The sequence below is a fragment of the Oncorhynchus mykiss genome, chromosome 17 (assembly GCF_057628025.1).
Source record: "Oncorhynchus mykiss isolate SJ-2025 chromosome 17, ASM5762802v1, whole genome shotgun sequence".
NCBI classification, from domain to species: Eukaryota; Metazoa; Chordata; class Actinopteri; order Salmoniformes; family Salmonidae; genus Oncorhynchus; species Oncorhynchus mykiss.
In genome coordinates, this window is record NC_143038.1 from 35634217 (window position 1) to 35778395 (window position 144179).

General features: G+C 42.8%; 3 protein-coding genes across 3 annotated transcripts; all 3 read left to right on the forward strand.

Annotated features, from left to right (window-relative positions):
- Positions 1–9924: 9924 nt before the first annotated feature.
- Positions 9925–92956, forward strand: LOC110494060 (contactin 2). The gene is made up of 22 exons (XM_036950110.2): positions 9925–10870; positions 67751–67888; positions 74159–74300; positions 74421–74593; positions 74876–74971; positions 75742–75954; positions 76333–76435; positions 76898–77079; positions 78636–78772; positions 78927–79056; positions 79184–79334; positions 79586–79713; positions 79906–80081; positions 82194–82314; positions 82581–82739; positions 82848–83068; positions 83196–83430; positions 83637–83752; positions 84469–84655; positions 85568–85680; positions 86129–86297; positions 87901–92956. The coding sequence occupies exons 2-22, from the start codon at positions 67822–67824 to the stop codon at positions 88008–88010; spliced, it is 3129 nt and encodes a 1042-aa protein (XP_036806005.2). The 5' UTR covers positions 9925–10870; positions 67751–67821; the 3' UTR covers positions 88011–92956.
- A 228-nt stretch (positions 92957–93184) lies between these two features.
- Positions 93185–99225, forward strand: LOC110494061 (acidic mammalian chitinase-like). Its single transcript, XM_021568754.3, has 12 exons — positions 93185–93290; positions 95845–95911; positions 96057–96086; positions 96349–96553; positions 96655–96711; positions 96943–97108; positions 97322–97446; positions 97661–97784; positions 97990–98172; positions 98314–98430; positions 98539–98665; positions 98809–99225. Exons 2-12 carry the CDS (start codon positions 95887–95889, stop codon positions 99015–99017), a joined length of 1368 nt encoding a protein of 455 aa, XP_021424429.1. The 5' UTR covers positions 93185–93290; positions 95845–95886; the 3' UTR covers positions 99018–99225.
- An 11634-nt stretch (positions 99226–110859) lies between these two features.
- LOC110494062 (acidic mammalian chitinase) lies at positions 110860–119400 on the forward strand. The gene is made up of 11 exons (XM_021568755.3): positions 110860–112422; positions 112952–113004; positions 113147–113408; positions 113609–113665; positions 114256–114421; positions 116324–116448; positions 116582–116705; positions 117057–117239; positions 117397–117513; positions 117693–117825; positions 118049–119400. The coding sequence occupies exons 2-11, from the start codon at positions 112980–112982 to the stop codon at positions 118291–118293; spliced, it is 1437 nt and encodes a 478-aa protein (XP_021424430.1). The 5' UTR covers positions 110860–112422; positions 112952–112979; the 3' UTR covers positions 118294–119400.
- The last annotated feature ends 24779 nt before the right edge of the window (positions 119401–144179 follow it).

Genomic DNA, 144179 nt, shown 5'->3' on the forward strand with positions numbered 1-144179 from the left:
TTACACACAGGTGGATTGTATTTATCATCATTAGTCATTTAGGTCAACATTGGATCATTCAGAGATCCTCACTGAACTGAACACGCCCAATTTTTCAGTTTTTGATTTGTTAAAAAAGTTTGAAATATCCAATAAATGTCGTTCCACTTCATGATTGTGTCCCACTTGTTGTTGATTCTTCACAAAAAAATACAGTTTTATATCTTTATGTTTGAAGCCTGAAATGTGGCAAAAGGTCGCAAAGTTCAAGGGGGCCGAATACTTTCGCAAGGCACTGTATAATAACCATATAAACATACCTTTGTCTGATATTCTTGAGTTTTTCCATAAGGCCTATGTTTTGTCCATTTGCAATATATGATCATAGGAAGTCGGCTTCTGAACCCAAAAGTCAGTGAACCATGGCCAAATGGCCTAAGAAATGTCTAAATGGCATACATAATTATAGAAAGTACCAAATCAGGATGTTATGTCCATTTGCCATATATGAACCCAAAAGTCAGTAAACCATTTCCAAATGGCATAAGAAATGTCCAAAGGGCATTTATACTGACCAAATTATATATATCACTATGTTAAGCTCTGAATCAACCTAGAAGGTCTATTTGTCATGTTTGATCATAGAAAGCCATAGGAAGTAAGAATTTGGTGCAATGAGAGAGAAGTGGGACTGTTGTTTTTATTAAAGATATTTTGAAAAAAAAATCCAAAATGACCAGGGGCGCCCCCTATTGGATGGGCCCAGGTGGGGGGTGCTCCCTACCCAGACATGGACCCCTTGCACCCCCCTAAAGGCATTAAAAACTATGAAGCATGGAGGTGAAAAAACTACAAAAATGTGCTACTCGTAACCCATTCAGGTAACTAGGTGCACGGCTGTCCATTTGCGATGTCTTACAATGGGTTTTTACCGTCATGAATTGGACATGCTCTAATATACTGCAGAAATGCCCAGTTAACTGGCCTGTTGAACTCGGGATGGTTGAGCAGTGATATTTGTTCCTCTCCATCGCTCATTGGTGCAATGAGAGAGAAGTGGGACTCTGTCGATTTTTAAAGATTGTTTTGAAAAACATCCAAAATGACCAGGAGCGCCTTATATTGGTTGGGCATGTGTTGGGCGTGCTCCCTACCCGACCTACAGGTAACCTGTTCAGGTAAACAGGTGCATGGCTGTCCATTTGCAATGTCTTACAATGGGCATTTACCATCACGAATTTGACATGCTCTAATATACTGCAGAAATGTCAAATTGACTGGCCCGTTGAACTCAGGATTGCCGGGCATTGATAGTGGTTCCTCTCCATCGCTCCTTGGTGTTGCTTCCAGCATGTCACTTCGGTGGGGTCCAGTTCTGACATTATGTGTAGGCCTAGCTCAGGCGACCCCGAATCCCGAGATTTGGCTCGATAGGTCATTTGGAGCCCGAGCAGCAACCTTAATTAGTGCTGAAAATACACTTTTTCCAGGCGTTGCTACGGGATCCCTGAATGAGCTATCGGAAAGAAACTTTAGGGTCCGTCGCTATGGACCGAGGCGGATTCAATGCACAAAGTCTTGTGACTCTGGGACTTTTCTAAATGTCATAATTTTTGGAGTGGTCAAAATGAATTGAAGTCATTGCAAATATACTTGGCTGTTTCTCGGCCTGAGAACCTTCCAGAGCCACATAACTCACTGTGCACTCTCGACTTAAGCTCTATAACATGTATATATAATGTCAGAGCTCTAGGTCTGACGGTTCTTTGATAGTTCGAACGCAGGTAACTATTGCAGGCTCTGCGTGTCTATAAGCCACATACTGTGTTACTCCCTATTGAATGTGTGTGTGAGTTCAGAAAATCACAGAAATCACATAGAGCTCTGAAACCAACCTTAACGGATTTGTCTGAACATGCCGCAATGGGATCTGCAACTTAAAAAACAACTACATTTCGTTATTAACCATCACCAATTGTACATTGTACAATTTATCATAAATTACGATAGATAAATGGCTGGTTCTTTATTTCCTTACTCAGTCGGTTCATGTACTTTGACATGAAGTGGTCAAATTAGCGCTCAATTACCGTTTTTGACCTTTAATCTCAGAAAAAGGGTCTTACCTCAAAAAGTGTTGAGGCCTCGACGCCATGTTGTTTCTGGGTTAAAAGCCCTTTTGGTCAAACCTGTGCTCACCAAGTTCCGTCTTCAAAGGCTTTTCCATTTAGGAGAAATGGCCATGTCACTTTGGTGCTGTTTTGGCCATTTGCATTAAGCTGCCAATCACCATCTGGTGGAATTTTCCGGTACAGAGGAAAAATTAAAAAAAATTGAAAATGTTATAAAAAGGAAACAAATGTTCGAGAGACTTCATTTGATGACTTCCCAGAAGAGCAGGCCCTGGCGTCTGACCCGAGGCCTTCGACCTATTTTAAAAACATTTGCGGACGTCTAGTAAGGGACCGTACATTTGCCATATGGAGATCCTCATCAGTCATATGGGAAATGCCAAATCGTTCCCTTCATGTAAGTTATAATATTAATAGGCCCATTGCTTGCCTATAAGAAGGACATAAACCATGTGAATGGGGAAGTGTTGTAGGTGGCAGCGGCAGCAAACAAAGTGAGTGAAATGTCAAACTAATTCAATATGAATAACCCTCTGGACTAAAGGAACACCTATAGTGGGGAGAACAAGTATTTGATACACTGCCAATTTTGCAGGTTTTCCTACTTACAAAGCATGTAGAGGTGTTTTATCATAGGTACACTTCAACTGTGATAGATGGAATCTAAAACAAAAATCCAGAAAATCACATTGTATGATTTTTAAGTAATTAATTTGGATTTTAATGCATGGCATAAGTATTTGATCACCTACCAACCAGTAAGAATTCCGTCTCTCACAGACCTGTTCGTTTTTCTTTAAGAAGCCCTCCTGTTCTCCACTCATGACCTGTATTAACTGCACCTGTTTAAACTGTTACCTGTATAAAAGACACATGTCCACACACTCAATCAAACAGACTCCAACCTCTCCACAATGGCCAAGACCAGAGAGCTGTGTAAGGACATCAGGGATAAAATTGTAGACCTGCACAAGGCTGAGATGGGCTACAGGACAATAGGCAAGCAGCTTGGTGAGAAGGCAACAACTGTTGGCGCAATTATTAGAAAATGGAAGAAATTCAAGATGACGATCAATTCTCGATTTGGGGCTCCATGCAAGATCTCACCTCGTAGGGCATCAATGATCATGAGGAAGGTGAGGGATCAGCCCAGAACTACACGGCAGGGCCTGGTCAATGACTTGAAGAGAGCTGGGACCACAGTCTCAAAGAAAACCATTAGTAACACACTATACTGTCATGGATTAAAACCCTGCAGCGCACGCAAGGTCCCCCTGCTCAAGCCAGCGCATGTCCAGGCCCGTCTGAAGTTTGCCAATGACCATCTGGATAATCCAGAGGAGGAATGGGAGAAGGTCATGTGGTCTGATGAGATAAAAATATAGCTTTTTGGTCTAAACTCCACTCACCGTGTTTGGAGGAAGAAAAAGGATGAGTATAACCCCAAGAACACCATCCCAACTGTGAAGCATGGAGGTGGAAACATCATTCTATGGGGATGCTTTTCTGCAAAGGGGGCAGGACGACTGCACCATATTGAGGGGAGGATGGATGGGGCCATGTATTGTGAGATCTTGGCCAACAACCTCCTTCCCTCAGTAAGAGCATTGAAGATGGGTCGTGGCTGGGTCTTCCAGAATGACAATGACCCGAAACACACAGCCAGGGCAACTAAGGAGTGGCTCCGTAAGAAGCATCTCAAGGTCCTGGAGTGGCCTAGCCAGTCCGTATCGCCCAGCGACAGCCCCGAAACCTGAAGGATCTGGAGAAGATCTGTATAGAGGAGTGGGCCAAAATCCCTGCTGCAGTGTGTGCAAACCTGGTCAAGAACTACAGGAAATGTATGATCTCTGTAATTGCAAACAAAAAATGCAAATTAATTACTTAAAAATCATATAATGTGATTTTCATGATTTTTGTTTTAGATTCCATCTCTCACCGTTGAAATGTACCTATGATAAAAAATGACAGACCTTTACATGGTTTGTAAGTAGGAAAACCTTCCAAATCGGCAGTGTATCAAATACTTGTTCTCCCCACTGTATGTGAGAATTGTATTCATTGACTACAGCTCATTGTTCAACACCATAGTGCCCTCAAAGCTCATCACAAAGCTAAGAACCCTGGGACTAAACACCTCCCCCTGCAACTGGATCCTGGACTTCCTGACGGGCCGCCCCAAGGTGGTAAGGGTAGGCAAAAACACATCCACCACGCTGTTCCTCAACACTGGGGACCCTCAGGGGTACGTGCTCAGTCCCCTCCTGTACTCCCTGTTCACCCATGACTGCACTGCCGGCACGACTCCAACACTATCATTACGTTTGCTGATGAGACAGCCTATAGGGAGGAGGTCAAAGACCTGTAAGAACAACAACTTCTCCCTCATCGTGATCAAGACTAAGGAGAAGATTGTGGACTACAGCAAAAGGAGGACTGAGCACGCCCCCATTCTCATCAACTGGGCTGTAGTGGAGCAGGTTGAGAGCTTCAAGTTCCTTGGTGTCCACATCACCAACAAACTAGAATGGTCCAAGCACACCAAGACAGTTGTGAAGAAGGCACGACAAAACCTATTCCCCCTCGGGAGACTGAAAAGAATTGGCATGGGTCCTCAGATCCTCAAAAGGTTTTACAGCTGCACCATCGAGATCATCCTGATGGTTGCATCACAGCCTGGTATGGCAACTGCTCGGCCTCCAACAGCAAGGCACTACACAAGGTAATGCGTTCGGCCCAGTACATCACAGGGGCCAAGCTACCTGCCATCCAGGACCTCTATACTAGGTGGTGTCAGAGGAAGGGCCTAAAAATTGTCAAAGACTCCAGTCACCCAAGTCATAGACTGTTCTCACTGCTACAGCACGGCAAGCGGTACCAGAGCACAAAGTATAGGTCCAAAAGCTTCTTAAAAACTTCTTAAGGCTAGGGGGCAGTATTCGGAAGTTCGGAATACTGACATACCCAAAGTAAACTGCCTGTTATTCAGGCCCTGAGGCTAGGATAAGTATATAATGGTAGCATTGGATAGAAAGCACTCTGAAGTTTCTAAAACTGTTACAATAATGTCTGTGAGTATAACATAACTGATATGGCAGGCAAACACCAGAGGAGAATCAATCCAGAATGTTGTTTTTTTAGGTCATCACCCATTGAAATGCTTGTCTAAGTGATATTCAAAGGCAATCCTCCCAGATTGCAGCTCCTATGGCTTCCACTAGATGTCAATAGTCTTTAGAAATGATTTCAGGCTTGTTTTTTGAAAAATGAGTTCGTAATTGTAGTTTTTCAAGGTGGCTCTCATTTTGGATTGTTGTCTTGTGGCGCGTGTGGATGAGGGCGCACATTTTGTTATTTATCTCCTGTATTGAACATATTACATTCCGTCTTAAATTTGATCGTTTATTTACATATTAGGGTACCTGAGGATTGATTAGAAACGTTGTTTGACTTGTTTGGACAAAGTTTATTGTTAACTTTTGGGATTCCTGTGTATGCACGTTGAACGAGTGGAATGGGTAGATTACTGAATCAAACGCGCCAACTAAACAGACTTTTTGGGGATATAAAGAAGGACTTTTTTGAACATTTGTTGTGTAGCTGGGACCCTTGGGATTGCAAACAGAGGAAGATCTTCAGAGGTAACTGATTTATTTGATCACTATTTCTGACTTTTGTGACACCTCTGCTGGTTTGGAAAATGTTTGTAATGCTTTTGTATGCCAGCGCTGTCCTCAGATAATCCAATGGTATGCTTTCGCCGTAAAGCCTTTTTGAAATCTGACAAAGCGGCTGGATTAACAAGAAGTTAAGCTTTTAAGTGATGTATGAACCTTGTATTTTCATGAATGCAGGGTTAGGGTCTGACAAGGGTAGGAAATCATTGTAAATAAGATTTAGCTCTTAACTGACTTGCCTATTTAAATGTAGGTTCAAGTAAATATAAAATAATTTCCACATTACTTGTGGTACAGCCTGAATTCAAAATGGATTAAATTGATTTTGAAAGGAAAACGTGTTTTTAGAAATGTGAGAAAATGTATTGACATTTTTATTCAGAAATATCTAATCTATGTATGTAAGTACTTTGTAGAAGCACCTTTGATGGTGATTACAGCTTTTACAGCTGTAATCACCTTTGATTGCGTCTTTATCAGCTTTGCACATATGGATATGGGGATTTTCTCCCATTTTTCATTGCATATTTTCTCAAGCTTTGTTAAGTTAGATGGGGAGTTGAAGTATACAGCAATCTTCAAGTCTTTCCACAGATTTTCAATGGGATTCAAGTCCGGACTTTGGCTGGACCACTCAACAACTTTCATATTCTTGTTCTGAAGTCATTTAAGCATTGGTTTGGCTGTATGCTTGGGGTCCTGTTTTAAAATAAATCTTTGCCCCAGACTGACGTTGTTTACAATCTGAAACAGTTTATCATCAAGGAATTGCCTGTATTTGGTTCCATTCATTGTTCCCTTTATCCTTACCAGTCTTAGTCCCTGCCACTGAAAGCATCCTTATAGCATGATGCTGCTACCACCATGCTTCACGGTAGGGGTGGTGTTAGACGGGTGATGAGCTGTGCCTGGTTTAATACAGACATTTTTTGTCTCATCATACCACAGAATCATTTGCCTTATACTCTCAGAGTGTTTCACATGAATTTTTGCAAACTCCAGGTATGCTGTCATTTGCCTTTTTCTCAGGAATAGCTTCCATCTAGACACTCTCTCATAAAGCCCTGATTGGTGAAGGGTGGTAGAGACTGTTGTCCTTCTGGCAGGTTCTCCCATCTCAACCACTCTGTAGTTCTGTCAGAGTGGTCATTTGGTTCTTGATCTCCTCCCTGACCAAGGTCCTTCTTGCCTGGTTGCTCAGTTTGGTCGGACGGCCAGCTCTAGGCAAGGTCTGGGTAGTCCTATATTTTCTTCCATTTCACAATAATGGAGACCATTGTGCTCTTGGAAACTTTCAACACTAAAAATGGTTGCATACCCTTCCCCAGATATACAGTACCTATCAGGTATGAAGGGAGACCAAGATGTAGACCCAGATGCAGACCATAGTTTAATGTTTCAATAGGGGCAGGCAAAAGACAGGTCAGGACAGGCAGAAAACCAGAGGTCGGGCAATGGTACTGAACGGCAGGCAGGCTCAAGGTCAGGGACTGGCAGAGTGGTCAGGCAGGTGGGCTCAAAGTCTGAACAGGCAAGGGCCAAAACTGGGAGGGCAAGGAAAGAGAGACTAGAAAAAGCAGGGGGGGAAATGCTGGTTGACTCGAACAAGCAAGACAAACTGTTAACAGACCAACAGGGAACAATCACAGAGACAGGTGAAACAGATCAGGGTGTGACAGTACCAGTCAAAGGTTTAGACACACCTACTCATTCAAGTGTTTTTCTTTATTTTTACTATTTTCTACAATGTAGAATAATAGTGAAGACATCACAACTTTGAAATGTAGTAACCAAAAGAACATTAAACAAATACACATATAGTTTGTATTTGAGATTCTTCAAAGTAGCCACCCTTTGACTTGAAGACAGCTTTGCACACTCTTGGCATACTCTCAACCAGCTTCATTAGGTAGTCACCTGGAATGCATTTAAATTAATTAACAGGTGTGCCTTGTTAAAAGTTAATTTGTGGATTTTCTTTCCTTCTTAATGCGTTTGAGCCAATCAGTTGTGTTGTGACAAGGTAGGCATTCTATACAGAAGATTGCCCTATTTGGTAAAAGACCATGTCCATATTATGGAAGAACAGCTCAAATAAGCAAAGAGAAACAACAGTCAATCATTACTTTAAGACATGTCAGTCAATCTGGAAAATGTCAAGAACTTTTAGTTTCTTCAAGTGCAGTTGGAAAAACCATTGAGCACTATGATGAAACTGGCGCTCATGAGGACCGCCACAGGAATGGAAGACCCAGAGTTACCTCTGCTGCAGAGGATAAGTTCATTTGAGTTACCAACCTCAGAAATTGCAGCCCAAATAAATGCTTCACAGAGTTCAAGTAACAGATACATTTCAACATCAACTGTTCAGAGGAGACTTTATGAATCAGGCCTTCATGGTCGAATTTCTGTAAAGAAACCACCACTAAAGGACACCAATAACAAGAAGAGACTTGCTTGGGCCAAGAAACACGAGAAATGGACATTAGACAGGTGGAAATCTGTCCTTTGGTCTGATGAGTCCAAATTTGAGATTTTTGGTTCCAACCACCTTGTTTTTGTGAGATGCAGAGTAGATGAACACATGATCGAACACATGATCTCTGCATGTGTAGGGTCCACCATGAAGCATCGAGGAGGAGGTGTGATGGTGTGGGGGTGTTTTGCTGGTGACACCGTCTGTGAATTATTTATAATTCAAGGCAGACCTAACCAGCATGGCCACCACAGCATTCTGCAGCGATATGCCATCGCATCTGGTTTGTGGTTAGTGGGACTATCATTTGCTTTTCAGCAGGACAATGACCCAACACACCTCCAGGCTGTGTAAGGGCTAGTTGACCAAGAACGAGAGTGATGGAGTGCTGCATCAGATGACCTGGCTTCCACAGTCACCCGAACTCAACCCAGTTGAGATGGTTTGGGATTAGTTGGACCGCAGAGTGAAGGAAAAGCAGCCAACAAGTGCTCAGCATATGTGGGAACTCCTTCGAGACTGTTGGAAAAGCATTCCATGTGAAGCTGGTTGAGAGAATGCCACGAGTGCGCAAAGCTGTCATCAAGGCAAAGGGTGGCTACTTTTGAAGATTCTAAAATCTATAATACATTTTGATTTGTTTAGCACTTTTTGGGTTACTACATGATTCCATGTTATTTTGTAGTTTTGATACCTTCACTATTATTCTAGAATGTAGAAAATAGTCTAAATAAATAAAAAACCTTAAATGAGTAGGTGTACAAACTTTTGACTGGTATTGTATGTCTCATCATAATTTCATCCCGGAGATCTATGGACAGTTCTTTGAACTTCATGGTATAGTTTCAGCTCTGACATGCACTGTCAACTGTGGGACCTTATATAGACAGGTGTGTTTCTTTCTAAGTCATGTCATTGAGTCATTGAATTTGCCACAGGTGGACTCCAATGAAGTTGTATTGACATCTAAAGGATGATCAAAGGAAATTTGATGTACCTGAGGTCAATTTGGAGTGTCATAGCAAAGGGGTGCAGAGGGATGTGAATACTTCTCAAAATGATATAGTTCTGCATTTAATTGTCAATAAATGTGAAAACATTTCCAAAAACATGTTTTCAATTTGTAATTATGCAGTATTGTGTATCGTGAAAAAAGAAACACATTTTGAAATCAGGCTGTAACAACAAAATGTGGAATAGGTCAAGGGGTATGAATACTTTCCAAATGCACGTATTCATATTGTGCGTTTTCTTTTGCCATCAGTACTGTGAGTGTCAGCGCCATATGTGGCCTATTGGCTATGAGCAGGGAGCTCAGGTGTGGGTAGATGAGACCTGGGTGTAAGAACGTCTGAGGAAATCATTAAGGAAAGCGCTCGAGTACCCCGTGCGACAGGCAGGTCTCGCTCATTGATGAGATTGTGTGCATATTGTGGCATGAGATGTTCATTAGTGAGGTGTGAAATGAGGAATGGGAGCATGGGGGAGGGCGTGCGCAGCCCACACATTTGGAGATATGGCTAATATTCTAAAATGAGTAGCTGCTGTGTCAGTAACATAGTAAATGTAGATCCAGGACATTCAAATTAGTATGATACGTTATGTTTGGTATGGTTACGTAACACAGAAGGTTACTTAAAGCAAAAACGAAAGGAGAGTAGTTGGTCGGGGTGGATGGGTGGGCATATATAGCGAGAACATCAAGTACCCAAAGATTGCGTGTTTGAAACTCATCACGGACAACTTTGGCATTTTATCAACTTTGCAACTACTTTCTACTTTTTAGCTACTTTGCAACTACTTCGCATGTTAGCTAACCCTTCCCCTAACCCTTTAACCTAACTCCTAACCCTAACCCCTAACCATAACAGGGGCTGCAGCTTGAGTCAATTGCGAAGCACAGAACCGCTAGCCTAGCTAACATTAGCCACAACAAATTGGAATTTGTAACATATTGTATGCCTTGCAATTTGTAACATATCATACAATTCTTAACATATCATACAAAATGGATGATGGACATCCACAAATTAATGCTTACCATATGAAACATGATATCATACTAAATAGAGAGAGACAGATTTAGATGTTCCATGTTATGTCTAACTCTGTGTCCAGGTTGACTGTGTAGGAGAGGCGGGCAACAAAGGCGAGTGAGATGCACAGGCTGCTGCTGTTTTGTTTTTCTTCGTTTAATTTTAAAGGAGAAGAGAACAGAAGGTGAGAGAGGAGGACGGTGGGCAGGGAGTACAAGCAGCGAAAGAAAAGCGGCTGCTATTCGAGAGACAGATCATCCTAACAGGACAGCGGCTGCAGCTTGACTAAATTGCTTAGTGCAGAAGGGGGAGACAGGAAAAACGAGTGAGCAACGACAAAAGAAGAGAGAGGGTGGGAGGGGCAACAAAGATCTGTCAGATGAGGCTTGAGACGCTTCTATTTTCTGTGTGGTCTCCTTTATTACAGGGCGTTCTGAACGGGTAGCATCAGTGTGTCTCTTGCGCATGATCAGCTGTCTACGCATCCCTTCTGCCGGGAGTCAACACATATCTCAGCATCTCTCCGCCAGAGACAGAAAGAAAAACACCCGCTCTCCTCCGCTAATTGAGGTAGGTAAACACAAATTTGCGTTTCCTTGTCGCACTATCAGATAAGATTTCTGTTTTCTGACCTGTAAAGATTTGTGCAGTTTAAAGGTTGTCATTGCCTATCGTTAAGGGTAAGGGTTTCAAAAAGCATGATGTTGCTAGAGCAGTTGTTGGTGTTCGACTGTTATGAAAGGGTTCCCATTTTCCGTTTTCATTTCATTAGACGCAACTGTGCATGGGATAGAGATACGCACTTATACACCATTTGGCATGAGGGGCTAAATGTTTCATCTGGTTTTGGGACACATTATGGATTATTCCAATAGTTTGCAGGATCAAACAGGGGCATCCCATCGGGCAAAGACGTCAATTCAATGGATATTCCACGTTGGTACAACGTAATTTAATTCAACCAGTGTATGTCCAGTGGGATGGTTCATGCTCCATTGACAGACCCCTGATTGCTAAAAAGTAAAACGGTAGGTTGTGTTTCGGGTCTGTTACACCCAAAGTGATAGATATGCAGCCCAGTTTAGTGGTACAGGGGCAAAGAAACCCCACGGCTGCTCCCGGGGCGCTATACCGTCAGCCCTACCATCATCATGCGCCGCTGATGAGCACGTTTCGCGGGCAGGTGCGTATGGCTGGCGCTGTGTGCTGGCAGGCTGGTATAACGCGCACAGTGTCTTGCGCGTGCGTGCGTGGGTACACACACACACACACACACACACACATTAATATGAACGCACTCAAGCATAAATTACCTTCTGACAGTGATGTTTACCTTTAAAGGTCTGCTGAGCAAGAGTAGGAAAGGGCACTTGCAATTTATTGATACATATCAAATGACTAATATAATGGTGAAGAACATACAGCATTCAGAAGGTACGCATATCTCGCTGTCTTTCTCCCAAATGTTAAAGCACCACTCCAGACAGTTCATTGTGTATGTTAATATGACCCTTTTTATATAAAAGCCTATTCAGCTTTCTATTTATCTGGAGGGACAGCACAGTCAGTGCATAAAACGTCTCCATACCATCAACAGAACACCTCTAAAGTGAGTTTTAATAACATGAATAGTACTGTGAATTGATGAAATAGAAACACAAACGTGGAGAGTGGAGGGTGAAGGTGTATGTTTTTGCTTTTTGGCTCTGGTCTATTTGGCAAGGCAACACTGTAGCGTTGATGAGTGCAGAAACTGGGAAGGCTGAGAGGCAAGGATAGAGGGATAGAGATGGTAGAGATGGGTCTCTCTCCATCACTCAGAATAACCATAATCTAGGCATTGTACACCTGTGAAAGTGTTGCATTGTGGTGAGGAGAATGCCCCTGGTTATCCTCCAGTTAAGATGTTAGCTACAGAGTGAATATACTACTTAGCCTCGAGGACCTCTCTAGTGTTTTTCTCTGTGTTGCTGTAGCAGCAGGGTCCGTCTCCCATGTGAAAGCCAGCAAGGTCACCTTATGTTTATCACTACCACCTGAATAACGATCAGGGTGAGGCCTGGGAGTGGCCCACACTGTGTGGCCAGCCGCTGTGCACATTCCCTTTCTTCTTATTTTGCTGATGATATGTTGGGGTTCCTCTCACTTTGAACTTGACAAGGTTAACCCTCCCTGGATATTCCTTTGGCTGGAGTGTCTGTCTTTCCCCCGTTGTAGTAACCAAACATTTTCAAACAAATCCAAATATATTTTATATTTGAGGATCTTCAAAGTAGCCACCCTTTGCCTTGATGACAGCTTTGCACACTCTTGGCATTCTCTCAACCAGTTTCACCTGGAATGCTTTTCCAACAGTCTTGAAGCAGTTCCCACATATGCTGAGCACTTGTTGACTGCTTTTCCTTCACTCTGCGGTCCAACTCATCCCAAACCATCTCAATTGGGTTGAGATTGTGTGATTGTGGAGGCCAGGTCATCTGATGCAGAAATCATCACACTCGTTCTTTGTCAAATAACTCTTACACAGCTTGGAGGTGTTTTGGGTCAAAATAAATGATAGTTCCACTAAGCGCAAACCAGATGGGATGGCGCATCGCTGCAGAATGTTGTGGTTGCCATACTGGTTAAGTGTGCCTTAATTTCTAAATAGATCACTGACAGTGTCACCAGCAATGCACCCACACACCATCACACCTCCTCCTCCATGCTTCTCGGTGAGAACCACACATGCTGAGATCATCCGTTCACCTACTTTGCATTACTCATCTCATATGTATATACTGTATTTTATGCAATATTTTACATCTTATCCTATGCCGCTCTGACATTGCTCATCTATATATTTATACATTCTTATTCTGTTCCTTTACTTAGATATGTGTGTATAATGTTTTTGTTGTGGAATTGTTAGATATTACTTGTTAGGTATTTCTGCACTGTCGGAACTAGAATTACAAGCATTTTGCTACACTTGCAATAACATCTGCTAGCCATGTGTATGTGACCAATAAAATTTGATTTAATTTGTTTTTATTTGAATTGAAGTACATTCCAGGTGACAACCTAATGAAACAGGTTGAGAGAATGCCAAGAGTGTGCACAGCTGTCATCAAGGAAATGGGTGGCTACTTTGAAGAATCTCAAATATATTTGTTTAACACTTTGTTGCTTACTACATTAATCCATGTATTATTTCGTAGTGTTATTCTACAATGTAGAAATTAGTAAAAATAAAGAACCCAAGAAGGAGTAGGTGTGTCCAAACTTTTGACTTGTACTGTTTGTGTGCATGTTTTACTCAGTGACTCATGCCACCAACCAGTGACTTGTGGAGCTGTCAGAACATCTCAGAATCTTAAATCAACATCCAATGGAAGTGAGAGGAATTCTTTGTCTCAGACTGGCAGATAGAATGTTGGTGGAATGCTTTGCTCTGTATGGAACCCTCTCAGATATAGAACTATTAGACTACAGTAGTACTTCCACAGTATCCTGTGATACCAGACAGACTGTTTTGGCTGCATGGTACAATGGTCCCCTTTAGCGTCTGAATTATACAATGACTGTTGTAACTGTCCTGGAAATTGTGGACTAGACCAACTAACTCTTTATGGGGGTGTTCACAGCAATGTTTTGAAGGATTTGGGGATGATCTGCAAGTTCCTCTTTGATAGTCCCTCTAGACCCCTCAAACTCAACTCTGCACACCGAAGCCAATTCCACAGCGTTTTTTCATCGTTCCCCTCTAATCAGGGACTAATTTAGACCTGGGACACAAGGTGGGTACAATTAATTACCAGGTAAAAGAGAAACCCAGCAGGCTCCGGACCTCATAGAGTAAGAGTTGAATACCCCTGCTCAAGATGATTCCACTGGACCATCTGTGCCCAGACCTTCTAGTCTCTGTCTAGAGCGATGACGTCGTAGTGTTTGGCTGGGTCGTGTTCAGAAGGCATGGAATGGGAGAACATGTTATCAAACGGAGATACTTCTTATCCATTGAAAACATACAGCGCATTTTCTAAGTAGCAAAAACTCTCCCTGTCTCTGACTGTCTCTAGCTCTGTCTGTCTGTCGTCCTATCTCTCTTTCTTGCTCTGTCTCTTTTCTTTCTCTGCTGTGGCCTCACTTGTAAAATTCCTCATCTGAACTCCCAACCCCCAGTAGGGGACAGTAGTTTGGTGAGAATGTTCTATCCTGACTACACGCCATCCCTCCCGGTCATCTTATCTCTCCTGCAGAGATGAATGATTTCAATGGTTCTGATTTCACACACACACACACACACACACACTCCTTTTTCATGAAACTATCGTGGTCAGTGTGATAACGTGCGTGACTAATAGTTGGAGGGGTGAGACTGTTGAGACTGTGACACTTGTTCTTTCTAGCTCAGTGCAGTAGATAAGGGCTGAGAGTTATGACCCCGGGTGATTAGATGTGACCTCCGTCTGACTGAGCTCTGATCTGGTCTCACACTGCTGGGGAGTTCACACAAGTCCCTATGAATTAGCCACCTAAAGCACTCTGCAAATGGATAGCTGAGTGGGAGACAGAGAGCTGTGTGTATGTGTGTGCCTTTAACCACACATGTTAAAATGGGTTTGAAATGTGTGAAAGGAAGAGCAATGTATGTGTTCTTTTTTTTGACACCATAAATATGTGTGTGTGTGTGTGTGTGTGTGTTTGTGTGATCTGCTTCACAAATGTGCGCATGCTTTCCAATGTGTGTGCCTGTCTGAGTGCGGACTGGTTGGCTGGAGGGGTGTGGGAGTACTGGGACTGTCAGGGCAGCAGATAGAAGCCCAGCAGCAGCAGAAGTGCAAATTAAAAGTCACTGAAGCGCTATAGGAGAACATGATGCAGACTGCTAATGCTATGTCCACGCACAGCTAGCCAGCTATTACACTGATAATGTTAGGGCAGCGTAGCTAACTACTACATTGGTAATGTCAGGGCAGCGCTAGAAAACTAACACCGAGCCATGGCAGGACAGAGCACTGGGTGTTTACAAGGAGAATAACATTTAAGGGAAAGCGGGAAAGAGAGTGAGAGACATACTTAGAAAGAACAAGGCATAGGCCTAGAAGAGAGCGAGTGAGAGTGAGAGACAGAGAAAGAGCGAGAGAGAGAGAAAGAGCGTGACTCAAGGAGAGTGGAAGAGAGGACAAACACACAAACAGAGATACTTTAGATAGAGAGAGCAAATATCATTCACCGGTACATCCACACAACACTTGCATAAACAATGTGAGGGCCCTATTACTGGGACACTTTCATGGAGATATAGTTCCATTGGTACAGTCAGTGAAGTCTCACAACCTTAATGGTCCACCACTGTCTCGCTCAGAGCCAGTGCTGTCTGACCTTGAATCATTTATTTAACAAATAAATACATATATATAGCCACCCACACTGCACCAGGCGGCTATTCACATTCACACAGGCAGCATACTGCATACACACAGTAGGAGGAAGTTACCCCTAAATGTTGGTCTAAGGTTTGTTTTGTGTTTGAAGGTGAAGATTGGGTGAGGGGAAGCTGATCCCAGATCTGTCCATTTTTTTTTAGCAAGGCTATTCATTCACACAGGCAACAGATGAGACGTTGAACCAAGGTCCCGACTCAATAGTCATTAAAAACCTGTCACAGGAGTGGGTGTACTAAACCCCAGTGTACTGGTTGGCTCAGTTCCCAACCTGGCAGCTCATACTGCTACACTAACATAATAATGCCCAGCTAGCCCAGCTCTCCTCTCCTCTCCTTTATTCTCCTCTCCTCCCCTGTAACTCTACTCCAGATCATTGCTGTGCTCTCAGTGAGCTTACCTGTGAAGGGAAGGTCAGTGGCAGTAGGCTCGACACACAGCCTCATTAAACTTTAACTGTTTCAGATAGGTTCAGAGAGGCCCTCTGCTACATCACCAAAGTTAGGCTGCACCTCTGAAAGCATTTTTGGGGGAGCGAGTAACATTTAGAAATTATATTTCTCATTTCATTTGACACAGATTTTGCCTCACAGAATCCAACTGGGGTTTCCCTAAAACCAAGGAAAACCATTTGCATAATGGATACAGCTAATGCGTTTTCAGTTATTGGGCAGAAATAAGATGATGTACTTATTTCTAAAGGACATTGTGCTGATTTGGGGGCCTTGGCACCAGAACTATGAAAATGTAAAGTAAGTAAGATTTCCCTAGATGAGAAGAAATGTCCCTGAAATGATTGTGCATTGTGAATATGATCTATGGTCATTAGAATTTGCGGAGGTTTTGGATGACTGACAATTGCAGGCCAGATTTGTATTTTGAGTGCCTGCTAATCAATCAGCCATCCAAAACATTGCGTGCAGCTATTCGTTTGCAGATCATTTTTGAGGACTCCGCTCTCTTTCACAACTTTTCATGTCCTTCAGTACATTTTCCCTCTCTTCCCTAAGCCTGTTAGTCTTCCACCCTGAACATGGATGTTTAAATCTTTGCCTGCCTTTCTTCCTCCTTGCTGAGGCATGAGCTGTTCTTCTGAATGATCTCTTCTTCTAACTCAGCCAGCCTGTGCTTCTGATAGCCGTAACAAAGCACTTAGCATCAGCTCACTTCAATCAGACCTCATTTACTGTATCTCAAAGCTGCAGCTCTCATGTGTGTCTGTTAGAGCTGAGAGGCCCTATAGAACACTGGGCTCTGTCGCTGCAGATGGAAAACTGCCTACTGCCTGATATAACTCCATCTCATTTGGGAAGTGATTGTTATTTACAGTAGCTAGTGGCTACCTCCGTCCGAGATGACCATATCTGTATTCAATAGGGAATCTCAAATTATTTCAAGGTTGATCCACACAACACTTTCTCCAACACTATGCCCACCACACAGACATATTTTCCTACAGTATTAAATAGAGCACTTATGAAAAACGTTCTAGCTCGGCCAAGACACGTGCAACACATCTTACAGTGACGTGCAGTCAGGGTAGGCAGGGTAGGCAGTGCTTACCCTGTGATAATCTAATGAGGAAAGATGTTATGAAAAAAACAAATAAAAAAATGTATTATATAAAAAAGTTTTTTTCTCAATGCTTCTGGTGTTTTGAAACGGCATAAAACCCTCAGGAAAGGTGCTAGGGTATTCGTGCATTTCTTTCCATCCATTCAAAGCCACCACAATCTTTGAAGTGCGCAGAATTTCCTGATTCTAGTCAATGTTAATGGACAGGGTCAGCATAGGCGTTGCTGCTTTGCCTAGTTTGAAGTAGCTTAAATCGAGCCAATGTCATATTTTGTGCATGCGTAGAGCCTAAACATGTTGTGTGGGTATTGCCCTTGGGAAAGCTGTGCACATGTGCGTGTGTCTACATAATTTGGAGCTCGCAACACCCCTTGAACTGAACAAAGTTGGAGAGTAAAAACAACCTGGTACCAGACTAATGGTGACTATTGCACTTTTTGATGTGGGTGGATCAGCTTTAATATTGCGGATAGATTGTAGCTTTTCATCGGTGTAATTGTCTGCGTCATTTCCAATCCCTCATATAGTTGTGGGGTAAATATACAGTGGGGCAAAAAAGTATTTAGTCAGCCACCAATTGTGCAAGTTCTCCCACTTAAAAAGATGAGAGAAGCCTGTAATTTTCCTCATAGGTACACTTCAACTATGACAGACAAAATTTGAAAAAAAAAATAATGAATTTATTTGCAAATTATGGTGGAAAATAATTATTTGGTCACCTACAAACAAGCAAGATGTCTTGCTCTCACAGACCTGTAGCTTCTTCTTTAAGAGGCTCCTCTGTCCTCCACTCGTTACCTGTTTGAACTTGTTATCAGTATAAAAGACACCTGTCCACAACCTCAAACAGTCACACTCCAAACTCCACTATGGCCAAGACCAAAGAGCTGTCAAAGGACACCAAAAACAAAATTGTAGACCTGCACCAGGCTGGGAAGACGGAATCTGCAATAGGTAAGCAGCTTGGTTTGAAGAAATCAACTGTGGGAGCAATTATTAGGAAATGGAAGACATACAAGACCATTGATAATCTCCCTCGATCTGGGGCTCCACGCAAGATCTCACCCCGTGGGGTCAAAATGATCACAAGAACGGTGAGCAAAAATCCCAGAACCACACGGGGGGACCTACTGAATGACCTGCAGAGAGCTGGGACCAAAGTAACAAAGCCTACCATCAGTAACACACTACGCCGCCAAGGACTCAAATCCTGCAGTGCCAGACGTGTCCCCCTGCTTAAGCCAGTACATGTCCAGGCCCGTCTGAAGTTTGCTAGAGAGCATTTGGATGATCCAGAAGAAGATTGGGAGAATGTCATATGGTCAGATGAAACCAAAATATAACTTTTTGGTAAAAACTCAACTCGTCATGTTTGGAGGACAAAGAATGCTGAGTTGCATCCAAAGAACACCATACCTAATGTGAAGCATGGGGGTGGAAACATCATGCTTTGGGGCTGTTTTTCTGCAAAGGGACCAGGACGACTAAAGGAAAGAATGAATGGGGCCATGTATCGTGAGATTTTGAGTGAAAACCTCCTTCCATCAGCAAGGGCATTGAAGATGAAACGTGGCTGGGTCTTTCAGTATGACAATGATCCCAAACACACCGCCCGGCAACGAAGGAGTGGCTTCGTAAGAAGCATTTCAAGGTCCTGGAGTGGTCTAGCCTGTCTCCAGATGTCAGCCCCATAGAAAATCTTTGGAGGGAGTTGAAAGTCCGTGTTGCCCAGCAACAGCCCCAAAACATCACTGCTCTAGAGGAGATCTGCATGGAGGAATGGGCCAAAATACCAGCAACCTTGTGAAGACTTACAGAAAACGTTTGACCTCTGTCATTGCCAACAAAGGCTATATAACAAAGTATTGAGATAAACTTTTGTTATTGACCAAATACTTATTTTCCAGCAAAATTTGCAAATAAATTCATTAAAAATCCTACAATGTGATTTTCTGGATTTTTTTTCAAATTTTGTCTGTCATAGTTGAAGTGTACCTATGATGAAAATTACAGGCATCTCTCATCTTTTTAAGTGGGAGAACTTGCACAATTGGTGGCTGACTAAATACTTTTTTGCCTCACTGTATGTATATTTAAATTTACAGTTAAAATAGGAAGTTTACATACACCTTAGCCAAATACATTTAAACTCAGCTTTTCACAATTTCTGACATTTAATCCTAGTAAAAAGTCCCTGTTTTAGGTCAGTTAGGATCACCACTTTATTTTAAGAATGTGAAATGTCAGAATAATAGTAGAGAGAATCATTTATTTCAGCTTTTATTTCTTTCATTACATTCCAAGTGGGTCAGACGTTTACAAACACTCAATTAATATTTGGTAGCATTGCCTTTTAAATTGTTTAACTTGGGTCAAACATTTCGGGTGGCCTTCCACAAGCTTACCACAATAAATTGGGTGAATTTTGACCCATTCATCCTGACAGAGCTGGTGTAACCGAGTCAGGATTGTAGGCCTTCTCGCTCGCACATGCTTCTTCAGTTCTGCCCACAAGTCTTCTAAAGGATTGAGGTCAGGGCTTTGTGATGGCCAGTCTAATACCTTGACTTTGTTGTCCTTAAGCCACAACTTTGGAAGTATGGTTGGGGTCATAGTCCATTTGGAAGACCCATTTGCAACCAAGCTTTAACTTCCTGACTGATGTCTTGGGATGTTGCTTCAATGTATCCACATTATTTTCCTGCCTCATGAGCCATCTATTTTGTGAAGTGCACCAGTCCCTCCTGCAGCAAAGCACCCCCACAACATGATGCTGCCACCCCTGTGCTTCACGGTTGGGATGGTGTTCTTCAGCTTGCAAACCTCCCCCTTTTTCCTCCAAACGTAACAATGGTAATTATGGCCATTTGTTTCATCAGACCAGAGGACATTTCTCCAAAAAGTATGATCTTTGTCCCCATGTGCAGTTGCAAACCATAGTCTGGCTTTTCTATGGTGGTTTTGGAGCAGTGGCTTCTTCCTTGCTGAGCGACTTTTCAGGTTATGTCGATATAGTTACTTTTGTACCTGTTTCCTCCAGCATCTTCACAAGGTCCTCTGCTGTTGTTCTGGGATTGATTTGCACTTTTCGCACCAAAGTAATTTCATCTCTAGGAGACGGAACGCGTCTCCTCCTGAGCGGTATGACGGCTGTCTGGTCCCATGGTGTTAATACTTGCATACTATTGTTTGTACAGATGAACGTGGTACTTTCAGGTGTTTGGAAACTGCTCCCAAGGATGAACCAGACTTGTGGTCTACAATTTGTTTTTCTGAGGTCTTGGCTGATTTCTTTTGATTTTCCCATGATGTCAAGCAAAGAGGCACTGAGTCTGAAGGTAGGCATTAAAATACATCCACAGGTACACCTCCAAATTACTCAAATGATGTCAATTAGCCTATCAGAAGCTTCTAAAGCCATGACATAATTTTGTGAAATTTTCCAAGCTGTTTATAGGCACAATAAACCTAGTGTATGTAAACTTCAGACCCACTGGAATTGTGATACAGTGAATTGTAAGTGAAATAATCCATGTGTAAACAATTGTTGGAAACATTTATTGTGTCATGCACGAAGTAGATGCCATAACCGACTTGCCAAAACTATAGTTTGTTAACAAGAAATTTGTGGAGTAGTTGAGTTTGAGTTTACTTGTGTTGCAGAGAATTCTGGTATGTTTTGTTACCTAATGAATGTATATTTCATCTGTTGCACACTGACTAACTGAAGTGATTTTATTATATGTAAACTTCAGACTTCAACTGTATACACACGTACATACGTACATACGAAGATACGTACTACCGTTCAAAAGTTTGGTATCACTTAGAAATGTCCTTGTTTTTGAAAGAAAAGCACATTTTTTGTCCATTAAAACATTGTTAATGTTGTAAATGACTATTGCAGCTGGAAACGGCAGATTTTTTTATGGAATATCTACATAGGTGTACAGAGGCCCATTATCAGCAACCATCACTCTTGTGTTCCAATGGCACATTATGTTAGCTAATCCAAGTTTATGATTTTAAAAGGCTAATTAATCATTAGAAAACCCTTTTGCAATTATGTTAGCATGGCTGAAAACTGTTGTTCTGATTATGAGAAGCAATAAAACTGGCCTTCTTTAGAGTAGTTGAGTATCAGCATCAGCATATGTGGTTTCGATTACAGGCTCAAAATGGCCAGAAACAAAGCACTTTATTCTGAAACTCGTCAGTCTATTCTTGTTCTGTGAAATGAAAGCTATTCCATGTGAGAATATCTCATACAAGATCTCGTACAACGCTGTGTACTACTCCCTTCAAAGAACATTGCAACAAGGGTCCCCAGCCTCCAGTGATGATCCATGGCAAGAAGCCTCCAGTGATGATCCATGGCAAGAAGCCTCCAGTGATGATCCATGGCACGAAGCCTCCAGTGATGATCCATGGCAAGAAGCCTCCAGTGATGATCCATGGCACGAAGCCTCCAGTGATGATCCATGGCACAAAGCCTCCAGTGATGATCCATGGCAAGAAGCCTCTAGTGATGATCCACGGCACGAAGCCTCCAGTGATGATCCATGGCAAGAAGCCTCCATTGATAATCAATGGCACGAAGCCTCCAGAGACGGTCTCCAGTCCGGAGCCTCCAGTGACGGCCTCCAATCCGGAGCCTCCAGCGACGGTCTCCAGTCCGGAGCCTCCAGCGAAGGTCTCCAGTCCGGGGCCCGCAGCGAAGGTCTCCAGTCCGGGGCCCATAACAAGGGTTTCCAATCCGGGGCCCGCAACGAGTGTCCCCAGTCCGGGGCCCGCAACGAGGTTCCCCAGTCCGGGGTCGGCGGCGAGGGTTCCCGCACCAGAGGCGCCACCAAAGTGGGGTGAGCCAGAGGTGGAGCGGGGTCTACGTCCCGCACCAGAGCCGCCTCCGAGGATAGATGCCCACCCGGACCCTCCCCTATAGGTTCAGGTTTTGCGACCGGGGTCCGCACCTTTGGGGGTGGGTATTGTCACACCCTGACCTTAGAGAGCCTTTTTATGTCTCTATTTGGTTTGGTCTCATTTTGATTTGGGTGGGCATACTATGTTCTGTTTTCTATGTTTTTGTATTTCTATGTTTTGGCCGGGTATGGTTCTCAATCAGGGACAGCTGTCTGTCGTTGTCTCTGATTGGGAATCAAACTTAGCTAGCCTTTTCCCTTTCGTCACTGTGGGAAGTTGTCTTTTTTAGGGGTACTATAGCCCTTGTAAGCTTCACAGTGGTTTTTGTTATTTCTTGTTTTGTTGGTGACATTTTAACAAATAATAGAAAATGTACACTCAATATATTTGTGTTAGCTGCATGTGTGGCACAACTCCACCAGTCTATTTATGATATTTTAAAAAATATATGTTTTTATTAAAAAAAAAGTTTTTATCAATTAGTATAATATTTGTTGTATTATTTGTTCTGGTCTTTTCTGGTGGATTAAACTGAAATTGCAACCAACTTTCTATGGCTTAACGATATTTTGGAGATTATTTAATTTAAAATAACCGACACTGAGCAGTTGTAATCTGAATAAAGGGAAAAGGGCCATGGGGTGAGACATTGTTACTAATTTGCTAGAGAACCAGTTCGGATTTAAGTGTAACTTTTGTATGACTGATGCCTTTAGTGAGAGGTCTAATGATTTACTATATAATCATTTATGCCCTCCATTCATATTCATTATTTAAATAGGCCCTTACAATTTTGTCTGGCTTGCCATACCAAATAAAATGTTATATTTTTTGCTCATGTAATTTAATAGGCGTCCCGCTAGACGGAACACCTGTTGACAACATCCTGTGTAATTGAGGGCATGCTATTCAAATAAATAATCGTAATATTAAACATTCATGTATCACATATCATGCGTTGCCCGATTACAATAGGCTTTACAGCGAAAGCATACCATGCGATTGTCTGAAGACGGTGCCCCACATGAAAATATTTTTCAACCAGCACAGGCTTCACAAAAATCACAAATAGCGATTAAATAAATCACTTACTTTTGAAAATCTTCCTCTGTTTGCAATCCCAGGGTCCCAGTTACAACATGAATGGTCGTTTTGTTAGATAAAATCCTTCTTTATATCCCAAAAAGTCTGTTTAGTTGGAGCCATCGATTTCAGTAATCCACTCGTTCAACTTGCAGACAAAGGAGTCTAAAAAGATACCGCTAAACTTCGTCCAAACAAGTCAAACAATGTTTCTATTAAATCCTCATGGTACCCTAAAATGTAAATAAACTATAATATCTCATACGGAAAGTAGTATGTTCAATAGGAAAGTAAAATTAGTAAGTGCATGCCGTCTTCACCACAAGCCGAAGACTGATATTGTTCCAGTGCTCTCTTCACCAAAACTCAAAATTCTTGCTTGTTTTTCAAAAAACAAGCCTGAAACCTTGAAAAAAGACTGTTGACATCTACTGGAAGCCATAGGAATTGAAATATGAGAGCCGGAATTACATAGCTTTCCATTGGAAGAGCCTGGGACCTCAACAAAATAAATCTGGTTGGTTTTTCATCGGATTTGTGCCTGCCATATAAATTCTCTTATAGTCCCAGACATTGTTTTAATGTTTTTAGAAACTTCAAAGTGTTTTCTATCAATGCTACCAATTATATGCATTTCCTGGCTTATGGGCCTGAGTAACAGGCAGTTTACTTTGGGCACGTCAGTCAGTAGGAAATTCAGGAAGCTAGACCCTATCCCAGAGAGGTTAAAAAACAGGTTGCCCGTTGTGACCTTATTCCCAAGCATCTCTGTGCAGTCAGACCTTTGATGATTTTGTGCCACCAGGGCCAAAATAATATGCCCCCTCTCTGAATGTATGAGTGTGACCCCCTCCTCATGGGTTACTGCAGCTAGTGTTGCCAGCACTGCCACTGCCTGGGTGAGGGCACCTCACCAGAATCCCCACCAGCTAGGTACAAGGTCGACAAGGTTCTCATTAGCAGCTTTGAGAATTTCCTTGTATATTATGCTCTCCCTTTAGGGGGCTTTGGCTTTGTAGGACCAACCCTGCCAGGCAGTCTCAGAATATTGAGGGGGAGGTGCTGCTTTAGTAGGTCTCTGACCACATTCATATTTCTGATTTGACTGCGTATAGGCTACGTACAGTAGGCCCATAAAACAGGACTTCTTAGTGTATGGGTCTCTCAGGTGCGTGTCTAGGGTATAGGGTTGTTGACCATTCCATCATGATAGGACAGTAAATAAATAAATACTAATAATTTATTTTAAAATGTATATCCCATATCTGCACAAAATTGAAAGCTCTTTCTCATAATCCCTGCTCACAAACACACATGGGCTCTGGGATTTTCAACCCGTATCCTTTTTCACTTAACTCCACACTTTTCCAAACACAAAAAAAAACACCCCACCTTCCATCACAAAACATGCGCACATACCCACATACTGTGCCTTCTATGTCCTCTGTGTTTATCTCTACCATGTTGATTGAGTACTTTTGTGTTCCAGTTCCTTAAATTTGAAGAAATATTATTTTGCCTATTATCCTTTCTTCTAATGCGGTCTTTTCAATTTATGAAATACTATAATTGGAAAGTGTAAAACCAATTATTTTCCAACATTCCCTATCTAGAATGTATTTTATTGCTTTTCTATATATATATTTTATTACAATCCCTACCATGTCTAGTATTGTGTGTTCCATTATTATTATTATTCCATTATTATTTGACTCCTCTATGGGAACTGTAATATCTAGAATAGCCATGGAGTAGTCTTTGTGTCTCTCAACATTTGGTTATCAATATACAGTTTATCGACTACGAGAGCTACATGTTTCCCTTTGAATCTATTTTCCTAGTCTGTATGTCAAGTAAGGCTGCACTCAGAAAGATGTTCTCCATTTGAACCTTTTCATACGTGAGTTCCAAATATCTAACGGGTCGCCCCAGCATTACTTTTTTATGCATGTGATGTTAGAATGCACTCACGGTTCCAAAATGTGATTGTTACGCAACAGTACAATTAATCCGCGGTGCCCTCAAACCAAGGCACGCTGCCTGTTTTTATTTTATGGCTGTTTCAACTTTAAAGTTAAAACATTTAACATTTTCAAAAAAATTTTGAATTGAGATGCCTTCTGCCTCCTCATTAATTCACATGAAAGCAGGCCTTTTTACTTTTGCGGACAATTGATTTATTAGGAATTTCTGACCCGGACAAAATTCCCCAAGCACTTCCCAATTGTTTGTGCAGTTCAAGTCTGCAGACATTTGCGCATCTCCCGTTAGAACAGGATCTGCACACACGTGTTCACATTTTCTGTCTGGTACCCACATCGCAGTCGTTTTTATTACCAATAATAACTTTGGAAATGTGTGCCTTTCTAACAAAGTGCCTTATTACGTTATAATAGTTTCTGTATTTCGTGTTATGTCGTTTCTACTGTAGCTCACTGTGTGTATGGAGCACAATATATTTGTGTATATTCCTTATAACCGTGGACACGCGAGGCAACAGTTACTCATTTCATAACCTTTATGGTGTTATATTTTATCGTGCTTAAGTAGCTAGCTACATTATTCTATTAGCGCTTTAAAACATTGCTAATTGCGTCAGAGAAGTATTAGCTTGTGTTGTATTTTGAAGCTATCCTGGCCTTATGACTCCGAAGTGGCACAGCGGTCTAAGGCACTGCATCTCAGTGCTGGAGGCCTCACTGCAGACACTGGTTTGACTCCAGGCTGTATCACAACTGGCCGTGATTGGAAGTGTCATAGGGCGCACAATTGACCTAGCGCCGTCCAGGGTGTAGGCCGTCATTGAAAATAATAATATGTTCTTACATGACTTGCTTAGTTAAATAAAATAAAAATAGATGACTGGTTTGTTTTCATTTGACATATTTAGCATCACTCTGTTCTGCCCTGCCCCCTTGTAGAGCTCAACAGTTACTGTTTCTTACCGTTATAACTCAAATGAGTGATTTTGTCAATGCAATATATTATTTTTATAGCAGTGTTTATTATGTTACTTCTTTGTAATATTGTTTTATTGCTATATCCTGATATTGTATTCTAATGACTAATAACTCCTCTTTATTCTGTACTTTCAGAAACCACACACACACAAACAGTATTTGCCAATATCATAATTGGAACTGGAGCTCTTTTGAGCTGAAGATTGAGGCCAGCTTTTGTATGCTGGAGTACACACTTTTGCATGCTGGAGTACACACTTTTGTATGCTGGAGTACAGTTTTACTGGATGAAAACACAGCAAGAAAACACATAGATGACTATTACGTATTGACCTATTTTATTGCAGTATTGGTGGTGGTTGGTTGAACAAACATAGGTATCTGTGCTCCAGTATTCTCTTAGGGAGTTCTTCTTTACTATTCCCAAGAGAAGGACTGTCACCAGGAAGGTATACATTTCACTAATTGTGGATGTCACCCATTTAGTGAGTTTCCCCCACACTCCTGGCTCCCTCTTCTCCTGTAGCTCCAAGGCTGAGCGATTGGTCTCCTCTGCTATGTCTCCCACCAGCTCCACAGTCAGAAACAACTTGAAGCACTTGAAGCCTCAGATGGAAATGGCAAGGGGCTTTGCACTCCAAACTGGGACTCATCAAAGCAAACAGCAGGGTCAGGAGGGGTGAAATGACTGGTGGCCTTCCAGCTACCACAGAACTCCTGTACTTCATCCACTGTCGGTCTGCTTCAATCACCAACAGCATCTTCAAAGGGACCTGGGACTTTGTCAGTGGACAAGGGGTCCTCAGATTCAGGGTCCTCAATGGCTACAAGGTTGGGGGGCAGCTCCTCACTGTCACTGTCAGAATCTAATTCCTCACTTTCATACTCACTCATTGTCAGAATTGTTAAAAATCTCCAGAATTCCCGCATTTGTGTGTTTTCTCCTTTTGAAAGACATTGCTATTGCTACAGCTTAGCTCACTAGCTGCATACATAAACAACAACACTGAATGGCTCAGATTGGGAGTGAGAGGTTATGTGATTGACGGCCACCACGCGCCACTTGTATCAATAGATCACTATCAGATTTTTTTTGTGTGGTAATTATTTATATATTTACTGTTTTATTCACGTTTTCAAGCACTGGTGACAAAACATGTATTCCGATTCTTGCATAGATTGTAATGAACACAGTGTGTGTAAAATACTTTTTAGAAGTTTGTACTGATTGTGATGAGCTAAGCTAATTCCAGCTATGTGTGGAGCCATGTTTGTTGACATAGAATGCATTCTGGGTTTCACGTAATTGTCTGTCGTACCAAAGATGTTATGAAAAATGAGGTGAGTAAGGGTACACTCATTTTTCGAGAACTTCCGGGATGTGAACGACACAACCCCTTCAACATGCATACTATAAAACAGACCAAACTCATCTTGTCTCCTCTTATCTTTGGTTTCTGTGAAAAAACAAACATGATTTCTAGAAAGTGTATTAGTCAATTATTTTCATCACTGGTGAGCTCACCCGTGATGAGATTAATTCTAAATAGTAATTGCAATTAGCTAATTTATATTGTAGTTTCTTTCAGCCTAGAGTTTTAAAAATGTGATCGCTTGTGTTATGTCAATCTTTCCCCAGTTAGCGCTAAGACAAATGTAGCCTACATTGTTCCTATTTTGTTGATTGTGTTAAGCTGTAGCTCCTTCTGTGAATGTCTGAACATTGCATCCAAAAATAAACTTCTCACATTCTGGACATAACTTTGTAAGGACTGTGTTTGTGCAAAATGTTTCTGAAAAAAACAGTGTGGCCAGCTCAAATGCTGATTGTTGCATCATACCGAAACTGGACATTCTAAATAAGCATTCTAATCACACCGGTTTGATCTTAACAGGGACAACTGTACAATGATCACACCTGTGTGTTGGTACGTGTGAAAATGTTAAGTTCATTAACATCGGTTTCAATCTTAATAACTGTCCCTTCCAGCTTGTTTGCATCTTTCTCCAATGTCGCAGCTTTTTCGCCACTCATCTCAAGGTTTGCCTTCAACTCCTTTATATCCTTACTGACTAATTCAAGTTTGCCCAGTTTGTCAGTTATTTATTTTAAGAGATCGGTTTCCATCTTTTACCATCTAAAAGACTAAATTGTCTGTGTCTGTCAAAAAGTAACATTTTCTTTTCGGGATTGGTTCCCCTGTTTTACTTTCCAAAATGTGTTGCTTGTTTTCATAATATTTTTCGATACATTTCTCTAGCCTTAAAATTTGTTTTGTGTTGTTAGCCAGATTGAAGGCTATAACTCACCAGTTTGTGAAGTGATAATATTTAGTCTAACTTACCGATATTGAATATGTGACCCGTTTCAAGAAACTAGGCGTATGTCGCAAGTCACGACTTCACAGGTGAGCCATTTCAACATGTATATCAAAATGCATTTTTTGGGGGTAGAAATACCTTCTGGAACATGTGAACAAACTTGTATGCCATCTGTAAATAATAATACAATTGTTAAATTATGAGCCTTGTTCGTAAAGCCACAAAGTCAGCAAACTTCCCACTAGCCATGATTAGCTGAGATAATGAGTGGGCTGGACATGCCGAGAGAGGATTGGTCTGCCATTTAGAAGGCTTCTGTCTATTTGAGCTGGTCAGTCTGTGTTGGTAATCCTGTCGAACGTGGCTTTAATTTTTTTTTTACAAGTAGTGAAGTTGCACAAGTTTTGCTCTCCACTTTCTGGAAGATCTAGTTTAGAAAAACGTGGAATTAGAGTATGATAACTAAAGAAAATGAGAAAACACCTGTCTCCGGATTACATCTTCAAACTAAGGGCAATTGTGGCATGGCATCTGTGACAGGGAGACACTTTCATCATGCATGATGATGTATACAGGTAAGATAGTCTAGCTAGCTACATGTTCAGATATTACACATTTCTAATTTTGACAGAAAGTGGTTTCATTTCAAGCTAAAGTGTACTGTTAGATAGCTAGCTAAAGTTAGCTGGCTGGCTCCCTAGCTAACGTTACATGTATTATGTTATTATTCGAATTCCAGAGCCGTTTGCTAGTTAGAGCCTAATGTTAGCTAGCTAACATTGAACCAGGTTGGTAAGCTCCCAGCAGAATCATGGAGGGTAGTAACAACATGATTTGGCACTATGTTTCTTGTTGTTTAACTAGCTAATGTTAGCTGGCTGGCTCGTTAGCTAACGTTACATGACGTGTGTGATCTTGCACGTTGTTTACATAGCTAGGTTCATTGTTTACCTAGCTAGCTAGCTACATGTCTTAAGCTAAAGTGTACAGCACCCATTGAAAATGTCTGGTGTTAGTAAACTTCCCTACTTTTATTAAATGTTAAAAACACAATTTCAATATTTTGCTACATAAAACCAAATCCAGGTGGTGAGTCACACATTCCATTTTTTTCTTGAGGTGATCTACACTGCTGTGTTCAGACCGCCATTTTTCTCTGGTCCTAAAACAATTTTCCAGTTTGGAATAATATAACATGCAATTGGAAATGTCAGAGTGAAAGAGTGGAACATCAACTTTAATGAAAGTTAAGACCAGACAGAGGCAGCATACATGATCTCTACACACAAGACGTGACATTACAGGCAACCACAATGTCACCATAACCCTCACTGCTAGCTGTCAGGCAGGCAAAGTGAGTACTGGACTGTCCACTTCTTCATTACCAACTAATACTTTTTACCCATCTAGGACATTTACTTTTGCTTTGTGGACATAATGGGCCTTGGGGATGCTGTTGAATCATGAGCATAGACAACATCCCTTTGAATGCATTTGATTTGTATGTTTTTTTTATGTTTTAAACAATTTATTTTGTCATTTCAACTTGTTGATATGGAAATGTTGTTAGATCCTTATTATATATGTGTGTGTAATAATATTTCACATAATAATATTATTTTGTGTTTGTTCGCAGTGCGAACATGGGTCGTTTTGTAATTGTAAATTCATTATGAAAGGCTATGGAGTTTGTGTTGCAAATTATTTGTATGACATGTGACCATGTCGGAGGATCTGAGCCCTAGGACCATGCCTCAGGACTACCTGACATGATGACTCCTTGCTGTCCCCAGTCCACCTGGCTGTGCTGCTGCTCCAGTTTCAACTGTTCTGCCTGTGATTATTATTATTTTACCATGCTGGTCATTTATGAACATTTGAACATCTTGGCCATGTTCTGTTATAATCTCCACCCGGCACAGCCAGAAGAGGACTGGCCACCCCACATAGCCTGGTTCCTCTCTAGGTTTCTTCCTAGGTTTTGGCCTTTCTAGAGAGTTTTTCCTAGCCACCGTGCTTCTACACCTGCATTGCTTGCTGTTTGGGGTTTTAGGCTGGGTTTCTGTACAGCACTTTGAGATATCAGCTGATGTACGAAGGGCTATATAAATACATTTGATTTGATTTGACCATATTGGTCATTTAGTGCCACCTATCAGTTGTATCTGTGAATGCTACATTGGTCTAAGGCTGAGCTGAGTTGAGCATTATTTCATTTTGTCGGATGAAATTGAAGTATGCTCACTTGTGTATCTTGGCAACATTGGTATTTACATTTGGTTAATAGCCTATGTCACTCTGGATGTTGGAGCTATCTGTTGTATGGTGAACTTGTGATTCATCAAGGTTCATTTGTGAGTAAATCTGGCTTTGAAAATAGCCAGTGCTATTTCCTGTGCATGTGACACACTCCCTCTCTCTGTGAGGTGTTCTGGGGAATGAGAAAGAGGGCTCTACGATAACAAACCTAAAGCAATGGTAAATCTAAGCGCTGGCAATAGCTCTATAGATCCGTGGGTGTGTCAGAAATATTTTAGCAATTTTAACAGCCAGAATTTTGAGCACAATAGCTGGCGGTGTCACAAAGGAGCTGGGTTTTGATGAACAGACAAGTTGTAGGTGCGACGTGGACTTGGCAATTCACTGGCCAATCAAGGCGTTCCATGGCTTTTACATTTTTTAAATATTTTGTATACAGTATATATATAATTTTAAAACGGTGGTCAGCTTTAATATTGCAGATAGATTGCTGCTTCTATAAATCTAATTGTCTGCATCATTTCCAATCCCCCATTTATTTTTCAAGTAAATATATATATAGAGAGGAAGGACTAATATATATATATATATATATATATATATATATATATCCACACACACACTTTTTTTTAGAACATACCTTTATTATTCCCCGCAAACCCTACCACCCCTCCCTCATTTGGAATAAACATTCTTAGTAAGGAAGATATAGCCTAGACCTACAGTTTATATGGCGTTACAGGACTGAACATTTTGAATATGTTTTGGAATAAACATTCTTAGTAAGGAAGATATAGCCTAGACCTACAGTTTATATGGCGTTACAGGACTGAACATTTTGAATATGTTTTGGAGGACTGAGTCAGGTAACTGGACAAGAGGCGCTCTTTAGAAATGGAGACGGGGACAAGCCAAACAGAGAATGCACTGCAGGTATGTGGCAGGGTTTACAGACAATCACGGACTACAAAGGGAAAAGCAGCCATGTTGCGGACAATGACATCTCGCTAAACACCTTCTTAGCCCTCTATGAGGATAACAGTGCCTCGCAAGGCTGCCGGCCCAGACGGCATCCCTAGCCGCATCCTCAGAGCATGTGCAAACCAGCCTGCTGGAGTTTTTACAAACATATTCAATCTCTCCCTATCCCAGTGTGCTGTCCCCACTTGCTGCAAGATGTCCACCATTATTCCTGTACCCAAGACAGCAAAGGTGTCTGAAATGAATGACTATTGCCCCATAGCACTCACTTCTGTCATCATGAATTGCTTTGAGAGGCAATTCACCGCTTTGAGAGAATCAAATCACCTCTACCTTACCTGACACTCTAGACCCACTTCAATTTTCTTAATAGATCCACAGATGATGCAATTTCCATCGCATTGCACACTGCCCTATCCCATCTGGACAAGAGGAATACCTATGTAAGAATGCTGTTCATTGACTATAGCTCAGCATTCAACACCATAGAACCCTCCAAGCTCATCATTAAGCTCGGGACCCTGGATTTGAACCCCGCCCCATGTAACTGGGTCCTGGACTTCCTGACGGGCCGCCTCGAGTTGGTGAAGGTAGGAAACAACACCTCCACTTCGCTGATTCTCAACACAGGGGCACCACAAGGGTGCATGCTCAGCCCCCTCCTGTGCCTCCTCCTGTACTCCCTGTACTCCCTGTTCACCCATGTTTGCATGACCACACATGCCTCTGTTGAAGACGACAACAGTTGTAGGCCTGATTACCAACAATGACGAGACAGCCTACAGGGAGGAGGTAAGGGCCCTGGGAGTTTGGTGCCAGGAAAATAACCTCCCACTCAATGTCGACAAAACAAAAGAGCTGATCGTGGACTTCAGGAAACAGCAGCGGGAGTACGCCCCGATCCACATCGACTGGACCACAGTGGAGAAGGTGTTCCTCAGCGTACACATCGCTGGCGATCTGAAATAGTCCACAGACAGTGTGGTGAAGAAGGCGCCTCTTCAACCTCAGGAGGATGAAGAAATTTGGCTCTGCACCTAAAACCCTCACAAAATTTTACCGATGCACAATTGAGAGGATCCTGTCGGGCATGGTATGGCAACTGCACTGCCCGCAACTTCAGGGCTCTCCAGAGGGTGGTGTGGTCTGCCCAATGCATCACTGGGCTTAAACTACCTTCCTTCCAGGACATCTACAGCACCCAATGTCACAGGAAGGCCAAAAAGATAATCAAGGACCACCTGAGGACCACAACCACCTGAGCCACTGCCTGTTCATCCCGCTATCATCTAGAAGGTGAGGTCAGTACAGGTGCATCAAAACTGGGACTGAGAGACTGAAAACAGCTTTTATCTCAAGGTCATCAGACTATTAAATAGCCATCACTAGGCGGCTTCCATCCGGTTACGTAACCCTGCACTTTAGAGGCTGCTGCCCTGTAAACATAAACTTGAAATCACTGGCCACTTTAATTATGGAATACTAGTCACTTTAATAATGTTTACATCATTTTGCTTTATTCTTCTCATATGTACGTATATACTGTATTCTATTCTACTGTATGTTAGTCTATCCCACTCCGACATTGCTCCTCCTAATATTTATATATTACTTCATTCCATTATTTTACTTTTAGGTTTGTGTGTATTGTTGTGAATTGTTAGATATTACTGCACTGTTGGAGCTAGAAACGCAAGCATTTTGCTACACCTGCAATAACATCTGTTAAACATGTGTACAGTTGAAGTCAGAAGTTTACAGCCTATGGGTTCGGAGCTTCAACCCCCGCAGCACACACACACACACACACACACACACACACACACACACACACACTTGATTAATGTATATTATTTCTATTGCTTTGTTTGCTGTTTTCCATATTATGTCCATCTCTGATAAGCTACCCAGAAAAGGGCTGAAAATAGCCCATTTTAATGTATGTAGCCTTAGAAATAAGGTTAATGAAATCAATAACTTGCTAACATAAAATAACATTCATATATTAGCCATTTCTGAGACTCACTTAGATAATTTACTGAAACAGCAGTAGCAATATATAACATCTATAGAAGAGACAGAAATGCTTATGGGGGCAGTGCTGCTGTATATATTCAGAGCCATATCCCTGCAATGCTTAGAAAATATCTTGTGGCTGCAGGTTTACTTGGCATATTTAGATCCTCTTCTTTTGGTGTGTTGCTATAGGCCACCGAGTGCTAACAGTCAGTATCTAAATAATGTGTGTGAAAGACTTGATAGTGTATGTGATGTAAACAGAGGTCTACAGTCTTGACGACCTGAATATTGACTGGGTTTCATCAAGGTGTCTGCTCAAGGGGAACCTTTTCACTGTAACCAACCAGTGGCTGTAATTTGATTCAGATTATTAATCAACCTAGCAGGGTGTTTATAAACATTACAGGAACAAGATCATCCACATATGTCAATCTTATTTTTACTAATACTGTAGAACTTTGTTTTAAAGGTGTATCTGTACCCATTTGATGCAGTGATCACAATATAGTGGCTATGTCGAGAAAGGCCAAATTTCCAACAGCTGGGCCTAAAATAGTGTATAAGAGATCATATAAAAGATTTGCTGTGACTCTTATGTGGATGATGTTAAAAATATTTGTTGGTCTGATGTGATTATTAAGGAGCATCCAGATGCTGCACTTGATGCATTTATGAAATTGCTTCTTCCAATTATTGATAAGCATGCACCTGTTAAGAAACTGACTGTTAGAACTGTTAAGGTTCCAAGGATTGATGAGATTTGAAAAACTATATGATTGAAAGAATTGGGGCAAAAGGAACAGCTAATAAGTCTGGCTGGACATCGGACTGGCTGACTTACTGCAAATTGAGAAACAACAAACAGAAAAAGAAGAAACTGTATTATGAAGCCAAGATCAATGATATAAAGAATGGGGGGGAAACTTGAGTACTTTAAATGAAATGGGCAGAAAGACAAATTAAACTCCATCTTTCATCGAATCAGATGGCTTATTCATCACTAAAGCATTTAATGATGCCAATTCCTATAATGATTACTTCATTTGGCAAAGTGGGCAAACTTAGGCTGGAAATGCCAAACAGTGAGCCATCGTATCCATGCATAAAAAAAATAATAATAATGAAAGAAAAATAATTTTGTAAAGTAAGTGTGGGAGATGTAGAAAAATTGTTATTGATCAATAATGACAAACCTGGCTTAGACAACTTAGATGGAAAGCTACTGAGGATGGTAGCTGACTATAGCCACTGCTGTCATATCTTTAACCTAAGCCTAGAATAAAGTCTTTGTCCTCAGGCCTGGAGGGAAGCCAAAGTAATTACACTACCCAAGAGTGGTAAAGCTTTACTGGTTCTAACAGCAAACCTATAAGCTTGTTGCCAGCTCTTAGCAAACTGATGGGAAAAAAATAGTTTGACCAAATACAGTGCAATTTCTCTGTAAACAAATTAACAGAATTTCAGCATGCTTATGGTGAGGGGCACTCAACATGTACTGCACTGACATACAGTGCATTGCGAAAGTATTCGGCCCCCTTGAACTTTGAGACCTTTTGCTACATTTCAGGCTTCAAACATAAAGATATAAAACTGTATTTTTTTGTGAAGAATCAACAACAAGTGTGACACAATCATGAAGTGGAACGACACTTATTGGATATTTCAAACTTTTTTAACAAACCAAAAACTGAAAAATTGGCCGTGCAAAATTATTCAGCCCCTTTACTTTCAGTGCAGCAAACGACACTTACAATCCACCTGTGTGTAATCAAGTCTCCGTATAAATGCACCTGCACTGTGATAGTCTCAGAGGTCCGTTAAAAGCGCAGAGAGCATCATGAAGAACAAGGAACACACCAGGCAGGTCCGAGATACTGTTGTGAAGAAGTTTAAAGCCGGATTTGGATACAAAAATATTTCCCAAGCTTTAAACATACCAAGGAGCACTGTGCAAGCGATAATATTGAAATGGAAGGAGTATCAGACCACTGCAAATCTACCAAGACCTGGCCGTCCCTCTAAACTTTCAGCTCATACAAGGAGAAGACTGATCAGAGATGCAGCCAAGAGGCCCATGATCACTCTGGATGAACTGCAGAGATCTACAGCTGAGGTGGGAGACTCTGTCCATAGGACAACAATCAGTCGTTTATTGCACAAATCTGGCCTTTATGGAAGAGTGGCAAGAAGAAAGCCATTTCTTAAAGATATCCATAAAAAGGGTTGTTTAAAGTTTGCCACAAGCCACCTGGGAGACACACCAAACGTGGAAGAAGGTGCTCTGGTCAGATGAAACCAAAATTGAACTTTTTGGCAACAATGCAAAACGTTATGTTTGGCGTAAAAGCAACACAGCTCATCACCCTGAACACACCATCCCCACTGTCAAACATGGTGGTGGCAGCATCATGGTTTGGGCCTGCTTTTCTTCAGCAGGGGCAGGGAAGATGGTTAAAATTGATGGGAAGATGGATGGAGCCAAATACAGGACCATTCTGGAAGAAAACCTGATGGAGTCTGCAAAAGACCTGAGACTGGGACGGAAATTTGTCTTCCAACAAGACAATGATCCAAAACATAAAGCAAAATCTACAATGGAATGGTTCAAAAATAAACATATCCAGGTGTTAGAATGGCCAAGACAAAGTCCAGACCTGAATCCAATCGAGAATCTGTGGAAAGAACTGAAAACTGCTGTTCACAAATGCTCTCCATCCAACCTCACTGAGCTCGAGCTGTTTTGCAAGGAGGAATGGGAAAAAACGTCAGTCTCTCGATGTGCAAAACTGATAGAGACATACCCCAAGCGACTTACAGCTGTAATCGCAGCAAAAGGTGGCGCTACAAAGTATTAACTTAAGGGGTCTGAATAATTTTGCACGCCCAATTTTTCAGTTTTTGATTTGTTAAAAAAGTTTGAAATATCCAATAAATGTCGTTCCACTTCATGATTGTGTCCCACTTGTTGTTGATTCTTCACAAAAAAATACAGTTTTATATCTTTATGTTTGAAGCCTGAAATGTGGCAAAAGGTCTCAAAGTTCAAGGGGGCCGAATACTTTCGCAATGCACTGTAAATGACTGATGATTGGTTGAAAGAAATTGATAATAAAATTGTGGGAGCTGTACTGTTAGATTTCAGTGCAGCCTTTTATATTATTAACCATGACCTGTTTTTGAAAGAACGTATGTGTTATGGCTTTTCAACCTCTGCCTCTATCTATCTAATAGAACTCAAAAGGGTTTTCTTCAATGGAAGCTTCTCTAATGTCAAACATGTAAAGTGTGGTGTACTGTAGCTCTCTAGGTTCTCTACTCTTTTCTATTTTTACCAATGACCTGCCACTTGCATTAAACAAAGCATGTGTGTCCATGCTGTGTCTATGCTGATGATTCAACCATATACTCATCAGCAACCACAGCTAATGAAGTCACTGAAACCCTTAACAAAGAGTTGCAGGGCCTCCCGGGTGGCGCAGTTGTAAAGGGTGCTGTACTGCAGCACCAGCTGTGCCACCAGAGACTCTGGGTTTGCACCCAGGCTCTGTCATAACCGGCTGTGACCGGAAGGTCCGTGGGGCGACGCACAATTGGCCTACTGTCGTCCAGGTTAGGTTTGGCCGGTAGGGAAATCCTTGTCTCATTGCGACTCCTGTGGCGGGCCGGGCGCAGTTTGCGCTAATCAAGGTTGCCAGGTGCACAGTGTTTCCTCTGACAGATTGGTTCGGCTGGCTTCCAGGTTGGATGCCGCTGTGTTAAGAAGCAGTGAGGCTTGGTTGGGGAGTTGTAAGCGATGAGACAAGATAGTAGCTACTAAAACAACTGGATACCACGAAAAAGGGGTAAAATTCACACAAAAAAAGAGTTGCAGTCTGTTTTGGAATGGGTGTATTTTGTACAAATCATTCCCTAAGTGCTAGACCTCAGCTGAATCTGGTAATTAATGTTGTGGCTGTTGACAAGTTGAGACGAAATTGCTTGGCCTTACGGACAGACCTCTCCCCTAGATTGTAAACTGTCGTGGTCAAAACATATAGATTAAATGGTTGTAAAGCTGGGGAGAGGTCTGTCCGTAATAAAGAGATTGACACCACACTCCAAAAAGCAAGTCTTGCAGGCTCTAATTTTGTCTTATCTTGATTATAGTCCAGTCGTGTGGTCGAGTGCTACAAGGAAAGAGCTAGTTAAGCTGCAGCTGGCCCAGAACAGAGCGGCACGTCTTGCTCTTCATTGCAATCAGAGGGCTGATATAAATACTATGCATGCCAGTCTCTCTTGGCTAAGAATTGAGGAGACTGACTGCATCACTTATTTTTATAAAGAAACCTTAATGTGTTAAAAATCCCAATGTGTTGAAAATCCCAAATTGTTTGCATAGTCAACGTACAAAGATCTCTGACACACACTTACCCCACAAGACATGCCACCAGGGGTATTTTCTCAGTCCCCAAATCCAGAACAAATTCAAGAAAGCGTACAGTATTATAGAGCCATTATTGCATGGAACTCAATTCCATCTCATACTGCTCAAGTGGTTTCAAAAAACAGATAAAGCATCAGCTGGCAACACTGTCAAACAGCTCCTTCAAAGAGGGGTTACGCTGCTGTTCCTACACCAATTCATCACGAGAAGCAGACAAAAGGTGCTCAGGCGAGTCACAGTTATGTAACAGACACAATTTTGTTCAGTTACTGACACCTCACAGCTCACGGCACAAGTTATCTATACAGCACAAGCTGTATTGATAATGTACTATCTGGAGAGTTCTGACTCCTCAGGAGCAGGGAGAACATGGGTTTGCTGTGTAGCCACAAGGTGGTGGCACCCCAACCCAGACCTGTGCACCAGCTAACTGGTTACCCAGAATGAGATGAATACCCTCAAATGGTAGATGAGGACTCACACCTTTCCTTTCACAAGATCTGAGTCAAGTTGAAATGTATACACAGGAACAGGAAAAATGAACAACCCCATCCCACATATGAGTATAGAATCATTTGTATTGGACTCAGACGAGAATGGTAATATGGATTCACAAACAAATAATTCCACAGAGACTGTGTCGCACAATATTTTGACTGGCACTTTCTCAACACGTTCTACCAGGGAGGTGTGTGACTCGTTTCAGGAAACTAGGCATATGACTACTTCACAGGAGAGCCATTTGAAAGTAAACTTTTTTTATTTTTATCAAAATGTGTTTTTTGGCCGAAATGCCTTCTGGAACATGTGAATTTTCATGTGCCTTTATAACAAACTTGTATGCCATCTGAAAATATGAATAAAATTGCTAAAATGACAAGCCTAGTTGGAAAAAGCCAGCAACCTTTCCGCTAGCCATGATTGGATGAGATAATGAGTTGGCTGGACATGCCAAGAGATCAGTGGAATATAAAAATGATAGCTAAGGAGATGGAGAAAACACCTGTCTCCGGATTGCATCTTCAAACTAAGAGCAACCATGGCATCCGTGACGGAGAGGGAGAAGCGTCCTTTCATGTTTACGGGTAAAATAGTATAGCTAGCTACATTTTCAGATATAACACATTTCTAATTTTGTCAGAAAGTAATTTTCATTTCAAGATAAAGTGTACTGTTATCTGTATAGCTAACATTAGCTGGCTGGCTCGCTAGCTAACGTTACATGTGTGATCTGTGTAGCAATATTATTTGTATCTCAGAGCCATTTCCTTTGCTTAGTTATAGCTTAATGTTAGCTAGCTAACATTGAACCTGGATGGTTAGGTACCTGCAGATTCATGCAGGGTAGTAACGTCATGAGTTGGGATTATGATTCAGAATAACTGACGAATTTACAAACGTTCAACACCCGTTGAATATCGCCGGTGTCAGTAAACGTTAGCAAAAAAGTATCAATAAAATTGTTGCTAGCAGCACAGTTGCAGTCACCAAAGCTCTGGATAACATAAAAACAGACTAACCAGCTCTGTTAGGGTGAGTAAAATGATCAGTGTTCTCTCCTTTGTCTGGAAGTAGCTAACAAACTAGCCAACGTTAACCAGTTAGCTTGGGTGCTTGATTGCTGTTAGGACAGAACGCTCGGATCAACCCTACACCTCGGCCAGAGCGTCCAGTGTGCGGTCTGAGCACTCCGAAAGCGAAACGCTCTGGATTTACGAACGGACAATCTGACAACACTCTGCGTTTACGGACGGGGCTATAGCTTAAAGGGTGTGAACGATGCTGAATGGGTGTACCAGTGGGTGTACCAAAACATTTAAAGGCCATTTTCTCAAAGGTTTATCAACGTTCAAAGCATAATTACTTTCCCATTGTCCCTTAACTGTAGTGTATGATATACCATTTTCTACAGCTGAGTCTCTACTTTTATCCAATGTAAAAACCACAATTTAAAAAATTTCCGACAAAAGACTGAATCGAGCTGGTCGGTCACATTTAACCCTCATAAATGTATGCAGCATAGGCAGAAGCACTGGATTTTCTATAAAGTCTATCCATGCATGCTTCTCAAGCAGAGATACAGTATTTGGACTAAGTGATATAGCTAGGCCCCAACAGTTGAGTTGCCACCAGAATTGAGCTTTTGCTCTAAGGACAGGACACTCATTTTTCCAGTGTCCCTTACCTTGACAGTAGTTAAACTCGTTTTAGATCATTTCTAGACCACAAACAAACAACCATAGGAAAACATTGATCTACTCCCAACCTTGAAAACTTTTAGCGAGGGGAGAGTACTCTTTACGGGCAGTTTCAGTATGACTACAGGACCCATAAAAAAGCTTTTATGTATCAAGACATACTCATCTGATAGAACTGATACCTCATTATGAGTTTTCACCTTGTGCTCACTGATATAAGTTGCAACACGTTCTGGTACTGAATTTTTTGAACTGCTCAATGACAACCAGATCAGACAATTCCTGAAATGTATCTACCTCTGAGGCAGAGCACCAACAATTAAACTGAGACACAAAATTACCTGCAAAATCTACATAGGTTGGGGGCCTCCCGAGTGGTGCAGGCACTGCATCACAGTGCTAGCTGGATCACTGTAGATCCTGGTTCGATCCCAGGCTGTGTTGCAGTTGGCTGCGGCCAGGAGACCCATGAGGCGGCACACAATTGGCCCAGCGTCGTCCAGGTTAGGCGAGGGCTTGGCCTGGCCGGGTTGTCCTTGTCTCTTTGCGATCTAGCAACTCCTGTGCGGGCCAGGCGCAACACACACTGGCACTGTCACCAGGTGAATGGTGTTTCCTCCAGCACATTGGTGCTTCTGGGTTAAGCGTGCATTGTGTCAAGAAGCAGGGCGACTTGGAATGGTCGTGTTTCAGAGGACACATGGCTCTCGACATTTGCCTCTCCCGAGTCCGTGCGGGAGTTGTAGCGATGGGACAAAACTGTAACTACCAATTGGATGTAACTAAATTAGGTTGACTTGTCATGTCATTTAGTAATTGTGAAAACGCTGCCTATACGAATCTGGAACCAATATCGTGGACTTTTAACACTGCCTTTGTCAATGTTTCAGAGACCTTACTCTCAGCTAAATCTAACGCTGAAAAGGCCTTTTGAGTTAACACACACTGTAGCAGTAAAGTACTATCTTCACCACAGCAATCTCTAGATTCAGCTACTTACTCAAACAAACAGAAACATGTTTCTTGGTCCTTTTCATTCAATTTAGGAAATAAACGCACGTTTCTTACAAAGTCCTCAGTTGGATAGTTTGTTACTGGCAAAACTGATGATTCATTTAAGCTTACCCTCTCTGATTAGGTGTAGCTCAATTTGTCAACTCAATGTGTTTAATCTGCTATTTTGCTAGTTGTAACATTAACATCTCTTTATTGCTCAAAACTTAAACCAGCAACACCTGGTGACGCAACTGGAGTAACAAACTGTATCTCGAACAGCTAAGATTCCTTCCTCAACTAGTTTGGCTTTTAGACTGACCTTCATAATGTCTTTCAATCACTTTCAATCTGTGCTGTCTGCTCTGTAGTGCACTGCTGAAGAAGTGAGTCAGACGGGCACTCAAACTTGTCTACATTACTAGCCGTGATAAACTCAACTAAATTACCAATTTAGACTAAGACAAAACCCTACAAAACTAGTGTTGGTACATAGTGTACACTGATAAGGTAAAGGACAACCAAGACAAAATGGAACCTCCCCAGGACAGCTCAACCCAATTAGGCCCCAATTACTACCCCTTCACGGTGCTCCAAGCTGACCATGCACAAAACAGGGAGTCCAAACCAAATGCCATCCAAACAAAACAAATTAGCCAAATTTACAAATAACATACTACCAAAACTACCACATAACCAACATGTCTAATTTGGACAAGCCCCCAATGAGTTACGACCTGACTCATAGTTTGTAGCAACAAAGGGAGACCACACATTACTTAAATGTAAAAAGAAGTAAATGTATTAAACTAAATATTAACAAAAAAATTAAACATAAGCTGTGGACATCTGTAGGATCAGTAGTGTATGCAGTGTGTGGATGAGTGGAGAGGGTGTTGTATGGTGAAAGCAGACCAAAAACCCAAAAGGTGGTGGAAGCCAGCCTGCCAGTCAGGGAAGAGAGAGGGTGTTGGCTGATGTGGCTACACTTTATAGCCTACAGGCCTAGCCTACCTTGGTGCGCCACATCCTCCTAGCTCTACCCACTGGCCTCTTGTAACAAGCAGACTACCAAACAGGAGATCCCAGCAGACAGAGTGGCATGGACGTCACAGATCACACTAGCAATAGATCATTTATTGCATTACTTGTGAGGCACACCTAAGTGAGCATAAGAATGTGCTTTTTTTACTGGACTGATGACCTGCATCTGATGGTCAGTCAGAAGGGAGGGAGGGAGCAGCGTTGAGGCTGCCTCTCACCCGACTCACTGTCCCTCCTCTCGCCCTCCCGCCGCTAAGAAAAGGGGACACAGTCTTCCAGCTGATGGCGAAACTTAAGTCGCACTGCATTATTTCTGCCTCCTGCACCAATTCATGTTGTTACTCCTATGAAAAGAGAAAGTAAAATATTCCTCGACAAGCCACTAATAATAACAACACAAGTTTATTGACTGCTGTCCTATACTCATTCATTGCAACTGCAGCACTGGTTGTAGTGTGAGTGGAAGTAGGGAAACGCACAATTTATGGCTTATAAAAGTGTTGACAGTGCTGAATAACAACTTCAACATAAGCATACTCCTAAAAACAGCAGCTCTTTGCTTCATTCATTGAGTCTCTCTAGTCATGATTTAAAAAAATGAATACATCTCACATGCTGAATTTCTTCAGCCTCCGGAAGTTGAAGAGGCGCTGTTATACCTTCTTCACCATGCTCACTGTGTGACTGTGTGACAATTTCAGGTCGTCAATAATGTGTACACATAGGAATTTGAAGCTTTGGACATTCTCCACTGTGGCCCCGTCGAGCTGTGTGTGGTTGTGCGTTTTGGAAGTGTGTGTGTGCATAAGTGCATGTCTTACTTTGTGTCCCTCTGTGACCCGGTCATTAAAGTAGAGTGCTAATCCTGTAAATGGTTCTCTGTTTAACTGAAGCAGAAGGAGCTAAGGGGACCCATAAACCCTGCATTGTTCCCCAATGAACAGCACACACACACACACACAAACACAGATGCTGGGATCGTCCATCCACAGATGAAGTCACTATTGGTATCAACCCTTCCCATCACTCACTGCTGTTCTGCGTGTGTTAGACCCAGAGAATGTAGAACTGATATCTGAATAGTTACTGCGTGTATTCAATGAGGGGGACCAGGAGGGTTTTCCTGATCACATGACCGGACTGAGAACATTTACATTTTAGTCATTTAACAGAGCGACTTAGTTAGTGCATACATCTTAAGATAGTTAAGTGAGTCAACCACATATCACAACCGTAGTAACTACATTTTTCCTCAATGAAGTAGCAACCAGGAAAGTCTACGGCAAAAAATTAACGATAAGTGCGAGTGTTAGTGCCATCGAAGCAATGGTGTTATTTTTCTAAGAAATTACCAATTCAACAATGGCCTAGAGTTTTTCATGGTTTGGCCACATGGCCATGAAAAACTCCTGACCACGACAAACTGAAGAACACAATCATGATGTTTTCATATTGGAAATCCATTGTTGTCTTGATTAAGGTCATAGAGGAAGGAAATAGTCTGGTTGTGTATGTTTGTTTGTTATTCCTGTGTTGTTTATTTATTGGTGGACAAATAAAACACTTGTCTCCATGACATTTTGACATTCTGATCTAGCATTCATCCCCGTGACATTTTGTTCTCTAGAGCAGGGGTGTGTGTTTGTTTGTGTGTTTGTTCGTGTGTTTGTATGTGAATGTGTAAAACAGGCCTCTCTTCGTTTCTATGAAGGGTGTATGTAGATTTTAAATCATGAGGTAGATTTTAAATCATGTAAAAATGTCCGCTAGCTAAACTTAGCTCATTCCTTGGGCTACTAAACTTCCAGACATTTAGTCTGAATGCAAAATCATCCCTCTTGTGGTCTTCTTTAAAGGTCAGAGCTATTAGACGTCTTTTTCTTCCTGTTTTCTGAAAGGGCAAGTGTTCACAATCACCATTCAATAGAGGCAGAATGCTCTGCAGCCCTATTTGAACCAATATCAGTCTAGAGCACACAGACACTCACACATACTGTCTTGCTGACTGTCAGACTAGTATTACAGAAACTAAAACCCTAAGCCAGACACATACAACTTCCCCTGCGACTGTAGACGGTGCAGTTGCCGTAAAAGATGGTGATACAGCCCAACAGGATGCTCTCAATCATGCATCTGTAGAAGTTATTGAGGGTCTTAGGGGCAAAGATGAATTTCAGCCTTCTGAAGTTGAAGAGGCGCTATTGCACCTTCTTCACCACACTGTCTGTGTGGATGGACCATTTCAGGTTGTACATGCAGAGGAACTTGATGCTTTTCACCCTCTCCGTCGATGTGGAAGTCCACAATTTGCTCCTTTTTGTTGACGTTGAAGAAGAGGTTATTTTCCTGGCACCACTCTGCCAGGGCCCTCACCTAATCTCTGTAGGCGTTGTCCTCATGAGCAGCGGTGGCCGGCCACTGTTTTCCTCAAAGCGGGCAAAGAAGGTGTTTAGCTTGTTGAGGACTGTGGCTGGTGTTCCCTTTATAATCTGTGATTGTTTGGTGTCCTTGCCTCATACATTTAATTTTTGGATGAGTTCCAATCGTCTCAGTGGTAACAACATCCTTTATGCACCTCCTCATGAACTCAGACACGAGTCAGTGTATGTTATTTTATTTGAAGGGGCATCCCGGGACATATCCCAGTCCGCGTGATCAAAACCATCTTGAAGAATAGGTTTCCGATTGATTAGACCAATGTTGAACAGTCCTTACCACGGGTACTTTCTATAGGAAGGGATGAGCAAAATGCAGGCGTGATCAGGTTTTCCAAAGGGAGGGCGGGGGAGTGCCTTGTAGCCATCCCATAAGATGGAGTAGCAATGGTCAAGAATTATTGATGAGCTAGTAACGCATGCGATGTGTTGATAAAACTTTGGTAGCGTTTCCTCAGATTTGACTTTTTTTGCTCCCCATACACACACGTAGTAATGTAATTAACCTTTGACATATGTCTTCGAGTAAATATCAGGCAATGAAGATCAGCATTTAGATTCTTGCTAGAACATTCTGGAATATTTGGTTCCACGGACGAATGTTTTAAATCTGGAACTTTAAATTGGAGTATTCCATACAGTGTCTGTCCCTCTAACCCTTGCTCCTCAGCAGAGCACTGTTCAAATACGCACGGAGTGATGGTACCATCATTAGAGCTTAAAAAGCCCTCTTTCTCTTAACATGGACCCTAGCACACTGAGCTCCAAATAGAAGAACCACGTAAAAGACAGTTTGCGTTTGGGGTGAAATATGAACCAATGGATTGATTTACACTTTTCTGCTGTTTAGAGCTGTTATGTTTTCCCCTGCTCAGTCTACTTTCTCTCTCACTCTCACTCTGTACATAATATCTCATCTTTGTTTGTCTCTCTCTCTCTTTCTCTCTCTCACACACACACACACACACACACACACACACACACACACACACACACACACACACACACACACACACACATTCTGTGTTAGATAAAGCAATCCCTTCTACAACACACCTACTGCATGTATTGTTGATAAAGAATTTGTATTTACCCAGCCATCTCTACACACTACGAACAGAAATTAGTCTGTGAACAAACAGTCATTTTAAAACAGCTATTAAAAGCTTTTTTAAAGTAATTAGATCATTTTAAAACTAAGCATCTAAATAAGTAATACAAAGATACATCCAATTACGTAATGCAATTTCCAGTCTGAAGGGAGTATTATTTTAATGAATTTCCCAGTGAGCATCAGAGAGGAAGAGAAAGCATGCGTGTGTTCCTGGGAACTTTCAGGAATGGGGTCATAATTTTTTTTCTTCAAATGAAGAAAAAAAAATCATAAACATGCCACATACAATGCATTTTAGCCTTATTCTAAAATGTATTAAATAAAAAATGTTCCTCATCAATCTACAATTACTACCCCATAATGACAAGGCAAAAACAGTTTTTTTTTTTGGCCAATATATTGCAAATAAAACAACTGAAACTCCTTATGTACAGAAATATTCTGACTCTTTACTATGAGACTCTAAATTGAGCTCAGGTGCATTCTGTTCCCACATGATTTGGAAAGGCACACAAGATCCCACATGTCAGAGCCAAAACCAAATCATGAGGTCGTGGTGCACAATAACACAATGGTCACTGTAAAAAAGCTCCATAATTCCTCTGTGGAGATGGGAGAACCTTCCAGAAGGACAACCATCTCTGCAGCACCACCAAATCAGGCCTTTATGGTAGAGTGGCCAGACAGAAGCCACTCCTCAGTAAAAGGCACGACAGCCAGCTTGGAATTTTCCAAATGGCACCTAAAGGACTCCGACCATGAGAAACAAGAATCTCTGGTCTGATTAAACCGAGATTGAACTCTTTGGCCAGCATCATGCTGTGGGGATGTTTTTCAGCGGCAGGGACTGGGAGACAAATCAGGATCGATGGAAAGATGAATGGAGCAAAGTAAAGAGAGAAAACTGGCTCCAGAGCACTCAGGACCTCAGACTGGTGAGAAGGCTCACCGTCCAACAGGACAATGACCCTAAGCACACAGCCAAGACAATGCATGAGTGGCTATTGGGACAAGTCTCTGAATGTCCTTGAGTGGCCCAGCCAGAGCCCAGACTTGAACCCGATGGAACATCTCTGGAGAGACCTGAAAGTAGCTGTGTAGCGATTCTCCCCATCCAACCTGACAGAGCTTGCGAGGATGTGCAAATGTTCCAAGCTTGTAGCATCATACCCAAGAAGACTCAAGGCTGTATTCGCTGCCAAAGGTGCTTTACCAAAATACTGAGCAAAGGGTCTGAATGCTTATGTAAATACAGTGGGTCTAAAAAGTATTTAGTCAGCCACCAATTTTGCAAGTTCTCCCACTTAAAAAGATGAGAGGCCTGTAATTTCCATCATAGGTACACTTCATCTATGACAGACAAAATGAGAAAAAAAATCCAGAAAATCACATTGTAGGATTTTTTATGAATTTATTTGCAAATTATGGTGGAAAATAAGTATTTGGACAATAACAAAAGTTTATCTCAATACTTTGTTATATACCCTTTGTTGGCAATGACAGAGGTCAAACGTTTTCTGTAAGTCTTCACAAGGATTTCACACACTGTTGCTGCTATTTTGGCCCATTCCTCCATGCAGATCTCCTCTAGAGCAGTGATGTTTTGGGGCTGTTGCTGGGCAACACGGACTTTCAACTCCCTCCAAACATTTTCTATGGGGTTGAGATCTGGAGACTGGCTAGGCCACCCCAGGACCTTGAAATGTTTCTTACGAAGCCACTCCTTCGTTGCCCGGGCTGCGTGTTTGGGATCATTGTCATGCTGAAAGACCCAGCCACGTTTAATCTTCAATGCCCTTGCTGGTGGAAGGAGGTTTTCACTCACAATCTCACGATACATGGACCCATTCATTCTTTCCTTTACACGGATCAGTCGTCCTGGTCCCTTTGCAGAAAAACATGGTGTTCTTTGGATGCAACTCAGCATTCTTTGTCCTCCAAACACAACGAGTTGAGTTTTTACCAAAAAGTTATATTTTGGTTTCATCTGACCATATGACATTTTCCCAATCTTCTTCTGGATCATCCAAATGCTCTCTAGCAAACTTCAGACGGGCCTGGACATGTACTGGCTTAAGCAGGGGGACACGTCTGGCACTGCAGGATTTGAGTCCCTGGCGGCGTAGTGTGTTACTGATGGCAGGCTTTGTTACTTGGGTCCCAGCTCTCTGCAGGTCATTCAGTAGGTCCCCCCGTGTGGTTCTGGGATTTTTGCTCACCGTTCTTGTGATCATTTTGACCCCACGGGGTGAGATCTTGTGTGGAGCCCCAGATCGAGGGAGATTATCAGTGGTCTTGTATGTCTTCCATTTCCTAATAATTGCTCCCACAGTTGATTTCTTCAAACCAAGCTGCTTACCTATTGCAGATTCAGTCTTCCCAGCCTGGTGCAGGTCTACAATTTTGTTTTTGGTGTCCTTTGACAGCTCTTTGGTCTTGACCTTAGTGGAGTTTGGAGTGTGACTGTTTGAGGTTGTGGACAGGTGTGTTTTATACTGATAACAAGTTCAAACAGGTGCCATTAATACAGGTAACGAATGGAGGACAGAGGAGCCTCTTAAAGAAGAAGCTACAGGTCTGTGAGAGCCAGAAATCTTGCTTGTTTGTAGGTGACCAAATACTTATTTTCCACCATAATTTGCAAATAAATTCATAAAAAATCCTACAATGTGATTTTCTGGGGGAAAAAAAATCTAATTTTGTCTGTCATAGTTGAAGTGTACCTATGATGAAAAGTACAGGCCTCTCATCTTTTTAAGTGGGAGAACTTGCACAATTGGTGGCTGACTAAATATTTTTTTGCCCCACTGTATAATATGTCCGTGTTTTTTTTCTATACATTTGCAAAAATGTGACCGACTGGCTCGATTTGGTTTTACTTGGTTTTTATATTTCAAAATTTGAAATGGTGTTTTTTACATTGGATAAAAGTAGAGCTAGAGCTAAAGTAGAGCTAAATGGTTTATCATTCAAATCAAATTTTATTTGTCACATACACATGGTTAGCAGATGTTAATGCGAGTGTAGCGAAATGCTACACTCGCATGTACTCGGAATGCATTCACTACAATGGAAAAGTAATTCTGCTTTGAAGTTAAACTTGCAAACTCACTTTTGAGAAAATGTCATTTGAATGTTTTTGTGCACGTACTAGAGAGATCTTTCTTGTCTACACCCATTCAGCATCGTTCACACCCTCTTAACGCTTGTGTAGTGTTAACATTCTCTATACTCCCCGTCTCTTAAGGGTAAAAAATGACCCGCCTTCACTAAACACCTGAAATAAAGCAGCTTAATTGAATTTTAAACCCCAAATCTATTTTGCATGAAGAAATAACCTGTCGTTCATCACAAACTTTGTGAATATCTGTGTTTTGTCTCCACAAGGCAGAAAGACTGCATTTAATCAGTGGACACCGCTTGTTTTATTACAACACACCTGTCATAATTGTTTTCTTTACTAAAGTAGCGGTTTACTATTATTATTATTATTATTGCCAAAGGTACTGCATAGGCGTAAACATAACATTTTTAGCAAGAGATAGCACTTGTATAGCCTAAGAAGGTAGAAGAAATGTGCAGAAAGTAGTTTTGAATGCATTTTATTGAGGGGAAACAACAGCAGTCTTGAACTTTTTGGGCAACATAGTGGTATATTCTTATATACTGTACAATAAGGAATTCAACTACAAAATACTAGTCTTCTCCCATTTTTTTAACCATTGCCCCACCCACAAGGTGTATAAACAACAACAATACATAATAATAAAATAAGATAACAGATACAAAACAAAAACGTGATGAACATAAATCAAAATAATTATAATGAGCACATGTGGGACAGTATGCAAGTACATGTATGTGTGCATGGACTTTGCAGATGTATTTATCACACTTGCAGCACATAGTATTTGTTTTACAGTCCTTCTTCGAGGGCCGGAATTGGCATCTCCTCCTCTTGCCTGGCCCAGCTGCAGCCTCAGGTGGACCAGGACAAGATCCAGCCCCATGAACAGCTTTCACAAGCGCTGCAGAGGCTGCTGTGCGGGGGAGTCCCTCCCATCTTTGAATGTGTGGGGTTACAAGTGCCTTTCCCAGCTGCTCCAGGAACACGCACCTCTTATTCTGGTTATCAGGCATCCAATTACGGTTGGTCTTGACCCATATCACAAAGGCATTGTATGAGGACACATCAATGATGTTGTGAAGATGACCAGGGGCCAGCGGGCATTCATCTTCATGCAGCTGTAAGCTCTAATCACCTTGTCCAGGTTGTCCACGCCTCCTTTGTTGTGATTGTAGTCCAGGATGATGACTGGCTTCCTCATCTGTTTTGTGCAGTGTGCTCAGGAGGACCACATTCTTGTTCCTCTTTGGGAGTTAAAAACTAGAGGTGGTGGTGGGGGTGAAGGCAAACTTTGATGAGAACGCCTCTCTCTCCCTTGTTGAGAGGATTGCAGGGGGGAGCGCAGGCTTGTTCTTTCTAACTGTGCCAACCATGGTGATTTTCCTCTTCAGGAGCTGCTGCCTGAGTTCATAAGAAGTGAAGAAATTGTCACACGTGACATTATGCCCCCACCCTGCATGAATCTACAGGTAGCTAACTAACCAAGTTCAATGTTAGCTATCTAACATTAGGCTATAACTAGCAATGCAAATGGTTCTGAGATAAGAATATCATGAATACACAGATCATACATGTAGCGTTAGCTAGAGTGCGAGCCAGCCAGCTAACAGTACACTTTAACCTCTTAAATGTAATGGCAAAATTTAGATTTCTGTATAAATAGACATACACAAAAGTAACTGCTATTCATGTGTAATTACATGATTCTGATATGACAAAACGTGGTATATTTGGAAAGAAGACATCTGGGAGATAATGAGGAAATGATCAGAAGATACATAGTTCAGAATACACAAGATCAGTCACACACAAAATAACCTTTTATTAACATTTTTCATTGACAAGCTATAAGTGAATTATTGATTCCCAGAACTGGAACCACAACAGGTGGCTTCCACAAGATGTGAAAAATATCAGAAAAAAATTGTATTGATAGACCTAACAACTAGAAATGGACATATGTTTTAGTAAGGGGTGTCAGGTGTGGACACGGGACGTTTCCAAGTGTCCCTAAACCTCTCCAAAGTGGCATATGTCTGTAAATTAGATCATTCCAGTGCTATTACATATTTGCAATCCCTACATGCAATTTCTTCAGTATAAAAACAATGTCTACCATATCAGCCTCACTCAAACATTGTGGTGGTGTTATGGGGTTTCCAGGATACATTCAAGTGTCCTTTCAACCTCACCAACGTGTCTGAATGTGGTAATTGCATTGTTTTTGCAGACTGGATGTGTCTAAAAGTTGTTGTTCACTATAAAAACAAAATGTATTTAACACCAACTTCTCTCAAACATTGTGGTGGTGTCGGGGGACAGACAGGGGATATCCAAGTGGGATATTCAACCTCTCCAAAGTGCCTGAAAGTTTAGTCTTGGCATATCCAATGTATTGGTCCCACATACAAATGAATTGAACTAGCTGCTCTCGGAATGCCAACTGGGAGAGAGGGGTTTGACCTTTTGCTTTGGCCATCTGCTTGTGGGGAATGAAAGCATTTACTGTAGCATGGTCCACAAAGTGGTAAAAAAAAAGTATTAGACCTATTCCTGGTCTTGTGGAGGACCTGGTAGTGAGTGGCCTTTCAGAGCACAAGATAGGTCGACATCCCCAATAGTGGCATAGTAGTCCTTCACAGAAATGGGGACATTCTTCCTCTTTCACCCTCCTTGGTTGTTATTAAATGCCTTATGCTGTGTGGTGAGCATGGTTCCTTCCCTAGTGTCCTTCCATTTCACAAAAAGCATACCAATGTATGGTCCCTATCTCCGCTGTCTTTGTCATGTCATTTACCTTGATCTTGGGGAAACTGATTATATTAGGACGAATGGTGCCACAAGCCCCTATTTTATTTTTCAAGAGGTCTATGTAAAGTGGATGTAGAACCATCAGACAGGGTGATTGACATAGCAGTGGTGAGTGAAGGCCTTGACCGGCAGGGGGTGCTTGCTGGGGAGGGGTGGCTCCCAAAATGTCATCATCCAAAAATCTGCATTCTACACTCTGTGGTGAATAAAATAAAGGGATATATTGTTCTAAAACAGACAGAATTACAGTTGACTAAATTTACAAAACAACATTACTGTAATGTCAAAACATGAAGCCTAAACTGTATCTGTACAGTGGCTCACATAGAAGGTGTGAAGCACACACACAATGCAAACAGTAACACTTTGAAGACTTGTATTTATTATTTGATTTATTTCATCTTTATTTAACTAGGCAAGTCAGTTAAGAAAACATTCATATTTACAATTATGGCCTACCAAAAGGCAAAAGGCCTCCTGCGGGGATGGGGGCTGGGATTAAAAATTTAATTAAAATAAAATAAAATATAGGACAAAACACACATCACAACAAGAGAGACAACACAACACTACATAAAGAGAAACCTAAGAAAACAATAGCATAGCATGGCAGCATCACATGACAACACAGCATGGTAGCAACACAACATGACAGCAACATGTTAGCAACACAACATGGCAGCAGCACAGGGTACAAACATTATTGGGCACAGAACAGCACAAAGGGCGAGAAGATGGAGACAATAATACATCATGCAAAGCAGCCACAACTGTCAGTAAGAGAGACCAAGACAGCGGTGAGAACCACAAATAAATAATGGCCATGAGAATTTAGTGGCCTCTCCAAAGATACAAGGATGGAACAGAACAGCAAACAGTGAACTAATATGAAACATAGACAATGACTACTTTGGAATTATATAACAATGAAATTACTAGTTACATAAGCCTACGTAAACTAAATCCAAAGCACAAAAAGCAGACAATTTATAAAAAACAAAATACATATAGTACATTAGCTATAAAAATAATTTCCTTACTGATCTAAAAATGGATCCAATCCTTGTAGAAAGCAATCTTCATCGACCGAGTCGAAGTACTCGTTGTTCAAATCGCTCCCCTGATCCGAGTCCAACCAGTATTTTATTCAAAGCTTCTATGGCGCTATACTTATTCATAATTGCCTTTTTTTAGCTCCCTGTTCAATATTCTTGGTTTTTAGCTTTTTTCCCCCCTTGAGAAACGATCTTTTATGAAAGCAATTAAAGTAAAGCGATGAAATCTGTTTACAATGTAATGTAGCATGCTCGGTGCATCTTGTCTCTAAGCCAGGTAGCAATAGTTCACATTACACATAAAGGGTTTTAGGCCTTGCTTTGTCCCACCCAGGTCAACTGCATATCCCTGGAAAGCTTATCTCATTGGCTACAAGACTATCAAGGTGCCATAGTAGCCAATCCCCTGTGTAATGGTTGCATACGTCATATTTTGGCAGTCCAAGATGCACCCTTAATGTTGTTTTTAAGTTTTTGCAAACTTTTCTTAGCGGATGTACAATTGTTGCAAATTGAATAATGGGTAGTTTCAGGCCCCGAAATGAACATAATTGTACACTTGCAAAGCCAACTAAAAATGAGGGCTATGGGGCTTGTGTTCCAAACTTCCCTTGCTTGGCTAATCATTTGGACCGCCCTCCAAGATGGCGATGGAGATTCCCCCAAGTGCATAAAGCGAGGGTAAGTGGACGAGAGTGTGTCTTTTAAGTGTTTGGATGGCAACCCTGGAATGTAGGTAGCAGTCATCATCATCGGCTCGGCCTGCACTTATACATTTGTATGTCCATATATGGTAATAAGTCACACCAAAGATTTTAAGGCACAGATCAAAGGCCAAGATATTCAGCATTCCGCAGACATTCTGCTTTTGCAGATATGGGCTACCATTCTCATACCAGACTGAACTGAATAAAACAAATCTTATATGCTCCCCAATATGGAGTTACCCTTAGTTTGAAGATGTAATCCAGAGACAGGTGTTTTATACAACAACCTTCTGTGTGTTCTCTTTTTGACTTTTCGTCAGCATATTTGCAATCAAACACCAGAATTTTCTCCATCTCTTAGATATCATACTCTAATAACACTGATTTAAAAACTTGGTCCTTCAGAAAGTGGAGAGCAACACTTATGCAGTTCTACTAAATTATATCTTTCAAAAAAGCAGTTTAGAAAGGATTACCTACACAAACTGACCAGCTCATGTTATAGACAGATGCATGCTACATGGCAGACCAATCCAAACTCATCTCTCGGCATATCCAGCCGACCCATTATCTCAGCCAATCATGGATAGCGGGAAGTTTGATGTCTTTTTCGTGGGCTAAACCAACTAGGCTCGTAATTTAAAAATGTTATTTGTATTTACAGATGGCATACAAGTTTGTTATTAAGGCACATGAAAGTTCCAGAAGGCATTTCTGCCAAACAAACGCATTTAGATTTTTCAAAAAAGTTTTAAGTTCAAACGGCTCATCTGTGAAGTAGAGATGGGCGACATAGGCCTTGTTTCCTGAAACGAGTCCCAAATGTCTAAAAAACTGTTTTTGATTTGTCATTGTGAGGTATTGTGTGTAGATTGACAATAATTTTTTTTTTAAATCCACTTTAGAATAAGGCTGTAATGTAACAAATGTGGAAAACGTCAAGGCGTCTGAATACTTTCCGAATGCACTGTAGGCTCTAGAAACCTCTAAAACCCACTAGAAAGCACACTATAGACAACCACAATAGAGCTTGTCATTTTGGAATTGAACGGCAGATTTTGGCTGGGATTTTTTTGCATACCCTTTTTTAATTTACAGAATTTATCAAAGGGCCAGTTTAATAAAATAAAAACATGTCCAAATCTGGAGGGACACCAGTTGAATAGCCCTGTTCTAAACTATGTAAACACTAAATCTGGCCATAAATTCTAATCTCTAAATCCCAACTCTAAACTAAAATGGAAACTCTAAATCCTAACTCTAAACTCTATCTGTATGATATAGAGCTGTGATTATAATGGTGGTATTTATTGGTGCTTATGTCTTTTCAACAATAGGTTTGCAGTAGTCACATCTGAGCTTTCTGAACTCTGTCCTCAGCATGATCAAACGTTGCCCTTAGAAGTGGTGTGTGCAGGAATGGCGGGTGTGTGGATAGCCAAGCGTATAATTGTGTTTGTGTTTGACAGTGTATATGTGTGTGTGTCCATCAGTTTGAATGTGGAAAACCCTCTTAAACCCTCTAACCCTTTCGTAGTTTCATACTTCACTCTGGTTGTTACTGCCCCAGTGACTAACTGACAGCCAATGTGGAACATCCTAGAAGGATTCAATACATAATGCATGAAAAGCACAGTTTCTGCCTTCTGTGGGGTGTGTGTGTGTGTGTGTGTGTGTGTGTGTGTGTGTGTGTGTGTGTGTGTGTGTGTGTGTGTGTGTGTGTGTGTGTGTGTGTGTGTGTGTGTGCGCATCTCTGGGTGTATTAGCTCAGACTTGGTCATGACTGGAGTCACCTTCAGTGTCTGACCATGTCAGTGACTACCGGTCTGAGATGCCCAGGGCCAGACACAGAGAGAGAATGTGATACACACATCCTTGCCAACTCTGACAACATAATTCTGTGCCATGTGGCGGCTGGGGTGGGGGATTGGGTCGGGTGGGGAGTAGTTCACAGTGTGAGAGAGAAAGTAAGTAAGCGAGAGAGAGAGTCAGGGAAGGACACTGAGTGAGTATATAAAAAAGTGCCTGTGTGTCTTGTGACGGCCGTGAATTTGTCTGAACCATCTCTGCTTCTCCTTCCAATAGGGCGCTTCCCCTTTAATTCCCAATTAAATAGCCAGCATCAGATGCGAAAAAGGTAGTTGTGATGCTGGTGCGAATGAAGATGTGTTCAACCGTCAGTTCCAAAGCTTCTTTACTCTGCTAGTTTTGTAGTATTTAAAAGTGTGCTTTGTAGCTTTGTCTCAAGTTTAAGGAGGATCGGATCCACTCATTTCTTCCTTTGGACTACACATCCCATTTGGTCTCCGCTGTTTTGTCATGGCCTTTCTGTGCTGGAGATCTGTTGGCGGATTGGATTGTCTGACTACAACTTTTTTTGCAAACGGTATTTCATTTGTTTGAGTGTGATTTATACCGTGTTGATTTGTGGTTGGTTGTATAAGGGCACAAGGCTAGACACAGGAGGCAGATGGTTAGAGTCTTTGTTGTTTATTTATAATCCAGAAGGAGTAGGCAGGAGAATGGTCGTGGACAGGCAAAAGGTCAAAACCAGATTCTGAGTCCAATAGGTAATGAGTGGCAGACAGGCTCAAAGTCAGGGCAGGCAGAAGGGTCAGGCAGGTGGGCACGGAGTCCAGAAAAAAACAGGTAAGGGTCAAAACCGGGAAGACTAGCAAAAGATAATAGAAAACAGGAGCATCGGAAAACACGCTGGTTGACTTGAAAACATACAACACAAACTGGCACAGAGAGACAGGAACAAACATCCGGTTAGCCGGGCCTCCCCCAGTGTCCGGCTGGGAACGTTGTGCTTTGCGAACCAGAGCCTCAATACCCCAGACAACCGCAGCCGCCAAACATGAGGCAGGGAGAATGGTCTCTGATTCTGAGGGTTTGGCAGCGAAACTGTACAGACGGGAAAGGGCGTCCGGCTTCACATTTTTGGACCCTGGGCGGTAGGAGATGGTTTAATTAAACCTAGTGAATAACAGAGCCCACCGGGCCTGCCTAGAGTTAAAGCACTTGGCTGTGCGGAGATATTCCAAATTCTTGTGGTCGGTCCAAACCAAAGATGTTCCGCCCCTTCCAGCCAATGCCTCCACTCCTCCAGGGCCATCTTTACTGCTCGGAGATCCCGGTTGCCAATGTCATAGTTCCTCTCCGCCGAGTTGAGACGATGGGATATGAAGGCACAGGGATGAAGCTTTTGGTCCTGGACAGATCGCTGGGAAAGAACGGCCCCTACTCCCATGTCGGAAGTGTCAACCTCCACGACAAACTGACGGGTTGGATCCGGATGAATGAGGATGGGGCAGTGGTGAATCGTTGCTTCAAATCCACAAAAGCCTTGTTTGCTGCTGGGGACCATGTGAACGGTACCTTGGGAGAGGTGAGTGCAGAGAGGGGAGTCGCCAGGTCACTGGACAGGTAGCAATGAAATGCCCCGCAGCACAGCAATACAGACAACTGTTGGAGCTTAGCATATGTGAACGTCCCCTAGGTGATAATCTAGCTCTTTCCAGTTGCATAGGTTCTGGTATATCCGACTCACACATCGTCGATGATTCTTGAGGGAGTTCGGGTGGCTTCGGATCCTCTTGGAAAAACCATTCTCGGGGACTTCCGGGTTCCCTCAGAGGTGAGCGAGCCACTGTGGATGAACAAGTGTGCCCGAGACCAGACCTCCTCTCACACCTGTATTTCCCTTAGGCGTCCATCAATTCTAATGATGAGGGCAATGAGGGAGTTGAGGTCTACCAGTAGTTCCCGAGCAGCTAGCTCATCTTTTACCACCTCAGATAATCTGTGAAGAAACGTTTTGAAAAGAGACTCCGGATTCCGGGCTCTCGATGGCCAACGTGTGAAAATCAACCACGTAGTCTGCCACACTACGGGAGTTGACGTAATTCAAGAAGTTTACTGGCCGCCTCTCTCCCGGATACCGGAGAATTGAATACCTTCCTCACTTCTGCCATGAAATGCTCCAGGTGACAACAAATGGTGGATTGTTGCTCCCAAGCTGCCGTAGCCCAGGAGAGCGCCCTTCCCGACATTAGCGTAATAACATCTGCTATCTTTGATCGGTCTGAAGGAAACGAAGATGGCTGTAGCTCATAAGAGAGCACTGAGAAAGAAAACCCTGGCAGGTACCAGGACCCCCAGAATATCACTCCGGAGGAGGTAAGCAGGGTTCTCGGGGTAGGCTGTACAAGCTCACCACTAATAGGGGAAATAATTACTGGGTGGTTGGGGTTTCTTAGAGGTAGCAGGCAGCCTCTGAGCTAACTCCCTGATTTGCTCTATAATCTCCTTAAACCCTTGGTCGTTGCATTCCATCAAGGAACGGAGCCCTTCCAAAAGGTCCTGTAACAGCTCCTCATGTCTCCCAATCATGGCTCCCAGGGGGACAGCGTAGCGAAGCTGGTCCGAAGCTGGTCTGCTGGGTCTGTCATGGCCCGTTCGTACTATAAGGGCACAAGGCGAGACCCAGATGCAGATGGTTAGAGTCTGTGTAGTTTATTTATAATCCAAAAGGAGTAGGCAAGAGAATGTTCGTGGACAGGCAAAAGGTCAAAACCAGATTCTGAGTTTCCAATAGGTATAGAGTGGCAGACAGGCTTGAAGTCAGGGCAGACAGAAGGGTCAGGCAGGCGGGTACAGAGTCCCGTAAAAACAGGCAAGGGTCAAAACCGGGAAGACTAGAAAAAGAGAATAGAAAACAGGAGCATCGGAAAACACGCTGGTTGACTTGAAAACATTCAAGTCAGACTGGCGCAGAGAGACAGGAAACACAGGGATAAATACACTGTGGAAATAAGCAACATCTGGAGGAGGTGGAGACAATCACAAGAACAGGTGAAACAGATCAGGGTGTGACAAGTTGTAGTTGAAAACTACTGAGATTTGATACTCTTTAGGGTTTTGTGGTAAAAGAGTTAGATATTTTGATTGTATGATAGAGACTGGGTTTACCCTACACTTTTATGAACGGACAAACATTGCGTGACTAAGGTCACTTGAGTTCACTGAACTCCTTTACCGGGCTGGAATCTTTTCGGCCTGAGGTACAGGACTTTTCTTGAGGAACCAGAGCTTATTGTTTGTTATATTATTATGTGTGATTATTTATGTTGGTAATACAACCCATGCAACAGAACAGTTGTTTTGAAGTTATTTCCAATGTTTTAAGGATTTATGAAAAGGGTATGTCCATACTGACTTTTACATACGAGTCCTTCGTACGAGTCCTTCGTATCGGTGTAAACTTCACGGACCAGACGGGACTCATTCCCTCACACACAAAAAGGAGAAAGCAATATTTTCTCTGGTAGGCACAACCTACCTGGCACCCCCACAAACAATAACCTCAAGTCAAAACCATTACAGTCTGTGCCTGCCAATGTATGTGTGTAGAGTACTCTTTGTCTGTCAGATTTGCAAGCCCAATAGTGTGAATTGTAGTCAAACCATTAAAGTCAGGTTGAGTGTGAATTCCATATACCCCAGAGGATATACTGTGTGTGCATGTGCAGGATAATGCTAATGTGACTGTCACAGATATCTTTCTGAGGTGCTACATCTTCCAGCTGTGAAACTGACGTAATGTGCATTATATTATTAGGTGTTGAAATCTGGAGCTATTTAACAATTTACCTGTGAAATTGCAGCTAAGCTGTCCCTGACCTTCCTTACTAAGGTGTGGTAATGATCTCTACCTTTGTGTGTGTGTGTGTGTGTGTGTGTGTGTGTGTGTGTGTGTGTGTGTGTGTGTGTTTGATGGGATGACTAAGTTATGATTCCAGTCATGCTGCCAGTGGCTGTCATCTCACGCTGCAATATCAGCCGTCTCCATCTTCAAGCCTCTTTATCTTTGAATCAACAGCTAGGGATCTGTGTGTGTGTGTGTGTGTGTGTGTGTGTGTGTGTGTGTGTGTGTGTGTGTGTGTGTGTGTGTGTGTGTGTGTGTGTGTGTGTGTGTGTGTGTGTGTGTGTGTGTGTGTGTGTGTGTGTGTGTGTGTGCTATTCACAGAGGTGTATGATGTAGAAGCCATCCAGAGCTCCCAATCACCACAGTTCATCCCAGAGATGGATTTAGGGACCAGATCTGTGTTATGTTTGATGTTCTCAGGGGTCCTGGCAGGGACAGCTAACACCCTCTGCTTTCTCATCAAACACCTGCTAAAGAGATGGTTATCGCCAAGAAGACGGGACATTTCAGAGCAGAGTGTGTGTGCGTGTGTGTCACGCTCCAAGGCCAGAGCAGACAGGATATTAGTTGTCACCACAGAGGGTAGGGCAGGACTGTTGGGATCTTAGCTGATAAAAAATGACTTCAATAATTAAAGGTTTTGTCTTCTGGTGTCCCTGTCAGTCATCCCCTTCCCACCTCCTTTTCATCCTCTCCTCCTCCCTCTCTCCTTCCCCCTGCACAGAGCGGTGTCCCAAACAGCCCACCTGGGGTGGTAAGTGCCATTATGAGAGTGTCCTGTGTGTGTGTGTGGTCCTTGTGGGAGTGTGTGTCCTGTTGGCAGATGTCTGGGCTGAGCTAAAATCTCCATGGCCTCAGGCAGTCCTTCCCTCCTTTATGGAGCATGACAACTTTAGAGGGAGGGATGCAGGGATGGAGGGATGGAGGGAGGAGAAGGTAGACAAGGAGAGTACTGAACGATGGTGGGATAGATGGAGAAAGAGGTGTTGTGGTGTCTGTCTGTGGGATGTGGTTTGGGAGGCAGCATTATGACACATATGAATATGAATGTCAATTGCCAAAAGTACCATCAACCACACTAAAATCAAATTTTATAGGTCTCGTGCACATGGTTAGCAAAATGGTAGCGTGGTAGCGAAATGCTTGTGCTTCTAGTTCCGACTATGCAGTAATACCTAACAGTAATTAACAAATTCACAACAACTATCTTATACACACAAATGTAAAGGGATAAATAATAATATGTAATGTACATATAAATATATGGATGAGCGATGGCGTGCGGCATAGGCAAGATGGTGTAGAATACAGTATGTACATATGAGATGAGTAATGTAGGATATTTAAACATTATTAAAGTGCCATTATTTAAAGTGACTAGTAATACATTTTCAGTCCCTTTATTGAAGTGGCCAGAGATTTGAGTCTATGTGTTGGCAGCAGCCTCTCTATGTTAGGGATGGCTGTTTAACAGTCTGATGGCCTTGAGATGGGAGCTGTTTTTCAGCCTCTCGGTCCCAGCTTTGATCCACCTGTACTGACCTCGCCTTCTGGATGATAGCGGGGTGAACATGCAGTGGATGAGGTGGTTGTTGCCCTTGATGATCTTTTTGGCCTTCCTGTGACATCGGGTGGTGTAGGTGTCCTGGAGGGCAGGTAGTTTGCCCCCGGTGATGTGTTGTGCAGACCGCACTACCCTCTGGAGAGCCTTGCGGTTGAGGGCGGTGCAATTGCCGAACCAGGCGGTGATACAGCCCGACAGGATGCTCTCGATTGTGCATCTGTAAAAGTTGATTGGTTTTAGATGACAAGACAAATTTCTTCAGCCTCCTGATGGTTGAAGAGGCGCTGTTGCACCTTTGGAGGGTACTATGGTGTTATTAAATGCTGAGCTGTAGTCAATGAACAGCATTCTTACATAGGTATTCCTCATTTCCAGATGGGATAGGGGCAGTTTGCAGTGTGATGGTGATTGCATCGTCAGTGGACCTATTGGGGCGGTAAGCAAATTGGAGTGGGTCTAGGGTATCAGGTAGGGTGGAGGTGATATGATCCTTGACTAGACTCTCAAAGCACTTCATGATGACAGAAGTGAGTGCAATGGGGCAATAGGGATTTAGTTCAGTTACCTTAGCTTTCTTGGGAACAGGAACAATGGTGGCCACCTTGAAGCATGTGGGGACAACATACTAGGATAGGGATTGATTGAATATGTCCGTAAACACACCGGCCAGCTTGTCTGTGCATGCTCTGAGGACACGGCTAGGGATGCCATCTGGACCGGCAGCCTTGCGAGGGTTGACACGTTTAAATGTTTTACTCACGTTGGTCGCGGAGGAGAGCCAACAGGCTTTGGTAGTGGGCTGTGTCAGTGGCACTGTATTGTCCTCAAAGTAAGCAAAGCAGTTGTTAAATTTGTCTGGGAGCAAGACATCAATGTCCGCGATGGGGCTGGTTTGCTTTTGGTAATCCGTGATTGACTCTAGACCCTGACACATACGTCTCATGTTTGAGCTGTTGAATTGCGGCTCTACATTGTCTCCATACTGACGCTTTGCTTGTTTGAGTGCCTTGCGGAGGGAATAGCTGCACTGTTTGTATTCGGTCATGTTTCTGGTCGCCTTGCCATGATTAAAGCGGTGGGTCGCTCTTTCAGTTTTGTGCAAATGCTGCCATCAATCCACGGTTTCTGTTTAGGGAAAGTTTTAATAGTCACAGAGGGTACGACATCTCCGATGCACTTGCTTATAAACTCGCTCACCAAGTCAGCGTATACAGTTGAAGTTGTAAGTTTACATACACCTTAGCCAAATACATTTAAACTCAGTTTTTCACAATTTTTGACATTTAATCCTAGAAACAATTCCCTGTTTTAGGTCAGTTAGGATCACCACTTTATTTTTCAAATCTGAAATGTCAGAATAATAGTAGAGAATGATTCATTTCTGCTTTTATTTCTTTCATCACATTCCCAGTGGGTCAGAAGTTTACATACACTCAATTACTACATGGTAGCATTGCCTTTAAATTGTTTAACTTGGGTCAAACGTTTTGGGTAGCCTTCCACAAGCTTCCCATGATAAGTTGGGTGAATTTTTGCCCATTCCTCCTGACAGAGCTGGTGTAACTGAGTTAGGTTTGTAGGCCTCCTTGCTCATACACACTTTTCAGTTCTGCCCACAATGTTCTATAGGATTGAGGTCAGGGCTTTGTTATGGCCACTCCAATACCTTGTCTTTGTTGTCCTTAAGCCATTTTGCCACAACTTTGGAAGTATGCTTGGGGTCATTGTCCATTTGGATGACCCATTTGCGACCAAGCTTTAACTTCCTGACTGATGTCTTGAGATTTTGCTTCAATATATCCACATAATTTTCCCACCTCATGATGCCATCTATTTTGCGAAGTGCACCTGTCCCTCCTGCAGCAAAGCACCCCCACAACATGATGCTGCCACCCTCGTGCTTCACGGTTGGGAAGGTGTCCTTCAGCTTGCAAGCCTCCCCCTTTTTCCTCCAAACATAACAATCGTCATTATGGCCGAACAGTTCTATTTTTGTTTCATCAGACCAGAGGACATTTCTCCAAAAAGTACGATCTTTGTCCCCATGTGCAGTTGCAAACCGTAGTCTGGCTTTTTTATGGCGGTTTTGAAAGTGGTTTCTTCCTTGCTGAGAGGCCTTTCAGGTTATGTCAATATAGGACTCGTTTACTGTGGATATAGATACTTTTGTACCTGTTTCCTCCAGCCTCTTCACAAGATCCTTTGCTGTTGTTCTGGGATTGATTTGCACTTTTTGCTCCAAAGTACGTTCATCCCTTCATCTCCTTCCTGAGCGGTATGATGGCTGCGTGGCCCCAGGGTGTTTATACATGCATACTATTGTTTTTGCAGATGAACGTGGTACATTGAGGCGTTTGGAAATTGCTCCCAAGGATGAACCAGACTTGTGGAGGTCAACCATTTTTTTTCTGAAGTCTTGGCTGATTTCTTTTGATTTTACCATTATGTCAAGCAAAGAGGCACTGAGTTTGAAGGTAGGCCTTGAAATACATCCACAGGTACACCTACATTTGACTAAATTGATGTCAAGTAGCCTATCAGAAGCTTTTAAACCCATGACATAATTTTCTGGAATTTTCCAAGCTGTACAGCAATTGTTAGAAAAATGGAGTCATGGTCAGACTTGCCGAAGGCAGGGCGGGAGTTGGCTTTGTATGCATCGCGGAAGTTCGAGTAGCAATGACCCAGAATGCTACCAGCTCGTGTTGCACATTCGATATGCTGATAGAATTTTGGAAGTATTGTTCTTAGGTTATTTTTGTTAAAATCCCCAGCTACAATAAATGCATCCTTGGGATGTATTGTTTCCATAGAGTCCAGTGAAGTTCTTTCAGGGCCGACAAGGGATCTGATTGGGGGTGGGGGTGTGTACACGTCTGTGATTATAATCAAAGAGAATTCTCTTGGAAGATAATGCAGTGGGCATTTGATTGTAAGGAATTTTTGGTCAGGTGATCAAAAGGACTTGAGTTTCTGTATGTTGTTGTAAATACACCATGAGTCATTAATCATAAGGCATACACCCCCGCCTTTCTTCTTACCAGAGAGATGTTTGTTTCGGTCGGCGCGATGCTTGAAGAAACCGGGTGGCTGTACCGGCTCTGACAACATGTCCAGAGTGAGCCATGTTTCCGTGAAACAGAGAATGTTACAATCTCTGATGTCTCTCTGGAAGGCAACTCGTGCCCTAATTCCGTCCACCTTGTTATCTAGAGATTGGACATTGGCAAGTAATATGCTCGGAAGCGGTGGATCCTGTGCTCGCCTTCTGAGTCTGACCAGTAGGCCGCTCCGTCTGCCTCTCCTGCGGCGACCGAGTTGTTTTGGGTCGGCCTCTGGGTTAAGATTCCATGTCCAGGGTGGAGGTCCGAGCAAAGGATACGCTTCAGGAAAGACATATTCCTCTTCGTAATGTTGGTAAGTTGACGTCGCTTTAATATCCAATAGTTCTTCACCGGCTGTATGTAATAACACATGAGATTTTCTGGGCTAATGTAAGAAATAATACATAAAATAACAAAGAGCTGCATAGATTTCTAAGAACCTGAAACGAGGAGACCATCTCTGCTAGCGCCATTGCTCAGTCTGTGTTGACTCAGTGTATATGGATGGAGGAGAGGAACACATAGGATAATACTGTGAAAAGGAGGGGAGAGAAGAGAGGGAGTAAGCTTCAGAGATTTCTCCAGCAATCAGACCAACACTCCACTCCACACAAGTGAAGTCGGTGTTAACTCAAGCACTCAACTACAGCATACCCCCCCCCCCTCCCCCTCACACACACACTAGCCTTGCACACCGCAAAGATGGAATACAGCACCAGCCGTCCTATACAGTACCAGCCGCCCTTTACTGTGATCTGGACCCAGTCATCCATATTATGTGAAGAATGTGCAGATAATGGTGGATAACTGAGGGGCCTCTGGGAAAAAAACCCACACTGACAGAGGAGGATCCTTAAAAGGCTTAGCTCGGTCTCCAGTCTTCCATACTGTGTGGAGAGCGTGTGTGTGGCGTTTTGTTGTTAGCGAAGGGGCTGCTAAGAGCGCTGCAGTATAGCCGGCTGAACTCAAACTGAGGAAACAAGCATCTGAGTGAGAGAGTGGTACACATTGAGTCTGCATTCAGCCATCAGAGACACTCAGACAAATTATTTTATTTTGCTACAGCGAAAACAGTGTCTTATAAGCCCATGTAGGCTGTGCATCCTTACATGACACTAATAATAAAATCAATCGCACATGGTTCTAATTTCAGGACCTGTGTGTGTGTGTGTGTGTGTGTGTGTGTGTGTGTGTGTGTGTGTGTGTGTGTGTGTGTGTGTGTGTGTGTGTGTGTGTGTGTGTGTGTGTGTGTGTGTGTGTGTGTGTGTACCCTCTCTTTCCTGCTCACTCTAAACTGTAGAATCACCAATCTGGGCCCTCTCCTCTCCAGAGACACAATCAGTTTTTAACCACTCCTCATAAACAACCCATCTGTGGTCCTTGGTTAAGTTACTTGGACCAGCCGGCCCCCAGAAACAGCCCAAAATAACACAGCCGAGATCAAAACAGACAACAATGATCTAAGGTCAGTTTTGTGATTTCCCCCTTGTGGTCATAGGATTTGGAGAGGGTAAAGCAGGTCCTAGATCAGTGCTCACGGGAGGAACGCTTCCTGTCTAGACTGGAACAGTGCTGGTTCCATTACTGTTATCTGTCAGAATGTGTCAGAGTTCTGAGTTCCAATTACAGGAGCAGAGAGATGAGGAGGCGAGGAAGAGCGGGGAAGAGAGGAAGAGGTGTGCACTGATGGGTGACTCACCCTGAGGATCGTCAATGGGACACAATATTCCCCAGCGCTACACACAGAAATGGAAGGGTCTGCAATAACTGCACATATTGGACAGATTTTACCCTGATACGACAATTCATATGGACCGATTTACAGGAAACTCTCATTCCCTGAGGGTTGAGACGTGTTTTGTTCAGTTGTGGTTCTGTTGATTGCTAAATGCACAACACCTGGTTGTTGGTAGTCGGTTTGGCTGGCAATGAGATGCCGTATGGAAATCATCAGGCGCAACAAATTGACGGCGTTGATCTTTAAAGTGACGCACCTGCATCTGCAGGAGTCATGAAGGAGTCATGCTCCATTGCAAAGCAACCAGATACTTTTCCTGGTTGTCACTACTACCTAATTGTCTTGTCATGTCATCCTTTCAGTGTATCCAAGCCCTATTAAAGCATGTCATATGAATGGTTCTATCTACTTTGAGCTGACTGTTGAACCAGACCCAGTTGTTTGGCTGTGGTGCGATGAAGACGTGAGAGCAATGTGATATGCTCTCATCTCCTCCTTCCACAGTCATTAAGCTGTGAGCTGATTTGATGAGATATATCTCTCTGTCTTTGCCTGGCTCGCTTTTTGTCTGTTTTTCTCTCCTCTCTCTGCTCTTTTTTATTGCTATCTCTCTCTTTCGCTCTTCCCTATCCCCCCTCTCATATCTCTATCTCACCCCCCCCCCCCCCCCTCTCTCTCTCTGTGTTTAATAACAGTAGTATCCAGTGAAGTGTCAGAAGGTGACAGTTTGGGGAGAGTGGGAGAGCACAGAGGGAGAGCACAGAGGGAGAACACAGACTGACAGAGTAGATTATGTTAGCCGGGTCTGTCCAGGGAATTCTGCCATGGAGTAACTTGTTCCTGGTCTGTAAATTAGCCCACTAGGCTGTGAGCTGTCTGGAGAAGTTCCGACAGATGTACTAGATCTAATTCTACCTTCTGTGCCAGCTTCCGAGTTAAAGAGCCAGAACATTCCTGGCTTATTTATGTTTCTCTCTAAAGACCTTGGATCTATTGGATTTGAAGAGAATAAAACACTTAACGAATGAAAACCCTCTCGTTGCTTTCCACAATCGTGTTAGGCTATTGTGTTTTTAAGTTATTTTTTTGTCATGCAATGCTGATTTTCAGATTAGGTGGGTGGCTTGCCAGCATTTCCAGCTGAGAGAGAGAAAACGAGACAGGAAAGGAGAGGAGGGTAAGAGAAAGAGGGAGGGAGAATAAGAAGGTCAGAGAAGACATTGTCAAGGAGTTGTTCTGTTTGCACCTTGTGAAAGAGTTATAAATTGAACGTAAGAGCACTACGATTTATTTAAGAGCAATACATTTTATGTAATCTCAACAAAAATCCATCTTAAATCACTGCGAATGCTCTTACCTCGCCCATTCTTCCCCCAAGCTGCTGTTTCACATTGCCAGAGAGAGATAATTGCAATGCTGTGTACCAAGAATGACCCGTACTATCTGTTTGTCTATCTACCTTAGGCTATAGTGTTTATTCTGTAATGTAACCTGAAGTAGAGCGCGGGAAGACAGTCTCCTGGGTGTGTGAAAGGCAGCGGGAGATATAGCTATTGAAGAGAGAAGGCCACTGGAGCATACTTAGCAGGGGTGCTTGTCCAAATGGCACCCTACTGCTTATATAGAGCACTACTTTTGACCGAGGCCCATAAGGCTCTGGTCAAAAGTAATGCACTATGTATGGAATAGTGTGCCATTTGGACAAACCCCCGCTGTAGTGTGACACATTGCTTCCGTCCACAGACATTAGAGACCCTGTACTGTGAGGATGTTTAGAAAAAGAGAGTGTGGCTGCTTATAGATCATGTGTTAGCAATAGAGAGCTAGCCTTGTAGTAATAAATAAATAATACATCTGTCATTCTTTTTGTTCTCCACAGGCACTGATAAGCCTTTTCTCCTTCCTCCTGGTGTGGTTCTGATCCGGTTCAGTTCTGATCTGAGCGCGAGAATGGTGCGTTGGAGCGTGAGAATGATTCTGTTGAGCCTCAGCTCATTAGCTCTGAGCTACGCTGTCGGTGAGTTCTCTCTCTCTCTCTTTTTGTTATATATTCTGTTTACTCCTCCCTCCTCTCCACTCATCTCCTCCTGTCTTCTCTATTTCCCTCTCCTCCCTTTTCTCTTTTATTCTCCTTACCCTATGTTCCAATGTCAGTTCCGTTCCTCCTCACATCACCACTTACTGTCAGATCTCCTCTCACGTCCACTCCATTAGTTGAATCTTTCAATACTACCAAGGAATGTGGCTACTGTCAGTCCTGGATGGTGAATTGGATAAAATGACATTTCCATAAGAGTGCTGTTCACTTCCTGAATTGACTAGTAAATTAGGATGGACTTCAGCTCCGGGCTACTTCCCCATCAATATGAACACATCCACTATCGCAGTCGTTGTTATTAAAATCTCCCTCTCCCACCCACATGCAACCTCTTTCAGTTATTGTGCTCCCCTAGCCCCCACAGCCTCTCACTCCAGACACAGACACGTACACACACACATGACCATGCATCTTATCAGACTGATGGTTTGGTGTGCGATGGGTGGGTTTGGGGGTTGAGTGTGTGTCTGGAGAACCAAAAGTAAGGGTTCTGCGCCTCTGGGGGGCTTCAGGCCAGATTAAAATTTCATGTTGTTATTTTAGACCAGCGGGCACAAGGGATTCGATTTTTTTTTGTTTATTTATTTACTTGACGACAGAGTTGAAATAATTCAGCGATCTCATGAATGATAGATGAAGATGATGTAGCGTTCCTTTGTTGAAATGAACAAGATTTTCCACTGTTGCCAAATGTGCAGTTACTCATAGTCAATCCCTGTGGACAGCACACAGTCCGTGAAATTGTAATTATTAGCCCCATCAATGCTCTGTTGGACTGTTGATGAAGTGAATCACACATGCACACACGAACACACACACACACACACACACACACACACACACACACACACACACACACACACACACACACACACACACACACACAATCTGCATAAACAAAACTTAGTATAGTATTAATCAATACTCAACATGAAGGAGGAGTCACACATACATAAACTCAGTAAAAAAATAAATAAACGTCCTTTAAGGACCCTGCCTTTAAAGATAATTCGTAAAAATCCAAATTTCTTCACAGATCTTCGTTGTAATGGGTGTTTCCCATGCTTGTTCAATGAACCATAAACAATTAATGAACATGCACCCGTGGAACGGTCGTTAAGACACTAACAGCTTACAGACGGTAGGCTATTAAAGTCACAGTTATAAAAACTTAGGACACTAAAGAGGCCTTTCTCTACTGACTCTGGAAAAACACCAAAAGAAAGATGCCCAGGGTCCCTGCTCATCTACGTGAACGTGCCTTAGGCATGCTGCAAGGAGGCATGAGGACTGCAGATGTGGCCAGGCAATAAATTGCAATGTCCGTACTGTGAGACGCCTAAGACAGCGCTACAGGGAGACCAGATAGACAGCTGATCGTCCTCGCAGTGGCAGACCACGTGCAACAACACCTACACGGGATCGGTACAACGGAACATCACACCTGCGGGACAGATACAGGATGGCCACAACAACTGCCCGAGTTGCACCAGGAACGCACAATCCCTCCATCAGTGCTCAGACTGTGCGCAATAGGCTGAGAGAGGCTGGACTGAGGGCTTGTAGGCCTGTTGTAAGGCAGGTCCTCACCAGACATCACCGGCAACAACGTCGCCTGTGGGCACAAACCCACCGTCGCTGGACCAGACAGGACTGGCAAAAAGTGCTCTTCACCAACGAGCCTCGGTTTTGTCTCACCAGGGGTGATGGTCAGATTCGCTTTTATCGTCGAAGGAATGAGCGTTACACCAAGGCCTGTATTCTGGAGAGGGTCCGTCATGGTCTGGGGCGTTGTGTCACAGCATCATTGGTCTGAGCTTGTTGTCATTGCAGGCAATCTTAATGCTGTGCGTTACAGGGACGACATCCTCCTCCCTCATGTGGTACCCTTCCTGCAGCCTCATCCTGACATGACCCTCCAGCATGACAATGCCACCAGCCATACTGCTCGTTCTGTGCGTGATTTCCTGCAAGACAGGAATGTCAGTGTTCTGCCATGGCCAGCGAAGAGCCCGGATCTCAATCCCATTGAGCACGTCTGGGACCTGTTTGATTGGAGGGTGAGGGCTAGGGCCATTCCCCCCAGAAATGTTAGAGAACTTGCAGGTGCCTTGGTGGAAGAGTGTGGTAACACCTCACAGCAAGAACTTGCAAATCTGGTGCAGTCCATGAGGAGGAGATGCACTGCAGTACTTAATGCAGCTGGTGGCCACACCAGATACTTACTGACCTTTACTTTGTTCAGGGACACATTATTCCATGTCTGTTAGTCACATGTCTGTGGAACTTGTTCAGTTTATGTCTCAGTTGTTGAATCTTGTTATGTTCATACAAATACATACAAATGTTAAGTTTGCTCAAAATAAATGCAGTTGACAGAGAGAGGACGTTTTTCTTTTTTTGCTGAGTATACATACATACTCTGGCAAAAGATGCAAGGCCACAGAAACCCAGAAACAGACACACACGCCCATACATCCCAATGGACACACTTTGACACGCAGTATGTGTTAACTTTCTATAACACACACAGACAATCATATACAAGGCCACACTCATAAACACATACCATCAGGCCTTTATGGTAGAGTGGCAAGACGGAAACCACTCCTCAGTAAAAGTCAGATTACAGCCAGCTTGGAGTTTGGCAAAAGGCACTTAAAGGACTCTCTGACCATGAGAAACAAGATTCTCTGGTCTGATGAAACCAATATTGAACTCTTTGGCCTGAATGCCAAGTGTCACATCTGAAGGAAACCTGGCATCATCCATATGGTGAAGCATTGTGGTGGCAGCATCATGCTGTGGAGATGTTTTTCAGCGGCAGGGACTGGGAGTCTAGTCAAGATTGAGGGGAAAGATGAACGGAGCAAAGTACAGATAGGTCTTTGACGAAAACCTGCTCAGGACCACAGACTGGGGTGAAGGTTCACCATCCAACAGGACAATGACCGTAAGCACACAGCCAAGACAACTCAGGAATGGCTTTGTGACAAGTCTCTGAATATCCTTGAGTGGCCCAGCCAGAGCCTGGACTTGAACCCGATCGAACATCTCTGGAGAGGCCTTAAAATCGTTGTGCAGCGACTCTCCCCATCCAAGCTGACAGAGCTGCGGAGAAGAATAGGTGTGCCAAGCTCGTAGCGTCATACTCAAAAGTACTTGATGCTGTAATCGCTTCCAAAGGTGCTTCAAGAAAGTATTTAGTAAAGGGTCTGAATGCTTATGCATATGTGATTATTTCAGTGTTCATTTTAATATATTTACAAACATTTCTAAAAACCTTTTTTTGCTTTGTCATTATGGGATATTGTGTGTAGATTGAGGGAAATAATACAATTTAATGCATTTTCGAATAAGGCTGTAACATAACAAAATGTGGAAAAGGTCAAGGGGTCTGAATACTTTCCGATGAACTGTATGTTATCTTGAACATCAGTGTCTTTTTAAATAATATGCACGGGTGTGATAGTTGTATGATTTAATCACATTCGAAAAATGGCCATTAAAATGGCTTATTTAGCTAGCTGACAAAATCATAGCCTGTATCATGCATGCAAGCTTACCTGTCATATTTCCAATGATGGAGCAGCGGATGAGGCAACTTGTGAGAGGATCTACACCGTAGAATAATGATTCTTTCAGGTGAAATGTTGGGATATTGGGGTCCTGAGAATGTAGGAAAACCAGTACACATACTACCCCACACACAGACACACCCAAGGACACAACAAGAACATTGAATGTATCTGACGATAAAGAACTGTTGGTCTGTTTGGTTGGGAAGTTCATAGTTAGCCTACCTCAGGTTATTCCGTTTTGTTGCTGTGAAAGAATGGGCCTATTCGTTCAATCAAATCAATCAATCAACTGTATTTTATAAAGCCAGCAGATGTCAAAGTGCTTAAAAACATAGCAGCCTAAAACTCCAAAGAGCAAGCAATGCAGATGTAGAAGCACAGTGGCTAGGAAAAACTCCCTAGATAAACAGTAACCTAAAAAAGAAACCTAGAGAGGAACCAGGCTCCGAGGGGTGGCCAGCCCTCTTCTGGCTGTGCCGGGTAGAGATTATATGAGTAATTGGCCATTAAAGGCCAGATCGTTCTTCAAACATTTGTAGATGACCAGCAGGGTCAAATAATAATCACAGCGGTTGTAAAGGGTGCAACAGGTCACCACCTAAGGAGTAAATGTCAGTTGGCTTTTCATAGCCGAGCATTCAGAGGTCGGGACAGCAGGTGCAGTAGAGAGAGAGAGAGAGTGAGAGTCAAAATTATTTGATATTTAGATATTGAGAGAAACTCATTGTCTTCTCTCATTGCCACACCTCAAAATGAACATGAACAGTGGTTTGTATGGCAGGTTTCTAACATGCAGCACTGTCAGCTGGTAGGTTAGGATGTTTCCAGGGTATGAAATGATTTGGAAATGTATCTTCTGTATGGTTGGGGGATTGCCGTCCCCCTCCACACACACACACACACACACACACACACACACACACACACACACACACACACACACACAGCATCCTAGCACCCCAGCATAGCAAACACCCAGAGAGAGGAGAGACTGATTAGAGAGTCCCCAAACAGCCTGTGTGTCTCTCACTGCCCCAGATTTAAAGGTCCAATGCAGCTATTTTTATCTCAATATCAAATAATTTCTGGGTAATAATTGAAGTACCTTACTGTGATTTTTTTTAACCATTTTAATTGAAAACAAACAAAAATACCAGAAAATGTGCTGTTTTTGGCAGAGGTTTGAAACTCTCTCTTTGTTATTGGTCTATTAACTTGTACTGCCTGGTGCTGTCACCAGGCAAGCCCACACTCCATCCCACCAAAACAGACTGAAATTTAAAGCAGTGTTTTTAAACAACTCTTTCACTATAAGGGCATTATCATAATTGTCAACATTTTACAGTGTTATTCCAACCTCATAGTTTTTGACTGCACTGGGACTTTGAGAGCTCCCCTTCTCTCTCACACACACACACACACACACACACACACACACACACACACACGCACACGCACACACGCACACACGCACGCGCGCACGCTCATGTGCACACGTACCATCTCTTCCTGTTATCTCTTATTTCCTCCCTCCCTTTTTCCCTCTCTCTCGCACACACTTTTTGTGCCACAAGGATTCAGCATTAGATTCCCATATGTTCATGAGGCGTCTCTAACCCAATTTGCGCTGTATAACACGGACAGATTCTCTGTGTACCTGGAGAATAGCTAGCTGTCTGTTCCAACCGGCTGTTTCTACTGAACCTTCTGTTTCTCTCATCTCCCTCTCTCTCCACCCCTCCACTCTTCTACTCTCCTCTGTTCATCCCCTTCTCCACCTTTACCCGTGCCTCTCCTCCCTCTAGCCACCCCAACACTCAATCTCTTTTTCACTCTTCACCTCTATGTCCTCTCCCCATTTAAGTCCCTCTCCCCTCGTTCTCTCTTCATCACTGTCGTACCGAACAGTATTGCCCCTGACAGCCTGTATCCCCTCCAGACTCCCACCCTTTGGATCTCACTTTCAGTGCAGATGGTTGTTTTACCATAATGCTTGCCTGCACAACTCCTGCTTCACACTCACACTCACACACACATCTCTGAGCCATGAACACATAATTATGGGTTTTCTGTCAGGGGAACAGGGAATAGGGGAAAACAGGCCATCTCAACACCATCCCAGAGTACATTATTTAGATGAGATTAAAATGGATTAGATTACATTTAATCAAATACTTCCACTGTAATTTGTGAACATTTCTCATGCAATTAGACAATTCCACATTTTCTGACTTTGGGTTCCCAAAGCACAGATGAAACTCGTATTTACCACCAACTGAATTTCTGAATGGTGATACATGGTGTTTAATTAAGAAAAAATATGTTATAGTGATACAGAACAAGTTGTTTTGAAATGTTAGTGTCTTTCAACAGTCGCAGCACAACACAGTTTCAGTTGAATACAGTTTGAAAAGGGATTTTTTTTAAAATCTTGAATCTAATTGTTTACTCTTAATTCTGATTGGTTGGAAGGGGCTGGTAGTAGGAAATTGGGTGGTTGGTCATTCTGAGTGTGTGTGTGTGTGTGTGTGTGTGTGTGTGTGTGTGTGTGTGTGTGTGTGTGTGTGTGTGTGTGTGTGTGTGTGTGTGTGTGTGTGTGTGTTGACAGGTGGGGACGTGTGCATAACGGGTCATGACAGTGGGCCAGTGTTTGAGGAGCAGCCCAGCAGTGTGGTTTACCCAGAAGGTCTCAGTAAGGGAACAGTTACTCTCAACTGCCAGGCTAGAGCCAGCCCTGCTGCTACGTACAGGTAAGAACAAACATGTGCACACACACACACATCAGAGAAGCAGTCATCAGAGAGGTGGTACAGGTACTAAGTGCTCATCTCTACAGCGTTATGTAACTTCTTCCCTTCCCTGTCCGGTAGGTGGCATGTGAATGGTACGAATGTCCCGGTAGGGGACCCCCGGTATACACTGGTAGCCGGTAACCTGGTGATCAGTGGTCCCCAGTACGGCAGTGACGGAGGCTCCTACCAGTGTCTGGCCATGAACCGCTGTGGCACCGTACTCAGCCGCGTCGCCAATCTCAAGTTCGGCTGTGAGTACATTAATTTATTCATATTTATGTATTTACCATTCTCTGTGTTGCTGCATAGTAATCAAGATGTATTGGATCCCCGTTGTTATTCATCAAACTCTCTTTTCTGTGGATCTCATCTCATTCCATTGATTGGTTTATATAGTGAAAAGAAGAAATTGCTCAGTGAGAAGTACACATTCGTCTTGTGGTACTCTTGACTGAATTTAATTGAGTTTTTTTTTAATTGTCTCGTGTAGTTTGTTTTCTATCTTGTGATATCCTCCTTTACTGTTTTTCTAGACCTCCATGACTTCTCTGGGGAAGGGCAGAGCCCGCAGACAGTGTACGAGGGTGCAGGTGCCTTCCTGGCCTGTCAGGCCCCCGCCCACTACCCAGGTACACACACACACACACACAATTCACATGCTCAAATCAAAATCAAATCAAAGTTTATTTGTCATGTGCGCCGAATAAAACAGGTGTGTAGACCTTACAGTGAAATGCTTACTTACAGGCTCTAACCAATAGTGCAAAAAAGGTATTAGGTGAACAATAGGTAGGTAAAGAAATAAAACAACAGTAAAAAGACAGGCTATATACAGTAGCGAGGCGATAAAAGTATCAAGGCTACAAAACAGACAACGGTTAGTCGGGCTGATTGAGGTAGTATGTACATGTAGATATGGGTAAAGTTACTATGCATATATGATGAACAGAGAATAGCAGTAGCGTAAAAGAGGGGTTGGCGGGTGGTGGGTGGCGGTACACAATGCAGATAGCCCGGTTAGTCAATGTGCGGGAGCACTGGTTGGTCGGCCATATTGAGGTAGTCTGTACATGAATGTATAGTTAATAAAGTGACTATGCATATGAGATAAACAGAGAGGAGCAGGGTTGGTGGGGGGGGGCACACAATGTAAATCGTCTGGGTAGCCATTTGATTACCTGTTCAGGAGTCTTATGGTTTGGGGGTTAAAAACTGTTGGGATGCCTTTTATTCCAATCTCTGCTTTCTCTCTGAGTGCTCCCTTGAACTAGTTTGTGGAATGTTTTCATTGATAAGCCCCTATTTATGGCACATTGATTAAGTCTCACTCTCCTCCTCGTCTTCTCTCTCGCTCTTGCTCTCCCTTCTCTCTCTTTCTGTCCCTTTCTCCTCTCGTTAGCGCTGTCCTACCGCTGGTTCGTTAACGACTTCCCCAGCTTCGTGAAGCCTGACGGGGGTAGGTGGTTCGTCTCCCAGGTAACGGGCAACCTGTACCTGGCCAAGGCGGAGCCTAACGATACAGCAAGCTACTTTTGCTTCACCACCATCGACATGGACATCAGTACGAAGAGTACCTTCAGCAAGGCCAACCAACTCACCGTGCAGCCAGACGGTACAGGAGTGTGTGTGTGTGTGTGTGTGTGTGTGTGTGTGGTGCGTGGTGTGTGTGTGTGAGTGTGAGTGTGTGTGAGTGTGAGTGTGAGTGTGTGTGTGTGTGTGTGTGTGTGTGTGTGTGTGTGTGTGTGTGTGTGTGTGTGTGTGTGTGTGTAGAGAGAAAAGGCCTATTCAAGTACTCTGTTCCTCTTACACGGTAATTGTGCAGCTTTGAAAAGCGTTTGACATTTCAATTGACAAGGAACTACAAAGAATACAGTGCTGTATATTTCTCCTCTAAGAGGAGAGACTTGAAGTGCAGGTGCAGTTTATAATTTGCTTTATTTCACATCAGCCATTTTCACTGTTGTTGACATGTCCTCTCTATTAACCACAGCCAATACCAGGAAGTCAGCTCCTGCTATCAAAGTGCGTTTTCCAGCAGAGACTTACGCCCTGGCAGGACACACCACCCAGCTGGAGTGCTTTGCCTATGGAAAGTAAGTCCCTGATCCATGTTATTATCCCATATTGTTAAAATATCTCCAATTTGCAAGCTTGCAACAATGCAGTAATCAATAACAATGTAATACTAAAAATAACAAGTTAGAACAAAAACACACAATAAATAAAAATAAGAGGAACGCGATAAAGTATGTAAGCATTCTCTATACACGATTTGTTGTATACTGTATCCACACACTCTCACCCTGCATTCCCCTTTTCTTGCCTCTCCCTCCTCCAATGTCCTCTTCCTCCTCCACCTTCCCTTCCTTCTGCGCATGCCTCTCTCCCTCTTCCTCCTCCACCTTCCCCTCCTTCTGCCCATGCCTCTCTCCATCTTCCTCCTCCACCTTCCCTTCTACCCATGCCTCTCTCCCTCTTCCTCCTCCACCGTCCCCTCTTTCTGCCCATGCCTCTCTCCCTCTTTATCCACCACTGCTTCCCTTCCCTCACCTTAGTCCCATCCCAAAGTTGCGTTGGAGGAAGGTGGATGGTCTGTTGCCGTCTAAGGCCGGGGCCAGTGCAGAGGGACCCATCCTCACTCTGCCTGAGATGACCTTCCATGACGAGGGCGTGTACGAGTGTGAGGCCTACAACTCTGAGGGCCGCGACAAACACCAGGGACGCATCAACGTGCAAGGTAGGGTAGAGACACAAACACACACACACACACAATTTCTAAGACTTTATTGAGTTACAGTTCATATTAGGAACTCAGTCAATTGAAAAATCACTAGGCCCTAATCTATGAATTTCACATGACTGGAAATACAGATATGCATCTGTTGGTCACAGATACCTTAAAAAAAAAAAAAGTATGTCGTGGATCAGTAAACCAGTCGGTATCTGGTGTCTCCACCATTTGCTTCATGCAGCGCGACACATCTCCTTCGCATACAGTTGATCGGGCTGTTGATTGTTGCCTGTGGAATTTCGTTCCACTCCTCTTCAATGGTTGTGTGAAGTTGCTGAATATGTGCGGGAATTGGAACACGCCATCTTACACGTCAATCCAGAGCATCCCACACATGCTCAATGGGTGACATGTATGGTGAGTATGCAAGCCATGGAAGAACTGGGACATTTTCAGCTTCCAGGAATTGTCTACAGATCCTTGCGACATGGGGCCGTACATTATCATGCTGAAACATGAGGTGGAGGGAGTGGATGAATGTCACGACAATGGGCCTCAGGATCTCATCGCGGTATCTCTGTGCAATCAAATTGCCATCGATAAAATGCAGCTGTGTTCATTGTCCGTAGCTTATGCCTGCCCATACCACAATGTTGACATCAGAAAACTGCTCGCCCACACGACACCATACACGCTGTCTGCCATCTGCCTGGTACAGTTGAAACCAGGATTAATCTGTGTAGATCACACTTCTCCAGCATGCCAGTGGTAAACGAAGGTGAGTATTTGTCCACTGAAGTCAGTTACGACTCTGAACTGCAGTCAGATGAAGACCCTGGTGAGGATAACAAGCATGAAATGAGCTTCTCTGAGACGGTGTCTGACAGTTTGTGCCGAAATTCTTTGGTTATGCAAACCTACAGTTTCATCAGCTGTCCTGGTGGCTGGTCTCAGACGATCCCGCTGGGGAAGAAGCCGGATGTGGAGGTTCTCGGCTGGCGTGGTTACACGTGGTCTGAGTTTGAGGCCTGTTGGCTTATGGTAGAGAAATTAACATTACATTTTCTGGCAACAGCTCTGGTGGACATTCCTGCAGCCAGCATGCCAATTGCACGCTCCCTCAAAACTTGAGACATCTGTGGCATTGTGTTGTGTGACAAACCTGCACATTTTAGAGTGGCCTTTTATTGTCCCCAGCACAAGGTGCACCTGTGTAATGATCATGCCGTTTAATCAGCTTCTTGATAGGCCACACATGTCAACTGGATGGATTATCTTGGCAAAAGAGAAATGCTCACTAACAGAATGTAAACAAATTTGAAACAAACATTTGAGAGAAATAAGCCTTTTGTGCATATGGAACATTTCTGGGATCTTTTATTTCAGCTCATGAAACACGGGACCAACACTTTACATGTTTATATTTTTGTTCAGTGTAGTATCCAGCAGCAAGTCTGAAACCCTGTTCCCCCTGAATATCACCATTATATGACCATCAGAACCATTCGTGTTTACCTGAATTTGTCTGTGAACTTGTCCCTGTATCTGTTTGGTCCCTTCAGCCCAGCCAGAGTGGCTGCAGGTGATGAGTGACTCTGAGGTGGAGATCAGTTCAGAACTGCACTGGACCTGTGTGGCTGCTGGCAAACCAAGACCCTCCATACGCTGGTTACGTAATGGACAGCCCCTTAGCACACAGGTATATACACACACACACACGTACACATAGACACACAAGCCCATGTCGCTCGTCTCTACCCTCCCTTGTGTGAGGTTTTTTCCCCTCCCTATTCATTTACCTATATCTCCTTCCAACCATTCCTCTATCTCTCCATCCATCCCTCTGACATCAGGACCGAGTGGAGGTCAATGGGGGTCGTCTGAAGGTCATCAACCTGGCACTGGAGGATTCTGGGATGTATCAGTGTGTGGCTGAAAACAAACACGACACCATCTACTCCAATGCCGAACTGAGGGTGCAAGGTGAGAGGTCAGGGTTCAAGGGTTAAAACCAAACCCCGTAAACACTGCAGCCCAAGAGAAATGTAACTTAACACCCGAGTTCTAACCTCTCTAACTCCCTGTCCTCCCCCTGTGTTGTGGTCTCCAGTCCAGGCCCCAGACTTCCGCTCCAACCCGGTGAGGAGGTTGGTCCCAGCAGCCCGAGGGGGGCAGGTGATGTTGGAGTGTCGGCCGCGAGCCGCCCCAAAACCTACCCTGTTCTGGAGCCGTGGCACTGAGCTCCTCACCAACAGCAGCAGGTACACGCACAAACACACACCTGACCCTGAACCTCACTTTAACCTTAGATTCAGACTTACTGAGGCTTGATTCAGAAAGCCTCAACAGTTCTGGGGGGGGGGGATTAAAAGATAAATGTGACCTGAAGGAAAAGTGTCTCATGTTTTAGCTTCGATTTTGTCCAATACTCCCACCTAACAACAAGTGCAAACTGCAAACACATGGAAACATTTGGGATAATAAAGATTACATTTCCTGCTTCTTCTCCCAGGGTGACAGTGACTCCAGATGGGATCCTGTGGATCCACAACATCAGCAGGGCAGATGAGGGGAAGTACACCTGCTTTGCTGAGAACTACTTGGGCAAGGCCAACAGCACTGGACACCTGTCAGTTAGAGGTACACAAAAGCATGGATGCACACATACATACACACGCAAAAACACACACACATTTGCACACACATGGCATGCACATTCTTACACACGTGTACACACACACTGGCCCACTGAAACACCAGTGTTTGTTTTAAGACAGTTTCACACCTCCCCTACTCTCCTCCTTCACTTTCTCCTTCCCCTCTCTTCCACAGATGCCACTAAGATCACCCTAGCTCCCTCCAACGCTGACATCAACCAGGAAGAGAACGTCACGCTGCAGTGTCACGCGTCACATGACCCCACCATGGACCTCACCTTCACCTGGGCTCATAACGGAGCTCTGCTGGACCTGGAGGACCCCGCCGGACCGTACCACCGTGTGGAGGGGGTGAGTTAGTCAGGTTACAGTAGAATGTACCACTGCAGGAATGGGTGTGCGTCATGATGAATAAGACAAAAAAAATCCACAGGTTCACTTGGGGTTATTTTCAATCAAACCGTTTGAAATTGAATCAAATTGCTTAACAGATTTTTTTTTTTTTAAATCAAAAAGACATTTGGTATGATTTTTTGAGTGAATAGTAGGGTTAATGAAAATTACCATGAATCAGGGTGTATTTACAAGACATTAGTCAGATATATGTTGCAGACCATATCAAGGAAACTATCCATTTAATGTGCAGAGTCACAGCCTACTGTTCACGTCTTGCTGATGAAACACTTCTATGTTGATGACGTGACATTGACATTTTCTATGCCCCTTGGTTTATTGGGGATTAGAGTTTATAATCCTGACCCAAACAAATTATGGTCAGCACTATGATTTCACTGCCACTGGAGTCGTCTTATAATGGGATAGACTTTCAAAGCAGAGTGTTGGATATAATTGAATTTCATTTGAATTCAAATTACCTTCAGTACTGCTGTGAAACTGTGATTATATGAATACCTGGCTTGTTTCTCTGTATCAGGCAGACCATGTCTCCAATTACTGAGTATGTCTCTAATTCTGAACAAGCTCTCTCTCTCTCTCTCTCTCTCTCTCTCTCTCTCTCTCTCTCTCTCTCTCTATTTCTGTCTTTCTTTGTCTGTCTGTCTTTCTCTGTCTCTCTCTCTATTTCTGTCTTTCGTCTTTCTGTCTTTCTCTGTCTCTCTCTCTATTTCTGTCTTTCTTTGTCTTTCTGTCTTTCTCTGTCTCTCTCTCTATTTCTGTCTTTCTCTGTCTGTCTGTCTGTCTTTCTCTGTCTGTCTGTCTGTCTGTCTGTCTGTCTGTCTGTCTGTCTGTCTGTCTGTCTGTCTGTCTGTCTGTCTGTCTGTCTGTCTGTCTGTCTGTCTGTCTGTCTGTCTGTCTGTCTGTCTGTCTGTCTGTCTGTCTCTCTCTCTCTCTCTCTCTGTCTCTCTGTCTCTCTGTCTCTCTCTCTCTCTCTCTCTCTCTCTCTCTCTCTCTCTCTCTCTCTCTCGCTCTCTTTCAATTCAATGTGCTTTATTGGCATGACCTAACAATGTACATATTGCCAAAGCTTATTTTGGATATTTACAATATAAAATAAAAATGAGAACAGTAACAACAACAACCAAGTGACAAAATAACCTTACATTGAACAATAACAATAAGCATACAGTAGAGTGCATGTGCAGGTTGATTGGTTTGTCAGACACTGTCCCTCAACTTATGGCAGGCAGCAATGTAGTGCGCTGCCAACCCACAGCTCTCTGCATCCTCCCCCAACAGGACAGGTAGCCTACTCTCATCAGAGAAGTCTTTGAAACCTTGAATAAGGGTTTCACATTTGGGGAAATGACACTCTAATTGTTTTATATTTTTTACATTTTGTCAGGAAATGCAGCTCCGTCTCAGGTTCTGCTGTGGTGCAGTGGTTGCACAGCCTTTCCTCTACAGGGAGCCAGGTTTTTCTGTGTCTACCCTTCTCAATGGCAAGGCTGTGCTCATGGAGTCTGTACTTTGTAAAGGTTTTTCTAAGGTTTTGATTTAGCCACAGTGTACTGTCGATTTAGGGCCAGATAGCACCTGCATTTTGCTTTGTGTTTGTGCTTATCTTTCTCTCACTTACGCTCTCTGTCTCTCTGTCTCTCTCTTTCTGTATTTTTTTCTCTGTCTTTCTCTCTCTCTCTCTCTCTGTCTCGCTCTTTCTGTCTCTGTCTTTTTCTGTCTTTCTTTCTCTCTCTCTCTTTCTGTCTATTTCTGTCTCTCTTTCTTTGTCTCTTTCTCTGTCTTTCTGTCTCTGTCTTTCTGTCTATGTCTCTCTCTCTCTCACTGTCTGTCTGTCTGTCTGTCTGTCTGTCTGTCTGTCTGTCTGTCTGTCTGTCTGTCTGTCTGTCTGTCTGTCTGTCTGTCTGTCTGTCTGTCTGTCTGCCTGTCTGTCTGCCTGTCTGCCTGTCTGTCTCTCTCTCTCTCTGTCTTTCCTTCTTTCTCTTACTTGCTCTGTCTTTCTCTCTGTCTGTCTCTCTCTCTCTCTGTCTTTCTCTGTCTCTCTAACAGAAGGAGACCATAGGGGATCTGTTGATAGTGAGTGGTCAGCTGAGTCAGGCCGGTACATACAGCTGTACAGCTCAGACCGTGGTGGACAGCGCCTCAGCCTCCGCTAAACTGGTAGTCAGAGGTAAGACCCGATCATATCACAACAACTCACCTGTCCTTTTTCTATGATGGTCATCCTCATGAAATGTTTGTGTTACAGCATTGCAGGATTTCGATTCTACATTTTATGAGGATTTTTACTTAATTACTTACTTGCGTAATCCTCTTCATCCCCAGGCCACAATGAGCTCCGTCCACTACTTTCTGGGTGAGGATTTGTAGTTGCATGTAAATGAAGGAAGTTGGATGAATGTCCTGACCATGCATTCTCCAACGGTCTCTCCTCAGGCCCCCCGGGACCTCCTGGTGGTTTAGTGGTGAAGAACGTTGCTGAGACGTCGGCGGAGCTGCGGTGGAGTCGTGGCTATGACAACCACAGCCCCATCGGGAAGTATGTCATCATGGGTTGCTCCCCACTGTCATCCGGATGGAGGACGATGAGGACAGGTGAGAGGACCACCGTTGTGTGTGCACGCGTGCGTATGAATGTATGTTTTTGTATCAATCAATCAGTCCCTCACCTCTCCCTCTCTCCATACTCCTCTCCCCCCGCAGAACCATCTAACATTGAAGGCAATGCTGAATCGGCTCGTGTGGTTGGCCTGTTGCCCTGGATGGACTATGAGTTCCAGGTCATCGCCAGTAACATCCTGGGTAGTGGAGAGCCTAGCATGTCCTCTCACACCGTACGCACCCAGCAAGCAGCTCCCACAGTGGCCCCTAGTGGACTAGGTGGAGGAGGAGGAGACCGCAACGAACTCATCATCACCTGGACCGTAAGTGTGTCTGTCTGTGTATGTGTACGCATGCCTGAGTGTGTGTGTGTGTGCGCAATTTAGAGAGAGAGTTAGATGGAGAGCTTTGTCAAAGTTGACATGAAGTTTTGTTTGAATCTGATCCCAGCCCATGGCCAGAGAGTACCAGAATGGAGATGGCTTTGGCTACATCCTGGCATTCCGGAAGCGGAACACTCCGACATGGGTGGTGGAGCGTGTTTCCAACGTGGAGTCGTCTCGCTATGTGTACTCAAACCAGAGCCTGTCCCCCTACTGCCCATTTGAGGTGAAGATCAAAGCCTACAACCGTAAAGGAGAGGGTCCCTTCAGCCAGATTGCCCTGGTGCACTCTGCAGAGGAGGGTGAGTCAGAACAGATCTGGGTTATACAAGAAGGATGAGGAACATTATGCTACATTGCCACAAGAGGGCGAACAAAAACACAAAAAACAAAATGTTACCAACCACATTTGTTCACTGTGTTTATCGTACTTGTGTGTGTTGGATATAATCCTCAACCCTAATTTCACCCCTGACCCCTGACCTCTGACCCCTGCCCCTCCATGCAGAGCCCACGGTGGCGCCCTCGAGGATCAACGCCACAGCTCTGACGGCGTTTGAGATGCAGGTGTCATGGGACCCGGTCCAACACCTCAGCGCCAATGGCATCCTCAGAGGTTACGAGGTTAAGGACCTGCACAACATACACATGAACATATACATATACCATGAAATATATCATATGATATACCCCGACATGTGCATTTACCCCAAACAATGTGACAAGCAATGGGCCCTGGTCGAAAGTTGTGCGTTATAAAGGGAATAGCATGCAATTTGGGACCCATATCTAGACTTCAGGTTCAAACCAGTCTGAACCAGTCAGTACTGGTGTGAAAGTTAACTGAGGTAACAGCTATGCTATTACCATCCTGAGGCAACAGTGACATTGCCCTGGAGATGACCTCACCTCATCTCCTCAGCCTTGATATCTTATATCCCCCGACTAATAAAGGTTTTATTCATTTATTTGATGTGTTGTTTGTTTGGGATCCGTCGCCAGGCAGATTAGGTCTGGCTGGTTATCATGATGGCCCTGAGGGGGAGGAAAATGGGAGAGTCAGAGTGAGAGTCATTAATGTTATGACAGGGCAGCTGGAGGAAACTTTGCTCATTAATCTGGTTAATGTTCATTGTACACATTTAAAAGGAAACTGTTTAAGAGATAACAAAATGCTTACATTTTAGGGCCTTCAAGTGATCTGTTCATATTTACCTCACAGAATATTTTGAGAAAAAAACTGTCAGAATTATTTGATAGTTTCTTTTTTGGGGAAGGCCCCCAGTTTTTCACAGAGATGTACTGTTTGTGGCATCAGCACACTAAAATGTTGTTTACAGATCCGGTACTGGCGTCAGCATGAGCGGGAGGCAGCTGCAGACCGTGTGCGTACAGCCGGGTTGGAGACAACAGCTCGTGTGGCAGGACTGAGACCCAGCACCCGGTACCATGTTACCGTGCTGGCCTACAACAGCGCTGGCACAGGACCAGCCTCACCCAAATCTACTGTCACTACCAGGAGACCACGTATGTAGGATACACACACACACACACACACAGAATTTCCACCACCAACAAACACACACACTCAAATATTGTTTCAGTCCCCTGGCCCCAACCCTCTTCGAGGGATCAGATGTGACATAACTGGGTTAGGCCAGCAGTGCAAGTATGAGTTCTCCCATGTGGGATAAGATGGATTGTCCCTACCGGCTGAGAATACCCCAGGGGTTCAAACACACAGTGTGTTTGGGAGGGGAGATATCCACCATGCACCTGACTACCAGCATGCACTGGGCTTCAAGAAAGGCAAAAAATATTTGGGTATTAGTCCATTGATATACACTGTAGTTCCCAAAATGTTTTGCATGTCCACAATCATGTTTTCAAGATATGTCACTTTTAAAATGCAGAAATGCAGCCTATCAGATGCGTTTTGTCGTATCTCTTGAAAACTTGATCGCTGATATACAAAACATTTTGGGTCTATATCAACAATGGACTGATGAAACAGATACCAAAAGATAGTTTGAGGGTGGAGTTTTCCTTTTAAGTGTGTAAAGGGATTCTAGTAGGGGATTTAGATCCTGATACAGAGGATCTACTCCTCTCTCTTCTCTTCTCTCTGGAACTAAAAAGGGTTCTCCTATGGGGACAGCTGACGAACCCTTTCGGAACACACGGACATCAACATTACGCACAAACATAGCTATATTAATATATTATATATGATATCATGCCTTTTAGTTTGCAGTTCGGTTACAGTTTGCATCATAACGTTGCTGTATCTATAATTTGTGCGCGAGACCTTTGTATTACCAAGTTATTAAGTATCTAAGTGTAATTCCTCAATAACTTCCTGGTCATGTCTTGGTCAAGTAAGTTTCAGAAGGTGAGAGACCGGCCAGTAAGTGGTTGTCTGTTCTTTTATGTTAACAGCTCCTAATCGCCCCCCTGGCAACGTGTTCTGGAAGACTGATGGCTCATGGGTAACTGTGAGGTGGGATCATGTCAAGGCCCTCGGCAACGAATCAGCTGTGCTGGGCTACAAGGTGAGTGGTGTCTGTTTTGAAGGAGAGGTGTGTGTGTGCAGGTGGATATGTGTTTGTCATATTGAAAATGCACGGTCAAAATGTTTAAAAGAATGTTAAAATGTGTGAAGGGAAAGGGGATATGCGGTCAAAATGATTCATGTTGTTTGGATAAATCATAATGAGCTACTTCTGTAAGTAATCAGATTTGCAGAGCAGTAAAACTCTTAGAGCATGATACGGCATATCATCAACAGATAACATTAACAATCATTTATTGTTTTTATAAATGTGATAGTGTGCAGAGAGAAAAAAAAGAAAAGGAATAGGAACATTAGCTTCTTAAACCAAAAATACTTCAACAAACATTGAACAAAGGGGCAAAGGAAAAACCTGAAATAACTGATTTCCTCTGTACAGTTTGTCAGAATCTGAAATGAAGCGGTTCCCTCCCTCTCTCTTCTTTCAGGTGTTGTATAAGCATGAGGGCCAGTCTGCACTGAAGGTTCTGGACAAGGGGAAGACGTCCGTCACCCTGCCCCTACCCAAAGACAACGGCTATGTGGTCCTGGAGATACGCTCCTGGGGGGAGGGAGGAGACGGAGCCGCACACGAGACCATTGTTTCCCGCGACTCAGGTGAGAGAGACTGACTGGGTATGTCGCAATAATATCTCTTTCTTCCTGAAGTGTACATTCATTCCCTACTTCCCACAAATCGAAAAGCATTGGATTGGTGGAAGGATGGGCTATACTAAAGGGAATTTCCACCATATTTATATGCCAGTCATTTCCTTTCAAATCAGTGAAGAGAAGTGAACAATTGCACCTTTTGAGAGGAAGGAGATGAAATAGGGACGTAGCCACTGACACTGAGGTTTGATGGAAGGGAGACTTCGGCACAACACATGTTTTTCAGTCACACACCACATAGCCCCAGAGCTTATCCAGGCAAGGTTTTGTGTCAGGTTTAAGTTACATCCCCACCTGGGACTTGCCTAGCAGCAACACCACTCCTGCTGTGACTAGAACTCACTACACAAGGAAATAATCCAAATCTCTCCTCCTGTTCTTCACCAAGTCTACCGCCAACAGCTAGCATGGCCTGAGGCTAACAGGATTAGCTAGCTGTCACACACAGAAGGGTACAAGAGCATAAGTGCTCATTTGAACCAAGAGGGACTAATTAGTATTTTGTATCAACTGGCGGCCACATACGACATCTGCCTGTGAGGTTGATAGGCTGCTGATGGAAGTTGAGGTTTGTCACTGAGTGACAGGGTTTAGTGAGAGGCAGTGAGGGTTAATGGGGTGTTGCCTCACTGGGCTCTGTATTAGTGCACGCAGACATGCACATAGAGATGTAAGATCGTAATTTGTCTCAGCAAAATAATCCTGTATTAGCAGGATTTGAACATTTAGTCCTTAAATGTTGCTTGATCTGTAGGTCTGGTCAAAACGAGGCCACATGAAAAGTAAAATGCTGTTAATATAACCGTGTGTTAGTGCGGAAACATCTCAGCAACAAAAGAGTGATCAAATTAAGATCCTACATCTGTACTGTACACACGTGTGCGCCGGCACCACACACACATTAGTACTTAGATTCTGCTTAAATTTGACCTATGCAGAAATCGCTCCATCATTTCCTAGTTGCAAAAATGTCAGTTTATGTGACAAAACAAGCAAGTATAGTGTAGAGAATCATTGTTCCATCAAAATCGCTGTGAAATATATTTTCTATAACCAAAAATATTGTATTTTCAGCTGTTTGAAGCTGGTGTACAAAACTGAAAGTAAAAAGACAAAAACTAAACTTAAAAATGGAAGCTTAGAAATAGAGCACATAGAACAGATCTACCGCTTCCTAGACTTGCTTTCAATGAGAATGACAGATCTATAACTCACATTTCTATGAGAATTATGTTGCGCCACCCAAAAAGTTACATATTGCACCTTTAAGACGGCTTAAAGTTAGAACACTATAGAGCTGTTTTAGCCAGTCAGAGAGACATGTTTAAGTGAGTCAATTAGTATTTCCATTGTGCTCCATATTAGGACCTGTCTTTCACTATTCTGAGACCCTAGCTGTGACTCCTCAAAAAAGCCAAGGAGGCAAGTAGGCAGCTGTTGGGATAATACTGTACTAGATCATGTCTGCAATTCTGACCCCCCCCCCCCCCCCCCCCCCCCCCCACCCCACCTCTCTCTCTCTCGCTCTGTCGCTCTCTCTATCAAACAGGAACTGGAATGATGGTGCAGAACCAAGCAAGATCCCCATGGTCCGATCATGCTCCCCTCCTTCTCACCGCCACACTCTCCCTCACTCTTATTGGCTTACTGGACCTGTGATCTCCGCCAGTCCCTGGACATTGTGTCATAGTCATGGTGTAAAGCCTATTGTTCAGATTCACCTATCTATTGTTTTGTTGTGGCGGGGAGGGGAGGGGATTTTGAACAGGTGGACAAGGGGTGTGTGGGGTAATATTTTGAAGCAAGGGGGATGGGGGGAATTAAAATGATGCTTATTTTATTCTTCTTTTTATAACAACATCAAACTGGGACATTTTTTAAGTGTGTGTGTCTATGGGTTTTAAGGGAGGGGTCAGACTACCTGATTGTCAATTACATTGGTGTCATTAGAACCATGCCTTATGGGGATACGAGAGGCTTTTGTCCTCCTTCACAGCAGCAGGGCAATTCGTCACACTCGCCATGTCTCCTGGCTTCCCCTACTCTGCTATGAACTCTAAGCTCGATAGGGTATGTCAGTCGTGCTTTCTGAAGTCGGTTCAGTTTCGTGTAGTTTAAAAAATGGAAAAAATGGTTTTCGGTTTTAATGTTGTTGTTTTTTACAATAAATGCACTATGCATAATTTGGGTTGAATGCTGTAATAACACAGACATTTTTTTTTTAAAGCCCCATGATGGTAGTGGCGACCCAATACTGCGTACCACTTATTAACCATTCACATTACTTTATTAATAAAATATGTCTGTTGTGTATGTATACATTTGTTTTATTTGATAACTTCGGACTAGATTCAATCAGATCAAGCAGTAACTGGCACTAGCAGACACCCATGCGGGTGGATGTTTTGGAGGTGTCAGAGGTGAAACTGTACTGCAGTCAAATCGGTGAGCAGCTGCTCTGGCATCATCATGAAGCTACACCCGCCCCATTTGCGTTAGAAGTTCCGAATAAGAAAGTGTAGGCTATGTAGAAATAATTACACTGAAATTGTAAAATCATTCAACTTAAATAATAAGGATTTCCATCAGACTAATCAAGGTGTAGATTACATCTCACATTCTAGTGTTCAAATTTGTAATCAAGGCTGCATGTGATTTCTCTTATTGCGACTCATTGCAGCCAATGGTAATGTCCACTTTAGGTATAATGCCGGGAGCTGCTTGGGGATTTGACAGCTCTAACACAGTTCTACCTACTACACGGTCAAAACATCAGTTTTGCGGATGTTGGCTAAAGCAGATCTGATTGGGCCCTTTAAAAAAAAAAAAAAATCCAAGTCATTGTCTCATCTCTGCTCATGCAGTTGCAGCCAGCCAGCCTACTATCTCTGTGCTCCCCAATGAGTCATCCTATATATTATCTGGCTCTATAGAGCTGCTGCCTACATTGTCTGACGAAATCACTATTTTAGTAGTTCTTCCAAGTAAATAAACCATACTTTTATGACTGCTGAATACCAACTATCAAACACTTGTATTGTCGGGTAGATATACCTCGCGAAGAAACAACTGCTCTCTCTATCCCTCTCTTCTCTCCCTCTCAGTATCTGCTCCACAAACTTGACCGGATATATGGTCATTATAGTTAATTACCACATTTTCTGCAGTAAACTATATAGAATATTGGGCTGTTGAAAACTACATCTCCCTACTACATCACAGTTTGCGCTTGATCTGATTTCTTTGTAGAGAAACAGTGCATTGAGCTTACAGTAAAAACATAAAAATACATGGAATTCAAGTAATTGAACCGACATTGGTCAGTTAGTTAATTAAAAAACTAAAAATAACATTTTGGTCAATCGCTTAGCACTATATGTCACCCAACTTAACTTCTGTATGTAGAACATCATGTGTACATACAGAACAGTAGACATCTCTGGTTCACTCAGACACTGACCAACTCTTTGTCTCTTGAATAAGATGAAGGGGAGATTAAACAGTGACCTCATTCATACATCTCATGGTTCTTCAGGAAGTCTACTTCAAATGGAACTCCCTGTGAATGGACGCTTGCTTACTTTCTTATGACACAACTTTTTGTCTCGTCCTAGGATTTTCTGCCTGTGTGTTGGTTTGTTTGTTTTATGTGATGTAGTTATGGCGGTGACAGCGTCTGAATGAATAACTTCACTCGTCCAAATGAATGTTTACCTTTATGTTTATGTTGGGAACTCAACTTGATAAAGATATTTATCAGTTCTTTGTTTACACTTTTTTTTGTGCCTGCATTGTTTAGAAGATTCAGACACAAATGGAAAACAATTTCAATTCAGTGTTTTTGGGTTGGTTATGAAACCCATCTATGCTGAAGTATAAGAGGAGTATTTCGCAATGGCAATTGTTGCGATAAAACGATGAAAGCAGGTACTGAAGACGGATCACAAAGTACAGTGTTATCGTTCACCTCTTACATAACATGTCCTGTTGTTCATTAACTGTTAATCATGCAACACTTCTGCCATAAACACTGCCTGTCTGAGGAGAGTTCACTGCAAGGATATGTCATCTATGGAACATACCGCGTCTGCTAGTTAATCATGAAGCCCCAGAGGGATTGATTTGGGTGGAAAGCAAGAATAATACCCACACACTGTTTAGATGTTCCCAATGTTACAATACTAACATGTCAACCACTGTCCTTGTCAAGCCTATTGCCACTGTATATTAAAACCATGGCAGCATTTGAACAGTGGATATTCTTTTTCCATATTTCATACCACCTTGCACCTGTAAAGTCTGTGGAATGTGTGTTCTGTATAATACCTTGAACTATTGATTTTGGGCATAGTCAAGTAGTTCAATGGTAAACAGCCATTTCAACACAGTGTGTCTGTTCTGAATATAACCACTGGTAGATGAAGCTTAGGCAACAGGAAACAAAATGGCAACTACTGTATGTTGTCTCTTGTTTTTTCATTTTTTTTCATTTCTGTTGCTCTGAAACATTCCTAGGCAGGTTGGCCAGTGGCAGCACAGTTCTGCTGCTACATGTTGTTCTATGCAGTAGAACAGTGCAAGGTATCAAGAAGTTTTGCGGCACTTCAGGGTTTGTGGGTCCTCATAAATTGTAATTGTTAGCTCATGATTTCGATACATCTCCGGAGTGTAGGAATCAAACAATACTTTTTATGGTTTGCAAGCGGTCTGGAGAAGCCAAAATCATAGTGTTTTGTCATTTGTAAAAGTCTGGGAGGTGAAAAAGGTTTGTTGAGTAAGTGGTTGGATGATGGTTTTTCTGGTGTTGTTTGGTTGTTAGCTACATCTCCCTTTGTTGTGCCCACAACTGTATAGAAGTTATTATGATGTTACTGACTCTCTTACACAGACATCGATTGATTGTCGACATCAGAATGAGCAAGATACAAACACACTCTGGCCATGAAACATGTTGATGACAATCTGTTAGTACAGCAGCAACACCAGTACAATCTTAGAAAAAAAGGGTTCCGTAAGGGTTCTTCCCATGTCCCCGTAGGATAACCCTTTTGGGTTCCAAGTAGAACCCTGGAACCAAAAGGGTTCTCCCAGGAATCAAAAATAGTTCTTCAAAGGGTTCTCATATGGGGACATTCGAATAACCCTTTTAGGTTCCAGAGAGCATTTTTTGTCATACCCAGAGTGCCCCAGTAGTGACAGTAGTGTTGCTTTTATAATACATAGACATATTCAGCACCACACTAGTCCCCACCTGACAGTTGTTATGTTTAGACCAATGATGTTGTTTTGATTTTAGTGGGTGAAGCCACTTAACCCTGTGCCTGACGGTGTTCAGGGTAATTTTATATTGGATTGGGAGTGTTGTGTTTTATAAACTGTTTTTGTACGTGGCTCAATGTACCTTAAAAGAAAGAGGGCAGCTTAAAAACACGTGAAATATCCAGATGTCTTGCAGTGATGACTTCCTTGGGGGGAAACTCAAACCCACACTTCGTAGTTGAAGACAGTGGAGGTGTGATTGGTACTACCGGCTGGCTATACGAAACTGCAGGACAAGGGAGTCAACTTGACTCTCTTTCAACCTGCCTGTCAAACTGTAGTCAAACGTTGATGGTGATATGATATCTCATTCTCCTCCATGTGGCAGCAACTGCAGGGTCTAACAGATGGCCGGTAATGCTGTAAGCCACTGGATCACCCAGCTCGGAGATCACTATACACTATATCTCATCTAGCTGTTCAATACTGTTCAAGATAAACTGATAGAGCCGCCAACTGGGAAAGCAGCCTATGTTCTCTCAAGAGCAGGATAGGAGTTATTGTAGTAAAGAAATACATATACACTGGATCTCACTCATCATCGGTCTGTAGATACTGTGCGGTGCTGTACTGCTAGAGTACAGCTGTTAGCGCACACTTAGCTCACATACTCAGAAAACAATTGCTTACTCTCTGGTGGCTAGTGTTGTTCCTTCTTCACCCAGCACCTGTATAGGCTTGAAAGACTCACAAGTACACGTGATCTGCCCTTGCTTGGTTTCTAACCCAATGGCAAATATTGGAAACACTGCCTTTTTGGTTATGTACTTAATGCTAGCTTATTTGCGTAATGCTAGCTCATTTGCGTATGTGTGTGTGTGAATGTTTTTGTTAACACAACGCTTTTTATATGCAAAGTTCCCATCGGCAAAATACACATTAAAAGTAATTATCATCTTACAGCATCTCTGTAATACTAAGGTGACATCTTTTCAAACCCCTGTTCTCTGAATATTATGTGTCATTTTCAAGAAGTCTGATTGATCGGTTCAAATCACACTTCCTGGTGAAAGCTACAATGGCTATTGAGGTAGAGCTTGCCCTTAACCACAGATCTAGGAATCATAACCTGAACAATAAAGGGATGAAAACAAATATGTCCCTGTATCAGTGGTTAAGGGCAACCAGTTTGCTAGGATGTGTTTGTCTGTCAGCTGGCTGGGCTGAAATGTTGAAATGTTCTGATACCATTGGGTCCTTCTAAATCTGTGATTAAACGGGAAAGTGAAGGGGAGGTATGGCACTTGTAAATATTACTCAATAAACACCTTGGGATTGTATTTAAATCATGCTTGTTCCACTGTGTTTTTTATTTCCTTACCACTGTTGAATTTGCATGGCAGATGTAGCATGGTCATATTAGATTGCTTTATTATGTCAGTTGTGACCTAGCGGCGTGAATATCCCCTTTTCAAGTAAGTCATAACACTTGCCATTTTACCTAGTGTGTGTAATTGAATCTATTAGGTAATCAGTTCGTCTCCCACTTCCCGGGTTACTCAGGAATCTTATCACTTGCACTTTGGTACCAATTATTATTAGGGAAAATGAGAAGTATAAATCAGCAAGAACACAGCACAGCTACTGTAGGAACTCTCCCTCTGTCACTGGTGGAGAAAGGTAATATGGTATTCATGTATTGTATGTAATATGTAACTTTATATTCATTTATGTAACATTGCTTGTGATATCAGAGGTAATATCCCTACTATATTGCACCTTACTTATCACGGATGACATAGTGATGAACGTGTGTTCATTAATTAACTTGTGAATTGCATGTAAAGAGATCGAGGAGGTTTGCTAACAGTGAATGAGTGTGTGTACATATGTAGGATATTCATTTGAGCCAGTTTGCTACAGTTGGAAAATAATCCTGCAGCAACAGGAAATGTGAATTATTATGTGAATTATAATTAAAGGATATTTTTCGTAAGGATACATACATTTTTCACTACGGCAAATAATTCTGAAATTTCAAGGTAGAAATTATAAACTTTAGAAGCTTTTTTACACCTGAAATACACTAGAAGGTTAAATTTCCTGCTGTGCAGGAAAATTCTCAGCAGTAAAAGAGTGATCAACTTAAGATCCTACATCTGGATGCATGCAACAGACTTGGTTCAAATACATTATTGAACACAGTGCGGGGTGGGTGCACTTTTGGGAACATTTTATCGATTCCATTGTACCAGTCAAGTTATGTAAAGTGCACCTCAAGTATTTTAAATTGTTTATACATTTGACCTTAGTCTGGACATACATACATCTGGCTTTGTTTGCTATCTCGCTATTACAGAAACATAGGTTCATTGCTAAATATAATGGATTGTGTATTACGAACAGTATCCAATACTTAATATTTACAAACTTGTTTCATCTGAATTAACAACATAACAACTGAGCTGCTCTATACTTTTAAAAAGTAGTTAAATAATGAAATGTTAAAATTGTATAATAATAACATGTTGTTATACAGTGCCTTGCGAAAGTATTCGGCCCCCTTGAACTTTGCGACCTTTTGCCACATTTCAGGCTTCAAACATAAAGATATAAAACTGTATTTTTTTGTGAAGAATCAACAACAAGTGGGACACAATCATGAAGTGGAACGACATTTATTGGATATTTCAAACATTTTTAACAAATCAAAAACTGAAAAATTGATCTCTGAATGATCCAATGTTGACCTAAATGACTAACGATGATAAATACAATCCACCTGTGTGTAATCAAGTCTCCGTATAAATGCACCTGCACTGTGATAGTCTCAGAGGTCCGTTTAAAGCGCAGAGAGCATCATGAAGAAAAAGGAACACACCAGGCAGGTCCGAGATATTGTTGTGAAGAAGTTTAAAGCCGGATTTGGATACAAAAAGATTTCCCAAGCGTTAAACATCCCAAGGAGCACTGTGCAAGCGATAATATTGAAATGGAAGGAGTATCAGACCACTGCAAATCTACTAAGACCTGGCCGTCCCTCTAAACTTTCAGCTCATACAAGGAGAAGACTGATCAGAGATGCAGCCAAGAGGCCCATGATCACTCTGGATGAACTGCAGAGATCTACAGCTGAGGTGGGAGACTCTGTCCATAGGACAACAATCAGTCGTATATTGCACAAATCTGGCCTTTATGGAAGTGACAAGAAGAAAGCCATTTCTTAAAGATATCCATAAAAAGTGTTGTTTAAAGTTTGCCACAAGCCACCTGGGAGACACACCAAACATGTGGAAGAAGGTGCTCTGGTCAGATGAAACCAAAATTGAACTTTTTGGCAACAATGCAAAACGTTATGTTTGGCGTAAAAGCAACACAGCTCATCACCCTGAACACACCATCCCCACTGTCAAACATGGTGGTGGCAGCATCATGGTTTGGGCCTGGTTTGGGCCTGGCCTTTTCTTCAGCAGGGACAGGGAAGATGGTTAAAATTGATGGGAAGATGGATGGAGCCAAATACAGGACCATTCTGGAAGCAAACCTGATGGAGTCTGCAAAAGACCTGAGACTGGGACGGAGATTTGTCTTCCAACAAGACAATGATCCAAAACATAAAGCAAAATCTACAATGGAATGGTTAAAAAATAAACATATCCAGGTGTTAGAATGGCCAAGTCAAAGTCCAGACCTGAATCCAATCGAGAATCTGTGGAAAGAACTGAAAACTGCTGTTCACAAATGCTCTCCATCCAACCTCACTGAGCTCGAGCTGTTTTGCAAGGAGGAATGGGAAAAAAATGTCAGTCTCTCGATGTGCAAAACTGATAGAGACATACCCCAAGCGACTTACAGCTGTAATCGCAGCAAAAGGTGGCGCTACAAAGTATTAACTTAAGGTGGCTGAATCATTTTGCACGCCCAATTTTTCAGTTTTTGATTTGTTAAAAAAGTTTGAAATATCCAATAAATGTCGTTCCACTTCATGATTGTGTCCCACTTGTTGTTGATTCTTCACAAAAAATACAGTTTTATATCTTTATGTTTGAAGCCTGAAATGTGGCAAAAGGTCGCAAAGTTCAATGGGGCCGAATACTTTCGCAAGGCACTGTATATCTATATTTAAGTAACTCTGTATTAGTTCATTTGTTAAAAAAATAAAATAATAATAATAATAATACAAAATGTGTGTCTATTCATGCATTTATGTCATATTTTGTATTTATTTATACAGGTACATTGTTTCTAAGGATAACCGACTTGATTTCACAACACAATGGCCAGACTCACTGTGCTTGCAGGTACCACAGAATCACTGTGCTTGCAGGCTTCTTCAGTCATTATAATCCCTATCATCATCCTCATCATATTCTTATCATTATTCTTCAATATGATCCTCTGTGCCTGGGTCATTCAGTGTATGAAAACATTGTCATCTCTCCTCAGGTCTGGGCCTTCTGCTGATGGTGCAGATTGGTAAGCATTTCCCTCATCAACCTTTTTACATTTCTCAGTTGAAATGTTTAGACCATAGAATACATCATTTATCGCTAAATAATTATGTGGTTCATACTCAAGATGCTTGGCAATCCCATCAAAAACCACAGATCCCCCATAAGCATTTGGAATAATAAAGAGAGCATCCCAATGACCACAATGTCCAGCCCGCTATTTTAAGGTACCCCAAAAGGTCAATGTGAACTTCTGTCTCTGAATAGTTTTCCTTCTCTACCTTCAGCCGCCTCCACCAAACTGGTCTGCCACATGACCAACTGGGCCCAGTACCGCCCCAGCAGTGGGAAATTCACCCCTGAGAACATCGACCCCTTCCTCTGCACCCATGTGATCTACAGCCTGGCCACCATCAACAGCTTCAACCAGGTCGCCCCCATCGAGTGGAACGACGAAACCTTATACATCAGCCTCAACAACCTGAAGAACGTGTGAGTGACTCTGGGTGTACTTCAGTGAGAGTTGGGCCTTAGTTGATAACTCCATGATGAACACTGGGTTTGACTCCTCATCTTATCTCGCTGATCCGCAGGAACCCAATGCTGAAGACTCTGCTTTCTGTCGGAGGCACAGTCAACGGACTCAGCCCGTAAGTCTAGTGATGATTCTTATTGGTTGATAACGATATTATATTGCGCAATTCCACATAAGGCAGATTTTGTCTTTTTGCACCCAGCACCTGGGAAATCAATTCTAATTATCATAGTGTTTCCCGGTTTTTGTCCTAATCTGGAGGACTGCTGTGTCTGTTGGGTTCCAGTCCTTTCATATAGGCTCACAACCAGAATAATGGTTCAATTATGTCTCCTTCCCCCTCCAGATTCATCGGCATGGTGTCCAAACCTGAGAGCCGCCAGGCCTTCATCAAGTCAGCCATCAACTACCTGCGTTCCCATAACTTTGATGGTCTCAACCTGGCCTGGGAGTACCCCACTCAGAACGGCAGCCCCAACGGAGACAGGAAGAGGTTCACCGAGCTCGTCAGGGTAAGCTTGCACAGAACCTTTTTTTTTTTACTGACAGTTATAACATGAGTGAGGATTTGCAACAATATCTTTCAATGTGTTACTGTCATTTTCTGGGACTATGTATGGTTGTATAGCGATCTACCACCTGCTGAAGGGGTTAGCTCGGCCTGAAGGGCCAAATAGTTTATATTACTTTCTGTCAGAACGTTATGTTTCTGTATGGCTTTACAGGAGCTGCAGAAGGCCTTTATGGACGATGCCAAAGACACCAAGTTAACACAGCTGCTGCTGTCTGCCAGTGTGGCTGCTTTACGGCCCACCATCAACTCCAGCTACGAGGTGGCCCAGATCGCCAGGTAGGCAGCATGTGACTGAGAGACATTCGTCAAACACATTTTGAAATGATTTTATACCCGAGTTGGGGTAAATTACATTTGATCTAAAAAAGACAAATTAGTCAATGAAGGAAAACCTTATAATAGAGAATAACACCATACATCCAATTCATGAATCTTACAAACTCAACAGGCACACTATACTCCATATACTTGTCTCTTTATGTCTCTGCAGCTCTCTGGACTTCATCAACGTGATGACCTATGACTTTCACGGACACTGGGAGAGAGCAACCGGACACAACAGCCCCCTGTACCGCAGCAGACACGACTCAGTGACACACTACGACTTCAACGTCGTAAGACTAACACACACTTGATTTTATTAGGATTGATTCTATTCCATGCTGAGTATTAAACCAGGAAGTACTTGTAAACCATTGTGTTATTGACCATGATTATATAAAGGAAACTTGTAAATAAACTATTTACATATAGGAAATATTGGTGTTGATGTCCTTCAACTTCGCTGCCTTGTCCTAACCACCTGTCCATGTGATTTAGGACTCTGCCATCACCTACTGGCTGGACAACGGTGCCCCTGCTGAGAAGCTGTTGATGAGTTTCCCCACCTATGGCCGCACCTACCGTCTCACCACCACCAACACTGGCCTGGGAGCCCCCGCCAAAGGCCCTGCTGACGCCGGCCCATTCACCCGCGAAGCAGGATACTGGTCCTACTACGAGGTACATTTGATCTATGAGGCCTTTTACTCAAACTCAAAGCATACAGGCCATGGATCTCAAAACACTATGTTATATTGTGTTGTTTGTTTGTTTATCTGTTTGTTTGTCATTAGCTAACAGGATGCTTCTCTCTCTTCCCAGGTCTGCGCCTTCACCTCCAGCGCCACTGTTGAGTGGATTGATGAGCAGAAGGTCCCTTATGCTGTCCAGGGCAGCTCCTGGGTGGGCTATGACAACAAGGAGAGCTACGCTGCCAAGGTGCATGCCAGGAACATCTCAGTCAATCGATCCATCAACCAATCAAGTTCTCTATATACCCATGTCCATGTTTACACATCTGTCTTTGTCCCCTTTTGTTTCCATCAGGTCCATTGGCTGAGGAACAAGAACCTGGGAGGAGCCTCCGTGTGGACGCTGGACATGGATGACTTCACTGGTGCTTTCTGTGCTGATGGTTCCTTCCCTCTTGTCAATCACCTCCGCAACTCTCTGGGTAAATTCAGTTCCATTGAAGTTAAATTCTAGTTTTGTTTGTTATAAACCCATAAGTCAAGTACAGTAAAGGTAGGTTTTTATATCATCTCATCTCCCACTCTCTTCCCTCCCTCCACCCCTCCTTCCCTTTCTCCCTCCCAGGCTTCGCCCCCAAGCCCACAACCACTCGGGCCCCCACCACCACCCCTGACCCCATCCTCAGCTTCTGCTCCGGACGCCCAGATGGCTTGTACGTCAACGTCATCGACAACACCACCTATTTCCAGTGTTTCCGTGGAAACACCTACCTGCACCGATGCCAGCCCGGCCTCGTCTATATTGATTCCTGCAAGTGCTGTGACTGGCCCTGAATGACTGCTAGCTATGTAGGACCAATTAGTTAGAATGCTATAACAACCTTCAATGACAACTAGCTGTAACGGCAATAACTTATCCTAGGATCTGATCCTGAACTGCAACTGGCAAAATGTTACAAAATATACTAATTTTCATTTTGTCATTTTCTATTTGTCGGGTTACTGTCTTTCTCAAATAAAAAAAATACCATGTAAGACTGAATACAATATTGTGAATGTTTCATTTTTGCTTGTCAGTTTTTCATACTGTACCAGTCAAACGTTTGGACACACCTACTTATTCAAGGGTTTTTCTTTATTTTACTATTTTCTACATTGTAGAATAATAGTGAAGACATCAAAACTATAAAAGAACACATATGGAATCATGTAGCAACCAAAAAAGTGTTATACAAATCTAAATATATTTGAGATTCTTCAAAGTAGACATCTTTTGCATTGATGACAGCTTTGCATACTCTTGACATTCTCTTAACCAGCTTCATTAGGTAGTCACCGGGAATGCATTTCAATTAACAGGTGTGCCTTGTTAAAAGTTAAATTGTGGAATATATTTCCTTCTTAATGCATTTGAGCCAATCAGTTGGGTTGTGACAAGGTAGGGGGGTATACAGAGGATAGCCCTATTTGGCCAAAGACCAAGTCCATATTATAGCAAGAACAGCTCAAATAAGCAAAGAGAAACAACAGTCCATCATTACTTTAAGACATGAAGGTCAGTCAATCTGGAAACTTTCAAGAACTTTGAACGTTTATTCAAGTGCAGTCGCAGAAACCATGAAGTGTTATGATGAAACTGGCTCTCATGAGGACCGCCACAAGAAAAGGGAGACGCAGAGTTACTTGGCTGCAGAGGATAAGTTCATTAGAGTTACCAGCCTCAGAAATTGCAACCCAAATAAATGCTTCACAGAGTTCAAGTAACAGACAAATCTCTACATCAACTATTCAGAAGGGAACGTGTGAATCAGGCCTTCATGGTCGAATTGCTGCAAAGAAACCACTACTAAAGGACACCAATAAGAAGAGACTTAGTTGGGCAAAGAAACACGAGCAATGGACATTAGACCGTTGGAAATCTGTCCTTTGGTCTGATGAGTCCAAATTTGAGATTTTTGGTTCCAACGCAGAGTGAGTTAACGGATTATCTCTGCATGTGTATTTCCCACCGTGAAGCATGGAGGAGGAGGTATGATGGTGTGGGGGTGCTTTGCTGGTGTCGCTGTCTTTGATTTATTATTAACTCAAGGCACACTGAACCATTATGGCTACCACAACATTCTGCAGAGATTTGCCATCCCATCTGGTTTGCGCTTAGTGGGACTATCATTTGTTTTTCAACAGGACAGTGACCCAACACACCTCCAGGCAAAGTGTGGCTACTTTGAAGAATCTCAAATCTAAAATATATTTTGATTTGTAACAATTGTTTTGGTTACTACATGATTCCATATGTGTTATGTCATCGTTTTGATGTCTTCACTATTATTCTACAATGTAGAAAATAGTACAAATTAAGAAAAACCCTTGAATAAGTAGGTGTGTCCAAACTACAACTGGTACTGTATATAAGCTCACATATGTCAAATGTTTGTATTTTTACATGAAGTTGAAGAGTGCTGTAATGTTTCAACCTGTTACCCGTGATTCATGGTGGAAACAAATCTTGCATGTCATGGCACTAAAGCACATACACTGTAATGTCAGCTTGTCACTTTTATTAGCTATGATTAAACTGCATATATTAAGCATTTGGTCAACGGCCCCTCTCCACCCTGCAAATACAACCACAGACATACAGTATAAGAATGTGTTAGAATCACTACAACTGTAGTTTAGCACTTTCCACTTGGTCTCAGAGAACTTCACATTGTTAGGGGGTCAAGTAATCTCACACAAGATGATGCAAACGTCCATAATGTTATTTTACTACCAGTTTACCAAGTCATTTCTAAGTTAATACCATAGACAAAAAAATAAAGCAACATTTTATATTTTAATTCCAACAAACCTGGATGTTTACCAGAAAACATGGCAAATAAAAACTGTGCTCCCATGGTAGCAGAGCAGTCAGAGTGTATGCTGTGGTTTACACTGCCAACACTTATCCTCAGATAATGGCCATCAGGAGAGTAATAAACGTCATGCCTTTGTCCAAAGTGCTGCATTATTATTACTTCCCGGATGTCTGCACATTCACTTAGTGTACAAAACATTAAGAACATCTTCCTAATATTGAGTTGGAGCCCCTTTTCCCCTCAGAACAGCGCTAATTCGTCGGACAGAAAGCGTTCCACGGGGATGCTGGCCCATGTTGACTCCAGTGCTTTCCACGGACGTGTCTATTTCAACGGCTCAGACACAAGAGGCATGTGGCAGGGTCTACAGTCAATCACGGACTACAGGAAGAAACCCAGCCCAGTCACGGACCAGGATGTCTTGCTCCCAGGCAGACTAAATAACTTTTTTGCCCGCTTTGAGGACAATACAGTGCCACTGACACGGCCTGCAACGAAAACATGCGGTCTCTCCTTCACTGCAGCCGAGGTGAGTAAGACATTTAAACGTGTTAACCCTCGCAAGGCTGCAGGCCCAGATGGCATCCCCAGCCGCGCCCTCAGAGCATGCGCAGACCAGCTGGCCGGTGTGTTTACGGACATATTCAATCAATCCCTATACCAGTCTGCTGTTCCCACATGCTTCAAGAGGGCCACCATTGTTCCTGTTCCCAAGAAAGCTAAGGTAACTGAGCTAAATGACTACCGCCCCGTAGCACTCACATCCGTCATCATGAAGTGCTTTGAGAGACTAGTCAAGGACCATATCACCTCCACCCTACCTGACACCCTAGACCCACTCCAATTTGCTTACCGCCCAAATAGGTCCACAGACGATGCAATCTCAACCACACTGCACACTGCCCTAACCCATCTGGACAAGAGGAATACCTATGTGAGAATGCTGTTCATCGACTACAGCTCGGCATTCAACACCATAGTACCCTCCAAGCTCGTCATCAAGCTCGAGACCCTGGGTCTCGACCCCGCCCTGTGCAACTGGGTACTGGACTTCCTGACGGGCCGCCCCCAGGTGGTGAGGGTAGGCAACAACATCTCCTCCCCGCTGATCCTCAACACTGGGGCCCCACAAGGTTGCGTTCTGAGCCCTCTCCTGTACTCCCTGTTCACTCACGACTGCGTGGCCACGCACGCCTCCAACTCAATCATCAAGTTTGCGGACGACACAACAGTGGTAGGCTTGATTACCAACAACGATGAGACGGCCTACAGGGAGGAGGTGAGGGCCCTCGGAGTGTGGTGTCAGGAAAACAACCTCACACTCAACGTCAACAAAACTAAGGAGATGATTGTGGACTTCAGGAAACAGCAGAGGGAACACCCCCCTATCCACATCGATGGAACAGTAGTGGAGAGGGTAGCAAGTTTTAAGTTCCTCGGCATACACATCACAGACAAACTGAATTGGTCCACTCACACAGACAGCATCGTGAAGAAGGCGCAGCAGCGCCTCTTCAACCTCAGGAGGCTGAAGAAATTCGGCTTGTCACCAAAAGCACTCACAAACTTCTACAGATGCACAATCGAGAGCATCCTGGCGGGCTGTATCACCGCCTGGTATGGCAACTGCACCGCCCTCAACCGTAAGGCTCTCCAGAGGGTAGTGAGGTCTGCACAACGCATCACCGGGGGCAAACTACCTGCCCTCCAGGACACCTACACCACCCGATGTCACAGGAAGGCCATAAAGATCATCAAGGACATCAACCACCCGAGCCACTGCCTGTTCACCCCGCTATCATCCAGAAGGCGAGGTCAGTACAGGTGCATCAAAGCTGGGACCGAGAGACTGAAAAACAGCTTCTATCTCAAGGCCATCAGACTGTTAAACAGCCACCACTAACACTGAGTGGCTGCTGCCAACACACTGACACTGACTCAACTCCAGCCACTTTAATAATGGGAATTGATGGGAAATGATGTAAATATATCACTAGCCACTTTAAACAATGCTACCTTATATAAATGTTACTTACCCTACATTATTCATCTCATATGCATACGTATATACTGTACTCTATATCATCGACGGTATCCTTATGTAATACATGTATCACTAGCCACTTTATACTATACTATGCCACTTTGTTTACATACTCATCTCATTTGTACATACTGTACCCGATACCATCTACTGTATCTTGCCTATGCTGCTCTGTACCATCACTCATTCATATATCCTTATGTACATATTCTTTATCCCCTTGCACTGTGTACAAGACAGTAGTTTTGGAATTGTTAGTTAGATTACTTGTTATTACTGCATTGTCGGAACTAGAAGCACAAGCATTTCGCTACACTTGCATTAACATCTGCTAACCATGTGTATGTGACAAATAAAATTTGATTTGATTTGATTTGATTTATTTGGCTGGATGTCCTTTTGGTGGTGGAACATTCTTGATACATACGGGAAACTGTTGAGTGGGAAAAATCCAGCAGTGTTCCAGTTCTTGACACACTCAAATCAGTGTGCCTGGCACCTACTACCATGCCCTGTTCAAAGGCACTTAAATATTTTGTCTTGCCCATTCACCCTCTGAATGGCAGATATACACAATCCATGTCTCAATTGTATCAAGGCTTAAAAATACTTATTTAACCTGTCTCCTCCCTTTCCTCTACACTGATTGAATTGGATTTAACAAGTGACAACAGTAAGGGATCATAGCTTTCAATCGGATTCACCCGGTCCGTCTATGTCATGGAAGGAGCAGGTGTTCCTAATGTTTTGTACATCAGCGTAGATAGCACACTTTCTGTTTACATGATTCAAATGGATTCCGAATGAGGTCATAGTGGCTAATTCATTTATGTTACAGTTTAGAAGGATGAGGCATTTAGGGTGAAAAAATATATAATTCAATAGAATCCGTATTATTATTACATGTTACCATATGTACAAATGGCACTTAATTTCAATCAAATCATTCCCAAAGAAACTAAAAAGCATTAATTAGCCGGTAATGATAATGCAATAAAGAAGTTTCAATGACATCTCAGTGTAAATCCCAGTAATGAGGGTACCAAAAAATATAGCTGTTTATGTGAACACTTCTGCATGGTGATATTGATTTCTCTCATTATAACCAACAACGTCTAGTGGGATAAATGTGCTGTTTTTTGCAGCCACAATGCAGCCCTGTACACAGCAAAATGCATCCCACAGGGACTGAAGATGAGTGTTCATTCAATGTTTTAATGAAGGGCGCACAATTTAAGGATATTACAAATAGACACCAAAGTAACTGTTTTGTCATTTAGATATTGCAAAAATATTTATTTTTTCTATTTTTACATGATTAATATGAACTGTCATTCATGTCACTGAACAATACAAGTCAATGTAATAAAAAAGAACAAACAAATGCAACACTGCAAGCTGTGTCATATTTACATAAGGCTTTCATATTTATTGACAGACAGTTACTAAACGTTGTTTCACCTCTGTTTTCTATTACTCTAATCAGTAGTCTCAGCAGTAGTAAGGGATTTGTAAATGTTGTCATTTACAGTTGAATTCAGAAGTTTACATACACCTTAGCCAACTACATTTAAACTCAGTTTTTCACTTCCTTTCACTTCCAATTCGTGACATTTAATCCTAGTAAAAATTACCTTTCTTAGGTCAGTTAGGATCACCACTTTATTTTAAGAATGTGAAATGTCAGAATAATAGTAGAGAGGATGATTTATTTCAGCTTTAATTTCCTTAATCACATTCCCAGTGGGTCAGAAGTGTACATACACTCAATTAGTATTTAGTAGCATTGCCTTTAAATTGTTTAACTTGGGTCAAACGTTTCGGGTAGCGTTCCACAAGCTTCCCACAATACGTTGGGTGAATGTTGGCCCATTCCTCCTGACAGAGAAGGTGTAACAGAGTCAGGTTTGTAGGCCTCCTTGCTCGCACACACTTTTCAATTCTACCAACACATTTTTGGGCTGTTGTGATTGCCACTCCAATACCTTGACTTTGTTGTCCTTAAGCCACTTTGCCACACCTATGGAACTATGCTTGGGGTCATTGTCCATTTGCAAGACCCATTTGAGACCAAGCTTTAACTTCCTGACTGATGTCTTGAGATATTGCTTCAATATATCCACATAATTTTCCTACCTCATGATGCCATCTATTTTGTGAAATGCACCAGTCCCTCCTTCAGCAAAGCACCCACACAACATGATGCTGCCACCCCCGTGCTCCACGGTTGGGATGGTGTTCTTCGGCTTGCAAGACTCCCCCTTTTTCCTCCAAACATAACGATGGTCATTATGGCCGAACAGTTGTATTTTTGTTTCATCAGACCAGAGGGTAATTCTCAAAAAGTACAATCTTTGTCCCCATGTGCAGTTGCAAACCGTAGTCTGGCTTTTTTACGGCGATTTTGGAGCAGTGGCTTCTTCCTTGCTGAGCGGCCATTCAAGTTATGTCGATATAGGAGTTGTTTACTGTGGATATAGATACCTTTGTACCCGTTTCCTACAGCATCTTTACAAGGTCATTTGCTGATGTTCTGGGATTGATTTACACTTTTCGCACCAAAGTACGTTCATCTCTAGGAGACAGAATGTGTCTCCTTCCTGAGTGGTATGACAGCTGCGTGGTCCCATGGTGTTTATACATGCGCACTACTTTTTGTACAGATGAACGTGGTACCTTCAGGCATTTGGAAATTGCTCCCAAGGATGAACCAGAATTGTGGATGTCTACATTTTCTTTCTGATGTCTTAGCAGATTTCTTTTCATTTCCCCATGATGTCAAGCACAGATGCACTGAGTTGGAAGGTAGGCCTTGAAATATATCCACAGGTACACCTTCAATTGAATCAAATGATTTCAAGTAGCCTATCAGAAGCCATGACGTCATTTTCTGGAATTTTCCAAGCTGTTTAAAGGTACAGTCAACTTAGTGTACGTAAACTTCTGACCCCCTGTAATTGTGATACAGTGAATTATTGCAACGGTTCTCTAGAGGTGAAGGAGAGGCGGACCAAAATGCAGCGTTGTTTCTGGCGCCTCTGGGCTGAGGGGCTCTGGCGCCTCTGGGCTGAGGGGCTCTGGCGCCTCTGGGCTGACTGGCGGCACTGGCGGCCCCTGGCTGACTGGAGGCACTGGAGGCTCCTGGCAGACTGGCGGCACTGGCGGCGCTGGGCAGACGGGCGGCTCAGGCGGCGCTGGGCAGACGGGCGGCTCAGGCGGCGCTGGGCAGACGGGCGGCTCAGGCGGCGCTGGGCAGACGGGCGGCTCAGGCGGCGCTGGGCAGACGGGTGGCTCAGGCGGCGCTGGAGAGACGGGAAGCTCAGATGGCGCTGGGCAGACGAGAAGCTCCGGCAATGCTGGAGAGGAAGGCTCTGGCAGCGCTGGACTGAGTAGCTCTCGTAGCGCCGAACAGGCGGGAGACTCCGGCTGCGCTGGAGAGGAGGAAGGCTCTGGCAGCGCTGGAGAGGAGGGAGACTCCGGCCGCTTTGGACAGGCGGGAGCCCCTGTAAGGATGAGCCGGAGAGACAGCCTGGTGCGGGGGGCTGCCACCGGAGGGCTGGTGCGTGAAGGTGGTGACGGATAGACCGGACCGTGCAGGCGCACTGGAGCTCTTGAGCACCGAGCCTGCCCAACCTTACCCGGTTGAATGGTCCCGGTCGCCCTGCCAGTGCGGCGAGGTGGAATAGCCCGCATTGGGCTATGCAGGCGAACCGGGGACACCATGCGCAAGGCTGGTGCCATGTAAGCCGGCCCAAGGAGACGCACTGGAGACCAGATGCGTAGAGCCGGCTTCATGGCACTTGGCTCGATGCCCACTCTAGCCCGGCCGATACGCGGAGCCTGAATGTACCGCACCGGGCTATGCACCCGCACTGGGGACACCGTGCGCTTCACAGCATAACACGGTGCCTGCCCGGTCTCTCCAGCCCCCCGGTAAGCACAGGAAGTTGGCGCAGGTCTCCTACCTGGCTTCGCCACACTTCCTGTGTGCCCCCCCCCAATAATTTTTTGGGGCTGACTCTCGGGCTTCCATCCACGCCGCCGTGCTGCCTCCTCATACCAGCGCCTCTGCGCTTTCGCCGCCTCCAGTTCTTCTTTGGGGCGGCGATATTCTCCTGGCTGAGCCCAGGGTCCTCTTCCGTCTAATTCGTCCGCCCATGTCCAGTACTCCTCGCGCTGCTCCTGCTGCCTTTCACCACACCGCTTGGTCCTGTTGTGGTGGGTGATTCTGTAACGGTTCTCTAGTGGTGAAGGAGAGGCGGACCAAAATGCAGCGTGGTTTCTTTGATTCATGTTTAATGACAAAACAAAAAACACGAACACTACAAAACAATAAATGTGGAAAACCAAAAACAGCCCTATCTGGTGCAAAACACGGAGACAGGAACAATCACCCACAAACACACAGTGAAACCCAGGCTACCTAAGTATGATTCTCAATCAGAGGCAGGTGTCATTAGTTGTCTCTGATTGAGAATCATACTTAGGTAACCATACTAGGCCAAAACATAGAAATAACCCAAAACATAGAAAAACAAACATAGACTGCCCACCCAACTCACACCCTGACCATACTAAATAAATACAAAACAAAGGAAATACAGGTCAGAACGTGACAATTATGAATGAAATAATCTGTATGTAAACAATTGTTAGAAATATTACTTGTGTCATGCACAAAGTAGATGTCCTAACAAACTTGCCAAAACTATGGTTTGTTAACAAGAAATGTGTGGAGTGGTTGAAAAACAAGTTTTAATGACTCCAACCTAAGTGTATGTAAACTTCTGACTTCAACTGTATATGACAAAGAAATAATCCCATTTAGGTGGTGATCTAATGAAAGATGAAATAAATATTGCTGACAACTTTATATATCTTACGTTGATTTTATTACGCACTTGAGTGCACATGCGTGGCAGAGCGCCAAAAAACTACAATTCTGCTGACATTAAATATCCAAGTCAACTTTGCTCCAAGGCATCTGCCAAAAACAGTTGGCAGTGACTTGACCAAATGTACCTAACAAACCGCTGCCAGAAATTCATATCGTTATCATAAGAGATCAAAGTTGAAAAAGTACACATTTTAAATATATACAGTATTTCAGTACAGCTATGAACCTGCTGGATCAAAGACAATTAGACATGCCAATATACATTTGAGAAGTGTCAACTATTTAACTTTTGGGATGTTTTTGACACCTCGGGACACAGATAGCGTAATCTGAACAAATAATGGTCATTATTATCAAACTTGCCAACATAATGACTAATTAATGTGTTATCACAATTCCAACAAATGGATAGTTGTGCCAATTATGATTAACATTTTTCTAAATGCCTGCAATACACACCGAGTGTACAAAACATTACGATCACCTGCTCTTTCCATGATATAGACTGACCAGAAGAATCCAGGTAAAAGATATGCTTCCTTAGTAATATTACCTGTTAAACCTTACTTTAATCAGCGTAGATGAAGGGAAGGAGACAGGTTAAAGAAGGATGTTTAAGCCTTGAGACAATTGAGACATGGATTGTGTATGTGTGCCATTCAGAGGGTGAATGGCAAGACAAAAGAACAGGGAAGGGTAGTAATTGCCAGGTGCACCGATTTGAGTGTGTCAAGAACTGCAATGCTGCTGGGGTTTTCGCACTCAACAGTTTCCCATGTGTATCAAGAATGGTCCAACACCCAAAAGACATCCAGACAATTTGACAACTGTGGGAAGCATTGCAGTCAACATGGGCCAGCATTCCTGTGGAGCACGTCCGAAACATGTTGTAGAGTCCATGTACCGACAAATTGAGACTGTTCTGAGGGCAATAGGGGGTGCAACTCAATATTAGGAAGGTGTTCCTAATGTTTTGTACACTCACTGTATAATCCCAGCTACAGTTTTTATAATACTGTACATAACATTGTTTTGCAAATACAGAATGAACATTCTCACGGTGTATATGGTTCATATGAATTACGTTGACCTCAAAATCTCTACTAAAATGGGAAATGAACAGAAAAGCAACATTACCAATCTAACATGCACTGTTGTTCATCTGTTTTTGCTCAGGTTATGACATTTCAAATAGACACCAAAGTAACTGTTTTGTTATGTAGATATTGCCAAAAATATATATTTACATGATTAATATGAACTGTCATTCCTGTCACTGAACAATACATGTCAATGCAATAAAAAATAACAAACAAATGCAACACTGCAATCTGTGCCATATTCCACAATGACAGTTTACATAAGGCTTTCATATTTATTGACAGACAGCTACTAAAGGTTGTTGCACCTCTGTTTTCTATTACTCTAATCAGTAGTCTCAGCAGTAGTAAGAGATTTGTAAATGTTGTAATTTATGTGACAAAGAAATAATCCCACTAAGGTGGTGATCTAATGAAAGATGAAATAAAATATTGCTGACAACTTTCTATTTCTTACGTTGATTTTATTACGTACGTGAGTGCACATGCGTGGCAGAGCGCCAAAAAAACGACAATTCTGCTGACATTAAATATCCAAGTCAACTTTGCTCCAAGGCATATGCCAAAAACAGTCGGCAGTGACTTGACCAAATGTACCTAACAAACCACTGCCAGAAATTCATATCGTTATCATAAGAGATCAAAGTTGAAAAAGTATGCTTTTTAAATACACTGCTCAAAAAAATAAAGGGAACACTTAAACAACACAATGTAACTCCAAGTCAATCACACTTCTGTGAAATCAAACTGTATACTTAGGAAGCAACACTGATTGACAATAAATTTCACATGCTGTTTTGCAAATGAAATAGACAACAGGTGGAAATTATAGGCAATTAGCAAGACACCCGCAATAAAGGAGTGGTTCTGCAGGTGGGGACCACAGACCACTTCTCAGTTCCTATGCTTCCTGGCTGATGTTTTGGTCACTTTTGAATGCTGGCGGTGCTTTCACTCTATTGGTAGCATGAGGCGGAGTCTATAACCCACACAAGTGGCTCAGGTAGTGCACCTCATCCAGGATGGCACATCAATGCGAGCTGTGGCAAGAAGGTTTGCTGTGTCTGTCAGCGTAGTGTCCAGAGCATGGAGGCGCTACCAGGAGACAGGCCAGTACATCAGGAGATGTGGAGGAGGCCGTAGGAGGGCAACAACCCAGCAGCAGGACCGCTACCTCCGCCTTTGTGCAAGGAGGAGCAGGAGGAGCACTGCCAGAGCCCTGCAAAAATGACCTCCAGCAGGCCACAAATGTGCATGTCTGCTCAAACGGTCAGAAACAGACTCCATGAGGGTGGTATGAGGGCCCGACGTCCACAGGTGTGGGTTGTGTTTACAGCCCAACACCGTGCAGAACGTTTTTCATTTGCCAGAGAACACCAAGATTGGAAAATTTGCCACTGGCGCCCTGTGCTCTTCACAGATGAAAGCAGGTTCACACTGAGCACATGTGCCATTAGGCACCGAGATGAGATCCTCAGACATCTTGTGAGACCATATGCTGGTGCGGATGGCCCTGGGTTCCTCCTAATGCAAGACAATGCTAGACCTCATGTGGCTGGAGTGTGTCATCAGTTCCTGCAAGAGGAAGGCATTGATGCTATGGACTGGCCCGCCCGTTCCCCAGACCTGAATCCAATTGAGCACATCTGGGACATCATGTCTCGCTCCATCCACCAACGCCACGTTGCACCACAGACTGTCCAGGAGTTGGCGGATGCTTTAGCCCACGTCTGGGAGGAGATCCCTCAGGAGACCATCCACCACCTCATCAGGAGCATGCCCAGGCATTGTAGGGAGGTCATACAGGCACGTGGAGGCCACACACACTACTGAGCCTCATTTTGACTTGTTTTAAGGACGTTACATTAAAGTTGGATCAGCCTGTAGTGTGGTTTTCCACTTTAATTTTGAGTGTGACTCCAAATCCAGACCTCCATGGGTTGATAAATTTGATTTCCATTGATAATTTGTGTGTGATTTTTTTGTCAGCACATTCAACTATGTAAAGAAAAAAGTATTTAATAAGAATATTTCATTCATTCAGATCTAGGATGTGTTATTTTAGTGTTCCCTTTATTTTTTTGAGCAGCGTATATAATTCAGTACAGCTAGGAACCTGCTGGATCAAAGACAATTAGACATGCCAATATACATTTGAGAAGTTTCAACTATTTAACTTTTGGGATGTTTTTGACACCTCGGGACACAGATAGCGTAATCTGAACAAATAATGGTCATTATTATCAAACTTGCCAACATAATGACTAATTAATGTGTTATCACAATTCCAACAAATGGATAGTTGTGCCAATTATGATTAACATTTTTCTAAATGCCTGCAATACACACTGAGTGTACAAAACATTACGATCACCTGCTCTTTCCATGATATAGACTGACCAGAGGAATCCAGGTAAAATATATGCTTCCTTAGTAATATTACCTGTTAAACCTACTTTAATCAGCATAGATGAAGGGAAGGAGACAGGTTAAAGAAGGATGTTTAAGCCTTGAGACAATTGAGACATGGATTGTGTATGTGTGCCATTCAGAGGGTGAATGGCAAGACAAAAGATTTAAGTGCCTTTGAACAGGGAAGGGTAGTAATTGCCAGGTGCACCGATTTGAATGTGTCAAGAACTGCAATGCTGTTGGGGTTTTCGCACTCAACAGTTTCTCATGTGTATCAAGAATGGTCCAACACCCAAAAGACATCCAGCCAATTTGACAACTGTGGGAAGCATTGCAGTCAACATGGGCCAGCATCCCTGTGGAACACTTTCAAAACACGTTGTAGAGTCCATGTACCGACAAATTGAGACTGTTCTGAGGGCAATAGGGGGTGGAACTCAATATTAGGAAGGTGTTCCTAATGTTTTGTCCACTCACTGTATAATCCCAGCTACAGTTTTTATAATACTGTACATAACATTGTTTTGCAAATACAGAATGAACATTCTCACGGTGTATATGCTTCGTATTAATTACTTTGACCTCAAAATCTCTACTAAAATGGGAAATGAACAGAGAATCAACATTACCAATCTATCGTGCACTGTTGTTCATCTGTTTATGCTCAGGTCATGTGTCTTCTTATGTGGTTCGTGTCTTATCTGTCTTGCTTAGTGTTTCTGAGCTGATTACTGTACATTACCTGGCCTGTCATAAATTAATCACCACCACAGTCCAGACTCTTCTGCACTTATCTGATTGTATTGCACATTTGTTTAACCCCCCCTCCCATTTGGTTCCATGGGGGCCCACCCACCACTGGATAAACTATATAAAAAGCCAGACTTAACTTCTCATCACTGACGGTTTCATCGGTGAAGTTCCCACGGTAAGCTTAGAAGGAAACTCACTAGTGACAGCTAACAGTTTCCTTGGTCATATTAGGACCAACTTGATTCATTGTGTAATTGGATAAATGGGCCTTCGATGTTAGTAACGATTTTGTTTCAGTAGCTAGCAACTGTTGCTTTCAATTTCTTGGTCTGTATACCTTTAGTCTCTGGCTATTATTTGTATTGGACTCTGACAACAACTGATGCAATATAGCTATTGGAAAGGATTTGGTGTGAATCTAAGTACATTGCTAAATTAGTTTAGTAAATAATGTATCTACATCAATGTAGTAATGAGAGTCAGTGAATGCACAAATTATTATTTAACAATTATTTCAATATTTAAATACTGTGGCACTTGTTTAGGACAGTACCCTGTGCAGTGCAGTGGGTAATGTTAATTTAATGTGGGGAAATGTGAGAGGTGGTAGTTTATTGTTGTTCTGTCTGTTGTGAGCAGGTAATGTTCAAAAACTTGCATCAGTTCCATGCTGGCATAACCCAGTGTAAACATCCTGATTACAGGTCCAAGTATCATTGTTGAATAGTCAAGATGTCTAAGCTGACAATCTTAGCAGGTGACTATGACTCCATCATTTACATCAGGCACTATCACTGCCTTCTATCGTGCAATAAAATGATACGCTTTGACAAATGTTTTTGGGGCTATTTACATAGACATTTGCTTAACCTTTCAAAACTCTTTCTCACTCGCTCTAGGCTTGTGCCTGGTGCTGTGCCAGTTTGGCGCTTCCACCTCAGTTTCCACCGCAGCTGCTGCTTCTCCCAAAATGGTGTGCTACTTCACCAACTGGTCTCAGTACAGACCAGACAAAGGGAAGTACAAGCCTGAGAATGTGGACGCCCACCTGTGCACTCACCTGATCTACGCTTTCTCCATCCTCAACCACCGCAATGAGCTGGTCACCTACGAGTGGAATGATGACGTCCTCTACAAGTCCTTCAACGCCTTGAAGACCAAGTAAATAGCTTGCTTCACAACTTATTAGTGTTGGTGTTGAATGAGGAATTTAGTTTCCCAAGTGTCCAGGGATATTTATTTGGTTTTATTCATCTCTCCTCTGAACTGGAGCTTGTTTAAGTAGCCACTTGCAGAGTTATCAATCTACTCATATACAAAATTGCTGAATAATCTCAAATCTCTTTGCCATCTCTCTGCAGGAACCCTCATCTTAAGACTCTGCTGGCCGTCGGAGGATGGAACTTTGGTTCTTCCCAGTGAGCACCTCCCTTAGTCATGCTACAGGGCTATGAAAAGCACCATACATTTGGATTACGTAGATTTAGAGTATCTGCAACAGTACCTACTGTATCGTAGTGTTTGTGAGATCATCTCTGCAGCTACATTCAGGTTCTCTGGAACTGTGTTAACTATAGCTTCTAGGGCATGTGAAATAACACAACTATCATGTTTTTCAGTGAAGATGCTGTTCAAAGTGCTTTTGACAGAGGACAACACGTTTGTGTTGTCAAGATAACTTTGATCATGACTATCAGTACTATATGACTACTGGTATCTGTACTAATTTACGTTCAGTACACTTTAGCAACTGTATGGTGTATTATGTTATGGCGTCATGATAGAACCTTGATCATCTCTCAGGTGTTCCATCATGTATATAGAAAACTCTCAGTTAACCCAGAACTAAAATCTTGCATAATTTGGTCATATGCTTGATTTATGTTTACCTAGTTTGTCCATGAGAGACTAGCAAGTAGTATATCTGTGGAAGTAGTAAGGTAGTATTTAGAAACCATAAGGTGTATTGTAATACAGCCTCATGATAAAACCGTCTTCCTCTCCTCAGGTTCTCCATCATGGTGAGTAATGCTGCCAACCGTCAGACATTCATCCAGTCGTCCATCAGCTTCATGAGAACCCATGGTTTTGACGGTCTGGATCTGGACTGGGAGTACCCCGGGGCCCGAGGGAGCCCCCCGGAGGACAAGAAGAGGTTCACTCTGCTCTGCCAGGTGGGTGTGGCTCCTCCACTACAGTTATTACTCAATGATAGTAATGTAGATAGATAAATGGTTTGGATGTACAGTGCCTTGCGAAAGTATTCGGCCCCCTTGAACTTTGCGACCTTTTGCCACATTTCAGGCTTCAAACATAAAGATATAAAACTGTATTTTTTTGTGAAGAATCAACAACAAGTGGGACACAATCATGAAGTGGAACGACATTTATTGGATATTTCAAACTTTTTTAACAAATCAAAAATTGAAAAATTGGGCGTGCAAAATGATTCAGCCCCCTTAAGTTAATACTTTGTAGCGCCACCTTTTGCTGCGATTACAGCTGTAAGTCGCTTGGGGTATGTCTCTATCAGTTTTTCACATCGAGAGACTGACATTTTTTCCCATTCCTCCTTGCAAAACAGCTCGAGCTCAGTGAGGTTGGATGGAGAGCATTTGTGAACAGCAGTTTTCAGTTCTTTCCACAGATTATCGATTGGATTCAGGTCTGGACTTTGACTTGGCCATTCTAACACCTGGATATGTTTATTTTTGAACCATTCCATTGTAGATTTTGCTTTATGTTTTAGATCATTGTCTTGTTGGAAGACAAATCTCCGTCCCAGTCTCAGGTCTTTTGCAGACTCCATCAGGTTTTCTTCCAGAATGGTCCTGTATTTGGCTCCATCCATCTTTCCATCAATTTTAACCATCTTCCCTGTCCCTGCTGAAGAAAAGCAGGCCCAAACCATGATGCTGCCACCACCATGTTTGACAGTGGGGATGGTGTGTTCAGGGTGATGAGCTGTGTCGCTTTTACGCCAAACATAACGTTTTGCATTGTTGCCAAAAAGTTCAATTTTGGTTTCATCTGACCAGAGCACCTTCTTCCACATGTTTGGTGTGTCTCCCAGGTGGCTTGTGGCAAACTTTAAACAACACTTTTTATGGATATCTTTAAGAAATGGCTTTCTTCTTGCCACTCTTCCATAAAGGCCAGATTTGTGCAATATACGACTGATTGTTGTCCTATGGACAGAGTCTCCCACCTCAGCTGTAGATCTCTGCAGTTCATCCAGAGTGATCATGGGCCTCTTGGCTGCATCTCTGATCAGTCTTCTCCTTGTATGAGCTGAAAGTTTAGAGGGACGGCCAGGTCTTGGTAGATTTACAGTGGTCTGATACTCCTTCCATTTCAATATTATCGCTTGCACAGTGCTCCTTGGGATGTTTAAAGCTTGGGAAATCTTTTTGTATCCAAATCCGGCTTTAAACTTCTTCACAACAGTATCTCGGACCTGCCTGGTGTGTTCCTTGTTCTTCATGATGCTCTCTGCGCTTTTAACGGACCTCTGAGACTATCAAAGTTCAGGTGCATTTATACGGAGACTTGATTACACACAGGTGGATTGTATTTATCATCATTAGTCATTTAGGTCAACATTGGATCATTCAGAGATCCTCACTGAACTTCTGGAGAGAGTTTGCTGCACTGAAAGTAAAGGGGCTGAATAATTTTGCAGGCCCAATTTTTCAGTTTTTGATTTGTTAAAAACGTTTGAAATATCCAATAAATGTCGTTCCATTTCATGATTGTGTCCCACTTGTTGTTGATTCTTCACAAAAAAATACAGTTTTATATCTTTATGTTTGAAGCCTGAAATGTGGCAAAAGGTCGCAAAGTTCAAGGGGGCCGAATACTTTCGCAAGGCACTGTAGCATAGTGCTTTTCCAAGCGTTCAAAGAGCTTTACAAAATAAGATAAACTCTCCTTATTCACTAGCATACTGGGGGCATACTATTCATATATTCATATGTTCCCCATAATACGTCTTCACTGTGCATCCCCAACCCTCTCTAACACATGATGTTTTGTGTGTGTGTGTGTGTGTGTGTGTGTGTGTGTGTATTTTACAGGAGCTAGTGGCAGCCTACGCAGCTGAGGCCAAGTCCACCGGTAATGCCCAGCTCATGCTGACCGCTGCCGTGTCCGCTGGAAAGGGAACCATCGATGCTGGATATGAGATTGCGGAGATTGCCAAGTGAGTCTGCCGGCCATTTTGAATAACAAATGTTTCCTGAGGTCAATCAGTTGAAATAGCTATGGCGCTTTAGAAACCAGGTTTCCAGGTGCCATTTGTTCTCAGTGGTTATAGTTTGTGCGTGCGTCTCCAGGTCTCTGGACTTCATCAACGTGATGACCTACGACTTCCACGGAACTTGGGAGAGATTCACTGGACACAACAGCCCCCTGTATCGCGGTGCTCATGACGAGGGAGAGCTTATCTACTTCAACACTGTAAGGAAAAACACAGACTGACTGAATATTTATCAGTGTGTATAATGATACTATTGTAAACCCATAGTATGCAAGTAGTGCGTTTAAAATCCTTGTCATTCCATCTTTATAAAGGAAAATAGGTTTTAAACATCATACAGCTTTACTGATGTTATTTACTTATAATGGTGTGGTATAATCATGACATTTGCTACACATTTTCACCATGATAGAAAAAGTATAGTGCCACTTTACTGCTGTGTGCTATTCCACAACAATAAATACTCGAGCACTGCTGAAGTACTTGCTACATTTCTCACTTCTCTCTCCATCCATCCCTCCAACCCTCTTAACCCCCTCTTTCTCTCTCAGGACTACGCCATGAAGTACTGGAGAGACAATGGCACCCCAGTGGAGAAGCTGAACATGGGCTTCGCCACCTATGGTCGTACCTTCCGCCTGACATCATCTGACACCAGCGTTGGAGCACCAGCCAGTGGCCCTGCCTCCGCCGGGCCCTACACCCGTGAAGCTGGCTTCTGGGCCTACTATGAGGTGAGAGCCTGGCTGCTGGGGGCCAAAACATTCAACACCAAAATGTTAAGAAAAATTAGAAATCAATTTTTCATTGTTATTCCAAGAACGCTGTACAACGGAGACCTATGCATGAGTTTTTCACAAAACAAACTCCCTTTTTGTGTGTTTTGTTCAGATCTGCACCTTCATAAATGGCGCAACAGTTGAGATGATTGCAGACCAGATGGTTCCCTATGCCTACAGGGGCAATGAGTGGGTTGGATTTGACTCCAGGCAGAGCTTTGAGACCAAGGTCATTTCCCCAATCAGTTTACATAATATTGTAATTTAGATAAGAAATGTTTGCCCATAGTCATTAAAGTGGTCAACAAAAAGTCTGGTATGATACTTCTGTGACATATCCTCTAAATATATTCACCCTCTCTATCTATGTCTATCTACCGCGGTCTCCTCATTCGATGCGCTGCACAGGTCCGCTACATGAAGGACAACAAGTTTGGCGGTGCCTTTGTGTGGGCCCTGGATCTTGATGACTTCGCCAACCAGTTCTGCGCTGAGGGCAACCACCCTCTGTTGGGACATCTGCGCAAACTTCTTGACATCGGTAAGTCTGAAGTTTTAGTGAAGGAGCAAACCTGATATTCAAAAACTAAAGTGTAATCTGAAATGAATCAACTACTAGACCAGATTATCCCACTGTGTGATGGGCCACTATGATAAATCCAGTCAGATGAAATAATGTCCTGAAATGACATCACTGTTTCATCACCTTCAGCTCCCTCCTTCATGGTAAAACCCTCTCTCCTTTTATTTTTCCTTCCATCCAGTACTACCCCCTCTGCCCCCTACCACCACCCCCAAACCTGGCTCAGTCACCACCACCCGCCCCACAACCACCGTCACCACCCACGCCCCTGGGACAGGTTTCTGCAACGGAAAGCCTGATGGCATCTACGCCAACCCAGACGACATCACCACCTTCTACATGTGCGCCCATGGCCTCACCCACCTCAAAACCTGCAGCAACGGCTCGGTCTTCGACCCCAGCTCCAAGATCTGCGTGTGGCCTTAAGCGCGTTGTGAGGAAGTAAGGGTGTGAATTAGCATTGCTAATGCCAACTTTGTATTTACCAACTTTAAATTTGACTGCACTGCCCCTTTAATTTACTTTTTGAAAATAAATATTTCCACAATATGAGGTCAAAATAACACTAGGAAATGGTAAAGTGTTATGATAATGCCCTTCAGCGTACACTTGGAATTTTAGCCTGTTCAGATGGGATGAAGTTTTTGGTCCACAATTTGACATCACAATCTGATCTGATTATTCTGACCAATGACCAGTCATCTTTTATTTGCATATGTATCCTCCTCCTTGGGGTAAGTTGGGTAGGCTCTAGATTCTAGACCATAGAGGTTCTACTAAATTTGTATTTTAGTTTCTAACTGTATGGTCTTGATGCTCCTAACCACCAATCAGGGCTGTGTATGTAAATATATTTAAATGTGTATCAACACGCCCACATGACCAGACTGAGTATTTCAAATGGAAAAGGAGGCACAGGGAAACAATATATTTAGTTATTTTATTACTTATATTCATGAAAAACACAGTGATTTATTATACATCCAGTGAGGATTTGAAAATGTAATTCAAAAGACTGCATTAGGGATTTAAAGATGCTATATTAAACTTTTTGGGTGACCCAACAAATTCACATAGAACTGTGAGTTATAGATCTGTCATGCTCATCGAAAGCAAGTCTAAGAAGTGGTAGATCTGTTCTATGTGTGGTATTTCTATACTTCTGATGCGCAAGTTTAGTTTTTGCGTCTTTTACTTTCGGTTTTGTACACCAGCTTCATACAGCTGAAAATATATTTCACAATGGTTTAGATGGTACAATGATTCTCTACACTATACTTGCTTGTTTTGTCACATAAACTGAAATTAGGCGAACTATTAGAATTTTAGCAATCAGGAAATGGTGGATCGATTTTTGCATAGTGCATCTTTAAGTGTTACTGTGGTGCTAAAACATGTTGTGTGGGAAGGGAAGAATGCTGAATGTAGACAGTAATTGAGATGCAATTAGTTGAGTCTCGCGCTTAGTTTTGTAGAAGTGAAAACTGTTTTGTTTTGAATGAGTTCAAAAAATAAAAGATTCTGCCTTATCTTGTATTTTCCCTTCGTTCGACATGTTTAATACTTTTAATTCTTACACTAAAACATGCATTACCTTCTTGGTTTTGCATGACAAACGCATTTGTGTTGCGATACTTCTACAAACCCAGTGCCATATACTGTATCTCTATAGTCTTTATTCTACTTGAATATCAGTTTATTTTCCCTTCTAATTAATGACTCCTCATCAAATGGCATTTGAAAATACACTGGTGATACAATATACTATTCAAACGATAATAGCTATTTTGGAGACCCAGCCAAATCGGCCATGTATAAAAAGGGTTGGGTTACATAGTGGACAAAAAGTGTTACAGCCGGTCACGTGGTGAAGGACAAAGCATCAGTGGAAATCAAATGGTTTATGGGAGAACTTGAGCAGATTATGTCAATGGTCTATGTGGGTTGTCTCTGGTGTGGGGTTTAGTCATGAAAATATGTTTATAAATCACTGTACAGGGGCAGGTCCAAGTCAGAAATGAATGTGGCCTATATTGCGACTGACACAAGGCAATGGAAAGGGGAGTGAAAACATAGTAGTAAACACCTCCATGTTGGTGTTGGAATTCATAGCCACTAACTTCAGGATTGGGGAACCTTGCAATGTGAATTACATACAGTAGAATACAAGCGTTGAAATTCCTCATATACAAACATTAATGAAAAACATCCCAGAGAGATGTTTTATTTTAAAGCTTTGCAATCTCAATCAAATGCACATACACACAGCATTTGAACACAAAACACAAAATTAAAAATATATTTAGAAATAAATTGCAGTGTAATATTCCTTAGTTCACCAACATTTTTGGACTGACATACATTGTGACATTTTAGGTTATGTTTCTATGTACAGGACAGTATACAGCAGCCCTTAGCTATGTGAGCAGCAGTCGGGCTGACAGCATAGTCCTGAGGAAGTGACAGGGATTACAAGGATCCTGCCACCCAACACAATGCAGGAAGTGAGAACCATTCAGCCAGTGACAGACGACAAATCAACTAACACCTGCTCCTCAAGAGTCGCCCCAGATCACTATAACAACAGTATAGACAACTGACTGACATCACAATCAAACTTGAATGCGAACATCATTTCGAACAGAGAGCAGTACATCGTTACGAGCGCCCAATCATTGCCTAATTTGTATCCTTTAAAGACAAAACAACGGTCAGATTCCTGGGCAAATCACTCGCCGGCACTTAAATAGGCATGACCGATCAGTTACCTACGGAAATTGCAGAACGCCGCAAAGTACTGAACCCACTCTTCAAAGAGAATACATTTAAAGGGAGTTGTGTTGCTCTCATAGTCGATAAACTGTACATTGAAAAGCAACTGATCCGGGACACCAAGACAAACTCCATGGCTGTTCTAAATAAGAGGACGGGCTCAATGTAAAGGGTGGAATGGAATTAATGAAACGGTATCAAACATATCTAACATATGGAAACCACATGTTTGACTCCATTCCATCGATACCATTCCAGCCATTACAATGAGTCAGATCTCCTATAGTGCCTCCTATCAGTCTCCACTGCCTTACACTATGCATGTCTGGGATTGTCTTTAAAATCGGGGAAAATAACATAACACGTCTAATAAAGATACAAACCACAAAATCTGGGAAAGTTTTAAAATAATTTATTTTTATGTTTATATACAGTGCATTCGGAAAGTATTCAGATGCCTTCACACATTTTTTTTTTACACCACAGCCTTATTCTAAAATGGATTAAATAAAACATTTTCCTCATTTATCTACTCACAAAACCCCATTAGGACAAAGCGAAACCTTTTTTTTTTTTTTTTTTGCACATTTATTACATATAAAACCTGAAATATCTTATTTACATAAGTAATCAGATCCTTAGCTATGAGACTCAAAATTGAGCTCAGGTGCATCCTGTTTCTACAACTTGAATGGAGTCCGCCTGTGGTAAATTCAATTGATTGGACATGACTTGCAAAAGTCAAACCTGTCTATATAAGTTCCCACACTTGACAGTGCATGTCAGAGTAAACACCAAGCCATGAGGTCACAGGAATTGTCCGTTGAACTCAGAGATAAGATTGTGTCGAGATACAGATCTGAGGAAGGGTACTAAAATATTTCTGCAGCATTGAAGGTCCCCAAAAACACAGTGGCCTCCATCATTCTTAAATGGAATACGTTTGGAACAACCAAGACTTGTTTGGAGTTCAGAGTTCCTCTGTGGAGATGGGAGAACCTTCCAGAAGGACAACCATCTCTGCAGTACTCCATCAATCAGACCTTTATAGTAGAGTGGCCAGATAAAAGCAAAAGGCACATGACAGCCCACCTGGAATTTGCCTAAAGGCACCCAAATGACTCTCAGACCATGAGAAACAAGATTCTATGGTTTGATGAAACCAAGATTGAACTCTTTGGCCTGAATGCCAAGCATCATGTCTGGAGGAAACCTGGCACCATCCCTACGGTGAAGCATGGTGGTGTCAGCGTCATGCTGTGGGGATCAGCATCATGCTGTCAGTGGTAAGGACAGTGAGACTAGTCGGGATTGAGGGAAAGATGAATAAAGCATAGTACAGAGAGATCCTTGATGAAAACCTGCTCCAGAGTGCTCAGGATCTCAGACTGGGGCAAAGGTTCACCTTCCAACAGGACAATGACACTAAGCACACAGCCAATACAATGCAGGAGTGGCTTGGGGACAAGTCACTGATTGCCCTTGAGTGGCCCAGCCAGAGCCTGGACTTGAACCTGATCAAACATCTCTGGGGAGACCTGAAAATAGCTGTGCAGCGACGCTCCCCTACCAACCTGACAGAGCTTGAGAGGATCTGCAGGATTTTCAATAAATAAGTTAAAAGTCCCAAAACCTGTTTTTGCTTTGTCATTATGGGGTATTGTGTGTAGATTGATTAGTAAAACAAATGATTTAATCAATTTCATAATAAGGCCATTATGTAACAACATTTTGAAAAAGTGAAGGGGTCTGAATACTTTCCAAATGCACTGTATACAGTGCCTTCAGAAAGTATTCATACCCTTTGACTTATTCTAAATGTATTTGTTACAGTCTGAATTCAAAATGGATTAAATTGATCATTTTTTTCTCACCAATACCCCACAATTGTCATGTACTGTCATGTTGTCTTGTCTCTGTCCTTTCCCTTCACCCTGTCTCCCTCTGCTGGTCGTGTTAGGTTACCTTTTCTCCCCCGCTTTCCCCCAGCTGTCCCTTGTCTCCTCTAACTACCCATTCACCCCGTTCCCCACCTGTTCCCTTTTTCCCTCTGATTAGGTCCCTATATCTCTCTCTGTTTCTGCTCCTGTCCTTGTCGGATTCTTGTTTGTTTGTGTCATTCATGCCTGAACCAGACTGCCGTCATGTTTGCTGTAACCTTGTCCTGTCCTGTCGGAATCTGCCGGTCCATCTGAGCCTACCTATGTTTGGTAATTAAAGAAGCTCTGTTTAAGTTGATTCGCTTTTGGGTCCTCATTCACGCATCGTAACAGAAGAATCCGACCAAGAATGGACCCAGCGACTTCGGATCCTCTCCACTCAGCCGTCGAGATCCAGGGAGCGATGCTAGGCAGACACAAGCAGGAATTGTCTGCTGCTCGACATGCCGTTGAGACCCTGGCCACCCAAGTCTCCAACCTCACAGAACAGGTTCACCATCTCCGCCTCGATCCACCGGCCACTTCCAGGGCTTTCGAATCTCCGGAGCCCAGAATCAATAACCCGCCGTGTTACTCTGGGGAGCCCACTGAATGCCGCTCGTTCCTCACCCAGTGTGATATTGTGTTTTCTCTCCAGCCCAACACTTACTCCAGGAGCACTGCTCGTGTCGCCTACGTCATATCTCTCCTTATTGGACGGGCTCGTGAGTGGGGCACGGCAATCTGGGAGGCAAGGGCTGAGTGTACTAACCAGTATCAAGACTTTAAGGAGGAGATGATACGGGTTTTTGATCGATCTGTTTTTGGGGAGGAGGCTTCCAGGGCCCTGTCTTCCCTATGTCAAGGCAATCGATCCATAACAGACTACTCTATTGAGTTTCGCACTCTTGCTGTCTCCAGTGGCTGGAACGAGCCGGCCTTGCTCGCTCGTCTTCTGGAGGGTTTCCGCGCAGAGGTAAAGGATGAGATTCTCTCCCGGGAGGTTCCTTCCAGCGTGGATTCCTTGATTGAACTCGCTATTCGCATTGAGCGACGGGTTGATCTTCGTCACCGAGCTCGTGGAAAGGAGCTCGCGCTCTCCGTCGCCTCCCTCTCCGCATCACTACCATCTTCCTCTGCCGGCTCGGGTGCTGAGCCCATGCAGCTGGGAGGTATCCGCATCTCGACTAAGGAGAGGGAACGGAGAATCACCAACCGCCTCTGTCTCTATTGCGGTGCCGCTGGTCATTTTGTCACTTCATGTCCAGTAAAAGGCCAGAGCTCGTCAGTAAGCGGAGGGCTACTGGTGAGCGCTACTACTCCTGTCTCTCCTTCAAGATCCTGCACTACCTTGTCGGTCCATCTACGCTGGACCGGTTCGTCAGCTTCCTGCAGTGCCTTAATAGACTCTGGGGCGGAGGGCTGTTTTATGGACGAGACCTGGGCTCGGGAACATGACATTCCTCTCAGACAGTTAAAGGAGCCCACGGCCTTGTTCGCCCTGGATGGTAGTCCTCTCCCCAGGATTCAGCGTGAGACGCTACCTTTAACCCTCACTGTTTCTGGTAATCATAGTGAAACCATTTCTTTTTTAATTTTTCGTTCACCTTTTACACCTGTTGTTTTGGGCCATCCCTGGCTAGTTTGTCATAATCCTTCCATTAATTGGTCTAGTAATTCTATCCTCTCCTGGAACGTCTCTTGTCATGTGAAATGTTTAATGTCTGCTATCCCTCCTGTTTCCTCTGTCTCTTCTTCACAGGAGGAGCCTGGTGATTTGACAGGGGTGCCGGAGGAATATCACGATCTGCGCACGGTGTTCAGTCGGTCCAGGGCCACCTCTCTTCCTCCACACCGGTCGTATGATTGTAGTATTGATCTCCTTCCGGGAACCACCCCCCCCCCGGGGTAGACTATACTCTCTGTCGGCTCCCGAACGTAAGGCTCTCGAGGATTATTTGTCTGTAGCTCTTGACGCCGGTACCATAGTCCCCTCCTCCTCTCCCGCCGGAGCGGGGTTTTTTTTTGTCAAGAAGAAGGACGGGTCTCTGCGCCCCTGCATAGATTATCGAGGGCTGAATGACATAACAGTGAAGAATCGTTATCCGCTTCCTCTTATGTCTTCAGCCTTCGAGATCCTGCAGGGAGCCAGGTTTTTCACTAAGTTGGACCTTCGTAACGCTTACCATCTCGTGCGCATCAGGGAGGGGGACGAGTGGAAGACGGCGTTTAACACTCCGTTAGGGCACTTTGAATACCGGGTTCTTCCTTTCGGCCTCGCTAACGCTCCAGCTGTCTTTCAGGCATTAGTCAATGATGTCCTGAGAGACATGCTGAACATCTTTGTTTTCGTTTACCTTGACGATATCCTGATTTTTTCACCGTCACTCCAGATTCATGTTCAGCACGTTCGACGTGTCCTCCAGCGCCTTTTAGAGAATTGTCTTTTTGTGAAGGCTGAGAAGTGCACTTTTCATGCCTCCTCCGTCACATTTCTCGGTTCTGTTATTTCCGCTGAAGGCATTAAGATGGATCCCGCTAAGGTCCAAGCTGTCATTGATTGGCCCGTCCCTAAGTCACGCGTCGAGCTGCAGCGCTTTCTCGGCTTCGCGAACTTCTATCGTCGTTTCATCCGTAATTTCGGTCAGGTGGCAGCTCCTCTCACAGCCCTTACTTCTGTCAAGACGTGCTTTAAGTGGTCCGTTTCCGCCCAGGGAGCTTTTGATCTCCTCAAGAATCGTTTTACATCCGCTCCTATCCTTGTTACACCTGACGTCTCTAGACAGTTCGTTGTCGAGGTTGACGCGTCAGAGGTGGGAGTGGGAGCCATCCTTTCTCAGCGCTCCCTCTCTGACGACAAGGTCCACCCATGCGCGTATTTTTCTCATCGCCTGTCGCCGTCGGAACGTAACTATGATGTGGGTAACCGCGAACTGCTCGCCATCCGGTTAGCCCTAGGCGAATGGCGACAGTGGTTGGAGGGGGCGACCGTTCCTTTTGTCGTTTGGACTGACCATAGGAACCTTGAGTACATCCGTTCTGCCAAACGACTTAATGCGCGTCAGGCGCGTTGGGCGCTGTTTTTCGCTCGTTTCGAGTTCGTGATTTCTTATCGTCCGGGCTCTAAGAACACCAAGCCTGATGCTTTGTCTCGTCTCTTCAGTTCTTCAGTAGCCTCCACTGACCCCGAGGGGATTCTCCCTGAGGGGCGTGTTGTCGGGTTGACTGTCTGGGGAATTGAGAGGCAGGTAAAGCAAGCACTCACTCAAACTCCGTCGCCGCGCGCTTGTCCTAGGAACCTTCTTTTCGTTCCCGTTCCTACTCGTCTGGCCGTTCTTCAGTGGGCTCACTCTGCCAAGTTAGCCGGCCACCCTGGCGTTCGGGGTACGCTTGCTTCCATTCGCCAGCGTTTCTGGTGGCCCACCCGGGAGCATGACACGCGTCGTTTCGTGGCTGCTTGTTCGGTCTGCGCGCAGACTAAGTCCGGTAACTCTCCTCCTGCCGGCCGTCTCAGGCCGCTTCCTATTCCCTCTCGACCGTGGTCTCACATCGCCTTAGATTTTGTCACCGGACTGCCTTCGTCAGCGGGGAAGACTGTTATTCTTACGGTTGTCGATAGGTTCTCTAAGGCGGCTCATTTCATTCCCCTTGCTAAGCTTCCTTCTGCTAAAGAGACGGCACAAATCATCATCGAGAATGTTTTCAGAATTCATGGCCTTCCGTCAGACGTCGTTTCGGACAGAGGTCCGCAATTCACGTCTCAATTTTGGAGGGAGTTTTGCCGTTTGATTGGGGCTTCCGTCAGTCTCTCTTCCGGCTTTCACCCCCAGTCTAACGGTCAAGCAGAACGGGCCAATCAGACTATTGGTCGCATCTTACGCAGTCTTTCTTTTCGCAACCCTGCGTCTTGGTCAGAACAGCTCCCCTGGGCAGAATACGCCCACAACTCGCTTCCTTCGTCTGCGACCGGGCTATCTCCTTTTCAGAGTAGCCTCGGGTACCAGCCTCCGTTGTTCTCATCTCAGTTCGCCGAGTCCAGCGTCCCCTCCGCTCAGGCTTTTGTCCAACGTTGCGAGCGCACCTGGAAGAGGGTCAGGTCTGCACTTTGCCGTTATAGGGCGCAGACTGTGAGAGCTGCTAATAAGCGTAGAACGAAGAGCCCTAGATATTGTCGCGGTCAGAGAGTTTGGCTCTCCACTCAGAACCTTCCCCTTAAGACGGCTTCTCGCAAGTTGACCCCGCGGTTCATTGGTCCATTCCGTATCTCTCAGGTCATTAATCCTGTCGCAGTGCGACTTCTTCTTCCGCGATATCTTCGTCGCGTCCACCCGGTCTTCCATGTCTCCTGTGTTAAGCCCGTTCTTCGCGCCCCCGCTCGTCTTCCCCCCCCCCCCCCTATCCTTGTCGAGGGCGCACCTATCTACAGGGTCCGTAAAATCTTGGACATGCGTCCTCGGGGCCGTGGTCATCAGTACCTAGTTGACTGGGAGGGGTACGGTCCTGAGGAGAGGAGTTGGGTTCCCTCTCGGGACGTGCTGGACCGTGCGCTGATTGATGATTTCCTCCGTTGCCGCCAGGTTTCCTCCTCGAGTGCGCCAGGAGGCGCTCGGTGAGTGGGGGGGTACTGTCATGTACTGTCATGTTGTCTTGTCTCTGTCCTTTCCCTTCACCCTGTCTCCCTCTGCTGGTCGTGTTAGGTTACCTTTTCTCCCCCGCTTTCCCCCAGCTGTCCCTTGTCTCCTCTAACTACCCATTCACCCCGTTCCCCACCTGTTCCCTTTTTCCCTCTGATTAGGTCCCTATATCTCTCTCTGTTTCTGCTCCTGTCCTTGTCGGATTCTTGTTTGTTTGTGTCATTCATGCCTGAACCAGACTGCCGTCATGTTTGCTGTAACCTTGTCCTGTCCTGTCGGAATCTGCCGGTCCATCTGAGCCTACCTATGTTTGGTAATTAAAGAAGCTCTGTTTAAGTTGATTCGCTTTTGGGTCCTCATTCACGCATCGTAACAACAATACCCCATAATGACAAAGGGAAAACATGTTTTTAGAAATGTTTTCAGTTACATAAGTTTTCAGGTGCACTTTTGGCAGCATTTACAGCTGTGAGTATTTCTGGGTAAAGTCTCTAAGAGATGTCCACTCCTGGATTATGCAACATTTGCCCATTATTATTTTCCAAATTCTTCAAACTGAATTTTTTTTTCAACTCTTGCCATAGATTTTCATGTACATTTAAGTCAAAACTATAACTCGTTCACTTGCCTGTCTTATTGGTAAGCAATTCCACTGTAGATTTGTCCTTGTGCTGTAGGTTATTGTCCTGCTGAAAGGTGAATTAATCTCCCAGTTTCTGGTGGAAAGCAGACTGAACAGGTTTTACTCTAGGATGTGTTCTATTCTTAGCTCCATTCCACAAATGTTTTATCCTGAATAACTCTCCAATCCTTAACAATTACATGATGCATCCACCACCATGCTTGAAAATATGGAGAGTGTTACTCAGTAATGTTTTGTATTGGATTTGCCACAAACATAACACTTTGTATTCAGGGAAAAAAGCTAATTGCTTTGCCACATTTTTAAAAAGCATTACTTTAGTGCCTTCTTGCAAACAGCATGCATGTTCTGTAATATTTTTTATTCTGTACCGGATTCCTTCTTTTTACTCTGTCAATTAGGTTAGTATTGTGGAGTAGCTACAATCCTCAGTTTTCTCCTATCACAGTCATTAAACTCTGTAACTGTTTTAAAGTCACCATTGCCACATGGTGACACCTCTGAACGGTTTCTTTCCTTTCTTGCAACTGAGTTAGGAAGGATGCCTGTATCTTTTTAGTGACTGGGTATATTGATATACCATCCATAGTGCAATTAATAACTTCGCCATGCTCAAAGGGAAATTCAATGTCTGCTTTTTTAATTTATACCCATCTACCAATAGGTGCCCATCTTTGCGAGGTATTGGAAAACCTCTGTGTTCTTGGTGGTTGAATCTGTGTTTGATATTCACTGCTCGACTAAGGGACCTTAGATAATTGTATATGTGGGGTACAGAGATGAGATAGCCGTTCAAAAAATCATGTTAAACACTATTCCATGCAATGTCTTATGTGACTTGTTAAGCAAATGTTTACTCCTGAACGTATTTAGGCTTGCCATAACAAAAGGGGTCGAATACTTATTAACTCAAGAAATGTCAGCTTTTCATTTTTTATTCATTTGTAATCATTTTGAAAAGTATAATTCCACTTTGACAGTACAGGTTATTGTGTGTAGGTCAGTGACAACAAATCTACATTTAATACATTTTAAATTCAGGCTGTAACACAACAAAGTGTGGAAAAAGTCAAGGGGTGTGAATACTTTCTGAAGGTGCTGTTCTACTTGATGATATAAAGATATAGCTCATAAATCTATATGGACCGACTAATGACGATCCCAACTTATTTGAAAATATTTTTCGTCTCCACACAGTTGTAAGTCTGCCAATATACCGTAAAGGCAATCATACTACCAACTATCAACCTCTGGCGTTCAAAGAGATTACGAATATTATGGACACATTGGAAATTACTGCTATTTGGAGGCTTAAAAACCTGGATCTCATAAGATATACTTGGTGGAGGCTTAATCAAGCTAGTCAGATTGATTATTTCCTGGTATCCGTTTCCATGGTGCCAAAAATGAAAAAAAGTAATGATTGAGATTTGAATAAGATCAGATCAACTTATATCCCTCCATATACAGTAACTATGACAGACCTATCATGAGGATGGAGATATTGGAAATTTAACCAAGGTTTATAGACTGGCAGTACCCTCTAAACAGAAAGCTATGGAATTCATGAGATTTTCTTGCACAATACAGGATCAGCGGACCCACTTAATGTAGGGGATGACTTTAAAATGTGCCTTTAGAGGCCATTCAATTGAATGTTCATCTCAAAAACAACATTACATATCAATGGTGTTGATGAATGTACTATAGAAGCACTGAATAATCTAGACTTAAAAACCAAAGGAGTTTGAGGATTTTATTCAGGAAATATCGGGTTTCATTTATTTTTTAAAACTGGGCAAACTGGATGGAGAACGGCAAGGTTTGAAGGTTTTCTTAAACCTTCATGATAGAAACTCGACCAAAAGGAACCTACAGAAAATAGTTACAAATTATGGAGAAATACTTATCTCAAAAAAAAAAAAAAAAGATTTTGAATGAGGAAGTAAAATATTTTAAACAAATGTTCTCTTGTCAAGTTCCTCCAACCTCACTTGACGTTGAGTTTTGTGATATCATTCTCCCAAAAAAATAATGTTAAACTATCTGCGACCACCAAAAAATATTATGAAGGAGTAATTACACAGGGCATATTATGATTGACAATTGATTTATTTAGGGCGGGGAAAACCCCTGGCCTCAACGGCATTCCAATACTTTTTATGAACTTTGAACTGTTAAATATAAATATCTAACGATAACATTAAGGGGCAAAACATTTTGGGATTAAAGACTAAAGTATCAATGTATGCCAATGATTTAAGTTTTCCTCAATCTTCAACCTTGAAGGGCCTTATTGAGGACCTGGATAATTTCTCGAGTTTCTCTGGAGTAAAACCCAACTATGATAAGAACTATATTATGCATTGGGTTCCTAAAACATGCTAACTTTAAATTGGCATGTTATCTCCCAAATAAATGGGTGGACAGCAAACCAGATCAAGTTAAACAGTCATATTTATATAACGAACATGAGTTTGGATAGTTAAAACTATTAAATATTAAGGCATTAAACCTCTATCTTAAAGCCTCCATTATACAGGAATTATATCTAAATCCAAATTGGTTTTCTAGCAGGCTACTAGGAGAGGCATCCAATGTTCAAAATCAGTGTTTTTGCCATTATACAGAGTAAAACCAACCCTTTCTCATGGCTTGACAATGGAACCTTGTTTAAAGTATCTTCCTTTTTAAATTAGTTGGCTAAAATTCCTCCGGAAGAGGAAGAACAAATATTACAACAAATAATATGGCTGAACTCCAATGCACTGACAGAGGAAATACCAATTTTCTTGAAATAAATGTACAGTTCCAGTCAAAAGTTTGGACACACCTACTCATTGCAGGGTTTTTCATTATTTTTTACTATTTTATACATTGTAGAATAATAGTGAAGACATCAAAACTATGAAATAACACATATGGAATCATGTAGTAACCAAAAAAGTGTTAAATACTTTTTTATTTCCTGTTCCTTTGCTCTCTTTGTGTGGAGTGTCAGACGGCGACTTATGCCTCTCTCTTTCAGTCCAATACCGATTTGCAGCTGCATCTGAGTCCGTGTGGTGTATTAGCAATGGTTATATGCATCAAAATCCTTGAGAAAATTGTAAGATGTAGAACAATGTTATGGTCAGTCCATGTCTTTATGGGACCACTCACTGTCTGTGTACCTTCATCTCAGCTGACTGACCAGAAGGCAGTGCAAGGTGGACTGTTCTTCCAGAGGCATGACAAATAAAAAACATGAAATTAAGTTTATGCAGGATTTTCTCACCACTATTTTTGTAACATATTTAGACCATCAGCAAATCAACAGGGTTGAAATATTCAACATTAGCTACTTGAAGTAACAGATACATCTCTACATCAACTGTTCAGAGGAGACTGCGTAAATCAGGCATTCGTGGTTGAATTGCTGCAAAGAAAACACTACTAAAGGACATCAATATAAAGAAGACACCTGCTTGGGCCAAGAAACACGAGCAATGGACATCAGGCCGGTGGAAATCTTTTCTTTGGTCTGACGAGTCCAAATTTGAGATTTTTGGTTCCAACCGCCATGTCTTTGTATGACGCTGAGTAGGTGAATGGATGTTCTCCCCATGTGTTTTTCCCACAGCGAAGCATAAAGGAGGAGGTGTGATGGTGTGGGGGTGATTTGCTGGTAACACTGTCAGTAATTTAAGTAATTTTAGTCATTCTTCATGTAGCCACCCTTTGCCTTGATGACAGCTTTGGACAATCTTAGCTTAATCTCAACCAGCTTCATGAGGTAGTCACATGGAATGCATTTCAATTAACAGGGGTCTTGTTAAAAGTTAATTTGAGGAATTTCTTTCCTTCTTAAATGCGTTTGAGCCAATCAGTTGTGTTGTGACGAGGTACGGGTGGTATACAGAAGTTAGCCCTATTTGGTAAAAGACCAAGTCCATATTATGGCAAGAACAGCTCAAAAAAGCAAATAGAAACGAAATTCCATCATCACTTTAAGTCATGAAGGTCAGTCAATCTGGAAAATTTCAAGAACTTTTCAAGTTTATTCAAGTGTAGTTTCCAAAACTATCAAGCGCTATGATGAAACTGGCTCTCATGGGGACCGCCACAGGAAAAGAAGACCCAGAGTTACTTTGCTGCAGATGATAAGTTCATTACAGTTAAGTCAGATTGCAACCCAAATAAAGGCTCCACAGAGTTTAAGTAACAGACACATCTCAACATCAGCTGTTCAGAGGAGACTACGTGAATCAGGTCTTCATGGTTCGAATTGCTGCAAAGAAACACCTACTAAAGGACACCAATAAGAAGAAGAGACTTGCTTGGGCCAAGAAACACGAGCAATGGACATTAGACCGTTGGAAATTTGGTCTGATGAGTCTGATGAAAATTGTGATTTATGGTTCCAACCACCGTGTCTTTGTGAGATGCAGAGAAGGTGAACGGATGATCTCCGCATGTGTTTTTCCCACTGTGAAGCGGAGGAGGAGGTTTGATGGTGTGGGGGTTCTTTGCTGTGACACTGTCTGTGATTTATTTAGAATTCAAGGCCCATTTAACCAGAATGGTTACCACAGCATTCTGTAACGATACACCATCCCATCTGGTTTGCGTTTAGTGGGACTATAATTTGTTTTCAACAGGACAATGACCCAACACACCTTCAGGCTCTGTAAGGGCTATTTGACCAAGAAGGAGAGTGATGGAGTGCTGCATAAGATGACCTGGCCTCCACAATCACCTGACATCAACCCAATTGAGATGGTGTGGGATGAGTTGGACTGCAGAGGGAAGGAAAAGCAGCCAACAAGTGCTCAGCATATGTGGGAACTCCTTCGAGACTCTTGGAAAAGCATTCCATGTGAATCTGGTTTAGAGAATGCCAACAGTGTTCAAAGCTGTCATCAAGGCAAAGTGTGGCTACTTTGAAGAATCTCAAATTGAAAATATATTTTGATTTGTTTAACAGTTTTGGTTACTACATGATTCGATATATGTTATTTCACAGTTTTGATGTCTTCAGTATTATTCTACAATGTAGAAAATAGTACAAATAAAGAAAATACTGCAATGAGTAGGTGTGTCCAAACGTTTGACTGGTACTGTGTAAGGAAGGTACAATGTTTAAGAATGATATTGTAAATTTATGTCACACAAGCCATTAACAAAAGTTTATGGAGATATATGCTCAGTACGAAAGTATAACCAACTCGTCGCAGCTCTGCCACAAAAATAGAAAGGGCAATTACTCAAAAGAGAAAGGAATATATTGGTTTGTCTGCCTCCAACGATAAACCATGCATGGCTTAAAAATGACTAGTGTAAATCGTAGGATGTATCTGTTTCACTAGTTTGACAACTACGCAGTATAAAATTCTAGATAGTTGGAACATGTTTTTTATGTCCCAGTACCATGGCATAGGATTCATGAACTGATATGCAAAAATAATTGAAGCATCAGTCCATTCTTTTCAAATGTAACTATTATTTGAAATTCACCAAAAAAAGAATGCTCACTTCTTCACGTAAAAGTTGGCATTCATAAAAACTGAACTTGACGTGAAAATGTGCTTCACCTCCAAACTTTAGACCATGCATAAGCACAGTTTCTAGTGATTGAAGTACTGCATTGCAAGAAGGCAAAAGTAGCCTTGTGTAAATGAGGAATATATGACTTATTCATAACAAAAATATAGGTAGCTAAATTTTATAACAAGATGGAATAACTTTCTGTTAGTGAGAAGTGAAAATCTATTTATTTTATCTTTGCATTCTAAAATCGTTAGAAATCTTTTTCCGATGATGTATTTCATTACCATGATCATTTCCATTACTGATGGTTTCATACTCACAAAATAGCCTATAGGCCCATAAATTAGGATATGCTATAATTCATCCCACATCGCAGTTAAATTGGACCCACTTCACAATAGTAAATAGATGAGCTACCAGTATTTCAAGTATTTGGCTCTACGAGGTCTGATCCAAAGCGCAGTATAACGGTAGAACAGACGGTTCACCTTTTCCATTGGCATTTTTAGGCTACATCTGAATATTGTAATGTCAAATTTCTCTGGTAGCCTAGACAACATTTAATTTATCAACATAATACATACACTGAGTATACCAAACACCTTCCTAATATTGAGTTTCAACCCCCACCATCTGCCCTCAGAACTGCCTTAATTCGTCAGTACATGGACTCTTCAAGGTGTTGACAGCATTCCACAGGGATGCTGGCCCATGTTGACACCAATGCTTCCCACAGTTGAGTCAAGTTGGCTGGATGTCCTTTGGGTGGTGGACCATTCTTGATACACATGGGAAACTGTTGAGTGCAAAAAAAAAACAGTAGCGTTGCAGTTCTTGACACAAACCGGTGCGCCTGGCACTTACCACCATTCCCCATTCAAAGGCACTTTTGTCTTGCCCATTCACCCTCTGAAGGGTACACATACAGAATCCCTGTCTCAATTGTTTCAAGGCTTAAAAATCATTCTTTAACCTGTGTCCTCCCATTCATCTACACTGATTGAAGTGTATTTTACAAGTGACGTCAATAAAAGAAAATAGCTTTCATGTCATGGAATAGCAGGTGTTCTTTATGTTTTATATACTCAGTGTATATCATAACAGACCATGAACAGAACCCCAATTTTGTTCATTTTGTTCCACTGTTCCGACTAGCAAAATATAGTTATTTAACCTGTGAAATAAACCGTTTTTGTACATTTAACTCATTAAATTACTTCACCAATCAGTGCAGATAGAGCAGGCAATCTAGTTCCTTATGTGCGTGATGGACAGACAAGTGTAGCATATAGTGCAAGATCTGGCTTTTGCGGGTGGGGTGAGAGTGAGAGGGTTGAGGAGGAGGCTTGATGCACTGGGCAACTTGTTATGACATGCATTATATGAATTACGTCCACAGAATTATACCGCGGAGGAGCAGATTCTAAGGAGGAACATTGAATGTCCTTTGAGGTAGCTGGCTAACAAGCTTGAGCTAGCTAGCTAACAAGTTTGTGTTTGCACAGGGGCACCATAATTAAAAACACCTTTTTGTAGTTAATAAAGATTTGCAACAAAGGGAGTTAGAACTAAAGGCAAAGTTGGAGCAAAAAAAATGATCTTGATCAACAGAAATCAAAGCTCGAGCACAAGGAATGAGAATGTGAGGAGAGATTAGAGCTTGAGCACAAGGAAAGGGTAAAAACAATGTGACGAGAAGTTGGAGCACAGGGAAAGCCAAGAGGAACGTGCAACCAGACTAAGAAGAAGAAGAACAAAAATAATGTGTGCATGTCATTTGATTGACAGATGATTTTGAAATGCTCCGAATACAGTCAGGCCAACCTACACCCTCATGTGGACACCCCCATGAGTGTCTTTCAGAAACCCCTCCTATAACCTCACCTGTTCTGTTTTGGTTGTTGTCAGAGATCTGTTAGTTCCCCTTTCTGTTCGAGTGACATTATTTGGTTTTCTAGCTGGGGGGAGTAACACATGCTTGTGAGGTAGGTTGGATGTACTGCCAAATTCACTAAAACGACGTTGGAAGTGGGTTATGGCAGTGAAATTAACATATTCTCTTGCAACAGCTCTGGAGAACATTCCTGCAGTCAGCGTACCAATTGCTCGTTCCCTCAAAACATCTGTGGTGTTACAAAACTGCGCATTGTATTGGATTTGTCCCCAGCACAAGGTGCACCTGTGTAATGATCATGTTGTTTAATCAGCTTCTTGATATGCCACACCTGTCAGGTGGATGGATTATTTTGGCAAAAGAGAAATGCTCACTTACAACAAAGTACATTTGTGTACAAAAGTTTAGAGAAATATATGCTTTTTTTGTGAATGGAACGTTTCTGAGCTCTTATTTCAGCTCATAAAACATCAGACCGGCACTTTACATAGTGTTTATATTTGTGTTCAGTCCTCCAACCATGGGAGAGGGTGATAGGGGCATAATAGAAATTACAAATAAAAGGGATAAGAAAAACTGTCTGATATCACAGCATAGTTTAGTAGTCCACAGTTGATGACCGATACATGCAATGGGACAGCCGTGGGTGTGTGTGCTAAACCAGTGCTATCAGGTAGTGTGGACACTAAACTGTAGCAGTAAGTGATAGCATTCTATGATACATGTGCAGATGAGGCTAGTGGAGTAAATTAAAATGGTTAAAAAATACATAACCATAACATCCTGAATAATTGCTGCTCACAATGTCCTTTAGCACAACAAAAAAAAAGGGAGATTTTAGTTTTGGGCTCAAAAAAACAACAGGAATTCAGCAAAAAATGTGTTCCATTTAGGAAAACTGTTCAAGCGTTCCCACAATTCTAAAAATAGATACTTTTGGTAATGTAGTATGTGGACACCTGATAGTCGAACATCTCATTCCAAAATCATGGCCATTAATATGGAGTTGGTCCCCCTTTGCTGCTATAATAGCCTCCACTCTTCTGGGAAGACCATTCAGCCACGAGCATTCCATTCAGCCACGAGCATTAGTGAGGTTGGGCACTGATGTTTGGCGATTAGGCTGGCTCCAGTCGGCATTCCAATTCATTCCAAAGGTGTTCGAAAGGGTTAAGGTCAGGGCTCTGTGCAGGTCAGTCAAGTTCTTCCACACCGATCACGACAAACCATTAATTTATGGACCTTGCTTTGTGCATGGAGGCCTTGTCATGATGAAACAGGCTAGGGCTTTCCCCAAACTGTTTCCACAATGTTGGAAGCACAGAATTGTCTAGAATGACATTGTCTGCTATAGCGTTAACATTTCCCTTCAGTGGAACTAAGGGGCCTAGCCCAAACCATGAAAAACAGCCCCAGACCAAACTTTACAGTTGTCACTATGCATTCAGGCAAGTAGCGTTCTCCAGGCATCCACCAAACCCAGATTTGTCTGTCGGACTGCCAGATGGTGAAGTATGATTTCATCACTCCATAGAAGGCATTTCCACTGCCCCAGAGTCCAATGGTGGCAAGTTTTACACCCCTCCAGCCGACGTTTGGCATTGCGCATGGTGATCATAGGCTTGGGTCCTTTTTGGTGTCCTTTAATAGTGGTTTCGTTGCAGTATTTCGACCATGAAAGCCTGATTCACGCAGTCTTCTCTGAACAGTTGATATTGAGATGTGTCTGTTACTTGAACTCTGTGAAGCATTTATTTGGGCTGCAATTTCTGAGGCTGGTAACTCGAATGAACTTATCCTCTGCAGCAGTGGTAACTCTGGGTCTTTGCTAAATGGCCCGCCGGCCGAAGGAAAGGCGGAAACAGTGACATACACTCTGTATGACCTAAAATTATAAATTGGTCTTAGACCAGTCAGGCCAACCCAAGCTGTACTGTGCATGTAGGATTATATAGGCCTACTATTTAAACTGATAAATGAGGCTGTCAACTGAGTAAAAAATATTTTGGTCCACACCCTGTACTTTCGTCTACATGTCATGCAGTCTGTCATTGTACTTCTCAACAAGACAAATAGAAGTCTATTTTAGGCTATGTTGTATAAATGTTCTGACCAGTGGAATAGCATTCCAACTGGCTCACCGTATGTCTGTAACCGGAGAGGTAATGTTCATTTGGCGTTATGCGATGTATGCATCTTCCTCCCACTCTCTCTCTCTCTCTTTCTCCCTCTCTGCTCTCCCAGGTACCTCTCTATGGGACTTTACACACTGCCAGAGCCAGGAGCACACCAGGACAGATAAAATAATGAGGCATAGCATATTCAGCAGGTGCGATTTCCACAGAATTTGTTTTCTTTGTATATCGCTACATATTTTTGGTTGTGCTGTTGCTTTTGTCATGTCGTATTATTGATTATTTACCAAACCATATACATTTATTTTAGCAGCACACAATTCTATCTGTAATGTGTCTTATAGGTCTGAGTCTACTTATTTGGTGAGAATGTGGATCCTTACCTGTGCCCCCACCTGGTCTACACATTTGCCGTCATGAATTATGCTAATGAGGTCATCAAATCAAATCAAATGTATTTATATAGTCCTTCGTACATCAGCTGATATCTCAAAGTGCTGTACAGAAACCCAGCCTAAAACCCCAAACACCAAGCAATGCAGGTGTAGAAGCACAGTGGCTAGGAAAAACTCCCTAGAAAGGCCAAAACCTTAGGAACAAACCTAGAGAGGAACCAGGCTATGAGGGGTGGCCAGTCCTCTTCTGGCTGTGCCGGGTGGAGATTATAACAGAACATGGCCAAGATGTTCAAATGTTCATAAATGACCAGCATGGTCGAATACTCACCTACGAGTGGAACTACAAGACCCTCCCTCTACAAGTCTTTCACCGCCTTGACGGCCAAGTAATAGTTTACGATGATGAATACAAATTAGATCAATTTTGTATCTATTAAAAAGGTCATTTGTTGCTGATTTGGTAAAACACTACATTTCTCTTTTTTTTAACTAGGCAAGTCAGTTAAGAACAAATTCTTATTTACAATGATGGCCTACCGGAGAACAGTGGGTTAACTGCCTTGTTCAGGGCAGAACGACACATTTTTTACCATGTCAGCACGGGGATTCAATCCAGTAACCTTTCGGTTACTGGCCTAATGCTCTAACCACTAGGCTACCTGCCACCTCTTGCTACCTTTTTTTTCTCCTTTCTCTCTAACACACACACACACAGACACCGGGAGAGAGCGAGAGATACACATATTATGATATTCATATTTAAGAGGTCTTCTCTTTTTCTTGTTTGTGTACAGAAACCCCAAACTGATGACTTCACTGTTGGTGAGAGGGAGGAACCATGAACTCTACAATGGAAGGTACGCAGAAGCAGCAGAGCACATCTACTCCCTTTGAAAGGTCTCCCTCTAGAGACTAAACTAAGAACATTGACATGTTGCGCTATAATGGAAAGGAATATCTCAGCGCTTCTAAACTTCTATAAAGTTTATTTTACACATTTCACATAGTATAAAGTGAAATGTCACATTGGTCGAAGAAACACTGATCTTAGTTATCCTCACATAAAAAAACAGGGTGTTACGGGTAATTATCCTCACCGTCCATCAGCTTCCTGAGGACATGGCTTTGAGAGTCTGGATCTGGACAGAGCATCCCGGGTCCAAAGGGAGCCCCCCAGAGGACAAGAAGAGGTTTACTCTGCTCTGCTCTACTCTGCTCTGAGTTACACCTAGCTTCTCAATCCATTCCGGCTGGACCCATGTGGTGCATGTTTTTGTTCTAGCTCAGCATTGATTAAAGTAACAATGTTTCACAAAACAATGCATTAACTAGTACGATAGAAATAGAAACGCATCCATTGTGCGCACTACTGTGTCTTTGTGCGTCTTTATCTCCACCCACAGGAGTTTTGAGGCTTATGTCGCAGAAAGCAAGGCCAGCGGAGCCTCAAGACTGATCCTGTCAACTGCACTGGCAGCCGGGAGAGATGACATTGATGGAGTATATGAAATCACTGCGCTGTCCGAGTATGGCCTGCATCTGGTTGATCAAGTGATACATCAACATTTTGAAGATTTCATGTTGATCATGTTTAGTCTCACTCCTCGGTCACTGTTAGAGTTACATGTCTCTGTTGTTGCGTGTCTAAGTAATCTGGACTTCATCAGTGAGGTTCAACCTCCATGGAGCATCGGGGAGTGTCACCGCCCCACTATCAGGGCGAACTGGAGATGACAAATACACTAACACAGTAAGGAAAACAGGACTCTGAGGCAAGAGTCAAAAACACAGTTGCAAATGTCTCTTTGGTAAAATTGCAAAAAGTACATTTGCTTGTTTACTGTTTTGATGAAGCCTTCAGATTAGGGTAGTATTTTGCTAAACTAACTTTATTCCTCCTTTGCAGGACTATGTGGGGCCCCTGTCAGTGGACCCGCTTCTCCAGGGCCCTACACTCAGGAGATGGGCCTCTGGGCTTACTATAAGGCAGTGTTTCCCAAACTCACGTTTTTGTTTCTGCCCTAACACTACACAGCTGATTCACATGATCAAAGCTTGATGATTAGTTGATTATTTTAATCTGCTGTGTCGTGCTAGGGCAAAAAAAAACTCAAATGTGCACCCCGTGGGGTCCCGACAACTGAGTTTGTGAATCCCTGCTTATAGGGTTCACACGTTTTCTGAAGTCTTGCACTCCTCTTTTTCAAAGACTGAAATCCATTTAATCATAATCCAATGTTGTTGTTTTTTTTCCCCTCAGATGAGTTATGAGGCAAAGGTAAGATCTTCTAACCAAATCTCCAGAAATGCATGACCAACAGACTCAACCTCTATCTAAATCTGAGGATAATGTTTTTTGTGATTGTGTTTCTTTCATGCATATCTTTTACAAAGATAAAGACCAGTATTATCCTCTATCTAGTTCCATTGGGTCCGCTATTTGAAAGAAAGCCAGTATGGCAGTGCCCATGTGTGGGCTCTGGACATGGATGACTTCTCTGGGCAGTTCTGTGGTCAAGGGACAAACCCTCTGATCACAAACCTAAAGACTCTGCTGACTATCGGTGAGGATGGACACATACATACCTGCAGCGGTCGTTGATTGGCTGACAGACATATGATGCCAAGTTTTCGATCAACCATTAGATATATATATATATAGCTGTGTGTGTGTGTGTGTGTGTGTATGTATGTGTATATATATATATATATATATATATATATATATATATATATATATATATATATATATATATATATAGCTGTGTGTGTATGTGTGTATATATGTATGTATGTATATATATGTATGTATATATATATATATATATATACATATATACACACACATACAGCTATCTGTGAATTTGAACAACAGCATAAATACACCCATTTCACATTTGCATGTGAAAATAACTCATGACCACAGCTGCACATGCTGCCACTGTTTTGAACAGATTAGATCAGTGGAAGCTGGACAGGCTCATTGTAATTAATGGAATGGAATTGATGGAACGGTTTCAAAGACATGGAAACCGCATGTTTGACTCCATTTATTTCAATACAGCCACGACAATGAGGTCGTCCTCCTTTATCTCCTCCCACCAGCCTCCACTGGATACAATTATGCTGTTTAGAAGGCGCTGCCTTCTCACAAAAGAGCGAGTGCACCAGGATTGCTAGCTAACATAATGTTACAAAGCATGATGCACTAGAAATTTAACTTTCATTCTGAAATATCTTCATATTTCCGAGTTAGTCAGATATGAGTTTAGAAAGACTTACAATTGCCATGGAAGCTAACTAGGTAGCAAGTTACCAGCTAGCTATAGCTAGCTTCTTATCAAAAGGTAGATACAGTGCCTTGCGAAAGTATTCGGCCCCCTTGAACTTTGCGACCTTTTGCCACATTTCATGCTTCAAACATAAAGATATAAAACTGTATTTTTTTGTGAAGAATCAACAATAAGTGGGACACAATCATGAAGTGGAACGACATTTATTGGATATTTCAAACTTTTTTAACAAATCAAAAACTGAAAAATTGGGCGTGCAAAATTATTCAGCCTCTTTACTTTCAGTGCAGCAAACTCTCTCCAGAAGTTCAGTGAGGATCTCTGAATGATCCAATGTTGACCTAAATGACTAATGATGATAAATTCAATCCACCTGTGTGTAATCAAGTCTCTGTATAAATGCACCTGCACTGTGATAGTCTCAGAGGTCCGTTAAAAGCGCAGAGAGCATCATGAAGAACAAGGAACACACCAGGCAGGTCTGAGATACTGTTGTGAAGAAGTTTAAAGCCGGATTTGGATACAAAAAGATTTCCCAAGCTTTAAACATCCCAAGGAGAACTGTGCAAGCGATAATATTGAAATGGAAGGAGTATCAGACCACTGCAAATCTACCAAGACCTGGCCGTCCCTCTAAACTTTCAGCTCATACAAGGAGAAGACTGATCAGAGATGCAGCCAAGAGGCCCATGATCACTCTGGATGAACTGCAGAGATCTACAGCTGAGGTGGGAGATTCTGTCTATAGGACAACAATCAGTTGTATATTGCATAAATCTGGCCTTTATGGAAGAGTGGCAAGAAGAAAGCCATTTCTTAAAGATATCCATAAAAAGTGTCATTTAAAGTTTGCCACAAGCCACCTGGGAGACACACCAAACATGTGGAAGAAGGTGCTCTGGTCAGATGAAACCAAAATTGAACTTTTTGGCAACAATGCAAAACGTTATGTTTGGCGTAAAAGCAACACAGCTCATCACCCTGAACACACCATCCCCACTGTCAAACATGGTGGTGGCAGCATCATGGTTTGGGCCTGCTTTTCTTCAGCAGGGACAGGGAAGATGGTTAAAATTGATGGGAAGATGGATGGAGCCAAATACAGGACCATTCTGGAAGAAAACCTGATGGAGTCTGCAAAAGATCTGAGACTGGGACGGAGATTTGTCTTCCAACAAGACAATGATCCAAAACATAAAGCAAAATCTACAATGGAATGGTTCAAAAATAAACATATCCAGGTGTTAGAATGGCCAAGTCAAAGTCCAGACCTGAATCCAATCGAGAATCTGTGGAAAGAACTGAAAACTGCTGTTCACAAATGCTCTCCATCCAACCTCACTGAGCTCGAGCTGTTTTGCAAGGAGGAATGGGAAAACATTTCAGTCTCTCGATGTGCAAAACTGATAGAGACATACCCCAAGCGATTTACAGCTGTAATCGCAGCAAAAGGTGGCGCTACAAAGTATTAACTTAAGGGGGCTGAATAATTTTGCACGCCCAATTTTTCAGTTTTTGATTTGTTAAAAAAGTTTGAAATATCCAATAAATGTCATTCCACTTCATGATTGTGTCCCACTTGTTGTTGATTCTTCACAAAAAAATACAGTTTTATATCTTTATGTTTGAAGCCTGAAATGTGGCAAAAGATCGCAAAGTTCAAGGGGGCCGAATACTTTCGCAAGGCACTGTAGCTGGTGAATTTGACCCCAAAAAATAAATTCAACCAAACTATTTCTCAATGTTTCTGTAGCTGGCAAATTAATTTGATCATTCTTTGTGATACACCCGGTTTTATGCTGGTTTAGTCCCAACATGTCAATGTTGGGGGATCAATAAAATTGGTTGTGGATTATATCCCAACAGATCCGCAACGAGAAGGATCTAGCTACTGTATCCCTCTGTCCTTCGTTTCTTGTTGGATGTTAGTTGCCCTGTTTATCAGGTCCCAGCCTCCCATGACTGTTATATGCTTATTTATTTACAAGTCAACTGCAATTTGATGTTTGCTTTAGCTCCATCTGTACCTGAGAGCAGATCCAGTCTCACGTGTGGAAGTAAGCTGTCTGGCACGAGAGACACATTGGGAGGAGGAGATTAGAGCAGACTCCGAAGTTCTGATGAAATAGTGTGATTTCATTGGGGCAGTTCCCACTTATATCGAAGCAATGTTCAGACCTACGCCCCCATGGAGTTGGAGCTGGCAGATTACCTAGTAACTGAACAGCTTGTTTTGAACAACATATTTTGGAAACAGGAAAGACCATTTAAAACATATTACTTGTTTTAACCAGTACCAGTCTAAAGTTTGGAAATACCTACTCATTCAAGGGTTTTTCCTTATTTGTGCTATTTTCTACATTGTAGAATAATAGTGAAGACATCAAACTATGAAATAACACGGAATCATGTAGTAACTCAAAGTGTTTAACAAATCAAAATATATTTTTGATTCTTCAAAGTAGCCACCCTTTGCTTTGATGACAGCTTTGCACACTCTTGGAATTCTTTCAAACCAGCTTCACCTGGACTGCTTTTCCTACATTCTTGAGAGTTCCCACATATGCTAAGCACTTGTTGGCTGCTTTTCCTTCACTCTGCGGTCCAACTCATCCCAAACCATCTCAATTGGGTGGAGGTTGGGTGATTGTGGAGGCCAGGTCATCTGATGCAGCACTCCATCACTCTCCTTCTTGGTCAAATAGCATGTTGGGTCAACCAAATGGGATGGCATATCGCTGCAGAATGTTGTGGTACCCATGCTGGTTAAGTGTGCCTTGAATTATAAATAAATCACCAGAAAAGCACTCCCACACCATCACACCTCCTCGTCCATACTTCCCGGTGGGAACCACACATACGGAGATCATCGGTTCACCTACTTTGTGTCTCACAAAGACACGGCGGTTGGAACCAAAAATCTCACATTTGGACTCATCAGACCAAAGGAGAAATTAATGTCCATTTCTCATGTTTCTTGGCCAAGGCAAGTCTCTTCTTCTTATTGGTGTCCTTTAGTAGTGGTTCCGTTGCAGCAATTCGACCATGAAGGCCTGATTTCATGCAGTCTCCTCTGAACAGTTGATGTTGAGATG

Excerpts from the sequence above, each read along its gene's own strand:
- LOC110494062 (XM_021568755.3), top strand. The coding sequence starts at position 112,980 with ATGTCTAAGCTGACAATCTTAGCAG. Across the intron at positions 116,706-117,056 it reads AGCTTATCTACTTCAACACT|GACTACGCCATGAAGTACTG; the intron begins GTAAGGAAAAAC and ends TTTCTCTCTCAG. Across the intron at positions 117,514-117,692 it reads GGCAGAGCTTTGAGACCAAG|GTCCGCTACATGAAGGACAA; the intron begins GTCATTTCCCCA and ends TGCGCTGCACAG.
- LOC110494061 (XM_021568754.3), top strand. The coding sequence starts at position 95,887 with ATGGCCAGACTCACTGTGCTTGCAG. Across the intron at positions 95,912-96,056 it reads CAGACTCACTGTGCTTGCAG|GTCTGGGCCTTCTGCTGATG; the intron begins GTACCACAGAAT and ends ATCTCTCCTCAG. Across the intron at positions 98,666-98,808 it reads TCACCTCCGCAACTCTCTGG|GCTTCGCCCCCAAGCCCACA; the intron begins GTAAATTCAGTT and ends TCTCCCTCCCAG.
- LOC110494060 (XM_036950110.2), top strand. The coding sequence starts at position 67,822 with ATGGTGCGTTGGAGCGTGAGAATGATTCTGTTGAGCCTCAGCTCATTA. Across the intron at positions 74,972-75,741 it reads GGCCCCCGCCCACTACCCAG|CGCTGTCCTACCGCTGGTTC; the intron begins GTACACACACAC and ends TCCTCTCGTTAG. Across the intron at positions 79,335-79,585 it reads CTCCTCACCAACAGCAGCAG|GGTGACAGTGACTCCAGATG; the intron begins GTACACGCACAA and ends TTCTTCTCCCAG.